This window comes from Antechinus flavipes, chromosome 5 (genome assembly GCF_016432865.1).
Source record: "Antechinus flavipes isolate AdamAnt ecotype Samford, QLD, Australia chromosome 5, AdamAnt_v2, whole genome shotgun sequence".
In the NCBI taxonomy this organism is placed as follows: domain Eukaryota; kingdom Metazoa; phylum Chordata; class Mammalia; order Dasyuromorphia; family Dasyuridae; genus Antechinus; species Antechinus flavipes.
The window spans coordinates 151,247,851-151,369,746 of record NC_067402.1 but is presented as its reverse complement, the minus strand read 5'-3'; the positions used below and the strand labels follow the sequence as shown (position 1 = coordinate 151,369,746).

At 32.2% G+C, this 121,896-nt stretch overlaps 1 protein-coding gene and 1 pseudogene across 1 annotated transcript; one reads left to right on the top strand and one right to left on the bottom strand.

Moving 5' to 3' along the window:
• The first annotated feature begins 13,936 nt into the window (after window positions 1–13,936).
• GNAT3 (G protein subunit alpha transducin 3) lies at window positions 13,937–91,367 on the top strand. Its single transcript, XM_052000711.1, has 8 exons — window positions 13,937–14,054; window positions 42,280–42,322; window positions 55,398–55,539; window positions 65,089–65,246; window positions 71,835–71,963; window positions 87,619–87,748; window positions 87,970–88,123; window positions 90,696–91,367. The coding sequence occupies exons 1-8, from the start codon at window positions 13,937–13,939 to the stop codon at window positions 90,884–90,886; spliced, it is 1,065 nt and encodes a 354-aa protein (XP_051856671.1). The 3' UTR covers window positions 90,887–91,367.
• A 20,828-nt stretch (window positions 91,368–112,195) lies between these two features.
• Window positions 112,196–121,896, bottom strand: part of LOC127538638 (14-3-3 protein zeta/delta-like) — a 99,522-nt pseudogene continuing 89,821 nt past the window's right edge.

Genomic DNA, 121,896 nt, shown 5'->3' with positions numbered 1-121,896 from the left:
TCTTACAAATTTGACTCACTTCTCTAAATACTTGAGAAATGAGGGCTTTATCACAGACAAATTGTTGTAAATATTATTTCCAAGCTTTCTTTTGTCCACCTAGTCTTAGTTGCATTGGTTTTGTTTGTACAAGATACTTTTTAATTTAACATAACAAAATTATCTAGTTTACATTTTGCAGTACTTTTTATCATGTTGAGTCATGATTTTTTACACTTCCTATATATCTGACAGATATACCATTCCTTGATCTTCTAATTTGATCAGTGACATATTTTTTGTCTAAATTATGAATCCATTTTGACTTTATCTTGGTATACAGTGTGAAATATTGGTCTATGCCTAATTTGTATCCTATTATTTTTAGTTTGGCCAGCAGTTTTTATCGAATAGTGACTTCTTAGCCCATAAACTGGGGTCTTTGGATTTATCAAATACTAGAAGGTCATTGACTATTATGTTTTTTGTACCTACTCTATTCTACTAATCCAGCACTCCAATTCTCGGTATTAGACAATTTCAATGATTATTGCTTTATAATATAATTTTCAATCTTGTTTCACTAGTCCACCTTCCTTTGTATTTCTTTTTTCATTAATTCCCTTGAAAGTCTTGACCTTTTATTGTTCTAAATGAATTCTATTTTTGCATTGACCCACACTTAACACCATACACCAAGATAAGGTCAAAATGGGTTCATGACCTAGGCATAAAGAATGAGATTATAAATAAATTGGAAGAGCATAGGATAGTTTACCTCGCAGACCTGTGGAAGAGGGAGGAATTTATGACCAAAGAAGAACGAGAGATCACTATTGATCACAAAATAGAAAATTTTGATTATATCAAATTGAAAAGCTTTTGTACAAACAAAATAAATGCAGACAAGATTAGAAGGGAAACAATAAACTGGGAAAACATTTTTACAATCAAAGGTTCTGATAAAGGCCTCATTTCCAAAATATATAGAGAATTGACTCTAATACATAAGAAATCAAACAATTCTCCAATTGATAAATGGTCAAAGGATATGAACAGACAATTCTCAGATGAAGAAATTGAAACTATTTATAGCCATATGAAAATATGCTCCAAATCATTATTAATCAGAGAAATGCAAATTAAGACAACTCTGAGATACCACTACACACCTGTCAGATTGGCTAGAATAACAGGGAAAGATAATGTGGAATGTTGCAGGGGATGTGGGAAAACAGGGACACTGATACATTGTTGGTGGAATTGTGAACACATCCAGCCATTCTGGAGAGCAATTTGGAGCTATGCTCAAAAAATTATCAAACTGTGCATACCCTTTGATCCAGCAGTGTTTCTACTGGGCTTACACCCCAAAGAGATACTAAAGAAGGGAAAGGGACCTGTATGTGCCAAAATGTTTGTGACAGCCCTGTTTGTAGTGGCTAGAAACTGGAAAATTAAAGGATGCCCATCAATTGGAGGATGATTGAGTAAATTGTGGTATATGAATGTTATGGAATATTATTGTTCTGTAAGGAATGACCAGCAGGATGAATACAGAGAGGACTGGAGAGACTTACATGAACTGATGCTAAGTGAAACGAGCAGAACCAGGAGATCATTATATATATGTATTCTGATGGAAGTGGATCTCTTCGATAAAGAGAGTTAATTCAGATCAAAGATGGACAGAAGCAGCTACACCCAGAGAAAGAACACTGGGAAATGAATATAAACTGCTTGCATTTTTGTTTTTCTTCCCGGTTATTTATACCTTCTGAATTCAATTCTCCCTGTGCAACAAGAAAACTGTTCGGTTCTGCACACATATATTGTATCTAGGATATACTGTAACCTATTCAACATGTAAAGGACTGCTTGCCATCTGGGGGAGGGGATGGAGGGAGGGAGGGGAAAAATCGGAACAGAAGTGAATGCAAGGGATAATGCTGTAAAAAATTACCCTGGCATGCGTTCTATCAATAAAAAGTTATTTTAAAAAATGACTTCTATTTTTATTTCTTCTAGCCCTATCAAATAATTTTGTGGTAACTGGATTGATACGACCTTGAATAAGCACATTAATTTAATCATGTGTCATTATTATTATATTGGCTCACCCTACTTATGAGCAATTTCTAGTTTTCCAAATGTTAAAATTCACTTTATTAGTGTGAACAGTGTTTTATAATTGTGTTCATATAGTTCCTAGTTTTATCTTTGCAGGTAAACTTCTAAATGTTTTTTATTGTTTGTAATTATTTTAAATGGCATACTCTGTTTCTTGTTTATAGGTTTAGTTGGTCTTATAGAGAAATGATGATGGCTTACATGGTTTTATTTTATATTCTGCAACATTTCTAAAATTATTGATTATATCAGGTAGCTTTTTGATCCTTTAAAGTTTTCTAAATATACCATCATATACCATCTAAATATACCATTCTCAAAGACAGAGAACTCTTTTTCCCTGTTGCCTATTCTAATTACTTTTATTTTTTTTCTTCTCATTGCTATAGCTAGAATTTTAATGTTATATTGAATTGGTAGAGATAATAGGCATTCATGCTTTATTACTGATCACATTGGACAGGCTTATAGTTTATCACCATTACATATAATGCTTAATGATGGTTTTAGATAGATATTGCTTATTTTAAAAAATTCTTCCTTTATTCCTATGCTCTAAAGTGTTTTTTAATAGGAATGGGTATTTTAATTTTGTTAAAAGGTTTTTTTTTTCCTATTAAAACAATTATATGATTTCTGTTGTTTTTGTTATTGACATAATCAGTTAAGTTGATACTTTCCCTCATATTTAATGAACCCTGCATTCCTGGTATAAATCCCATTTTGTCATAGTAAACAATCTTTATAACATATTGTTGTAATTGCCTTGCTAATATTTTGTTCAAAAATTTGCATTAATATTATTACATTAGAAAGATGGGGTCTATAATTTTTTCCCTCTATTTTAGCTCTTCTTGGTTAGGTAACAGCACCATATTTGTGTCATAAAAGGAGTTTGGTAGGAATTCTTCTTTATCTATTTTTTCTAAATAGTGTATATAGTATTGGAATCAATTGTTCTTTAAATTTTGGAGAATTCATTTGTGAACCCACCTAGCCCTGTGGATTTTTTTCTAGGGAGCTCAATAATGGCTTGTTCAATTTATGTTTCTAAGATATGGTAATTAAAGCATTCTGTTTCTTGGAAATCAAGTTTAATTCTTGGATTAATCAAACTACTCTATATTTTGGTAAATATTCACTGATTTCATTCACTCATTTTGTCAGATTTAATGGCATATAATTGGGCAAAATATTTCCTAATGGTTATTTTAATCTCTTCATTCATGGTGATTTTACCTTTTTTATTTTAATTCTGGATATTTGGTTTTCTTCTTTCTTTATTTTAAATCAGATTAATCAATGATTTATCTATCTTATTGCTTTTTTCACAAAGCCAGCTCCTAGATTTATTTATTAGCTCAATAGTTTATTTTTCTAATTTTATTAATCTCAGCTTTGATTTTCAGGATTTCCATTGTGGTGCTCAATTAGGGATTTTAAATTTGTTCTTTTTCTATTTTCTTTTAGTTATTCCTAGTTCATTGATCTGGTCTTTTTCTATTTTTTTTGATGTAAGAATTCAGAAAAATAAATTTTCCCCTAAAATACTTCTTTGGCTCTATCTCATAAATTTCAATATACTATCTCATTGTTTTCATTCTTTTAAATGAAATTATTATTTCTATGATTTGTTCTTTGACCTACTTATTCTTTGGGATTTAATCAGTCTCCCATTAAGTTTTAATCTATTTTTTCACTCTTCTTAGTAAATTGAATTATGATATTAAAAAATACATTTAATATTTCTGCTTTTGACATTTAAATTTGAAGTTTTTATTGTCTATTATGTAGTCCATTTTTGTGTGCCATATGTTGCTGAGAAAAAATAAAAGTATGTCCTTTTCTGTTCCCATTCAGTTTGCTCCAAGGTTCTGCCCTAAATTTTCTAATATTCTGTTTATTTCATTGTTTTATTCTTGTTTATTTTTTGTTGAATTCTGAGATGCTCTAACAGGGAACTAAGTTGAGGTTCCCCATTAGTACAGTTTTGTGGTCTATTTCTTCCTGTAAGTCACTTAACTGCTTTGGGAATCTGAATCTTATTCCACTTGGTCCATATATGTGAAGAATTCATATTGCTTCATTTTGTATGATACCTTTTAGCAAGATGTAATTTTCTTCCTTATCTCTTTAGTCAGATCTATTTTTATTTTTGTTTATCTGAGATCAGCTTTGCTACCCCTTCATCCCCTTAACTTTCCTTTGTGTGTATCTTTTTGCTTCAAGAGTATTTCTTGTATGCAACATATGATAGGATTCTGTATTTTTTGATCTACTCTGCTATCTGCTTTCTTTTTTATGGGAGAGTTCATTCCATTCACATTCACAGTTATAATTATTACCTGTGTATTACCCTTATCCTATTCTTCTTTCTGTTTTTCCTCTTTCTCTCTTTCACCCTTTCCCTCTACCACAATGTTTAGCTTCCATCTATCACTTTTCTTCATTCAGTCCTCACCTTCCTCTATTCTGTCCTTCCTTCTGTCAGTCCATACCACTCTTTACATAATCACTTCCCTTCCTACTTTCTTATTGTTTAAGATAGAGTTCTATATTTAATTTATTGAATCAATATTATTCCCATTCTGAGCTAATGCTGATGAAAATAAGGTTCAACCAATGTTCATCAACTACCTTCCTATTTTGCTTTCACAGTAATAAATCTTTCATGGCACTTTATGTGAAATAGTTTACCCCCATTCTATTTCTCCCTTCCTTTTGAACCTAGGGTACTCCTCTTTTTCATCCTTTATTTTTTTCACTCCTTCAAATTCATCTTATACTCATACTTTCTATGTATATTTCTTTTAGCTATAATGTTAGTGACGCAGTTTTTAAGATACAAGTGTCATCTTCATTACAAGTATCATGTAGGGATGTAAACAGTTAAATATAAACTAGTAAACACAGTAGTTTAACTCTAGATTTCCTTATGTTTTCTTACCCCTGTTTACTTGTTTATGTTTCTTTTGGGTACTGATATGAAGTTTGAATTTTTGGTTTAGTTCTATCTTCATATGAAAGCTTAAAATCCTTCTATTTCATCAAACTATTTTTTTTTTTTTTGCCTAAAAATGTTTAATTTTACTGGATAAATGATTCTTGGTTGTAGTTTAGTTTTTTTTTACCTTTTGGAATATTGTTTTCCATGTCCTCTGAATTTTCAAAGTTGCAGTTGCCAAGTCCTGTGTATTTCTGATTATGGCTCCCCAATATTTCCTCTTTTTATTCTTTCAGGTCATTTGTAGCATTTTTTTCTTTGTCCAATAGTTCTAACATGTGGCTGTAATGTTCCTTTGAATTTTTATTTTGAGATCTCTTTGCTGAGGAGATCAATGGATTCCTTCAATATCTGTTGTGCCAGATGGTTCCAGGACATCAGGATAGTTTGTTTGTTTTTTAATAATTGCTTGAAAGATGCTGTCCAGATATTCCTTCTGATTATGGCCTTTAGGTATCCCAATAATTCTGACTTCTTTTTCTCCTGGATCTATTTTCTAGGTGAGCTGTTTTCCTCATGAAGAATTTTACATTTTCTTCCATTTTTTATTCTTTTGAATTTGTTTAATTGATTCTTCATGTTTCATAGAGTTTTATAAACTTCCACTTCCCTAATTTTAATTTGTAAGATGTTTTCCTCAATCAGCTTTCTAATTTCTTGGTCACTTTTCTGATCAGATTTTTAAAATTTGATTTTTATTCATCTTTTTTTTTTTTTTTACATTTTTCTTTTCTTTTAAATTTAAATTAAATTTTCTTTTAAATTCCCCCAGGGTGAAGCAAGATTCAGGCTTCTTGGTTCATGAGCTATAAGCACCGACTGTTTATTAGTGCTTCATTGATGTTACTGTGAGCCTCCAAGGCAAACCTTGTGTCTGGTATTGGGTTATGGAAGTGTGATGGGAGTAGCTGGTGGCACTAGCTATAGGAGTCTAGTATTGAACTGCAGTCCTGAAATGTGCAGAGGCTGGTGGGGTATTTCTGGATTTCCCAGACTACTACATTGAAGTACTTGGTGATTTGGCTGTTGACAGCTGCCTATTTTCCCAGGTATATACTAAAGCATGCCATAGGGACTAGATGCTGGAGGCTGCCCATCTGCTTAGGAACTAATAGAGTTGGTATTTACCTATTTTCCTGATTCTACACTGAAACAAGATGGAGTCTGGCTCTTGGATGTTGCGTCTTTGCCAGGGGCTATACTGAAACATATGATGGGTTTCAGAGCTGATGTCTGCCCATTATCCTGGGTGTGGTAGGGCATATGGTGGAGTATTGGTGTAGGTGTTTACCTGTTCCACCACACTGAAACTCAGGATCCTGGATTGTTGAGGTGGGATTTGCTGCTGAATAGCTGAATCATTTCCTATCTTGGATTGTGCTTCCCTTTTACCTAAATAGACAAATGTTTCATGTCAATTTTCAGGTTTCTTGGACTCAAAGATTGTTTCCTTCCATCTTTTTGCTGCTTCTGCTGTTCCCGGATTTGTTTTGAGATACTATTTTATGGTAATTTTGAGGTGGATATGAAAGAATTACAGCAATTTTCTGTTTACTTGGCCAGTCACCTTGGCTCCTTGAAGTGACTCTAATTCAAATTTTAATGTCTAGTTTAAAGCATGGTTCAGGAATTTCCTTCTGACTTCAGGACTTAGCGTCATTTTACCAGGGTACAGGACAGAGATAAAAAAACCCAACATTTCCCTCTTTGTTTATAAGTAGATGTAAAAATGCAACATCTTTTAGCAATCCATTAGCAGTAATATTCTAAAAGGCCACCAGATGGGAATATTATTCCATAAAAGCATATCTTCATGATGGTTTTCCTTTTTTTCCTTTATTGTAGAACTATTTTAATTTCATTGTAGGTGCTTGTGAATTTATGTTCCACTACAAATTTGTATCTCCATGAAAATTTATGTCTGTCTTGTTTCTAGGCATCTGTGTGTATTATGCTGTGTCTTCCTCCCTACCCATTTGACTTTTCTTATCTTGACAATTTCTTCATTTGTAAAATGAGAAGATTAGACTCAGTGAAGATTCTTTCCAGATTTAAGTCTCTGATTCTGTAATCAGATCTCTCTCTTTCTCTCTTATTTCCTCTCTCTGAATTAGTAACATGTAATATGAAAATGAAGGTATTTAAAATATGAATTATACATAATTTTAATATTTTCTGATAATAGTGTAACATATGGTATACTAGGCTATAACATAATATAACATAATCATAATATTGGAGTTTTCTTTTTTTTCAAAATTAAAATGTGATAAAAAGAACATTTCCTATTTTAGTTTCTATAAAACAAAAGCAAAACATTGAATTCAATTGATTTTTTTCTTGTAGCTACCTCTGGATGTTTACTGCACAGGAATTAGTCCAGTACATAAAGTGCTGGACTTAGAATTAAGAAGCAAATTCTACCTTAGACACTTAATAGATATGTGACTCTAGAAAAGTCACTTAACTTCTATCTCTTTCAGTCTCATCATCTATACAATGAAGATAATACAATCATCTACCTCCTGGCATTGTTGTGAGGAGAAATAAGATAAGATTTGTGAGAATTTTTAAAAGATTTTTTAAAAAGTTTTTGCAAACTTTAAAGTAACATATAAAAGGTAGTTAAGCTATCCCATCCATTGTTTCTATGTTGGGGGGAGGGATAGAAATTCTTTTCTTTATTTTAAGAGTTTGAAATTGTGGGGGATGGGAATTATAGAAAATGAATTTAATGGGATTAAGGCCAATAGTTTAATCCATTCTAGGCAAAATGATTGCCAGATGCAGACTCCAAAATGTTTACTTGAGCTATCCCAGAAAACTGAATCAAAATAAATACTTTGAAAAATAAGTTCGGAAATTTTCTAAATTTATATTTTTGTTTGTTTATTTGTGTGTGTGTGTGTGTAGAGATTCTTGGTATAGCTTTAAACTTTCAGGAAGAAGAATTTTCCATTAAGATTGCCCATTACTCTGTAACAAAACTCTAGTGTACTGAGAATAATGAAGCATAACATTGTACCTTTTAATGGGAAGCATAGATATATTTGAACATGTGAAAGGCAAATATTCTGACTATATACCAGTAATCAAGCAGGACTCAATTCAATTCAGTAAATAGTCATTAAGCAGCTAATGAATTCAGAGCAGAGACTGCTATGGTTAAAGAATAATCCTCTTGAGTCAGAAAGACCTGGATTCAAATCCTGACTCTTAGGCATAGAGACTAAATGGCCTAAACAAATCATTTAGTCTCTAAGTCCTAGGCAATTCCCTAAATTTCTTAATTCCATTAGTAGGAAATTTCCTTATTGGGAAGTGCCTATATCAGTGAAACCCCAGGTCTGGTTTATCCCTCCAAATGTGTGTACACATATCCAAATATATTCATATAAATGTGTATATATTTTCAGAGTATTATTTTAGGTATTAGAAAAAATACAAAAGAAATAAAGCACAATTCTCTGTTCTCAGGGCTTTATAACTTTACAAATATTGAAGAAGTATATATTAAAACTATATAAACTAAGGTCTTTCCAAACCCAAATGGATAGTAATAAATTGATTATAATCTCTATTGTTCTCATATTACCCTACCATTATGAACTATGTAATTAAGATACAATGGAAACATATTAGAGAAGACAATAGATCAGTAAATAAGTATTTATTCAGTACTAATTATGTGCCAGTGCTAATCACTGAAAAGCAAAGGACTCTTAAGGAGCACACAGTCTGATGGCTAAGACAATATGTAAATAATATGTGTAGGCAAGCACTCTCAACGGTCTTCTTCTCTCTCTCTGTCTTTGTATGTGCACATACATACATATATGCTTATATTTGATAAAAAGCAGATAATCAATAGAGGGAAGTCTCTAGCATTAAGGGAAATCTGGAAAAGCTTCTTGAGATTGTATATGGGAACTAAGAAAAACCAGGAAAGTCAAGAGGCATAAATGAGGAAGAAAAACATTCTAAGCATTAGAATTCCAGCTGGTGAAAATGTCCAGAGTCAAAAGATGAAGTCTTGTTTGAGGAAGAGCAAGAAGGCCAGCATCACTGGATTGCAAAAGACATTGTAGGGTATAAGATGGTTTGAATGCCAAACAGATTTTATACTTGATTCTGGAGATTTCTGGGAGTTACTGGCATTTACTCAATACAAGGTCATGAGATCATATTTGTGTTTTAGGAAGATGAATTTGGCAGCTGAAAGGAGAATGAATAGAAGATGGAAGACAATTAAAGGAAAGAGTCTTAACAGTGAGATGATTATAAAAGTTCAGATGTGAGATAGAAAGGGCCTATCCCATTGTGGTCCAATGGAGATGGAGAGAAGGATGCAGATATAAGAAATACTAGAAGATAAAACTGACAGACTTGGAGTAAGATTGGATATAGGTAGTAAAAGAAGCTGAGGAGTCAAGATACCTGGGAAGTGAGCCTCTATCAGTGGAAGGATGGAATTATCTTTAATACAAATAGGAGATTCAGAAGGTGAGGAGAGTTTTGGGAAAAACTAATGATTTCCATTTTGGAAATGTTGAGTTTTGGATATATATATATAGGATATCTATTTCAAGACATCTTAAAGATAATTAGAGATTATATACTGAAGTTCAGCAGAAAAATTAGGTTTGGATAAAAACATAAGAATTGTCAGCAAAAAGATAACAATTGAATCCACGGAAACTGATAAGATAACCAAGTGAAATAATATATAGAGAGAAGAGGAAATACAACAGAAGGCCTGTGGAACACTCAGAGTGAGAAAAATTAGGAATTCATAATCTTACAAAAATGAATGCTGAAAACTATCTTTATATGTAAGTGAAAAAATACTGATAAGTGAAAAAAGGAATTCTTAAAAATAACTGAATTATTAAAAACAAGTAAATGAAAAATGTCTTTACAAATACAAGACCTTCTTATGGTAGCATATCCTCATTTATCTCAATGAAAATTTTATAAAACATAAAAAAGTATATTGCTACCATGCCAAATGTATGATGTTTGTGACACTGTAGATAGACAGCTGACCTGCAAGTGGGAGAAACTAGTTATAAGATTGTTCTTTTGATCTATATTAGTTTAGGGAAACTGAACAAGACTCTTCAGTGATCTGGTATATATTGCAGAACTACGGCCTGTGCACATGAATAAAGAGGCTTTTCTCATCTGGGTGTTCCCTAAAACAACATTATCATAGGTCCAGTTCCTTTCACTAATTATAATAATGAAGTCTAGAGTTAATAAAAATGAGAGATTTATTTTAAGAATCAATTGTTCCCTGATACTTAAAGAGATTCAAGAATAATACTAATCTATATCAAGTCATTTTGTATATAAAATAATTGGGAGATATAGTTATTGACAGTTTTGTGAAGTTATCTGGTATTTACCATGCCCAGATCTTCCCAATTGTATGTAGGTGCAGCTAAGAGCATATGTTAGCTAAATAAAGGAATCTGACAAACCTTTGGCATTCCAACAGGGATGCCCAAATTTATACTCATGACATTATTGATATAGAGCAGGAAGTAAGTAAGTAAATGGATAGATGACTAGATATATGGATAGTTGGGTGGGTGAACGGATGGAAAATATTTATTAAATAGTTCTTATGTACCATCTGCTAAGTTCTAAGAATTCAAAAAGGAGTTCGCATTCTAAAAAGGAATATAATATTAATGTTTCAACATTAAGTTATGTGGAAAGGTATCATGGTCTTTAATGCTCCCTTAGTCCTACCACATACGAGCATTTTACAAGTATAATTATTCCCCCACTTTAAAGATGAGAAAAGCAAGACTAAGAAAATTTAAATGATTTGTCTATAATTACCAAGTCAGTATAAGGAGGATTTGTGCCATAGACATATGATTCTGTTAATTACTATATGTATTATACCATGTTATCTCCTAGACTGACTACTGAGTTTAGTAAAATTAATAGTCAATTGATTTTTTAAAGTGTGTTGACCAAATAAATGAAAATGACCAAATATATTCTGTGTCCAAACAAAACAACTTGTAGCAAAAACATCTGAGGGGCTAATAATCTAAGTTGAAGAAATTAGATATTTGACACGGAATAGGAAAACTTGAATTCAAATTTTTCCTTTGACACTTGTTTCAGGACTCTAAGCAAGTCACATCCTTTTCAAGCCTCTTTGAAAGGCTAACAGGCATTCAGTCCCTCTCAGTTTCCTTACCTATAAAGTGGGTTGTAGGAAAAGCACCTACTTTCAGGGTTATAGTGAAGATCAAGTAAGATAATAGATATAAAGTGCTGTTGTGAATACCTTAAAGAACTATATAAATTCTTCTTGTTGTTATTTTGATTCTACAAATGGATTCTTTTGTATCATGGAGGCAGGGCTGTAGAAAGAGATTAGAAAATATGCCCCAGAAAAATATATCCTAAACTCACACTTACAGTACACTTTAGTAAAGACGAGCAATGAACTAAACTCATTTTAAAGCTAAGAAAAAATATTAGCTATTGGACTAATGGATATGCCTAATGGAAACAGCCTCCCCTAGTTTTGGTACGTGCTCTTTTAAACTGTACATTCTATTATTATTCCTTACACATAGATAACTATGTTGTATTACTCTAGTTCACCAATCTTTAGAATTCCCCTGAGCAAGATTTGCAATCTTTCTGAAACTCCAAATTTTCATCAATTTGTAGACTTATTCCTATATACAGCTTTTAAAAAATGCTTTCTCTCTTCTTGATATCTTTTTTCTTCTAACTTGAGGGTTTTGTCTTGATTATGAAAGAAATTCTTTCAATGTGTTCGTCCTTTTTATACAATCTGAGTTATCAGAATTTACTAAGTATACTTGTCTGTCTGCTCATACAGTCTTTTTTGGTGGAGTCAGGTGCTCTGTTTGAACAGGTGGACTTTTGCATATTCATATTGCAAGAAAATATGGTGCCAAGTTAAACACATTTTCCTGTTTTGTTTATTTTTTTCAAATAAAATAATTAAGCCAAGAGTATATGGTCATTGCCCAAAACATTTTTGTTCTTATCAACTAAAAAGAAAACATCATAGGAATAAAATGTGTGTTATAAATGTGAGTCTATATGTGCATACATTTATATGTGTGTTTATGTATATATACATCTCTATATATGTACACACATGTTCCTATATGTATATATATCCACATACATATATAAAATCCATGTGAAACATGACATAAGATCAAAGACAGAAGGCTAGATAATGATCATTCAAATCCTTCTTCAGAAATTCACAAGCATTTTAACTGCAAGTCATAAACCCTCTGTAAATGAGTTTTATCATCTATAAAATGAGGATTAATCATATCTATATAAATTGTATGACAATCCCATGAGACAATGTACATAAAATGTTTCACAAACTATAAACTATTATGTTAAATATTTGCATATGTATTTATGAAGCACACATATTTAAACAATATACTAGTGTACTTATATGTATATATATACACACATATATGTGGTATATGTATGCATTTATACATGTATTGCAAATTGTCCAACTTTGTGTGCATGAGATTAAATAAAAATCACCTTATTTTAGGGAAATTTCTTTTGTTTGAAATATTAAATCCATGTGATCTAGAGTTTCTACTTCTATTTAATTTAATATAATATAACATGGGAAATTTGGGAAAGATATACATGACTACATAGTGTTTTTACCTATTAGTAAGAATTTTCCAAATCTATTATATTCCCCATAGCATTTGGATTATCTAATCGAATGTAGCAATTGGTACTTTAGTGCTGTTAGAATTAATGTACTCCCCAAAGTGAATAATAGTACTATATTCCAGACACAGTGGACATTCAATGAATGCTAATGAGTTGACTTTCTCAGAAGCAGTAACAGATACAATTTGTACAGATGGATATTTTAAACATAAACATCAGGAATCTAGTAACCCCAACTGAAAAATAAGATATTTGTAGGAATTCAGAACCACATAAAATATAAGAATGAAGTTTGGAGTTTTTATAGGAAAAACTAATATTTTTCAGCAATTAGAAACTATAATAAATTGTTATATGTTTATGAAATCTAAATGTACATGAATACTACAATCTTCCAAAAAATATGTGTAATAATGTAATTAGTTTCATAGAACAAATCACTGCCACTTTACCACTCCTCTTTCTAGAGCTATAGAAGAAAAGAATGATACATTTAAAACTGAAAAGAAACTAAGAAATTATGTAGTCTAATCCCTTCATTTTACAAATGACAAAACCAAAGCCAAGAGAAGTTGTTGATTTGCCTAAAGTTATCCAAATAAGAAGTGGCAGAACTGCATTTAAGCTCAGCTCTTCTGATTTTAAATCCACTGCACTTTATAGTTTTCATTTTACTCTAGGAAAAAAGAAAAGAAAAGAAAAGAAAGAAGTGAATCACTTAAAGCAGGAAATACTTTTCCATCTCTAAAACTTTTTCCCATTTGAGGCTTACAGTCCAGATTCTACAGGCTCTCTTTTAGTGGATTTAAGTGCTCCTCTCCTCATCAACCTTGGCCCTTAAAGATGTTATTTCCCAGAGGCTCCCTGAAGTGCTATGTAATTTGAAAGCCTAATGATTTTCCTCTTCAGATTCCTGGATCAGGTGACAGACTGGAAAGCAACTCCTTAGTCAAAACAGAACCTATAGATAGAAGATTGGAGAGACAGTTTGGAATTTCTGCATAGCATTCTTTTTACACTATATATTTGGCCCATAGTTGTTCTCCTAGTTGTAATATTTTATTTTTAAAGAATAAACTGATTATCCAACAATTCAGCATGGGGAGTGGAATAAGTTCTGAGAGTAAGGAATCAGCCAAAAGATCAAAGGAACTTGAAAAAAAACTTCAGGAAGATGCAGAGCGAGATGCCCGAACCGTAAAGCTTCTCCTATTGGGTAATATTTTTTCTTGATTCATATTAAGGTTAATTTCTACATTTTAAACTCAATTTCAAAGTTAGCAACTTTTGAAAGTTTTATTAAAATATTGAGGCAGATCTTTAATATATATCACTCATTATTTGTGAAAAATTAATAAACATGTTTTATATATTTTATTTATGGAATCTTATTAAAATAAACTCAATATTATCTAGAAAGCTAAAATAGTAATATTAGAATTTCTTTAATTTTTTAATGTCCATTTAGGGTCTTTAGAAGGCAATTTTACTTTTTAACTTTTGAACAAATATCAATAGGCTATCAATAAACACAACATGGTTTATTCACAATGCAAAAGTTAAAATATCTATTTACTGAATAACATACTATCACAATTTTCATTTTGATAATGTTCCCCATTCACTTTATTCTCTATGTTAGGAGTTGAAAATTAAAGGAACAAACATTGCATTGTGGTTCCTGTGTGTATAGGTGTTTGTAATGTTCTATAATCCAAATGTTGATATTTAGACACAAAAATATATTTATTAAGACTATGTATTTCCTCAGAGAAAATTGAATTTTATTGGGAAAATATAGTGTTCCTTAACTATATACGGCCATATGATGATGATGATGATAGCATTTTTTAAATGCACTTTAAAGTTTGTAAAAACAGTATAAGAATGTTATACGACCATTTCAATCCATGCTGCTTTATAAGTAATAATATATTTCCTAATGTCAGTTTTTTTATTTAAAATGTTTTAAATTAAATTATATATATATATAAAACATATATATGTATAAAGTACGATTTAATGGAAGTTTAAACAGAAATCCTTGTAGAGAACTAGCCAAGAAGCATCAGATTCCTTTTAAACGCATCTAGTCATAGTTATTCTATGTTAATTATCTTATAGAGTAACGAAATCATTTTATTATTCTTCATTTATTATCCAGGCCTTTAAACAAAGAGTAAGTAAGAAAGATTTACTTCTATGACCCATATACCACTTAACTTTTTACCTGGAATCTTGGATTTTCACTTCAATAGTCACAAGTGACAAATGTTTGTTATTAAATATCTACAATGAAAAGGTTTCTAAAATTAGAATTGTGAAGTAAGAAGTAGAGTTAATTTATCTCTTCCCAATACATTTATTGAAAGAAGTGAGAAGGAGGGGAATGGCACTATGTGGTGAGATTTTAGGAAAGACAAATTTGAATTTTTATGTAAATTTAAGATTTGAGACTTCTAATGCTAAAAATGCTATATATGTATGTATATATGTATATATATATTTATACATTATATACATATGTATTTGCTGTTAGACAGTTGTCTGTGTATGTATAATTGTACCCATTTTTACCTCAACTATTGAGGTTGCTTGAAACTCACTTTAGGATGCACAGAATCTGGTTTGTAAAGTCACAGAAAACATTTTCTCTTTTTCTCAATGTTAATTCTTTGATTATGAGCATGATCACACTAGCTTGTATTCATTTTAAATCAGTTTTAATTAAGAGACTATTTTTGCAGTATTTATTATGAGTTTACTATGAAACTCCCTCTGGACTGATAGAAAGAAAGCTGCCCAAGAATAAGTAAAATCTGTGTTCAATTTTCTGTTTCATCACCAACGGACTATGTATCATTTACCCTATTGGGTAAAAAAAAAAACAAAAAACTAGCTTCTACTAAGTAAACTGTTAGGGAGTAGTAGAAGTGATACTTATCTGTGCTGATAAAAGACTTTCCTCAGGAGCTCACTATAGTAATAAAATTATAAATCTGGTTAAAGAATAAAAAAAAAGAGAGAGATTGTGCTAAAATCTCTAGAGACACAAAACTAAAATGACTCATTTACTTCCCTCAAGGACTGCATTTTATCTGAGTGGAAATATTAATGATAGTCCACACATTATATAATACTGATAGGATATGGTAGGAAAAAATGTGAGCTCCTGACAGAGTATTCTAGGAAAATCTAAGGAACAAGTAATTTAAAAATCTCACACACACACACACACACACACACACACACACACACACACACACGCCACTGAGAATAACCACGTAATCTCACACTTCTAATGTTCTCTGGGGTATTTTTAGAGCTAGTTCTACCTGCCTCAATTTTGACAACTGTGAAATGGAGATAATAATAGTCGCTACCTTACCTTATTATCACATTAAATAATATTTGAAAAGGGCTTAGCACAGTGTCTAGCACATACTAAGTGCTTAATAAATGTGTTTTTCCTTCCTTGTGTATTTTACTATGAACAAACAAAAATGTGCATAAAATTTAAATATTTTCTATTATTTTTATAGTTATGATTTTCTTCTCATCTATGAAAGATCTTATAAAACAGCAGAATACATCAGGACAAAATTGAATTCTTATAGAAAGTGGACAGATGAAAAGTCTGTAGAGCTAAATATTCTGTGTCTCTGTCTCTGCCTTTCTATCTCGATGTCTCTCTGTCTCTGTTGGTCTCTGTCTCTGTCTCTAGCTCTCTGTCTCTCTCTGTTTCTCTGTCTCGCTCCCTCCTATACCCGTGTTTATGTATATGTGTGTGTATGTATTTATATGTGGATAGAATACAGGGCTTGGATTCAGGAAGACCTGAGTTTGAATCCAGCTTCAGAAACAGCTGGGAAAATTGTGAATCTCTCTGGTTCTCAGTTTTCTCATCTATAAAATAATAGAATTGAATTCAGTTGCACTTAAGGTCCTGCATAGCTTAAACCCATGATCCTATCTAGCCATGCATATCTTAAAAACACCTGCTCAATTTTCTAAAACTCAAACTATTACTTGCTATGTGCAAAGTAATATTCCTGGTATTACGAAACAAACAAAAATATATCAGATGAATTCCTGCCTATTGAATCTAGTTCCTTTATTCTTTATTTATAGTGGCTATTCAACCTAGCACAATGGATTGTGATGGATTATGTTGCTCTCCTCAGGATCCAGTGTGGATTCTTTTTATCATGCTTCTGTAGCCAAGAACAAATTGACAAAGTATTCTAAGAAAGTTCTTAAGTGATGTCAAGTAGGGACAGAGAAAAATCTTTCTTTTATATACAGAAGTATTATAATCACTATTCTCCATGGTCCATCTATTCGGGGTATTTGTTGTTGTTGTTGGGGGCAAGGAGTAGACTAAGGCAGTAAGAGGAGGATGGCGGTAGGACACAAATATTACTCAAGATGATTCTTGTCAGGGATAATTAATGAGCACTGTTAGCACTGTGACCTACACCCTTTCTTTCAAGTTCCTAATTCTATCATGAAGAACTGTTGGTCAGATGTATTAACATAGAAACACATTATTCTTCCCCCTTTCTTCTATTCATAGCTACAAATCATATTAATTTTGTGAGAGAGTATTTTGGCTTGTATTATGTCTATATAAAGTCTTTGGACATTAAAAAATGTTCATACCCTAGTTCTTGCTTTTCCTTTTACTCTTCTTTCAATAGACCTGCCTCTATGCACCCAATGGTGATCCAGCTAGAATGATCTTTCTGTTCCTTGCTTGCAATACTTCATTTCCATTCCCTGTGTCTTTTCACTGTTTGGAATCTCTCCTCTCCCCACCACCTTGTAGTTTCCTTATCTTCTCTGGAGTCTCAGCTTCAATAGGAGGCTTTTCCTGGACCCATGTGCAATGGTGCTCTTTCTCTGAGATTAGGAATCTTCCATTTACTCTTATCAATGTACATACACTTATATATATATATGTCCATATGATATATATACATATGATGTGTATGTTATACAATCTGTGTAAATACTTTATTTACATACTTGTCCACACACACACACACACACACACACACACATATATGTGTGTGTGTGTATGCATATATATATGTATGTATAATATATATATATATATATATATATATATATACACACACACATACATATGCATTATCTATCATCTATCTATATTGTATAATCAATTACTATGGGAACTCCCTAAAGGTTTTAAAAAGCTACTTTTTATCTTTTATTTTTTGTGGGTTTTTTTTTATCTCCAATTCTTTTTAGTATAGTATCTAGTACATTAAATGGTCTTTTATCTAGGTAGTTATATATAGGCACGTCCAACATTTCACCTGTAATAGACATGTAGATATATCTTCAAAGGATATGTACCATTCAACAATATTGAACATCCTCTTCATGTTTGCCTTCAAAGAACCATCAAAAAGTTTCTCTTATAATCAAAAGATTATTTTGCATGCAGGTACCTGTTTTATTGCTCTTAAACAAGGAATATTGTATTATAAAACAGATGTTACTTTCTTCAGTAAAAGATAGGTTTCTAACAAATACTAAACATGAAATTTATATTTTGACAGCACATTATAATGGCCATTATATTTCTCTTATCATGTGGTTAAAAATCAATCTATAAAAATATAGATTTTTTATATATTGAGCAAAAATATTTGACCAATATACTCTATAAATTTTTGTTTTGCTCTTTTTATTCATTTTTATTTAATAATTTTATTTTCCCTAATTACATATAAAACAATTTTTAAATATTTGTTTTAAAAAGACATGCTGCAAAAGAAAATATAGATTCTCCTCCCAATAAAAATAATCTTTAAGAAAAATAAAGTAAAAGAAGTAAGCTTCAATCTATATTTAGACATACTCAGTTCTAGCATTTTTCATCACAAATCTTTTAGAGTATTCTTGACTCATTGTATTTCTGAGAATAGCAAAGTCATTCACAGTTGGTCATCCCATAGCATTGTTATTACTTTATACATAATACATTTCACTTTGCTTGAGTTCATGGAGGACTCTAGGTTTTCCTGAGAGCCTCATCCTACCCATCATTTCTTATAGAACAGTAATATTCCATCATAATCACATATCACAATATATTCAGCTACTCCCCAATTGATGGACTTCCCTCAATTTTCTATTCTTTGCCCTGAAAAGAGAACTACAATAAAAATTTTTGTACATATATGTCCTTTTCATTGTTTTGTTAATCTCTTTTGGGATTCATGCTTAATAGTGGTTTTGTTAAGTCAAAGGATACACATGATTTTTTAGCCCTTTCTGCATAGTTCATAGCTTTTCATCATTTATCAATTGGGTAATGACTCATTTTTATAAATTTGATGCAATTTCCTGTACATTTGAGAAAAGAGACCTTTTACAGAGAAATTTGCTTGAAAAATATACTTAATGTTAATTAAATGCACAAGTTGTTCTAAATATAGATTTTAAGGGTAGGTAATTGCCAAATTTAAAAGAATTGATGTATTTCCTCTTTTGATTGCTTGAAGCTTACATCTACTAACAAATTACTTATTGTTTATCTAAGGGTTCTTTGGATAAGTTTCACTGAATGTGTATGTTTTGCATAAGGCCCTTTTTTGCCTATCCTGCTTTGAATTTCATCCCTCCCTTACCCAACAAGCTAATTTTTAAAATAATATAGAATAATAATATTTTTAAAATAAAATAAAGCAGTTCAGGAAAACCAATTAATATATCAATTAAGTTTGATAGTGTATTCTATATTTCCAAGCAGCATCCCCTCTCTGTAAAAAAAAAAAAAAAAAAAAAAAGAAATTGAAATGCATTTTCTTACTTTGTCTGAGATTACCCTTATTATTATACGTCATTCTCTTTCTTACTGTCTCTGTCTGTCTCTGTCTCTGTCTGTCTGTCTGTCTATCTCTCTCTCCCTCTCTCTCTCTATCTCTCTCTCTTGGTATTTGTATCTATCTCTCTTTATCTCTGTTTCTCTCTTTCCCTCTCTTCCTCCTCTTCCTCTCTTTTATATTTCAATATACAAGGCTGTGCTCACTGAGCATATTGTTTTCTGGATTCTGCTTATTTTACTATGCACTATTTCATGTGTCTTCTTAGTACTGATTTTCAGTGGAAAACACAGGGCCCTCACCATTGGTATACTGTTTTTTTTTTTTTTAAATCTGTAACTATGAGGGTTTTTAATCCTGTTTTTGTCATCTTATAAAGCTAATATTGCCAAAATTATAAAGTAAAGGAAAATCCTTAGCATTTTGGAGTTATGTTACTTGATTTGATTATTTTAAATGTTTTGGAAAATATAGTCATGGTTCAGGGGATTATGTAAGAATTAAAGAATGTATGAAAAGATTAAACAATTGTTATCAATCCTTCATTATGTCTATCACCTGTGATTTCTATCAGTGTTGGTATTACCTTTGTTGAAATGGAGCACCATCCATCCATCTGTGTCAATTGCCATTAAAAGATGCTTTGAGAAGTTTGTCATTTTACAAATTCACCTGGTTGGTGATAGACTTCTCTATGCTTAGTTACTACTCCATGGATGATACATTGCAATTTATGATTGTTCCTATACCCTAATATGATAGGTCAATATAATGGGTCCTGCCTCAAGTTGAGGATCAACATTATTTCCTTTAAGAATCTAGTTTCAATTGCCTGCCATGAAAGACCTTGAAATAATGTTTTAATGCAAGATATGTTAAATATTATAGGCTTGTTGAATTATTCATAAAAGATAGAAATCATTAAATCCAATCTTTTCATCTTATAGATGAGGGAACAAAGACCTAAAGAGATTCCATAACTCACCTAAGATCACACAGGCAAAAATTGGCAGAGCTGAAATTAGAAAGCTTATCTTTTGACTCAGAATTCCATGCTTTTTCAAAATATCTGCCTCACAAATATATTACCAAATATATGTGTTACCACATTTTCAATTTTTGAAACAATTCATTGGCTAATCATCTATCTTGATATAATTATAAATATTCAGAAGAATATGAATATATGTGCCAGTGCCAAAGTATACATTTCCACTTGACAGGTGGGATTATGCTGAGAAGAACCTTCATAAACATAGTATATTTCATTGTCCATCTGTTACTGTGAAGTGTTGTAGGTCAGTACCTTTAGAGGATATAGGGACCTACGGTGAACCCCAATGACAAAGTAGCCCATGATTTTGCCCTCAAATACAGCTCGGAAGTATTCAGTTTTGCCTAGGCAACCTCTACATATCTGATTTATATATGTGAAGGATATAATTAAAAGCAAGAAAAGAACCATCTATATGTAATATAGCAGTACTATTTGAAATAGCAAAAATTTGTAAAAAACAAAAAACAAAAATAAAAAACTATGCTCAGTGATTCAAAAATTTATTGTACATAAATTGCTGTACTTTAAGGAAGAATAAATATTAAAAATTAAGAGAAATATGAGAAAATTTATAAAATATTATTGAAGGTGAACAAAGCAAAACCAAATTAACAATATACATAATTATGGCAATTATATTAGTGAAGATAATTTTCCCTGGTTTATAAAACTCATACAAAAATATTAGAGGATGAATTTAGGCCAGTGCCTGGCATGTAGAAAGTACTTGATAAATGTTGACTTTATGATTTTTACTTTGTTGTTTTTAAGGATTCAATAATAGTATTTGAGTTTTTGTATGAACTATCAGGAAAAAAAAATTACAGTGAAAAGAAGTCATATTTAATAGGAGAGACTTTCATTTTTGCTCTAAAAACCCAGAATGCATCAGATTAAATACTATTTTCCAGGGTTCTTTGCTGTACATAAAAAAAGGAACAGTCTCTCATATAGTACTCTTTCAAAAATATTGGAGACTCAACTTTGATCCAAAATTTAATTCCCATATTAAACTTTGTGACATGGAGGCTAAATTCCTGCAGGGGATAAAGAATGAGAGCAAGCATATGAAACTCCATGCAAAAAAAAATCACATAAATATGAGTTGTTGCTTATGAAAATTAATATAAATATGTTTCCAAATAGTTCAAGTGTCAAAAATGTAATTTGAAATCATTGCTAGATTTTATAGTAATTTGAGTTAAAATTTTTATGGTTTTAACCTTCCATAACTACCTTGAATCCATCTTAAAAGTAAAAGAAAAGAAAATTCCCTTCACCTCTAATGCAAAAGTTAAATGATTATAAATAAACAAATTAATCAATTTCAAGTTTGACAGCAATTAGTAGATTCAGTCATTTATTGAACAAATATTTATGTTGAACATCTTACATAGAGAGATGAAATGTCTTCTAACCTCAAAGTATTTTAAAATAAGGTATAGAGCTCAGTAGTTGGTAAGTGCTTAAAAATGTTAACTGATTAAAATCACATATTTTAATACAATTATCTCTACACCATATTTAGAAAATAATATTTTCAAATGTTAAAATAATTTAAATGAAATTTTATTTGCAAATGTACTAATGTATGATTATTTTAAGAATCATATTGTAAAATTATTCATTGTTTATTATGATAACTTCCATGGGATCAGGTCTATATGGAATTCTACACAAATGGAGTTCCATAAATAGTTATGGGGGCACATGAAAATGCAATTGGGAACATGGAAAATGGGAACTAGGCCCAGATAGCCTTAAATGGATTATGTTCTCAAATGGTTTAATGTTAATCCTGATTGCTAAATGCAGTATGTTTAAGAAATTGCTGGATCAAACAATGAAGGAAATGGAAAAGAAATGACTTCTCCTCCTCCTGACACTTACTCAAAGATGCATAGAAATGATCTTGATAATAAAAAACTAAAGAAAACAAAAACAAAAACTAACCCACCACATCTAGATATGAGAGTCTACCAATAATAAAAGCTGTATTTCATTTAATCCTCATGATAGCCAGATAATATAAACATGGCATTATTGCTCCCATTTTAGCAAAGAAAAACTCTCATTCATAAAGGTTAAGGGACTTGCCCAGGATTACATAGTTTTTAAATGTCAGAAGCCTAGATCTCATATTATACTAAGTTTAGCATGAATTTGACTCTATTGCCTTAATGCAACTAGAAATACTATCAAAATCTTTAGTTACTTTTGCCTGCTTTATTATCTAACAGGGAACATAGAATATTTGCAAGAGGTACTGTACTGGGAAAGAAAATAATGCCATAACTGTTAATACTCATCTTTGCCCTATTTTGAAATTTTCACTTAGAATCATTTATATATATATATATATATATATATATAATTGTTTTATTCTGCCTCTGATTATGGCAATTATTTATTATTTGGTAAAATAATCCTTGCAGTGCTAGGGAATACACATTCCTCAGGGGTAGAAGTAAGAAAAGTTTCCTCAGCTGTCTTCATGAAATTATCTACCTGGACGAAAATAGGAATCTTCTTTATGTTCCAAGGTTTTTGACTTAGCACAATGCCTGACACATAGTAGGTACTTAATAAATACTTGTTGGTTTAAATTTAATGGTACCCAATCTACAAGGTACAAGCAACCAGAAAGGGCAGCCCAGAGAATCAAAAGCTACTTTAATCTTTAACCCAGGTTCTACTATAATCTTTAGTCCTGGTTCTACTATTCCTACATACATTCCTTTTGATTTATACAGTCTGAGACAGCATTGCCTTGATTTATAGCTTCTTGGTGTGAAGAGGGAGAAAAACTTATGAAATTGAATTCAAATCAACAAATATTGACTAGACACCTACTATGAGCAAATTGCTGAACTAAGTTCTGAAAATATCAGCTAAAAATATTTGTTCCTGATCTCAAGGAACTTGTAGTTTAAGAAAGTAGATATAATACATATGCAAAGTTTAAAAAGTGAAAAGGCAAAATATGGATTCATACAAACTAAATGTCTTAAAATTTAAAGAACAGAAATTATTTTTAATTAGGGGGGGTTGGTCAGATAGAAAAATTCTTAGAGGAGGTGGTACCTGTTTTGGGTCTTGGAATTTGAAAAATTCATCAGCATGAAGAATGCCTTTTTTTCTTACTGCTCAGTAGTGGTAAGTTGAAAAAATATGTTTAGTTGTCTACAAAATATTAGGCATTGTACTGTGAAATTTATTTATTTTTTTTACTCTTTGAGTTGTAAACTATAATTTCTATGCTTTTTAATAATGTCTATAATTTCTGCACCAAAATGTATATTTAATGATATATTAGAATATATTTCATTCTAAGTTCTGTTTAAATTGCACTCTTTTAAAAAAAAATGAGATTGTCTTAGTAAATATGAGTTATATGGTTTTTCACACTTGTAAGGTATTTCAGGAATACTACTTGCACGTCAGTCTAGCTGCCATGAGGTTGCTTTTAAAATCACCTAAAAGGTTGATTTTCTGCCTCTAAATGTAGGTTTTTCCCAAGGATATGTCTTGATCCTTCACTTTTCATTCTGTTTTGTCTCTTGTTAATCTCATCACCTCCCATGGATTTAACTAGCCCCTCTTTGCAAGTGAGTGCCAAATTTATGCATTCAGTTCTAGTCTTTCTCTTAAGCTTTACTTTGAATCATTCACTGCCTATCAGACATGTCAAAGTAGATGTCCCACAGACATCTTAAACTCAACAGATTTAAAACAGAATCATTCTTCCTGAACCTTCCTCTTTTCCACTCTTACCTGTTTTTATTTTTCTTAACATCACCATTCTTGTAAGTAAATCTTGGAGATATACTTAGCTTCTCTCTATGACTCTCTTCATATTTCTAATCAGTTCACGAATCTTATCATTTCTACATTCACAAGGTATCTTGTATCTCACACCTTCTCTACTCCCATTCAGCTGTCATTTAAGTTCAGGCTCTCATTATTTTTTTACTTAGATAATTTCAACATCCTCCTATATTGTCTCCTACTTCAAGTCTCTCACTCCACCAATTCATCCTACACTCTGCTGCTAAAATAATTTTCCTTAAGGATATATTTAATAATATGGTTCCTACTCAAATTCCATTAGTTTACTGCTGCCTTTAGAATACTATACAAACTACTATGTTTAGGTTTTAAGGTTCTACAGAATTTAGTCCCAACCTATCTTTGCAGCCCATTAAAGATTACTCTCTTTCATCTAATCTATAATTCAGGTAAACTGATCTCCTTTTTCTTGACACAGAACACTCCATCCCCTGTGTTCATAACTTTGCACAGGGTGTCTTCTGAGCTTGGGATGTACTCCCTCCTTACTGCATCTCAGAATTCTTTTCTTTAAAAATGCAGTTCACTTTTGTCAATACTAATTAACCGAACATGATTTCTAGCTTAAAAAGTCATTTAAATCAGCTACTTGATTTTAGCTAACACATTTTGCTGCTGCCTACTTGTCTAAACTATTGTTTCATTGAAGAAGATATTTTTTGAGACCATGTTACCATGACACCAAGTATCTCCACTGACTTTCTTTTTTACTTTCTCTCATCTATATGATAACATCTATGTGAAAAATGAGAGAGGTATATTAGATAAATTTGAGGTTTCTTATGAGAATTTATGTTCTTTTCACTCACCTTTAGATCAAATTACAATTTTGATTTTCTAGTTTCATAATTTATAGAAATCGAACATCAACTGCACAATAATAATAACAAGATGGGTTTTTATGATAGAGAGAAAGATGGAATCATTAAAAGTGCTGCACAATTTCTCAAAAACAATTCAGCTCATTTACTTCCTTTTATTCAATATGGGACCCAGAACATTATTTATCTGAAGTCAGTGTTACCAAATCAACCATATACCATAATCTGAGCAATTTATATTTTATATTCCTCCTTTGCGCTCTCATCCTTATTTGGTTTGTTAGGCTATTATTTTTTCAGTGATTATTGGTTTCATTGAGGAATATTGTAAGATTCTAAAGCTTGATGCAATAAGTACAATGTTATCTGAAAGTAGGAACATAAGGAGAATCTCATTATCTATCTATTGAGGAACATTCCATTTCAATTTCTATGACAGTGGCAAAACATATTTGATTACAATATGTCCCTGATTTATGCTTTGGTTAATAAATTTGTAAATTAATATATCTACTTACAGCTACAAATTTTCTACTAATAGTGATTTAATAATTATAATGGAGATTTTTTTCTGATCCTAAGAGACATGAAAAGTATCTTGTTAACAACATGAAAGGCTCCTTGAAATATTCTGTCTCCAATATTCATCATCTTATTTGTTTGCTTTTTGGAATTTCAAAGGAGCACTTTTTAAAAATTGTCCTTTATTCTAGAATAACAAATGTTTCAGCCTTTTGCCAAATTCTGAGCAGTAGATTTCTTTTTAACAGAAATAGCCTTATTTAAACTTTTCTTTGTTTTAGAGCAAAATAAATACAGACAACAGCACAGAGAGCCAACTACTTGGAGAATTTCACAATATCCCATAGTGTAATGGCCTATTTGCAACACACAAATTTGCAAGTTCCAGATGCAAAACTAATTATTTACAAAGTTGCAATTATTTACAAAGGATGCCAGATGGCAGCATTAAATAGCTTTGCATAATGTCGAGTACTTTTTTTTAACCCAAACTGACAAAGGCATAATCATTTCTAAAACTAACATGATGGAATTCAGAGAACTGTTTTGCATAAATTTTGTTGTTTGTTTTCATTCATTTGCTTAAATTAATCGGTGCCACTTACACAATATTAGCTTAACAAAATGCATTCTGAGCTGAGGTGGAATCCATTGATTGTATTATAATATCATGCCTACTCTAATAGATCTTGTTAAGATTTGCCACATACAATTTTATGGCGTAATATACATGATTTCAATGAAAATGTTTAAATTCTTTTGTTCACCTCAAAGCCTGAATTAAGTTGTTTGTGATTTCTCACTCTATGGATTTACAATTACTTATTGTATATATAAACCATAAGCAAAACTGGAAATCAGCTTTCTGAGAAAATTAAGAGAAAGGAAGAGGTCTGGTAGAAAAAGAACTCAGGGAATATTATTGTTGCTGTTGTTCAGTTGCTTCAGTTATCCAGTTCTTTATGACTTCACTTGGGGTTTCCTTAGCAAAGAGATAGAAGTGGTTTGCCATTTCTTTCTCTTGTTTATTTTGCTGATGAGGAAATTGAGGCAAAGAGAATAGCCAAGGGTTACATAGCTGTAACTGTCTGAAGCCATATTTAAACTCAGGAAGAGGAATTTTACTGTCTCGAGGCCCGACATTCCATCCTCTACATCAATAAAAATGAATCTAGCCTCAAGGGAATATAACATAGGGAATAATATGAATATATTCATATACTTTAATGAACTTTTGATGCACATCAAAACAGGCAATTCTTACAATGTTATAAATTCTAACTTATCTATGCCTGTCCATACTGGGCTACTCTTCCTAGGTCCAACCAAAACCACCAACTATAATGAGAGACTTCCTCAAGTTCTCTTGATGTGAAAAGACCAATAAAACTTTGATAATCAGTCACCTTCCCTCTTCTGAAATGTTAAGGTCATGCAATTGTGTGGTTCAGAAATGGTGAGGGATCATCATTTTAATAAAAAAAGCTGGAGAGATCTCTAGAAGCAAAGCAAAGTTTATTATACGTTCTCGCAAGAAGGGCGACCCACCCATCGAACAGACAATGGAAGGGAGGTAGCCCCATCAGGGACAGGTCAACACTTTTAATCCCTCACGCAAATACCCCCTCCCACCACTGACCCTCATCCTTATTGGCTGAGGATCTTACATTCTAAACGTGGGAACTACCCAAGAAATTGAACTTGACCAATAAGTACATAGTTGCCCATATTTGACTGAAATAGGGAGACACTGATATCATGGGAGGATAGCAGGAAGGGGACTTACCGTAGGTATGGCCTTGACTCAATCTTCAAAGTCCTTCAGGCCTACTCAAACTCTGAAGTAGATGAAGCCTTACTCGATTTTCTCAACTGTCTTGAAAGATCTCACCTCATCCCATTCACAATCAATCACATTAAAAAATTCCAATAGAACTGCTAATAATACTTGGCATTTATTTAATAATTTGCCATTTATTCATTATTTTCATATACATTAACTCATGTGATTTTCATGACATTCCTGTAAATTAAGGATGACCTTGAAGAACAAACTAGCTTTTGTCACTGGTCACTGTTTAGATTTGATCTTATAATTCCAAAAGCTTATTTCATGTCTTCTAAATATTGATATTCTATATAATATATGTATAAGTGTAAACATGTATGTATAAATGTCTTTAATTCAATTTGTTAATGAATGCCATTTGAAAATAAATTTTAGTAGGTTCTACCAAGCTAGATAGTTTTGAATATGGATTTAGTATGCAATTGTGTCTATTATCCTAGGACCATCTGTTGTAAGTTCAGAAGGCTTCTTCAAGGTCAGTAGTTTTGTAGCCAGGATACAGTTGAATTTATTAGGTGAAAGTAGTTTATAAAATTGTGTTTTAGTGAATAAAAATGATACAATCTGCATTATAGAAAATGTTCCCAAACTAATTTGTAACGCGTGGCCAAGAATCACAGCTCATTTATATAGACCAGGACAATTTACTTTTTAAAGGCTTTTCATCCACATTTATTTATTTGTATGTTGTGTTTTATGTAGTACCTTAACTCAGTCTTTGCTTTGGAAATATAAAAATTTGGGTTTGTGTCTAGGTGTTTGAAGATGAAGAAACCTCTTAGCTTTCTCCAGATTTAATAGATCACCAATCTTTAGATTTAGTCATTCAGTGAATAAAGTTCAGGTCCCGAGTCAGGAAGCCTGAGTTCAAATCTAATTTTAGACACTAGCTAAGTGACTCTGGGAAAATCATTTACCTTTTTCTCTCACTTTCCTCATTTTGAAAATGAAATAGAGAAGGAAATGACAAATTACTCCACCATCTTTATCAAAAAAACAAATCTCTCCCCACACACACACAAAAAAAAAGGGATCATGAAGAATCACATAATAGAGCTGACTGAATAACAAAAACAAAAACATCTATCATTTTGCACTGAGATTAGAGACTGATGTGGTGTACCTTGCATTTGCATATTACATATCCTACATATACTGCTTATATATAAGAAAGTCATTTTATGCCTTTAAATTTTCCCTCAAAAATGAAACTTTCGACTAGGTAATCCCAAAGGTATATTTGAATTCTAGATCTTTATGATCTTTAATCTAGTTCACATAATTATTGGTGTGTTAAGTTCTTTAAAATAACCTACATATATTATGTGAATATTCATGGCATTTTATTCTTTTTATTACATATAAATACTATATGTATAATGGCTCTATATGTTTATACATATATATATATATATATATATATATATATAAATTTACATGTCACTAAACACTTTATGATATATTCTCATTTTAACCTGAAAAATCAATTTCTATTCATCAGCAACCATGACATAATTTTGATTACCTTAAGATTAAAAAAGAATCTAATAGTTACATATGGACAACACATGGCAACAGAGAAATTACTAAGATCAAAGGGAGAGATATTCTTTCTCAATATTGTCATCTTTTGTACTATTCTAATTCTCTTTCTTTTGGTCTCATCTCTCTCATCCTCCTTTCTTTTTTTGTTTCTCTCCTTTCCAAATATGTATGGAACACATTATATGAAGAATAATAAAAGTATATTTAGGCAGTGTCTCCATTGACAAAAGAAATAGATTATATTAATAATTAGGATGACTGTTAACTAAAGAATATGACTGGCTTAGGCCTAGAATGACTATTTTAGCCTTTTGCTTTTATCAAACTCACAGTATGATTGTTTAATTCCTTCCTACACTTTGCTCTTTTGGACACAGTATATGTTAACATGTTACGGAATGAAAGATAAAAATATTCAAATCAGATTTCCCTTGTGTGACATAAAAAACAATCCCACACTTTATTTTCATCAGATCAAAATAGTGTTAGTCTACCAAACTGAATGATTACCAACTTTGTCAATAATAGCTCCTCAAGAGGATCTAAACATATCTGGCCATTTTTGCTCTCAAATTCATTTGTTTCAGCTTTAGACTTATAGGGGATGTGATAAAAATCATTTCACCCTGGAAATTGGTTTATCTCTCTCTGCTTTTGTGGCATTTATTTGATTTTTTACCTAAAGGGAAAAATGCTTCCCCCTCCCCCATTTGTTTGATTTGAAATCTATACTTCAAAGAGAGATAGGAATACTGATCACTTATTGATTTGCCTGGCTTAGTCATGTAAATAGATCATCTTTCACCATTCATTAGGGAACAAATTTAGGATTTGTTTACAAATAGGGCATAGTGCCATGCATGGCTAAATCCTCAGAGAAGGGATCCAAAAGAACAGGAAAGCTCCATCTGTCTGCCCTAAATCAACCTGCATACTCACATCAGTTGCTTACTTTTGCTTTGTATTTTTATTGTTGTTGTTCAGTCATTTCAGTTGTGCTCAATTCTTTGGATTCCCATTTGGGATTTTCTTGGCAAGGATACTAGAGGAGTTTGCCATTTTCTTCTGTGGTTCACTTTACAGATGAAGAAACTTACACAAACAGGTTTAAGTTAGCTGCTTAAAGTCACATAGTTAGTATGTGCTAAGGCTGGATTTGAACTTTGAAGCATGACTCTTCCTGACTAAAGGCCTGGCACCTTTTTAACTGTGCCACCTAGTGTGGAACTTGGACAACTTCAATTCACAAAAGTGCTAACTCTATGACCACTAATATTTTATTCAAATTCAAATTAGGTGTCATGTCCTTGAAATTTTAAATAATTTCCCATATCTTTTTAAAGCAATTTCATCTTCAAATTTATTACATTACTTTCACTGGTTCTCTTAGCATATTGCATTTCATCTTGCTCTATAATTATTTGTGTATATATTTCCCTCAACTAGACAGCTATTGTAAGGAAAAATGAACTGTGCCTTCTTTATCTTTATATTGTTTAACATAAATATTTATTGATTTAATTGAATGTTCAAAATAAATAAAAGCCTTTGAAGCTTATTCATATTTTGTGTGGGCATTTTATATTACTTTCTTGCTAAAGATTACTCATAATAGCCAGATGAACAGAGAAAGTTTATCATTGATTTATTATTAATATGGTGAGATGTCTTTAGTGCTATGGGGGAGGGAGAAAGAGAGTCTTTTTGTGATCCAGTTCAGCATTTTTATTACAAGGACTGGATGATATGAACTAAGCCACTGAAAATATAAATTAAATTTGTCAATGACATAAAGCTATTGAGAATAGCTAAATATGTTAGTAAATAAAATTTAGATATAAATTTATCTCAAGCTAGAAATTCATGAAGTGTAAAAGATCTGAGAGTTTAGTTGACAGTTTGAAATGAGTGTGCTATAGTAGCTGAAAAATATATTGTTTACATTCATTTAAAAATAACAACAGACATAAATTAGTACCTAGATAATGGGTATGATTTTGGCACACTCCCAATAATGCTGATTAATAGCTCACTCTCAATTTGGTAAAAGGTTTCTAATGTGAATGATTTTGTGGAGTTTGGGATGAGGATGGAAATGGTTTGTTTTCCATGCAACAGATTTAGACAAGAGACTGACAAGTCCCTGCAACCTCATTCATGGAGAAGTTCTAGGCCTTATGTGCAAGAAAATGTAAGAGAGCTCTTGATGAAAGACACAAAAGACTAGCAAATGAATTGAATAGACTAGGAGATATTCCCATAAAGATAGAGAGTCCAAGGTAAGGTCCAAATGGATTTAGAGCAAATCCTGCTCTGGAGGTCCTAAAATATTCATAGCCCTAAAAAGAAGCTGCTAGCACTAACTGGTAATGAAGAACAAGAGTTGAATCACAAAGCCTTGTAGAAGAAGAAATATTTAGATAGTAACTATGGAAGTGATAACTGAAGGAGAGATGAGAACTCAGGAACATTGAGTCCCAGAGCCATGTTATAATGGAAGAAATTCAAACTTCATACTTCATTTGTACTATGAGACTTTGGATTGTGTAGGTATGGAGGTGGAAGTTTAAAAAAAAAAAAAAGATGCTAGCTTCTATATGAGTAATTAAGCTTTAATTATTCTAAAATTGACAAAGAAATATAAGAAGGAAAGAAAGAAAAAAAGAAAGAAAGAAAAAAGGAAAGAAAGAAAGAGATTAAAGTAAGAAAGAAAGAAAGAAAGAAAAAAAGAAAGAAAGAAAGAAAGAAAGAAAGGAAAAAGTGTAAACTAGACCACAATTCCATAAATTTTAATTTATGATTTTTGAAACTTAAATATTTTATAAATTTTATAAGTTTCTCATAGATTTTTGGATCTGGAAGAGATCTTTGAGAGTGGTACAATTCTCTTACTCTTACTTATTCTTTCTTATTCTCTTATTAATGGGAAAAGTAGGTTCCTAGAATGTTAAACAGTTACTGAAAGGCATAGAGCTATTTAGTAGCAAAATCAGGAATACAAACCAGAATTCCTGATTCCCAATCCAGTACTCTTTCCACGATATACAATACATTCAAGGATGCATTATTGTCTCTTTTCTCTATGCTTTCACTGTTCTGCTCATATTAAAGAAGAAATGGAATTTAAAAATATCTTCAAGGACCAAGCTGCACCAACTAATGCACTTATTTTTCCCCCTGAGGAAAAATAAATATAGTATGAAGATTTTGTTTTATTTCAAAGTAACTTCTAGTAATTATTTGTATTTCAATTACATTTGCAAAATAGGAGAATCTATAGTGAATTATTGTAAAATTATTGTTTTAAAATATTTGCCAAGTAATATTCCTTGTCTTTCTAGTATTAAGGAGATAGTTCCAATTAGAACTGAATATTGAATTATATAGATATAGATATATAGATAAACATATAGATATATAAATACACATTGTTGTTCACTCATTTCAGTTGTGTCTAACTCTTTGTGATACCATTTGGAATTGTCTTGGCAAATATATTTTGGTGCTTTATCATCTCTCTTTCCAGCTCATTTTACAGATGAGAAAATTGAGGCAAATAGAGTGAAGTGACTTTCACAGGCTCACACAGCTAGTGAGTGTCTGAGGCAAAATTTGATTTCAGGAAGATGGGTCTTCCTGATTCCAGATACTGGATACAATCTACTGTGCTACTTAGTTGTCCCCTTACCTAAATACAAATACACACACACATATATGAATATTCAAATACAAGATACACATACATATGTATACCTATTTTACATTCACATGCATATAGATAAGTTTGTGCTTATACATATAGATGGGCATAAATTAACAGATAAAATTAGTAACAGATACACAGGAAGAGAAAAAGACACAATGAGAGACAGACATGACACAAAGAGACAGAAACAGATACCAAAAATATGTGTCCTTGATGAGATTTAGATTTGGGGTACCCAAATGAAATTAGGGTTTCATATGGTCAGGGAGTTAAATGAGGTCTTGTAGCAGCACAAGAATCCCCTATAAAGGAATTCACAGACCCGAAAACCTAGATTGATACAAGAGGTTTATTATGGGGATTGGAAATAAGGTTAAAGTCTGGTTAAAGTCTAATTAGTAAAAGGTTAGTAAAGAAAAGAGAACACTGGAAACAATATTCCAGTGGGCAGAGACCCTTGGCATGCCAAGTGTATGGCTGCCGTGTTTGGAATCTCTGCAAAGCAAGGGTTTTTTAGTTTGGCTGCTTTTATAATGAGAGATTTAGCTAAAGGGGCCCGTGGGTGGAATCCCAAGTTGGCTCAGATCCTATGGGGCTTGTCCCAGCCCCGATCTCCTATTAGAATTCCGAATGGGTGCTTTTGACTAGGATTTGTGTATCAAAGGTGCAGATTTCCAGAACTGATAATGCGTCAACCAGGAGGGTTTGGGAGTAATCTGCACAAATCAGTTTCTTAAAGGGAACACAACACACTTCATCCTGACTTTAGAAGTGATTTTTAGTTCCTCCATGGAAACTGGAATGAAAATAACTTTTAGCTGTGTAAGTATGTAATAATATGAAAGAGGTCTTCTGAGTTCTTTTAAAAATATGTTGGGCAAAATCACATAAATGAACATGATTAATTCATACAGTGCTAAAATGTTTCATGGACTCTGACCTAGAAAATCTTTTTAGCAATGTAGTCACAATTTGGCAGGGCAGGGAGTATCTCAGGACATCTTTAGATATATGTGAACATGCTATTTAGCAGCTATATTTGGCCTAGTAACATGATCTAATATTACAAGAATGGAATTGTCCCTGCTAATTAAGCCTTATGGCTATTGAAGAAACTCAGTCATTTTCATCCTCAAATAAATTCAAAATGGAATCAATGTTTTTGAAACATGACTGCTTTTCTTCAAAGCTTATCTCTTGTTGACCTTATTGAATATACTACTTATTCAAATGAATAATTAAAATAACTGATTTTAAGCAAGTTCTCTCTGGATGCCTTTTTTTTCTCCTAAAGGGAGTATCATACACAATAAATTCCATATCACAATCTAAAGGGATTAATAGATTGTGTTTTGGGTAAATGAGAAATAGTTGTATCATTCACTAAGAGATTTTGGGCAAATCACTTATACTTAGAGCTTAGTTTTTCTCCTCTTTAAAAATGGAGATATTAACATGTATCTTATCTACTTGGCTGTATGGTTGTAAAGCACTAGAGATAATGTATTACAATGCTTTTATACCCTAAAAGCATTACATGTCAGCTATTAATATATAGTTTCCTGTATCCAACATACATATCTCCTTTTAATCAACTCCTTTTAATTAACTACTCAACAGATTAAGAAGAAAGAACAACAATATGCAGATTTCACTGACTTGTCTTTTTCAGGTCTTACAATAATTGTAGCACCATGCCATTCAAATAGTTAATTGTTCTTTGGAAATGAGTAAGGAGAATTTCATACTTGAAACTTGTGAACTTCTTGTATGTTGGTTTGGACAGTAAAATAATTAAATCAAGAAATCATCATTGGCTCATTATAAAACAAAATCTCAGGTTGATTTTACTTTAAAAAACTAAATATGGTGCAGCATATTGAAGATTTTTATGGCTTACTATGGTATCCATGGATATTTTGCTGTTATTATGGAGACACTTCAATCATGTCCGATTTTTTGTGAATTCATTTGGGATTTTCTTAGCAAAGATACTAGAGTGGTTTGCCATTTCTTTCTCCAACTCATTTTACAGGTGTGAAACTGAGGCAAACATGGTTAAGTGACTTGCTCAGGTCACACAGCTGATAAATGTCTAGACAACAGCCAGTTATAAATTCTGAGCCCTTAGTGTTTCAAAAGGAAAACATTACTTATCTCTAGGAAGAAGTAGAATATCTTTCTTCAGAAATGTTCCAGTCATAGTACTGTTCATAAAAAGATTCTTATTTCACAGAATTCTAAAATATAAACTTTGAGAGCTTCAAGATCATCTAATTAGGAAGCTGAAGTGAGGCTAATAAGTGTTGCTGGCTGGAGACACTACAATATATGTGGGCCCCATACTGTCAACCACTGTGATGATCGTATTGGGATAGGAAGATTAGTAGAATTGTTTCTGCTTTTATCTTCAAAATACTCTATTGGATTGTCATGTTGGTTTCCTAATTGTGCTTTTTCTTGCTCTCTCTATTGACCAATTGATATTCTGCCCCAGAATAACCTATTCTATCTAGTGGACTACTAAATTTTTAAATGAAATTATATGGTATCATATAGAGTTAAAACAAATAGGGTCAAATTACTTCCCCAGAGTCACATAGCTAATAAGTGTCTGAGACTGGATTTGAACTCATGAAGATGAGTCATGCTTATTCCAAGCCCAGTACTCTGCCTTTATGTAGCCTGATATTCTTCTGCTCCCAGAGACTCACCATATTGGATCTGAAGTTAATGTGCACTTTAACTCCTACTGCAGAAAGTATACTATCACTAGGTTGCCAGAGCTTTTACTTTCTCTACCATTTCATACTTGTCTCCTCATCCCAGAACCTTACTTCAAGACTGGCCTTCTCACCCAGGAATTAAATTCTATGAATCTGCTTCCTTGCTCTTATTATTCAGGTTTCATTCCTGATCCTCTGAGCTTTCTCACTACCCCTGACTACTTTTCAGCTTCTTTTTACGTTGTCTTTATCCACTAGTTTGTAAGCTCCACAAAGGCAAGGAATGTTATTCTCCTTGTAGTTGTATTCTCAATACTTAGTATTATGCCTAGGCTAGTGTAAACAATAAATATTTACTGATTTGGCTTGATTACATTTAGAATTCCCAAACTCAGGTTATCTACCAGCCCATGAAGCAGCTGACTGCAGATATGAGACAAAAACCTAGACCTTAATTCTTTGTAAGAAATCTAGAAAGTAGGTATATTTAGACAAGCCTGGTAAATCCATATTTCCTATACCAAGTGTTAACTATACCTGTATCTAGATATGTCAACTTAAATTTAAGAACATATCACAAGATATTAAATAAAATAATGTTGAGGGACTTCCTGACAATAGAACTATCTGATAGAAGGGAGCTGGTTCTAACCTGTTAAAGCAAAATATTGAGGTAAAAACCAGAACAATTCAATCTTAATCATGATTGAGAAATCCACTGAGGACCTACAGTGATTTATTTCTTCCCATAACCATTCACAAATTCATGGGCAACAGGGAAAAAAAGTACTTTAAGCACAACAAAACAAATACCAGAGTGACTAGAGAAGGGACACATGTAGCTCTAAAGCCTCTGTGTGTTCAGGGAGAAAAAGTAGGGTATTCTACTGAGAAATACTCAAAATCTAAGGAACAGAATGGAGCATATGATAGTGGAATTGATTTGTCATGAGGATGAAGTCTTCAAGAATTACCTTGCCTTTTTCCATAGTCCCCAGTTCTCCTCTGATTCATTATTTCTAAAATAAGCATTCCTCAAGGCTCTCTCTCTAGGTATTCCCCCTTCTTTTCTCTCTACCAATTTTTTCATCTACTCCCATGTCTTCATCATTGCTTCCATGAAGATGATTTCTACATTATATCTAATCTCCTTCATACAATATGATTTATTCAATTATCTATTAAGCATCATTTGTTCCATGTCTTCAAACTCAACATGTCTGATATTGAATTAATCTTTATTTCCCACAAATCTACCACATTCCTTAATTCTTTCTTGTTATTTCCACATTACCCTTCTCTCAATAACTCATGCAATCACCTTCAACCCCTATGCTATATTCCTCCTCTATTCCACACATACAATCATTCCCCAAAATCTGTCAATTCCATTTTAAACAGCATTTCTTGCATGTGAAGTAGTGCAGTATGAGAGTGTACTGAGCATGAAATCAAAAGAGATTTAGTTTCAAATCCATTTTCTAACACTTGCAATCTATGTGGACATCAATCAATTAATCCATCAATAAGTGTTTATTAGGTGTTTGCCACATGCTTAGCACTGTTCTTGGAACTAGAGATACAAATAAAAAAGAATGAAACAATCTCTATTTAAAAAGGCTTTACATTCTGTACTGGTACAAAAAAGATACTTTACAAATGTTTATTGATTGGCATTCTCATGGAGAAAATACTAAATATATCTTTAAATGTAAAAAGTGTAAATAAGAAATAAATTTATTTATTTATTTATTTCTTATTTACACTTGTATATACATAGATATGTGTGTGTATATACATAGATATGTACATGTTTATATATTTTTACATGTATGTGTATACACATACACATACACACACACACAATACAAGGTACTTTGGGAGGTAGAGTACTAGCAATAAAGAGATCATTTAGAAGTTATTGATTGAGCTATGTCTTAAAGATATAGAGGGATTCTGAAGAAAGGAGAACATTCTGAACATATTGGGAGTGTGTGAAGAATTGAGAGCAGGCCAATTTTTGGAAGCCAGAATAATTATTATGGAAGGAAGAATAATTACACAATGTAGAAAAGGTTATAATATTCACTGAAGCTGGAAAGCAAGATAGGACTCTTGATGAGTTTAAAAGCTAAACAGAGAAGTTGCATTTTTATCTTAGAGGCCTTTGGAAGCCACTTGAGGCTATTGAATAGGGTAGTCACATGGTGAGAGGTGCTCTTAAGCATAATCACTTGTCCATGCTAATATGCAGAATGGACCTTAGTGATAAAAGGCTTGAAGAAGAGAGATCAATTAGAAGACTGTTGCAATAATCTTGGGAAAATATGCAGAAGGCTTGAGCTGAAGTGGTACCAATGTTAAGTGCAGAGTTGTGCAATTAAAGAAAATGTTGTAAATTATGAAATGACAAAATTTGTTGTAAATAATGAAAAGGCAAGATTTGGCAACTGACTAAATGTAAGAGTCAGTTGGGGAAAATCCCAAAGTTAATATTCTGGAAGACTTGAAGGATAGTAGTTCCTTTGATTAAAATAGGGAAGTCTAAAAGAAGAGACTATATGGAAGGAAAGGTAATGAAACAGTTCACTATTGGCTCTGTTGATTTTGAGATGTGTCTGGGATATCCATTCTGAAACATCCAAAATGATCACAGGCAAGTCACATAATTTCTCTTCATCACCGCACCTCATTTGTAAAACAGACATAATAAAACATGGAAAATCTTACAATGTATTCCTCCATGCTCTACTTTGCTTTTTGTTTCCCCTGCTGATTTTTCATATCACCTTGCAAAAACTAAGTGTTCATTCCATCTTTGTTGAATTATCTTTTGTTAATACTGTAATGTCTATGAATTCACTGTCAGTGAAATTATCTGCTAAGGGATCACAACCCAATCAAATTTCATACTATGAAAAAGCTTTATAACATCTTCTTTTAAACCACATGATCATAAATTTAGAATTCTAACCAACTTTGGAGTCAGTCTAATTTAATCCCTCCATTTTTAACAGAAGGGAACTAAGTCATGAAATGTTTATTAATTGCCTACCATGTGCCAGACATATATATACACACACATATATAGAGAGAGACAGATATAAATATATATGTATGCATGTATATATACACATATATTTAGTATATACACACATAAAATAAACACATGGTTAATTTATGAGCAGCATGGAAACTCACGGGCAAGTACGAGGCATGGTGGATAGAGGGCTGGACCTGAAATCAGGAAAACTCATTTTCCTGAGTTCAAATCTGGACCCAAACAGTTACTAGCTATATGATCTTAAATAAGTCCCTTCACCTTTTTCCTCATCTGTAAGATGAGCTGGGGAAGGAAATGGCAAACCACTCAAGTACCTTTGACAAGTAAACCCCAAATAGTAGGAGGAGTTGGACATGCCTGAAATAACTTAACAATAACATACAATGGATGCTGAGAGATTCAGGAAAAGTTGTCCATAAAAGACATCATCTGAGCAGACCTTTGAACAAAATAAAAAATTCTTACAGTGATTATCTGTTGTTTTTTTTTTTTTTATCCACAATTCTGATTCTTTAAATTCCATGCAAGTGTTAAATTTCACAGAGAGAATGTTTTTTTTTCCCTTAATTCTTCTCTACTTCCAAGCTTTATTGTAATAACCATATAAGAAAATTTCTTTTTCTTATTTTTGTATTTATATTGATGTAGTTTTTAAGTATATCATTTGCATGATTCTGCTTCCCGCACTATATATCAGGCCTTATAAATATTTTTATACTATTTTGCATTCTTACTAATGTTTGAATTTCTTTTGGAATAGTAATTTTCATTATATTCATGTACTAAGTTGAATGTTTTATTTATAGTTTTTTTGCTAATACAGATGTAGTGTTCTCATTGGTTTTCTGGAAGTCTTGGAGCAGCCTTTGTTTCAGTTGAATAGTCACTACAAGAAAAGCTAGGTGTTAAAGTCCAAAAGTCTTTATTGTCTCCTTCAAAGTCTTGTCTTCTTGTCTGGGGCTCCAGCCAGCTTTCTGGAGGTCCTTCAGATAGGCCTTGGTCTTAGTGGAGGAAATGCAGGAGGACAGGCCAGCCACCACAGTGGTGTGAGATGAAGTGAATGAATGTCTCTTCTTGTTCCAAGAGCTTGAGGTCCCGCCCCCAGTCCTCTTGTCTTCTCTGGCTCTGACTCTGGCTGAGTTTGTCCCAGCTTTATATGCTCTATTTTAATTACATCATTGTAGGTGTGAATCTTGTAGAATAGGTGTTAATCTTGTACTTTAGTACAAGTACTTGTACTTGTAATCAGTTTATGTATTGAACTAGAGAACTATGAATCACCATGCTAAACTAGATAACCATTGTCTTATCAATTCCACTGAATTAGTATGTTGTAAGAATCCTTGATTCAAGTATAAGAATTCTAGCCCATAACACACAGATACACAAAACAGGCTGATAAAAATATCTGTTATATGTGAGAATTTTGTTTTCTTTTAAGAAAAATCATAATTTTTTTTTTTTACAATATTTGCATTTTATCCAAAAAAAAAAAAAAAAACCCTCTACCCTATTCAGAAAGCCATTCCTTCTGACAAAAAATGACAATAAAATTAATGAATACATTAAAGTTATCTGAAATTAATATCAATGTTCTACAAGTACAGTCTTACATCTCTGTAAAGACAGGGAAGTACCTTTTTCATCAACTTTTTTGGGGGAAAGGGAACTTAGTCATTATAATTTTGTAGCATTTAAAGGCTTTTAAAAAATCTTTTGTAGTTTTAAATTGTACATTGTTGTAATCAAGCAAATTTCTTCCTGGTTTTGCTAATATCACTTTGCATCATTTTATAAACTCTTTCCATGCTTCTCTATTTGCATGATATTTATCTTTTCTTACAATACAATAATAATATACTATCTCAATATACTGCCATTTCATCAATTATTCTCCAATAAGAGAGTCTTTACTTTGTAATTTTTTACATCTAAAAAAGTACAATTCAATATTTTGGTATATAAGGGATTTTTTTTTTCTTCATTTATATAGCTGATATCTAGCAGTGAGATCTCTAGGTCCCAAATATTGAAAACTGAAGATACTTTCTTAACATAATTCTGAATTATTTCACACACTGGTTGGGCCATTTTACAACTCTACCAATTATGCATTAGTATGCCTAATCCTCCACTCCCTTTCTAATCTTTTTTTTAACTTTGTCTTCTTTGCCAATTTACTGAGTATATGGTGAATTGTCTCAATAATCATTTCCTTTATTACTAGTGATTTGTAACAATATTTCATGTGGTTGTTCACAATTTGCAATTGTTCTTTTGAAAACAGTTTCTTCTCTATTCTATGCTAGCAAATGATAAAACTTCATAAAGCAAACTAGCTAGAGGCAAACCTTGAGTTTGAGAGTAAAGCAACATTTTCTTCTTTGCTTCTATTAATTGGTCTCCTTTTGACATTTGGTTGGCTGAATATCCATGGTGAATGGTCGACAGGTGAATCTACAAACCAAGACATGGTTTACAATGAATCCTGGTTCCTTCCTTGAGTCACAATGGATATTTTTGATCCCACTTTCCAGCAATGTCTTCCCAACACTTTGCTCTCCAGAACTACTTAATTGCATATGCTAATAGAAATTTTACTACAGCTATTGCAAGAACATTTCCTTATTCATTAAAAAATACAGAATTGAAATTAAGCTCAGAGCTTGGAATGGACTGTGGGATAAAAATAAAAAAAGCAGAGCATGCTAAATATATATATATATATATTTAGTGGTAACTGACTTGGGCTTCTGGCACAAGGAGATTTTTGTTTATTTATTTATTTTTTACCTGGCAATATGTCTAGAGACTTTTAGGTGATGCAGTAGATAGAGCACCAAGTCTGGAGTTCAAATCCAGTCTCAGAGACACTCAACTAACTGTGTGACTTTTAACCCTGTTTCTTCATTTGTAAAATGAGTTAGAGAAGGAAATGGCAAACCACTCCATTATCTTTGCCAAGAAAATCTCAAACAGGGTTATTAAGAGCCAGACATAATTGGAACAAATGAACAACAACAGAGAATAGAAAAAAGGCAAAGTCTTTCTCTAATATCTAGAAGAGCAGATTTCCAGTAAAATTTCCAAACTTGTAGAAGTGTAGCTTTTTTTGTTTGTTTGTTTGTTTGTTTGTATTGTTTTGTTTTTCCTGAAGCAATTGGGATTAAATGACTTCCCCAGGATCACACAGCTAAATTAAGTGTCTGAGGTCAAATTTAAACTCGGGTCTTCCTAATTTCAGGACTGGTGCTCTATTCCCTGTACTACCTTGTTGCCTCAAAGTGTATCTTTTTAAATTACTAATAGAACCGTTTATTAAATTAAGAAAAAATTTATTCCTTTTTTTCTTTTATGCTGAGGAAGGGATGATGATAGATTTTTAATACATACAGCTATCTATTTTTGCATATTGTTAACCATGAGTGGTCTGGTCTTTTTACAGGTGCTGGTGAATCTGGAAAAAGCACAATTGTTAAACAGATGAAGTAAGTATTTGCTTCTTAGAGCATCCTGTGCAGATCTTTGAATGTTGGTTAAGATAAAAAACTAGAGAAAAAAAATACTAAACTTGAAGTTTCTTTTTGTTGTTGTTTCATTTTGGTTTTGGTTATAGCAGAAATTTTTCTAGTTCCTTTGTCAAATATGCTGATCATGTGTGGTCAGAAACATGAATAATAATTCTAAAAAAAAAAAAAAAAGGAGGGAGAAGTCAATAGAAACATTTTTTTTTAAAATAAAATGCTATCTAAGTACCAAGCCTAATGGTTAGGATGGAGAGGTATGTACATGTATAATAAAAATATTATAAAATTATATTATATTAAATAATATTATAAAATATTGTTTTATATCATTTGCAGGGCAACAAAACATTTCACATTTGTTATCTCATTTCATCTACATAATAGTCCTGTGAAATATGGAATATTATTATATTCATTCTATAGATAATAATGCCTAGCCTGAAAGTTATTAATTGACTTGTCCTTGATCACAGCTAGGCAATGTCTGAGGAGAATTGGAACTCAACTCTCCCACATTCTAATTAACATTGTATTCCCTGAACCACTCATGTGTCTCTGATAATTCCTGCTTTTAAGTTTAATTTCTAGTAGAGGAACATCATCATGTCATACTAATATAGTATGTGTATATGTATGTGTATGTGTGTGTTTGATGTATACATTATAAGTAAACATATATGTTTATATTATACAGCATATATAATACACAATAATATATTAAGACATTAGCTTTAGTATCATAAGGAACCTTAAGGTCATCTAATGCAATATGATCATTTTTTTTAGAAAAGAAATTTGAAACCAAGAGAGGTTAAGCAATAGTTTCAAGCTAGAGTCCCAGGGTGTCAAATTTAAAGCTCTTTCTAGCCCATCACAGTACTATCTCTTTTACATTATAAATGCAGTCCAGAGTTACAAAATAAAGTAGAGTATTTTATTTCAGAGTTTGGGAATTTAGGGTGTGGTGTGTTGTTGTCAGACTGGCTGTGCTGGTTAGTTTTGCCTAAATTTCCCCCATTTGGACCTGGGAAGAGAAGTGGAGTGGTATATAGTAATAATCATGTTAATAATAATAGTTACAAGCAAGGGTCCTCAAACTTTTTAAAATAGAGGGCCAGTTTACTGTCCCTTATACTGTTGGAGGGCTGGACTATAGTAAAAACAAAAACTATGAACCAATTCCTATGCATGCTGCATATATCTTATTTTGAAGTGAAGAAACAAATACAATATTTAAAATGAAGTAAAGTTAAATCAACAAACTTACCAGTATTTCAATGGGAACTATAGGTCTGCTTTTGGCTAATGAGATGGTCAATGTCTGGTTCCATATTTGTCACTTCTAGTCATAATAAGTGATGCAAGTGTGCATCCGTTAGTCTTGATCTGGTTGGAGATTTCAAATGTTTCATTCTAGAAAAAGTCTGTTCACAGACATAAGTGCTGCCAAAGATAGGTGCCATTTTGAGTGCATAGTTCCTGAGATGAGATATGTCTCAGAGGAAAGAGATGCATAGAGATTATGAAGGTTGCTTTATTTGAATGCGTCTTTCAGAGAGTCACAATTCTGCAGTTCAGCCAGTTCCGTTTGGTAAATTGTATCCATATTTTCAATGTCAATAGAAAATGGGTTACGGAAAAGCTGTATGTCCTGTTCATGGAGATGAAGCTCTTTAAATCTAAATTGGAACTCCTTTTGCAATTTTTCCAGTGAATCCACACATGTTTTGTTTGGGAATGCAATCAGCGGTTTTTCCACTAACAGATTTTGAGTTGTGGGGAGATGGCAGAAGTTTTCCTTCTTCTTGTTTGATGAGGAGGCCTAATTTTATTTCAAATGCTTTGACATGTGATTGCATATCACAGATGAGTTTCCCCTTTCCTTGAAGTTGCATATTGAAATTGTTGAGTAGCTGTTACATCTGTCAGAAAGGCAAGGTGCCATTTCCATTATGCATCATTGAGCTCTGGTACTTCTTTGTTTTTTGAAAGCAGAAAAGTTGTAATCTGTGGAAGTAAGTCATAGAAACATTTCAAAACTCTCCCTCAACTAAGCCAATGGACTTCTGTGTGATAGAGAACATCTTCATACTCAACATTTAGCTCAGACAGAAATTCCTGAAATTGTCTGTGATTTAGTGCATTAGCTCTAATGAAGTTAACACAAAATACCATAATTTTCATAAGAGTCCCACTTCAGTGATTTACTACACAGCGCTTGTTGGTGGATAAGGTAGTGTATGGCTATTGGATGAGAATGGTTATATTTGTCCATTCTCGGTTAATGCAAGCAATTACTCCTTTCTTAGACCCCACCATGCTAGGAGCACCATCAGTTATCATGCTGGCTAGTTTAACCCAGTCCAGCTCCAAACCATTCACAGTTTGGCAAACCTTTTCATAGATATCCTCTCCTGTAGTTGTTCCTTTGATGCTTTGCAGTACAGCAAGCTCTTCTATGACTTCAAAATAATAATTCGTCCCATGAATAATAATTAGAAGTTGTGCAGAATCACGAATATCATCGCTTTTGTCAAGGAAAAATATGAAATTTTTTTATGGAGTTTTGCAAATGCTGATGCAGATTGTCTCCAATTTCTTCAATCTTCCATGTAATTGTAGGTCCTGAAAGACTCACGGTACTAAATAAATTGGCCTTCTCTGGACACATCTCTTTGGCAACAGAAAGAAGGCATTCTTTAACAAATCCTCCCTCCATGAATGGTCTGCCAGTGCATGCTATTAGCTTGGCAACTTGAAAACTTGCTCGCAGTGATGAAATATTTAGCTGCTTCTGCTTCACAAAAGTATTTTGCTGAGTTGTCAATGTATTTTTCAGTTTTAATATTTTATCTTTTCTCACTTCTCCAACCAAGCAATCACATTTATCTTTATGTTGAGTTTCATAGTGTTGACGCAAATTATATTCTTTGAACACAGACACTATATTCTGGCATATCAGACATATAGCTTTTTCCTTGTACTGCGCGAAAAAGTAATCTTAAGTCCACTGTTCTTTGAATATCCTACATGTTGAGTCAATTTTTCTTTTTCTTGACATCATTATTTCCTAGGGATTCCAAATTGCTATTAGTAAAATACCAATATATATATACAGCACTACAAAAACAATATACCAGCAATAACTTTGCCCACAAAGAGATATACACACTGCAATGCCCAACTTCCTCCAAGCAAGACATAAGAAATAATGAGGGGGTACTATTATTATGGACATGCTAGTCATCAATAAGAAGCAACTAGTTAATGGGATGAAAATTTCTTTGGAGAAAATGATCACTACAAATTTAAAATCAGTGATAGACTTGGAGAGAAAAGCTGCAGATCATCTCATATGAATATTAAATTTTGGCATGACAGGTTACAAAAAATTCAGAAGAAGGAAAAATTACATACTATGGATGAAAATTTTATAGAAATTTCAAAAGAATGAAATTTTGAAGAGTTAAAAGGGGGAATGTGTGATATTTATAAAGAGATGGATATAGATATAAGGGGAACTTAACAATGACAATAGACTTTAAAAAGAATGAAAGCATGTAAAATGGTATCAAGTATCTTAATGTTAAAATAAGCTAAAACTGTTAAGAGAAGTTTAGGATAAGCCAAAACTGGCTAAAGAAAGGGAATGAAAGAAAACATAGGATCACTGACAGAATTGACATTTGGGATGGAATACAAAACAATAGATGGAGCAACTAGGTAATACAATGGATAAGAAATAAGTCCAGATTTAAGAAGACCTGAGTCTTCTTAATCAACTGTGTAACATTGGGTAAGCCACAATTCTGTTTAACTCAGTTTCTTCAACCGTAAAATCAGGTAGAGAAGGAAATGTAAAATTACTTCAGTATCTTTGCCAAGAAAATCCCAAATGGAATGAGGAAGTATTGGACACAACTGAAATAACTGAATAACAAAACAACAACAACAAAAAAAAAAAAAAATGGAAACTAGGAAGAAAGTAAAACTACATAATTTGGCAAGAGGATTATAGATATATCTAAAAGGGATCTCAGAATTGTCTAGTACAATCATGTACAATCATCTATTTTATAGACGAATAAACTGAGAAAGTTAACTGATCTTTTTCTTTTCTTTTCTTTTCTTTTTTTTGCCTACTTTTCTCTCTATCCAGGAAAATGATTTAGAAGTACAAAGAGTAGAGGAATTCAAGAAAGCTCAGTCTTACTGGGGTGAAAAGGGTGTTCAACTTTGCTCAGAAAGATTGTGGGAAAGCAATAAACCAGCAAAAGACACTCAGTTCTGACTCAGTAGAGGAACAAATCATTAGGACAGCTTTTGGTACCAGCTCAAAAGGCAAACTATGGAAAACCAGGCTGTTTCCTGAAAAGAATAGGCAAAGCTACCTACACAAGGGGCCTCTGTGCTCAAAGCTAAGGCTCAGAGTTGCACAGAAAGCTTAGGATAGCATCACCTATACCCCAAGAGCAGAGCTAGACCTTAAAAGTAAAAAAGAGGAAATATCAAAAGAAAAGGAAAGAAAATGAGCAAGGAACAGAAAAGAACCTGACCATAGAAAGCTAATATGGTGATAGGGCAGACCAAAACACAAACTAAGATGAGAACAGAATGTACACAGAGGAGATCTCAAAGAATGATATGAATTAGTCTCAAACCCAAAGAAGCTTTTTGGAAGTGCTCTTAAAAGACTTCAAAAGGCAAATAAGACATGTAGAAGAAAAATGAGAAAGGAAATGAGAGATATGCATGAGACTCAACAGCTTGGAAAAGGAAAAAAAAAAAAAGTCTGAAGAAAACAAATCCTTAAACAGTGGAATTAATCATATGGAAAAAGATATACAAAAGCTAAGTGAAGAAAATCACACATTAAAAAATAGAATGGGGTGAATGGAAGCTAATGATTTTGTAAAACTGTAAGAATCATTCAAACAAACTAAAAAGAATGAAAAAATAAAAAAAATGTGAAATACCATATTGTTTCCAAGAACTAATCTGGAAAATGGATCCTGAAGAGATGATTTAAAAATTACTGGTTTATCTGAAGGCCATGACCAAAAAAAACAAACAAACAAAAAAAAACAAAAACAAAAAAAACATGTATAGCATTCTACAAGAGATCATTAAAATTTGCCCCAATATTCTAGAAATAGAGGGTGAAATATTTACTGAAAGAATCTGTTTGGAAAGAGATCCCACAAAGAAAACCCCACATTGTTGTGAAACTCCAAAACTACAATCTCAAGGAAAAAATACTGCAAGCTGTCAGACAAAAATAATTCAAATATCAAGAAACAATAGTCATGATTACCCAGAACCTGGCAGTGTCTATAATAAAAAAATCAGAAGACCTTGAATACCATATTCTGGAAGGAAAAAGCCTGGGCTTACAACCAAGAATTTACTATCCAGTGAGATGGAGCTTCAACAAAATAAGAGACTTCCAATCATTTCCATTGGAAAAAAAAAAACTAAACTAAACAGAAAATTTAATCTACAATCACAGAAATAAAAAGAAGCATAGAAAGGTAAACAGGGGGAAAAATGTACATTATTTAAAGGTTAAACTGTTTACATCCCTAGATGGGAAAATGATATCTATAACTCTTGAGAACTGCATCTGTCATTGGGGTGGACAGAGAGGAGACATCACATGGACTGAAGGTGTCCTTGTGAATGGACTCTGATGTGATGACAACAAAGAAAAAAACATTAAGGGGTAGAAAAAGGTCTGTACTAGACAAAGAAGAAAGAGGAGATATAATGGGAAAATTAGATCACATGAAGAGATGCAAAAGACCTATTATACTCCAGGAAAAAAAGGAAGGGTGATAAGCATTGTCTAAAGCTTGATATCATTTGTTTTGGCTCTAAGAGGGAATAAATTATTCAGTTGGATATAGAAATTTATCTAACCCTATAAAGAAGTAGGAGAAAGATAAAAGAGAGGTCAGAAACACTAGGGAAAAGGTTAAGAAAGGAGGGAAGGATTGATACACGATAAAATTGTAGGTGGAGTGGGTTAAAAAAATTACTAAGAAAGGGGGAGGGGTGATAAAAGATAAGGCAGTGGGTGGAATGGATTAAAAATACAAGTAAGAGAAGGGGAAAGGGTCATAGGAAATAAAGTAGTGAGTAGGGTGGGTAAAAAAACACAACACTGAGGATAAAGTAGAAAGAACAAAAGTATATACATGAGAAAAAAAATTGGATACAGGGAAATACAGAACTGGTGATCATAACTGTGAATGTGAATCAGATGAACTCTCCCATTAAGTGGAAATAAATAGCACAGTGGATTAAAAAACAGAATTCTACAATATATTGTTTACAAGAAACTCATTTGACTCAGAGAGATGCATACAGAGTAAAGGTAAAAGGTTGCAATCGAATTTATTATGCTTTAGCTGAAGCATAAAAAATAGCAGGGGTAGCAATTCTGATATCAGTTAAAGCAAAAGTGAAAATAAATTTTATTAAAAAAATAAGAAGGAAAGTACATCTTGATAAAGGGTACCATAAAAATAGAAGTAATAATAATACTAAATGTGTATGCATCAAGTGATAGAGCAGTCAAAGTCCTAATGAAGATTTTAAGCCAGGTACAGGAAGAAACAGACAGCAAAGCTATTCTAGTTGGGTACCTCAACCTTTGCCTCTCAGCACTAGACAAATCTAACCACACACACACAAAACAAAAACAAAAATAAAAACCTAGGGAAGCTAATATAATACTAGAAAACCTAGATATGATAGACTTCTGGAAAAATTGAAGAGGGACAGAAAGGAATACACCTTTTTCTCAGCAGTACATGGCACCTACACAAAAATTGACCATAAATGAGGGCATTAAAAACTTCACAATCAAATGCAGAAAGAAAAAAAAAAGTGTTCCTTTTCAGACTATAGTGCAATAAAAATTATATTCAATAAAGGGCCAGAGAAAGATAGACTAAAAACCAATTGGAAATTAAATAATCTAATTCTAAAGAATGAATGGGTCAAACAATAAATCACATAAACAATCTGTAATTTCATTCAAGAGAATGAAAATAATGAGACAAAATACCAAAAGTTATGGGATACAGCCAAAGCAGTTATTAGGAGAAATTTTATATCTCTAAATAGCTACATGAATAAAATAGAGAAAGAAGAGATCAATTAATTAGGCATGCAAAAAAAAAAGCTAGAAAATAACAAATAAAACCCCCCAATAAAATACCAAATTAGAAATTCTGAAACTCAAAAGAGAGATTAATAAAATAGAAACTAAGAAAACTATTGAACTAATAAATGAAACCAAGAGTTGTTTTTATATTAAAAAAACAACAAAATAGATACACTTTTGGCTAATTTAATCAGAAAAAGGAAAGGAAAAAAAAAAAAAAAAACAAATCACCAGCATCAAAAATGAAAAGGTTGAATTTACCACCAATGGAAAAGAAATTGAAGCAATAATTTGGAGCTATTTTGCCCAACTGTATGGAAGAAAGTTTGACAATCTAACTGACATGGATGAATATTTACAAAAATATAAAAATTACCCAGGGTAACAGAAAAGGAAATAAGTCCCATTTTAGAAAAAAATTGAACAAATCATTAATGAACTCCCTAAGAAAAATTTTCTAGGACTAGATGGATTCAAAAATGAATTTCACCAAAGATTTAAAGAACAATTAATTCCAATATTATGTAAACTATTTGGAAAAATAGGTAAAGAAGGAATATTGTCATTTTTTCCCCCCCTATGGCACAAATATGATAATGATAATTAAACCAGGAAGAACCAAAATAGAGAAATAAAATTACAGACCAATCTTCCTAATGAATATTGATGCAAAAATTTAAAGAAAATATTAGCAAAGAGATTACAACAAGCAGGATAATATACTATGACAAAGTGGGATTTATGCCAAGAATGCAGGGTTGGCTCAATATCAGGAAAACTATTACCATAATCAACCATATCAATAACAAAACCAATAGAAATTACATGATAGTCTCAACAGATGCCAAAAAAATCTTTTGATAAAATGTAGCACTCATTGGTATTAAAAACATTAGAGAGCCTAGGGATAAAAGAAGATTTCCTTAAAATAATAGGCAGTATCTATCTAAAACCTATAGCAAACATTGTTTTTAATTGAGAGAAGCTGGGTGAATTCTCAGTAAGATCAGGGGTAGAATAAGGATGTGCATAATCATCTCTATTATTAAATATTGTACCGGAAATTCTGGCTTTAGGAATAAAAAAAAATGAAAAATAAATTAAAGGAATTAGAATAGGCAATGAGGAAATATAACTATCACTCTTTGTAGATGATGTGATGATATACTTAGGAAATTCTCAAAAATCATCCAAAAACCTACTGGAAACAATTCACAGCTTTAGCAATGTTTCAGGACATAAAATAAACCCACAACAAAGCCTCAGTATTTCTCTATATTACTGGAAAAGCCCATCCATGAGAGATAGAGAAATTCTGTTTAAAATTATGATAAACAAAATAAAGTATTTGAAGGTTTACCTGCCAAGATAAATCTAAGAACTATATGAACACAATTACTAAACACTTCTCATAGAAATAGAATCAGATCTAAACAAAGTCTGGAAGAATGTCAATTTTTCATGGCTAGGCTGAGCTAATATAATAAAAATGCCAAAACTGGCCTGTTGTTCAGTACTATACCAAATCCAACTGCCAAAACATTTTTTATAAAACTAGAAAAAAATAATAACAAAAATCATCTGGAAGAACAAAAGGTCAAGATTATCAAAGTAATTAATGAAAAAAATATATACAAAGAATGCTATCTTAGCACTACTAAACTTAAAATTACTTTATAAATTAGCAGTCATCAGAACTATTTGGTACTGCCTAAGAAATAGAGTGGTGGATCAGTGGAATAGATTAGATACACTGAAACAATAATCAAGGCCTATAGCAATCCAGTATTTGATAAATCCAAAACTCCATCTTCTGGAATAAGAACTCACAATTTGACAAAAATTGCTGAGAAAACTGGAAAATAATGTCACAATTCATCATAGATCTACATCTCTTACCCCATACGAAAATAAGGTCAAAATGGATATGTGATTTGGGCATAAAGGATGATACCATAAACAAATTAGGAGAACAAGTGATTACCTAGCAGGACTTTGGAGAAGTAAGGAATTTATGAACAAAGAACTAGAGAACATTATGAAAGGTAAAGTGGACAACTTTGATTACATTAAACTAAAATTTTTTGCATAAACAGAAGATTAAAAGAGAAAAAATCTCTACAGCCAATATTTCTGATAAAGATCTCATTTCTAAAACATACAGTTGTGTCAAATTTATAAGAATTACCCAATTGATAAATGGTCAAAGGATATTAACGATTTTCAGCTGATGAAATTAAAGCCATATATAGTTATATGAAAGCATTCTCCAATTCACTATTGATTGGAGAAATACAAATTAAAACAATTCTGAGATATCACTTCATGCCTCTCAGGATGACAGGAAATGATAATGATAAATGTTGGAGATTATGTGGGAAACTGGGACACTAATCCATTGTTGGTGGAGTTGTGAACTGATCCAACTATTCTGGAGAGCAATCTGTTACTATGCCAAAAAAAAAAAAAAAAACCTATAAAATTGTGCATATCCTTTAATCAAGCAGTGCTATAACTGGGTCTGTATCACAAGAAAATCACAAAGGAGGGAAAAGGACTCATATAGGTATACTTGTAGTGGCTCTTTTATGGAAGCAAAGAATTGGAAAATGAGTAGATGCCCATTATTTGGGGAATGACTGAATAAGTTGTGGTATGTGAATGTAATGGAATATTATTGTTCTATTAAAAATGATGAATAAGTTGATTTTAGAAAGACATGGAAATATTTATGTGAACTGATGCCGAGGGAAACAAGCAGAACCAGGAGTTCAATGTACACAACAAAAGCAAAAATATGAGGTGATCAACTATGAAAACTTGATTCTTCTTCGGGATTCAGTGATTCAAAGGAATCACAATAGACTTTGGAAATAAAATGCCATCTCATCCAGAAAAAGAAATAAGGAGACTAAATGTAAATCAACATATGCTATGTTTACTGCTTTTTCATTTTCTTTTTTATTTCTCCCATGGTTTTTCCCTTTTGTTCTGATTTTTCTCTCAACATGATTCATAAAGCAATGTGTTTTCAAACAAACAAGCAAATTTTTTAAAAAGGAAAAAAATAAAGAAAACCCCAAATGGAGTGAGGATGTGTTGAACAAGACTGAAATGACTGAACAATAATAAAAGAGAATCTGAAACTCTTATTGATTCAGTGACAAAGTCATCTGATGCAAGTGACTGAACATCCCATCTTCTCTGTATCTGTGGTTGAGACTCCTCTGCGTCTGAGACTCCCATTTCATAGTTCTCTCAGCCCTTAAATACCTTAGTACCATTACATCACTACAGTAACTGAGCATATACATTACTACAGTAACTGTAGAAAATTACATCATCATATTACACTAAGTATATGCCAACTAGAGTGATTACATCATTACGTATATGTTTAAATAGAGAACTATTATCCCATCAATCATACTGAGTAGGTGCTTAACTATAAGCACTCTGCAGTCCTTGATTCAAATATACCTTTCCAGAGTTCTGGTCCTCTATACCATACAAGTTAGAAATAAAATGTGCTTGAATTCTTCCCCTATCTACAAATTCAAAAGGAAATTTCATTCTTGCTTCTCTTAAGATGTATGTGGGTATATGTGTGTATATATGTGTATGCGTGTGTACACTCACATGTATACACTCACATATATATACATATTTTTGTGTGTGTATAGAAAAGTGTATATATTTATGTATGCATATCTATATATGTGTGTTTGTATCTATATATAGATACAGATACATATGTATTACATTTAGAGATTTTCTGGGAATACAATGTGAAGTGTGGGTCTAGAACAAATTTCTGTCAGTACTTTTACATTTTCAGAGCAATTTGTGTTCAATTGTAAGTTCTTAATAAAGCGGGCGTATTTAGTTGAGGTGGGAATTCATTTTTCTTGACTATGCTTATTTGTGAGAGTTCTTTTTTTCTTTTTTACAATCGGTGGGAGGTAAAGAAATTAATTGCTTAACATTTGAAAGAAACAACTAAAAAATAGGGCACATGCACATAAATGGGTTGCTTCCGGAGAAATTGAATTCACCCTGATAAGAAGTCATCAGGAATAGGTTAATTTACTATTCTTAGAAATGCTATTCACATTATAGATTAGGGTACATAGTCTGAGTCTCAGCTTTGAGATGTTATAATTAACTTTTTCCAGAATGGGCAAAATTTATTGTACTTTAAGAATTCAAGTATCCTTGAATTTGTTTATACTCTCACAGATTGGCTTAAAGTAAATGATCAAGTTCTATATTTTTGTTAACAGTATTTCTTTATAGATTGTCCATGTTCATAGCTTATTTTATAAAAAAAGATAAATTTGTTATGGCCTGAGGAAATTGAATCTTTTTTTTTTTTTTTGGATTTCTCCTCTTTAATTATTTGCTTCAGTCATACAGCTCAGAAGAACTGAGGATTCTTCATTGTGCCAAGTCCACTCAATTTATTAAAAATAATCCAAAACAATTGTAGCTGTCACATTTTGAACTTCAGCATCTCTCAAGAGAGTCAATTAAAACAAAAAACAAACAAACAAACAAAAACTAGCACTTTATTCAAAACTATTCTGCTAGATCTGTGGATCAGTATTTATAATTATACAGTAAATTTCACTAAATTCATATGAACTAATTTCTTCTCAGTCAACATATATGAGCTACCCCTCCATACTTACTATTATAACATGATTTAGTTCCTTTTTAGCAAAGGTTTGCATGGAAGAAAAACACAAATGAAAATATACTGGCACATATTTGTACTAAGGAATAACAATAAATTCAACCTCAGGACAATTACTTAAATTTTAAAAAAAAATCATGCTTTTTCCTGCCTTTGGAAATAAATATCGTGTAATACTGAAAATAGAAAACAGACCTTCCTATTTTCCCCTATATTTTAAATGATCAGAAGAGGAATGCATTTCCTAGCAACTGTCTGTACTTCCTGTAGAAATTGTTCAATATTCTATTAAACATTTCACTGGACTGTATATATTTGTGTTCTGAGAATCTGAATACTAACTTCTTGAGAAGGAGTGAATTTTTCAAGCAAAATGTCCATGGTTTGCCACAAAAAAAAAAAAAAAAAAAAAAAAAAAGAATGGTGTATTCTGAAAGGATTCCAGATCTCCAAGCAATCTAATAGTTTTTCCTGATTAGATAAAATCAAGGTCAAAAATTAAAAAAAAAAAACAAACAAAAAAAAAAACTTTAAATGATAAAAAAGAAAGAAATCAAATCCAAAGACCAAGTAATTCAGGTTCATTTCATGTTTTACACTGCCATTATGGAATATTTCTTTTTGTTTCTTTATATTATTGTTTATTGAAGTATATCTTAAGTGGCCTTGAGGCCAGTGGGGGTGTAAAGACTAATTCAGGAGCTCCAAAAGGTCAAAGCTTCCTTCATGATAATATTGAAGTCATTTTAATTTTCCATAGCATAAACACAAGTATATCTAGTCACATTAAAAAAAAAAAAAATAAAGATCTTGGGTGGATCAGAGTAGAAAGGGAAGGCCTTAAAAAAGAAGGAGGTCAAATCTTGTTTTTAATGCAAAGGAATTGCATAACCTGGGCAAATCTCTTAATCTTGCAATATCCTATGCAATGTTCTATGACTTTGAGTTATAAATTAGCCAGCTGCCAGAGAAAGAACTTTACATATTTAGGAATTCTTTGTGCCAGTGAAATTTAGTAGTCCATTATTCCCCCCAAAATCCCACCTGTATCCCTTAATGTCAGTGATTTTTCCCTCCAAAATATAAAGTATTCTTACATGATTTGATATTTCTAAACAGACAAATATTAAACTCACTTCAGCCTTTTTTTTTTTTCTGTTTCATTATAGGATTATCCATAAGAATGGCTACACAGAGCAAGAATGTATAGAGTTCAAAGCTGTTGTTTACAGTAATACCCTTCAATCCATTCTGGCCATTGTGAAGGCCATGGGAGTTCTGGGAATTGATTATGTAAATCAACAAAGTACAGTAAGTATGAAAACAATTCAATAGTGAAATCCTAAAACAAAACAATAAGATTGAAATCATTTTATGGCAACCACTAGTTGGCACACTAAATAAAGAACTAGACTTGAACATTGATTCAAGAAATTTTAAGTTCAGACTCCCTTCAGACAATCATTAGTAGTATGATCATTTACAAATCACTTGATGTCTCTCAGCCTCAGATTCTTTATTGATAAAGTGGGGATAAAAAATAGCAAGTACATCACAGAGTTGTTGTGAAGATCAAATGAAATATCTACAAAGCACTTAGGAAACTTTCAAATTTTATCTACTATTAGTTACTAAATACAACTACCCTGAAATCCCAAATGTGCTTCTATCTAGGTCACAAATTCTTTTATATTTATAGTGCTATAGGCTAAAGTTAATATTCAAGCAATGTTGCTCTTTTTTTCATCATGTACATGCACAGTTTTTTAAAAGAAAAAATCCTCCTCTATTTTCTGGATTGAAACATTATAAAAAACATTTAAAAATATAAAAATTCATTTATTTGTTCAACAAGTAGTTATAAGTATCAGCTTTGTACCAGATTCTGTGCAGCATGCCTTGTTGTTGAAAAATATCAGATGTCTAGAGTGAATGATACAAATGGACAGACTATGCATTGTACTGGTATTCACTTAAATAAAATTGCTTAAATAAATAACTCCAGTTTAAAGTGGAGTTTAAATAACTCCAGTATGTTTAGTAGATCTACCCTCACAAATGATTATTTATAGGAGAATATGGCTAAGGATATAAAAATGAGAAGGGAGGTTATGATCTGCTCATTGAAGTGAATAACTCCACTGATGAGATCACAAGTCTATGGGAGCATTTGAGCTTCACAAATATAAAGAATTTAAAGTTTTATAAAAATCCAATTCGCAAGGTAGCCAATTATTTTTTCATAAACAAAATTATAAGGATAGAAAAATCTTTAAATGTTATTTAATTTAACCCTCTAACTTAACTAATGGAAAAAGATTCCATTGAGGTAACCTGTTATCTGACATCACGCTAAAATTAATTGTCAAAGCCAAGATTCATACCCATGTCTTCTTGTTCCAATTTGTCTATGGTCATTATATCTAGCATTTGTCAGAAAAGCAACTTGAACTCATTTCTTCCTGACTCTAAAACTAGCCCATGTCGTATCACTCTGTTACCTCTTATAAATGGACTAATAGAAGAAATATAAAATATGGTATTTTCTTGTTGGAATTCATATGTTATCACTAATATCATTTTGTTTATATGTTTGCCTTTTTTTTTTTTTTGGCTTGGACTTATGTCTTTTGTGTAGAGAATTCCCATGGAAGAAATTCTTTCAATAACGTAGATTGGCAACTTTTCCAAATAATGTTATTAGCGTTTCCAGGGATAGTTAGAAGTTAAAATAACTTTCTCACAGTCATATAGCCAATCTACGTCAGAAACAGTATTTAAATCTAGAGTTTCCTGATATCAATTCTGTCTATCTACTATAATAACTATCTTTCAAATTTTATGTACCCTCATTCTCCCCCATCCTCCCAAAATGATAAAAATAAATGACAAAAGTATGAGAATTCACCCAGTCAGAGCATAGGATCATAACATTGTAAGATCATAAGATCAAATCTTTTAATCCAACCCCCTCATTTTGCAGGTAGAGGGTCATGATGCCAATTCTGCTCTCTATCTACTATACTATCTCTCAAGCTATAAACACTCACCATCCCACTCATCCCCAATCATAAAAATAAATGACAAAAGTATAAGAATTCACGGTCAGAACATACACTATAAGATCATAAGATCAAATCTTCTAATCCAATTCCCTTATTTTTCAGATAAGAAAAAAAGACAACAAATTGTGTTTAGTGATTTGTAAGTGGCAATAGCATGATTTAAATGATGATCAAAACCTTATCCCAAAATTAAAAAAAAAAATCTTACTTCAGGGGACCATAAAAGAAACTCTTCCCAGTGCTTATTTTAGCATCCCTATTAATGGAGTTAATAAAAAATTAAGATTAAATACAATAGCAAAATAAATAGAGAAAGCACATTTGTAGCAAACTTCAAAAGACATTTCATGAGAAATTCATATAAGAAAATTTGAAATTTATTCAGAAATAATGAATAAATGACTAAATTTTCCTTTCATGAGATTGCTTAGAAGAAAAAAATAGTAACAATCTTCTTTTCCTACTATATTTTCTTTTCAAGAAAGAAAATTTCATTTTCTTTTTTAAAATTTTTAGGGACTTTATTTTTCATTCATGGAATAAAATAAGCACTTTGATAACAGTCTAACAACATGTTGATTGTATATGAAACAAAATCAATTATGTTCAACTTTCTATTATTTTTAAATATATAACAAAGTTGGCATGTAAATTTCTTTCCTTTGTCTCCCTCCCCTCTCACCTCACATATTGAAAATGCAACTCATATGTCTTTATATACTTGCCAAATATATACCTAAAATATTACTTGTCTAAACAGATGCCATAAATTTCCTCATCTAATTCATGCATTAAAAAAGGTTTTTTTTCAATTGACTGGTAAATGTTATATCTATTCATATAACTACAACTTGTTCTAGATTGTCATGTCTTAGAATTAAGGGATTATAATTATAAATTCATGGTGAGATTTGTTCAGCAGAGTCATACTACAACAGCTACATCATAACTAAAAATGGCTTCCAAGTAAGTTTTTCTATGGTCTAGACCAAGAATGTTTCTGTGAATCATAAATTTTATTGTGGAAATATTTTTAATTTTTTTTTTTCTTGCTATCTGGAAACAACTGCCAGAGTGATTTTTGTTGGACTTTTTTTCCCCCTTTAAAGCTAAGTGTTCAAAAATTAACCCCTACATTTTACAAATGAGAAAATGAGAATTAGAAAGATTAAGAACAATTCACATTTATATATGACTATAAAATTTTACTTGACTATTTTCTTACAATAACCTATAAAGGTGACCAAATTCAGGCTAATAACCTCTAATTTAATAATAAGTAATTATTTGGGTTCCAGAACTGAGATTTCATTGGTGAGGTAAGATGATAACTTGAAAAAATAGCACTAGATTTGGAGTCACAGCATATTGATTCAACCACTCAAAAAAGAGATATAGAGCTGGACATCGAGTCAGGAAGACCCGAGTTCAAATTTTGGCTCAGATAATTCAGGTTATGAGTTTTAACATCATAGCCCCAAACATCTTATTTAGCTTTTCAACCTTAGTTCCCTATCAGTAAAACAGCACCTACTTCTCAAGGTTGTTGAAGGAGTAAATGAAATAATACCTTCAAAGCACTTTGCAAACTTTAAAGTGATATATAAATGCTAGTTAGCTAGCCATTACCTAAGTGTCCTTAACCAAGTTATTTACATTTTCTAGCCTCAGTTTCCCTTTGTACAAAATGAGTAGGTTAGGCTACATGATATCTTAGATTGTCTTTTAGTTCTAAAACTATGAAACTATGATATAGAGAACTCCTCTTAAAGCCAACTGGCAACTGCTTTGCAATTTACAGAATTGCTCAGGGGTTAAGTAAATAGTTCAGGACCAAAGATGATTTGTCAAAATTGAGACCTGGAATCACATTTTCATGACTTTGTATTTTTTTTTTCTATTATACAATATTGTTTCTCAATAATAATCATTGATCTCACTTTAAGGCTTGCAAAGCACTTTTCATACCTTTGACACTCATATCAACCCTAGTGGAGAGGTAATTCTATTTTTCCCATGTTACAGATGAGGAAAGCAAGGCTCAGAGAATTTAAAATTTGCCTAGATTTACACAACTATTATATTTTTATTAGGATAGAACTCAGTCTTTGTTAACTAGATGTTATCCATTTTGACATGTTCTCAGTAAAAGAGTTTCAATAATCTGTTCTGATATGATCAACACGTTTTGCTATTAAAATCAATAACAGTAAATTTATTTCTTAATAGCTACACACATTATATATGGGCACATGTTTTATAGTGAAAAAAATGCTATAGATCTTTCAGCATTTCAATTCTTATCCTTTAGGCTGAGTCTTTCTCATTTAACTCTGAGCATCTTCATTTAGTACAGACATAGTATAGTCATTCTATACTATGGGCTTCTGCCCATTCCATGTGTTTATCTTCCTTTGCACAAGGCTAGTCGGTCTTTTCTGATACACTCTCCATTAGCAATAAGCATTATTGAGAAGACATGTTTTTAACTTTATTATATAGAGGCCATATTCGTGATCTGTGAGTTCTGATCCCATATAGAGTCTTGTAACTGAAGGTGAGAGTTGCAAAATTATGATTTATCATCAGTAAATATTTGATTTGTATACCTATTTTATTTATCTATATAATCAGGGTCATGTAAAAATTTCTTGGGTGAGAAGGAGTCAGAGGTAGCCCTGATTTAAAGGATGTGTCATTTCAATAACATGATACTCCAATGGTATACTGATCCTTGGACAAGTTCACCACCAGGATCAAACATAAAGAGATGTTATCACTAGAATTTACTTGAATGAATGGCTTGAAGAGTTCAGCTAAGTACCCAGAGTTTTGAAAAATGTCTTGCAATTCATAGCTTTATTGCCTAACAGGAACAAAGCATCATATAGGATTTCAAAGGACATTAATTATATTGAAATGTAATTATCAGCATCATTTTTTTAAAAGCACATCAACCCCAGGCTAAGACCTTTTCTCTAGGAAATAGTTTATTTCTCCACATGCCCAAATAAGACCAATTATGGGAAGGAGCAAAAAGCAAGACAAAAGAAGTTTATCTGGAAGTCATCATAAGCCCCAAATAATGGATGATGATGATAAAAATAATAATAGTTATGTGTAATACTTTAAAGTTTGTAGTTTGCATATAGTGTCCCTTTTGAGTATCTTTTAAGATATGTAGTACAAATAATATTCGATTTAACAGAAGATGAAACTGAGGTTCAGAGATTATAATTAAAGATATTAAATTACTTTTCCATGCTGACATTCCTAGTAATTGTCAGAATAGAATTTGAATCTAGGTCTTCCTGACTCAAAGTTCATTATGACTCATATATTCTAAGAATTTACCAAAAATATCATTGAGAGCCTTCTATAAGCAACAAAATCAAACAGGTCATAGTATTGCTTGGAAAGAGTTTATAATCCAAATATACAATAAAATTAGACTACTGTCATAAGGATTTGGGAGAGGCAAAGTGATGGGACAAGACCTGTGATTTTAAAGGAGATCCCAGATGAAGAAACTCCCTTCATGATGGCAGGCTACTGTATATATTTGCAACATATAGTCTTTGAGAGTTATCTAAGCATTGAAAAATATACAATCTGTCCAAGGTCATGTAGAAAGTATGTGTGGGTGTGGGGGCAAGAGAATACATAGCACAGCAAAAGAAAATGTGGAAATGTAGAGGAAAGAGATAAAATGGAAATTTTTAATCTATTATGTCAAGGACATTGTGCAATAATTCAGATGCAATATATGAAATTTTTAGCATAGAGAATTACTTTGCCTGAATATCCAACATTATAGTCAGTGACATGGGCTGACTAGCTTATGTCCTCCAGAGAATGCCTGTTGACCTCCAGTGAATACTGTTGCTCAGGCTTTGGGTCCCAGAAGAGTAGTAATCTCTATTGTAAATTATTTAGATCCCAGTATCTGCACTCTCTGACCCACCCTTTTAATCCTAGGACAACTTCATCCACTTCTAGAAACACTTGAGAATACTGGAATGGAGGAAGGAACTTTGATTAATCTCCAGGGCCCAATAAATCAACCATTTTCTTCTTATCCAAGTTCTCAGGCAATGAAATTTCCTATGCAATGAGCTCTGATGAATCCAAAGGAGTCTTGGGGAAAAGCAGATTATTTTGAATCCTTTACAGTCTCACATACCCACTACAATACACTGTATAAGTTTCTGGAAGCCTGGGTATGTCAAGGATTCTTCTCAACCTCAAGGTCTGGGCCTGACAATACCTCCTAATGGTTAGGAGCCAAATAAGTTATCCAAATTTTTCTCTCTTATCAAAGTGTTTTGTTTTGTCTTATTTTTTTTTTTCTTACTCACTTCCTTGGCAGTCCCCAAAATTCCTAGAGGGGCTCCTTAGGATTATCATTGGAAAGTACTTTGTAACTGCCATGGACTCTAATTGAGGTATGAACCTTGAACATCGTGATAATATACTACAAGGACAGTCTTAATAGTGATGATTTTGGGTTCAGAAGAATCTCGGCTCTGCTTTATGCTACTGGTGTGAGTGGTGAAAAGTTAAGGAATTAACCACATGACCTCCTTTCCAGCTCAGAATTGATGATCTTTTGACAGTACTTTAGTTCTTGACAAATTGTCACAATGATACTATACTACAAGGAAGAGAATGCATAGAAAATTATTTATTAGGGATTCTATTCTGTGTCAGACACATAAAAAGTTAAAAAAAAACATAATGGCAAAACTCTATTAAAATGAAGATTTTTTGATAATGCTGTAAGTTTTTAACTTTTTGTGAAATAACTGATACTTACATATTTTAAGGTTTGTGAGGCATTTTACATGCATGACCTCATTTGAAATTCACAACTCTGTAAGCTGTCACAACCATTGTTTCCATAAATTACCATGTGAGGAAACTAAGACTTAATCTTCTCATTATTTCATTATTATTATCTATCAGAATCTCATTATCAATGAATAATCATTTGGATCAGCATATGAAGCAAAATCATGGGACAATAAATCTAGCACTCTGACTTTCTGCCCCCAAAGAAGTTCATGCACATATAACTGCGCAAAGTGGGACAGGTTCTGATCAATGACATAAATAAGTAAATATCCAATGTTTTCCCCAAGCATAGTAGACTTGGAAAATAATGATTTTATGTTAAATTTAAATTTTAAACTACAGAGCAAAAAAGTGTAAGATCATTTATTTTGAGCTAAAAAGAACTTTAAAAAAGTTAAGTCCAACTACCTCATTTTACAGAGGAAGAAACTAAAACCAGAATTGGAACTACTTGCCAAAGGACATAGAGAAAATGATTGGCAAAACGAGGTTTTGTACCAATTATCCTCTTTCATAAGATTTAGAAGTCTTTACACTGTTTCTTCTCAAGAGTCCTTAATATAATAAGAAAAAACTTAACTAGCAAAAAGTTATCTTTGTTCCCATGTTAAATTACACTGTTTCAAAACTGCTTTTCATATTTTAAAATTCAGTTTTGCTTTGTTTGTTTTTTAAATTGGAACAAGTACTTCAGCAGCAAATTACATGCAACAGTTCAAGATGGGAATTCACTAACTTGCACTTGGAATCATTTCTAAGGCAGATACAAAAAAAAAAAAATCTTTCTGTACTCTTATGACTTTTTAATCACATGATACCAAAATAAGAGGAAACTATTTAAAATAATTTTCTTAATATTTTAAGAACTATTTCTAATAGTTTGTTTAAAAAAATCTTTCCTTCCTCACTTTCCCCTCCTACCTTGTAGCACCTTAATCTTTCCATAGTAACTGCGTTTCAATATTTTGCTAAAATAAGCAACCAAATTCTTAATATTTAAGAAATGGTTTCATGTCTTGAAATGCACTAAGACTTTTGGTTTAGGAATCTAAAATATTTACTCAATTAAAATTATTACTCTAAATTCAAGGGTGTATGACCAGCAGCCTCATTATATAAAATGTTCCAGATTACATTTTCACAGAGGAAGAGTATATGTACAACCATTATCAAAAACAACACAGTTTGCTGTTCACATTAACATCTATCCAATCAGGAAGGAAAGTTATCTATACAAGAAATGAATCAACAGTGACATGATCCATCTGGATATTTCAGCTATTTAGTAGAATTAGGTCAGTGAATGATCAGTTGTGTCATAACAATAGGGCCTGATTGTGATCATGCTAGCAACAAATAGGCCGTTTTAAAATTTGTGATCTCTTTCTCATAAAATCTTAAAACCATTGCCATATCCCCAGATAAATGCATGAAATATAACCTACAATGCAGTTACACTAATAGTCTAGCAAATTTTTTGAAAAACACTGAGCATCTCTAAGCTTCATAGGAGTTATCTACAATAGAAAAATAAGTTTGTGATCACAGAGTTCATAAAGGATTATATAAATAGTGGAAAGAGTGCTGTTCTATGAATAAAGAAATATTAAATTGAGTCTCACATGAACTATCTGTGTGATTGAGGACATGTCAATCAAGCTCTCTTAGACAGAGTTCTTGATTTGTTTATTTTCCTAAAAATCAGGACAGTTTATTTCACAGATTTTTGATAATCAAGTGAGATAATGTATGTTAACCATTTTGTAGAGAGTTATAAAGATGATAGATATTATTGGTATTTTCTCTGGTCTCCCCCAATATCCCTTCAATAACTTCAGTATGAAACTTTTTCTCTTGCCTGAGTTTCCATCAAAACAAAATCCACTTATATATGCTAATAAAAGAGTAAATAATATCTGATGGATAAGGACATAACTTTTTTTTTTTAATCTACAATATATGCATTTATCACTTTATCATTTCTCATTACAACCAAAAAAGTAAAAAAGAGAGGAATCCAAGAATAATATATTGAGAGACACTCTTGGAATCAAGAAAACATGAGCTCAAGTATAATATCTGACACATATTAATTGTCAACTCACATAAATCCTCAGTGCTTTCAAACAGTTCTCTAATACTCTAATATCCTGATCATCTGCATTGCAGAAATGAATGTTTCTAGTCTGTTCCTAATAATAACAAAATCCTCAACAAACCAAAGTTAAGTAAATAAAAGTAAGAAACAATATCTGTGGCATAAAGAAATAGAATTATAAAAACGAAATATAGAAATCAATGGTTGTCTTTCTTGATGTTCTACTAAAAAATGAGAGAAGTGCACACAAAACATGCAACTTTTTGTGAAAGAAGACATGTTATCTTTAAAAGGAACATAATAATAATAAAAAAAAAATCCTCCAAATAAGACTTGCTAATTTTCAAAAACTATTTCTTTTTTTTTTTAATTTTTATTTAATAATTACTTTATATTGACACTCGTTTCTGTTCCAATTTTTTTTCCCTCCCTCCCTCCACTCCCTCCCCTAGATGGCAAGCAGTCCTTTATATGTTGGATATGTTGCAGTATATCCTAGATACAATATATGTTTGCAGAACGAACAGTTCTCTTGTTGCATAGGGAGAATTGGATTCAGAAGGTATAAATAACCCGGGAAGAAAAACAAAAATGCAGATAGTTCACATTTGTTTCCCAGTGTTCTTTCTTTGGGTGTAGCTGCTTTTGTCCGTCATTTATCAATTGAAACTCAGGTCTCTTTGTCAAAGAAATCCCCTTCCATAAAAATATGTCCTCATACAATATCGTTGTCGAAGTGTATAATGATCTCCTGGTTCTGCTCATTTCACTTAGCATCAGCAAAAACTATTTCTTGAATCCAAGTGAAAACATTTTCATTCTTTTGACTAAAAACTTATTTAGGAAGACCAAAAACAACTTTTTATGATAGCAAATGGCTTAGAAGATGGCACCATGACTCCTGAACTGACTGAAATAATAAAACGACTATGGAAAGACCCGGGAATCCAGAACTGCTTTGAGAGGGCATCAGAATACCAACTCAATGACTCAGCAGCATAGTAAGTAAATTCATTCTTATAAAAATTGTCAATGTAATATATTGAAAAAGTCAAGTAGCATAGTTAATTTGCAAATGGTAATATAGGAACAATTCTATGTGCATTTGTAACATTGAAAATCCTAACTAAAAAGCAAATGGGATGAAGGTTTTTAAAAAAGAAAAGTGTTAAGATAAGATAAAAACTTGAAAATAAATACCAGATAAGTTTTCACAGAGTTAGATCTCTAACTGTGGTATATGAGAAGATAAATAATGTGATATATTTTTCAGGTCACATATATTGTTGTGCCACAGTTTCCTTTGATTGTCCTGCCTCAGTTTCCCTAAATTGTTCTGCCTTAGTTCCTTGAATTGTTCTGCCTCCATCCCCTGGTTGCAAACCCTTCCCCCCACCCCCTTTCCTGTTCATTAGGGCTGGGATAATTCGGGCTGTAGAGATTTGGCCACTCTGGCATTCCAAAAGATAAGACTCCAGATGTTCTATCTCAGTTACCTAATTGGTATCCTCTATCTCTAAGTTCTAGCAATGCTAATGCTGATGCTGAATGCTTTGAGACATTAGCTCTAGGACCAAAATGGATTCTTTGGTCCCAGAAAATCTCTCCCTCTCAGAAATCCAAATAAAATATTAAAAACTCTCTAATCTCTATCTTGCCTCAGTTTCTGTGGCATTAAATACAACATGGCCTAGTCATAATAAAATAAGGATGCTAGTGTTTAAAAAACTCAATACTGACAAAAATTTGGCATTTTTTAAAAAAGGAAATGACCAAAGGATCTTCCATGTATATACTTGTGTGTGTATGTGTGTGTGTGTGTGTCCAGATGAGTGTTTGTGTATGCAAACATATACATATTTCTCTGACACATATTGTCTCTGAGCTATTGAAAAGTTGATTAATCTCTCAGTTCCCAGGGTAGAAGAAAGTTGTAAAATAGGTAGTAGTCTGTGTCAGACTAGTCAGGATTTTTTATTGCTTGCTTCCTACAACAATGAATTCACAGAGCTATTGATAAATGGACATAGAGATAGATAAAGATTCAAACTCTGATTTCAGTGATATAGCAAATTCCACACTTTTAAAACATCCTTTGTTATTTCGAGTTTTATATAGTTTACAATCTTAAATTGTTACATAGAGCCCTGGAGGAAATGGAAGTCTTGTCTGAAAAGCAAAGCAGAACCAAACAATCCAGGCTATATCAAAATGCAAATGTTGACTTCATTGAGTTAGCCCTTAACTTTAAAAAATATATGGACAAACAAGTTGTCACTTTTGAAACAGATATATATTTATGTATGTTTGCATGTATATGTATATATTGATATACATACACATATATAGATGTATATGTGTGTGTGTATATGTATTTATTTATAATATTTCATATTACCACATAGTAAGTCCCAGTAAGGATTAGAAATACTCAAAAAAACCTAAATAAGGTTAAAAAAAAAGGTTGACTGGTCTTTTACAAAAGAAACATAATGCTTCACAGTATAGAATTATTTTCACATTAAAAACTAAAATTTGAGAATAATAATAAAGAATATACATACAAATATCTCTTATACGTGCACTTATGAAAATCAATTTAGGGCAGGAGTCATTAATCAAATGACTTTGAATCAAAAAAGGTATTTTATTTTTCATTTTGTATTGAGATCTCTGGAGGTTGGCTTTACCAGAGAACTCCTGAACCAAGCAGATTTTGCAGCTATTGCTGGCAAAATGATAAGTATGATAGAATAGTACATATGGATGGATGTCTCAGCTTGGGGATCTCCCAAGGTTGGGGTCTCTGATTTAGGATTAAATATTTTTTAAAAATGTTTTACACAAACACTCACATACACACTCATGCACAGAAATTAAACATGACAATTGCAAAAATATAGAAGATGGCATATAAAATGGCAGAAGTATATGTGATTTGAATTTTTGTGTATGTTAAATTTAACACCATAATAATACAATTGTCTTGTTTGTGTTCCTTCTGAACTTCCTTCTTCCCTTTGTGGGGTATTTTCCAATGATTTACTGACATCTTTTCTTTCTTTTCTTCTATTTATTGTATTATTATCTTACATGTAACAAATAGGTATATTAAAAAAAATCATCACATTGACTTTGACTGAATATGCATATATTTTGGTACCTGCAATCTATCACCTATCTGCCAAGAGATAGAAATCATCATCATCAGTCTTCATTAGTAACTGAGAGTTCTGTAATCTTTTAGAATATTTTCCCCTTAAAATTCTTTTGGTCATTGAACACATTTTTCTCCTGGTTTTAATCACTTTATGTTATATTAATTCATAGAAGTTTTAACATAATTCTTTGAATTTTTAATATTTATCATTTTTTACTCTTTAATAATATTTCATTAACTTTCATATGCCACAATTCATCCAACCATTTCTCTTTTGATGACTATACCCTTTTATCAGTTTGTTGTTATGATAAAAATGCTGCTATGATATATATATATATATTTCTACATAAGTTCTTTCGATGACTGCTTTGGGGATAGATCTCTAACATTTGCATTTTGCAACTTAGTGTCACACTGTCAAAAGGCTGACAAAGTTTGTTGACTTTTTGGAAATAATTCCAAATTATTTTCCAGAATAGTTTAAACAATACCTATATATCAGCACATGACATTTTCCTCTTCAGTGAGCTTTGTTAATCCAAAAAGTATTAGGTTGAAATTAACAGTTGTTTAAAATTTGTATTTCTTTTACTATCACTTATTTTAGAATTTTTTTTCAAATGTTTAATTAAAGCTTGCATTTCTTCTTTTGAAAGCTATCTGACTTCTTTGGCCATTTATCTTTTGGGGAATAAAATAGCAAATTCATTGGATGATAAAATCATAAAAGTATAGCTGAATAGGAACTTAGAGATCATCTAGTGAAGTTCAATTACCCCTCATTTTATAAATGAGGTACAAATAGGAAGATAGCAAGTAATGAAGCAAGAATCTCAGGTCTTTTGACTTTTACAAATTCTTCCACATTAATTATGTAATATATATCATTAGAAATAGAATAAAAAAAAAAGTATAGGAAATAATCTGGTCTTTCAAAACAATTGAGCCAGATTCTTGAATGGCCCTATTGCTTCCCCAGTTTTACAAGACAGGTTTCCACAATCAAATCCTGAATTTGCAAAATAAAATAACATTTTGCATACAAATAAGCTCCATTATGAATGAAAATGTTTAACTAGTATAGTTTTTTTTTTTTAATTATCTTGGTCCTGACAGGGATATTTATATATTTTTTGAAAGACTGAATGATTCAATAGACTAAGATTTTTCCTAGTTTATATGAATATTTAGGTAAATAGCCAATTTTCTATGTATAACACTATATTAAAGGCCACAGAAGGTTAAAAAAAAGTGTCCACAGAAACTGAAAATCATATATTCTAAATTCTTTGTGCAGAAATATTTATTCTTTTATCATTCATTATCTTGTGTTTTTCAGTTGTTTTAGTCACATCCAACTCTTTGTGACCTCACTTGGGCTTTTCTTAAACAAAGATAGTGGAGTGGTTTTTCATTTCCTTTCCCCATTTTACAACTCATTTTTTATTCCTCAGGGTTATAAAGCTAGTATGTGTCCAAGACCACATTTAAACTAAGATCTTTCTAATTCCAGGTTTTAGCACTCTATTCACTGTGGCACTTAGCTGCCTCACCAATTTGGGGAAAAAAAAGTAACATACTATAGATTTATATATATCCAAAAAGGAAGTCATTACTTTCCACAACAAATCCCACAACCCCAAACTCACACATATATATTTGGAAAAGAGAATCATCTTCATTTTTTTTTCTGATTCTTTTGAAGATCCTCCCATTCTTTCATATACATAATCTTGAAATCCCAGAATCATTCTTTATTCTTCATTCTTTTTCATTTTCTGTCTTATTAGTTGTGAAGTCACATTAATTCTATGTCCAAGAAAGCTAATTTTTTGATCCTCTCAAATGATAATTATTCTAATTTATCAACTCTTGTCTACTCTTTTCATCACATTGTCTGGATTATTGCAATTATTTCAAATTCAGGTTCTCTTAATTCCAAATGCATTGCTTTCCCCACTATTCCAAGAAGCCCTGGGGTTTTTCTCATATAGACTCTTCAAATGAAGGGGGAGGGGAGGAACCAAGGTAGCTATACAGTTATAGATACTTGGCCAGAGATTCCATTTCTATTAAGTTATGGAGCAGGCAATAGAATCCAGTAGTTTGAGTACAAATCCATGTTACTTTCCAAAGTCATTATCATCCATAAGTGGCAAAATTTTATTAAGGCTATTGTTAATTCTAATGAGACTGTTATTGCTTAAATATTAGAAGTACATGAGGGAAGCTTGTGATATCTATTAAATCTCAAGCTACAGTTTTGAACTAAGGGGAGAAGAGCAACTGCTAAATGGTCTACATTTTTAACATTTGAATTGAAGGGTCCATCATCCAGAAAGGATGAGCTATTTAAAAACTTTTATGTGTTGCTTATTTTGCAGATCCAAATGGGGGAAATTTATAACATAATAGATAAGTTAATAGTTTGCCCAGGTCTAGAGTGTTAAGAGACAGGAAATAATGCATTGTCTCATTCTCTAACTTACAGGTTGACTGTTGAGGTGGTGGTATCCCCCATAGTGATGACCTCCTCAGATTTAAATGGGGGTGTTAAACTTGGGCTTCCCCTGCAGGAAACTGAAAATAAAAAATGTTCAAAGAGTATCATTCGTTATTCCAATATAGAATTGCAAATCTGGCAAATTGTCTGTAATAATATCTTCTATAAACAGTAAAGTCTTTCAGATCATGTTATGAAAAATTTCCTGATATCATTTCATCATGTTGATTAGAATCTCCTGGGACTGTGGTGATTTGAGCTAAGACTCTGTTTTAGCCCAAAAAATAGAATTATAGGATGATGGTTCTAGAGCAGGAAAGGATCTCATTAACAAACTAATCCGATCTTCTCATTTTGTAGATAAAAACAAAGGCCTAGGAGAACTTAAAAAATCTGTCCACTGTCACAAATGTTGCTATTGAGCCTTAGAGCTTTAGCTCCAGATCCTTGAGAACTTTGAAGAGATTAGACTATGTTCTATAGGAACACAAAGTGGATCTGGAAAAAAATGTCATAAATCAGATGGTATGAAGCCCTGGAAACTAATACCAAAGAATTTAATATCTTTTCCTATATCACACAGATGGTTAAGTACCAGAGACAAGATTTAAAATCCAGACTTCAATTCTAGTCTTTGAGAACCTGACAAATCAGTCTTTTATTGTATAGATACATGGCCTTTTAGAGATTATCTAGTACAGAGGTTCTACAACTAGGGTCAATATTGACTACTGCATTTCAAAATAATTGTTTTTCTTTATAATCTTATATATTTTGTTTTATGCATTTAAACACATTATTTTTCCAAGAACAGGTCTATAAATTTCATTATTCTCTCTTTCTCTCTCTCCCCCCTGCTTCTCTTTCTGTCTCTCTGTCTCTCTCCTCTCTTTATCTCTGTCTGCCTCTGTCCCTCTCTTCTCTCTTTATTCTTCTCTTTCTCTCTCCTCTCTGTCTCTGTAAATTCCTTTCTCTTTGTCACTCTTTCTCCCTATCTCTCACTATCTCTTTGTGCCTCTCTTGTGTCTCTCTCTCTGTCTCTCTCTGTCTCTTTCTATTTCTGCCTGTCTCTATCTCTCTATCCTTTGTCTTTTTCTGTCTTTCCTTTCCCATTTCTCTCTGTCTTTTTCTGCTTCAGTCTCCTCTATTTTTTGTCTCTCTCTCTTTCTCTCATCTGTGTATTTGGGTTTTTGCCTCAAATACTCACACACACACATACATAAAGAGTGAGAAAAGGTTATCTAATCAAGCCCTTACCTTCAGTCAAGAGAGTATAGTAACCTGGCTAGGGCTGCATGTAACAGATCTAAGATTTGAACATTTTAAATATAGGTCTTTTTCTGCATCACAACAATAGTTTGGATTCTCTCTTGAGCTTCAGTCTCCTAGCACTTGCCCCAGTGACCTGGATTGTAAGATGCTCTACCTTGATTACATTATTGAAGTCATATTTGTAGATAAGAAAGGCAGTTTGGTTACATGGATAAAAGGCTGAACTTAGAGTCAGGAGGAATTATCCTTAATTAGCATCCTTGGCCCATCCTAGCTCTTTAAATTTAGATTAGTGATTTAATCAGTCAGTACTTAAGACAGCTCTTTAAGAGAAGATGCTGGCCTCCCTCTTTCATGGGAGTTCCCTTTACAGATGAAATCCAAGTCCATTTCTCATTACTCTGCTAAAAAGATGTTTACTTTTGCTTTAATCATGGCATTCATCCCTAACCGCCCCCCTCCCCAACTTCTGCTAATTTTACTATTTGTTATATTGAAAGAAAAAAAAATACAAAGCACAAATTTAGCATCGAAAGTCAAGTTTTAATGTAATCTCCAGTAAAAGTACCCTTATACTATTATCTAGGCTTGTGTCCTTCAAATGTGCTGGCCAATCTTTTTGTTTGTTTGTTTCTGCCTTCTCCCTTCCAGTTACCTCAATGATCTTGACAGGATAACAGCTCCTGGATATGTTCCAAATGAACAAGATGTCCTGCACTCCAGGGTGAAAACTACAGGCATCATTGAAACACAATTCTCCTTCAAGGATTTGCACTTCAGGTATGATGCTTTGCCTTTCCTATCTCTAAGCAGAAATATATAATTTTACAGCAGATTCATCTGGTTAATCCTCATGAAGTTAAGATAACAGAACAGTTAGAAATTCTAGGGAGGAGGCTGAATCTTTTCAAATCCACTTAAACAGACACCTTCTGTATCTCTGCCAAAAAGAAACCTGTGCTGACCTTGGATAGCTCAGAATTTCTTTCTGTGATTATTTCATCTTAAAGAATTCTGCTTGGACAGATATGCAAGTCCAGGACTTTTGTATCTACCTCCTCACTTAACAAGGTGATAGCAGGCTATCATCTGAAAAAAATTACCATTTTAGGGTGCTTAATGTGCTCCCCATTTTCACATGGCATGTTTATCTACTAAAATATTTTACCAAATAGTCTACTAAAATGAAGTGTTGACTCCAAATATAGCCACTGTAAGTGAGGGAAACTTGAGTAAAATATGGGACTTTTGGTATTTCTAAGAATAGGTGGCTGCCTGTGATTACTATGCATGTTTTACCCCGAGATATCACTGTGATAGTCCTTTGAGGAAATTAGGTGGCTCAGGGAATAAACTGCTAGACCTTAACTTAGGGAGTTCAAATCTGGACTCAGATACTTAGTACTTGTATGAACTTGTTGAGACAAGTCACTGTAAACTCCATCTGCTTTAATCCATAGGAGAGAGAACTGGCAAACTACTCTAGATTCTTTGCCAAGGAAATCCTATGGACTGTATTGTCCACAGGATCACACAGAGTTGGACATGACTGACAACCACAGTATTTTGACAGAGCTGTTGTTATGTAAATACATATTGTTAATCACTAGAGAAAGATTTGATTGAAAAATACCAAATACCTAGGAAAACTTGAAAGCATTATTTTATGTTTTCTAGTATTCTTCTGACTATATAATAAAATCTCAGAAATGGAAGTGATTGCAGAGTTCATCCAATGAAACACATACATGTATGAAGCACATACATGTCCTACAGCATCTGTGACAAGTAGTTATCCTAACCCCACATGATACCTAAAAGCTCTGGGTAATTCACTAATTCCTGAGACAATCCATTAGGAAGATCATCTAGGAAAAATTCACCTCTTTGCAATATTCATCTGTTATTCTTAGTTCTTATTTTTAAGACCACATTCTTCTTCAGATACTTGAAAATGATGATCATTTGTTGTTTTTGTAGGGGCACCTAGATGACACAGGGAATAGAGCATCAGACCTGGAGTCAGGAAAACCTGAGTTTTAATCTGACATTAGATATTTACAAGCTATATGAGTTTAGGCAAGTCATTCACTCCTGTTTGTCTCAGGGAGGCTGGATAAGAAAATTGCAATCCGCTTAGTATTTTTGCCAAAAACTAAAACAAAACAGATGGAGTCACAAAGAGTTAAATGTGACTGAAATAACTGAATAACAAAGAAGGACTGATTTCACTCAACTGAATACTATACATTCTGGGATCATTTAAGTTTGGTTTTGCTACCATATCATGCTCTTGATTCATATTAAATTTTAACCTACCTAAACCTTCAGATTTTTTCTTTGCATGAGCTTTTACTTGTCTTTCAACCATCCTTCATTGATACAGATTATTTATAGAAAATAAGTGTAATACTTTACATGTATCTCTAATTAAATCAAATTTTATCTTACCAGGTTTGGATTATCATTTTATACTGATGAAATATTTTTGGAACCTGGCTTGTATTATCTTTAAACTTAATGAGAGTTTACTCTATGTCTTCACTTAAATCAGCTAGAAATGCTGATCAGATTGGCAGAAAAGAAATTAGTACTTCATTAAAGACCTCTTTTCTGGTTAATAGAAATTTATTCATCAATTCTCTTTCTTTCTAATATTCAACCATTAAAGAATTCCCCTGATCAATCATGTCTAGTAAATTCTATCAGAAGAGAAAATAAAATTAGTTTGGCTTTATGTATTTTTAAGGAATACAACCTCCCTATGATGTGGGGATAGTTGCTCTAGGCAGTGAAATGGGGTGGAGGAAAATAAAATTATAAAAGATATGAGGATTTTAGTGGATTGCCAGTTTAGTATGTGTCATATTGTAGCTACAAAAGCTGTTTCAATCTTACTCTATTTTAAGAGAAGGAGAGTATTTAGAAAAAATGTATTCTACCTGGGATAGATCTACCATAGTTTTGAATACCCTATTGGGGCAGGGGAAAGTGGAATGAAATTGATAAGCTGAAGAATATCTATTAAAATGTGACCCTGACTGTGAAGACCCTCAAGATGATGCAATATTTGAATTGTGTGTGTTTAACTTGGGGAAGAAAAGACTTAAGAAGATATGATAGTTAATTTCATGGATCTGAAGAGTAATTATGTTGAAAAGAATTTAGAATTGTTCTCTTGCCTAAAGGGGTATAACAAAATCAATGATAAGATTTAATTTGTCTCATTCAAGTGTGATGTAAAGAAAAATCTTGCTAGCAAATGACACTATACCAAAATGGAATTTTTTTTTTGGGGGGGGGGAGGTGGTGGTAATCAGTGATCTAATTTATTTGAGTCTATTGACTTGAATTCTTTTTATGCAGCTGGGTACTCTCTTACCAGGGGCAGTTAGATGGTACAGAGGATAGAAAACTGAACTTTTAAGTCACAAAAACTTCTAATCTAATTCAAATCTGATTTTAGACACTTCCTAGCTGTGTGATCATAGGCAAGTAACTTAATCTTGTTTATCTCAGTTTCTTCACCTGTAAAATGAGTTGGAGAATGAAATAACATCCACTCTATTATCTTTGTCAAAGAATCCCAGTATGATCACAAATTGTTAGATACAAATGAACTAATCAAACAACTTTCTCTTAACAACTCTTTATTCATTTTAGGTCTTATCTCTCATTTAACCATTTTTATTTTGTGACTTCCAATATGAACATAACTTTTGCACGTAGATAACAATTAAAGTTACCATAATCTGCATCTTTATTTTTATATGTTATAAATACCAAGAAAATTAGATTTCTAATGAATTTCATTTTTTTTTGGATTTTTTTTAACAAAGGTATGTTGATAGATATATAAGTATTGTTATCATATCTGATGTGATATGATAATATCAAAATAATTATTCATAAATAACCCTAACTGATCTTAAGATGAAGATTTGATTTCTTAAACAAATAATAAAAAAAAAAATCAACAAACTTTCCTTAAGTGCCTACTATGTTTCAGGTAATGTTTTAGCACCTGAGGATACAAATAAAATAAGTGAAACAATTCCTTTTTCACAAGTAGCATGCTTTCCAATGGATAAAATTTTAAAAAGAAAGAAAAATTCACAAGAAGACTCAAATTTTGCCTATGGTTAATTAGAGTTAAATAAAAATTCTGAATCTATTTTACAAAACAAAATATACTTAATGAGAAATCATTTAAAGGACATTTTTAAGTTGGAAGTGCTAGGAACTCTACTCACTATGTATTCCTACCTTTCTGCCTCTTTGAGGTAATGACATAAAATTTGCTTGCCTAGTTTTGAAAATACATACCATGCAAATAATTTAGAAGAGACTGATTTGTTTATGATAGCATTTGCCAGGTTGACAAGTTAGTTTTTCATAGAGTTCATATATATGTATTTGGCATGAAAATGAGTCAAATCTATTTCTATTACTATTACCTCCTGACAAAGCATTTCTACTTGATAGACCAGGAAATGGGAAATAAAATTCTAAATATACAAGAAAAATGTTCATTGACATTCTAAAAATCTCATGACATTCAAAGTACTAAAAACAAGTTCTCCAGGGACCATGTAAAATTATTCAAAATCAAGAAAAGGTTAAATACAATTGAATCAATTATGAAATAAATGTGAAAAATGTTAAGAGCAAAGAAAATGGAGAGAAATAAATTTAAAATTATCTGAATCAATCTCCTGAAAAAAAAAAAAACTGGAATATAACTTCAGAAAAGTAGAGTTTGATAAAGTAATGAAATAAATAATGAAATTTTATCAAGAAGGAATGAAATATTTATACAATTAAGATAATTTCAATCTTTGTCTTTCTGTCTATATTCTGTTGTTAGAATTAGTACTGGAATTTTTTTTTTTTTAAAGCTAGTTCTTTAGATTCAAAATAAGATGAAAAGACCATTGACCAAATACTGGGGAATTGTAGCCCGTAAGATTTTTTTTTTTTAAACTGGTGCTTTTATTGCATCTATAAGCGGAACTCCCAGTGAGAAAATTCTGTTCATCAAGGTACTTGGTAAAGTTGCTTTAACATACATAAAGCTATTCTCCAATCTAAAGTTACAGAGAGATTCCAAATGGCACAGAAAAATCAATGACATGCCAATCATTATGTCATAGGGAGGATTTGAATCTTCAATACATAGCAGTCTAAAAGCTACTTTTGAGGGACAGACATTATCATAGGAACTCTTTCCACCAATAAACAGAACTAAATGTCATCTAAATTTCCTTTGAATTAGAAGAATCTAGAAGTGTAGTTTATGATTCAATGCATTATAAAATATCTAGTGACCTCATTCTCATTTCTATCCCTTTAAGAATAGGCTATCTGTTTTTGTTTGTTTGTTTTCTCTTACAATTGAATTCATATGAATATAGCAACACTATACGCAGATGGGAGACATTTGCACAAGGAGGAGAATACAGAGATTTGTAGCTTTCTTCAAATCACACTGATAGGTTTCCTCCTTTACTATCTAACTATGGATCTGGCCCAGTGAGGTGGGATGGATTGTGGGAAGAATTTCATGGCCTTCTACATTCCTGCATTAATTTGCCAAATAGCAGTCTAACATGTGAATAAAAATTCTCCACATAGATGCATCAATTGTTTGGAGACCGGCCAATGTTGTAATGGTAGTAATAGCATTCCTGGTATTCTCCAGGGTACAAAGAGCTAATAGTATTTTACTACCCACTTCAAAAGTTCTTAAACTATTCTCAGAGTCACACAGGAATCTTTTTGTAGGTCAAGTATGAAAGGATGAATGTGCATTCTCTTTGAATTCAGAAGCAAAGAGGGGAATAGATAAAGGCTTTTTTTTTTTTTTTATCACTATAAGATCTATAAGGAGGGAACATTGTTGTCAAAGTCGGGGAGGGAGAGAGAGAGAGAAGGAAATATTGTGTTCATGCTGGCATGTATACATATATTGCATATATCTATATTTATGCACGTGTACATGTATGTATACACATTGGTGTAGAGAAAATATAATCTTATACATATTTTGTGGGTGTGGGTGTTTATTTGTATAAAAATTGAGTGTTTGGTCATTTTATCATTGAGTTCATTTTCTACCAATTATCTAATTTTTAATGTATACAATTAAATATTGAAGTAATTTCCTTCTAACCAAAGATTATAATCTCTAAGTGCTTCTGGTGAGAATGATAGTGGCATATATATGTATTCCTAAAGTTTTAGTACAGATTTAAACTTCAAATTGCACTAGGGCTTTTCAGGTATTCTGATAAACATATCTATATACATATTTGCATATATAAACATCTGTCTGTGAATTATCAATATATGCATATGTAGACATTGTAATTATAGACATAATGTGTGTGTGTAAACAAAAACATAGATAGCACCACTATATGCTTTCATTAGAATAGGGATCTCCCCGTGAAGGAACTCTCTCCACCAAAATATATCTTAACCTGTTATGAAATATAAAGATTTGTCTAGATGATAAGAAATCATGTCAACCTGTCAGAGGTAGGGCTTAAATCCCATTTTTATTGACTTCTGGGTAGATTATTTATCCATTTTGGCCAGCTGATTCTCTTCAATAAACCCTAAAAAATCAATTACTCTCCATTTTAAGCATGAAATATTAAACTATATATATATATATACATACATACATGTATATAGAAAAAAATCTCCTTTTCACTATTAATGTAATATATATAATATATATTATATATATTACATTAATAGTGAAAAGGAGATTTTTTTTTCAATTTATAAACTCTAGCTATGTGATTAAATGGATAGAGTTTGGAGCCTGTAGACAGGAGGACCTGAGTTCAAATACATCTCAGACATCCACTAGCTGTGTGACCCTGGGCAAACCATTTCACCTCCCTTTACCTTAAGAGGAGGAAGGAAATGACAACGCATCTAGTATCTTGCCAAATAAATCCCAGGGATAATATGGTTTATAAGCTCACAAAGATTCATACTCAATCAAGTCAGATGAATAACAAGCTGTTACAAATAGGCAGTGGAAATTTCATGTACCATCCAAATGTGCTTCACCAATTGCCCTATTCTGGCAGTTATTGCTTCATTTTGTTAGGTAGTTCTCTACAGAGCTACAGTAATAAAACCCTCATATTGAAATGTTTAAAATCAGTATTGTTTTCTACTCATTTGAATTAATTAGTAATATCAATTTCAAATATAAATTTTGGCACTAAACCAAATATAAGGATTCCTGTAGGCCATGTATTGATTTAGAAAACCACATATTTATAGTACCTATGTTTTATTTTATTTTTATTTATTATATTGCATAGCTTGTAAGTGGTATGTTTGATTTGTCTGAACTATATATCAAGTTCTACAAACTTATGAATTTTAAATATCATTTGCCTTGAATTAGTGGAAAAGTAGTTATTGAAGATGATGCATTAAGTTTACATATGAAATTATATAACTAAAAAAATTTAAAATAGAGAGATATATTTCCTTCTGTCATCATCATTTTTAAGTATAAACATTATCCATACAGTCAAATTTTAAATCTGACTTTCAATCTAATGGGGAAAAACTCTCTGGAACAAATAAGTCAGAATTTTATCTATGTTATAGATGTACATTTTTATACTGCTAAAACAAAAGATCATCCATTCCAGGAAATGAAATACTACAATTACTAATTCAATTTCAGGAAATAATTAATTAAATAATATTTTTTTTCCACATTATTTGTTAGTCTAATTTAAAAAATGTTTCTTTTACATAATGTAAATATTAATTTATGTAACATGGATATATTTTTTAAAATTAATTTCTCTATTAACTCCTTTATCCTTTCATCATATATGAATGTATATACCTACTTACCTACATATACATATATATACATGTATATATACAAAGAGAGAGAGAAAGACACATGTATATACACATACACACACATCTATATTCTATAAATACATGGGAGGACAAAGATAATTTTTATAAAATATAGATTTTCTCTGGTCTTCAATGTTTCTTTTATTTTAAAATAGTAGTAACTTAGCATTAATTCTTTTTTTATAACAGTCCAATTGTAGTATTTTTCCCAACATTCCTCCTACTCACTTCCCAGTTCTATTATGATACCCAATTACATAAGAGTAGAAAATACAGTGAAAGTGATATCATGAAGTTAACTTCCTACCTGTGTATTCTTAGGCAAATCACTTAACTTCTTTGGAACTTATTTTGTACAAGTGTAAAATAAAGGGAATAAAAGAGTCCCTTGGGATTATAAATGATTTTTTCCTGTAATCCTAGGTGTATAAAAAAGAGCAGGGGAAAAATGCTAAGACCAGTTAAATGTTAGCCCTACAGTCGCAGAACAAACAGATTTGGCCAGCTCAGTTCCTCTGGATGTTCCTAGGAAAAGTGGTTGGTTTTCTATAAAACTATCTCACAGAGTTATAGAAATTCAGGATAACCAAATTTGGTCTCATTAGGCACACACTTTTAGCTAGCCTTCAGTTAGCTTTCTATAAATTGTGAGACTTTGGTGAGATGCCTCCTAAGGTTTCTTTGAGAGAGAAAAAAAGAGTGGGAGGGAGGAAGGGAAAGAAGTGGAGAGACAGGGGAGAGAGAAAGGAGAAGGGAGGAAAGTATGGAAGGAGGGATGGAGGGAAGGAAGAGAGGGGGGTAAGGAGGAGAAACCTGATGCATATACATATACATACCTTTATATGTATGTATAAATGTATAGAGAGGAGAGAGAGTCTATCTATCTATCTATCTATCTATCTATCTATCTATCTATCGACAGAGGACAGAGAGCTAGAGACAGAGATAGAAATATATATAAAATATACCATTTATGGTTATCGATAAAACATCAACCCTGAACATGTTATATTGTTATAGTGGCCAAGACAAGAACCGTTAGTAGAAAAATTTTGGGGAAATTGAACTTGCCATTACAGCATTAAATGGTGGATTTTGCTGGCACAAGAACTTCTGTACATTTCCATCTTTCCATTATTATTAAGGCTGATCTTAAACTTTTGACAGCTGTTATTACTAAGTCATTGCAGGGAAGGAAGATTAACAGAGAAGGGGGACCATACTATATCGAAATTTTGTTTTATACACATTTAATTGATGGCAGCTAAATGGCAGAGTAGATAGAGCACTAGGCCTAGAGTCAGGAAGACCTAAGTCTCTTAAACCTTTTTGCCTCAATTTCTTAATTTATAAAGTTAAATGAAGAAAGATATGGCAAATCATTCCAGTATCTTTGCCCAAAAAACCCAAATGGTGCCACAGAGTCAGACAAAACTGAACAACAAAAACAAGAACAAATTGATGGTTTTGTGTCTGAATTCATTTATTAAGAAATTAGAATAAAAAAAAATGAGTTCCAAATTATATGACCCATTTGGAGCAAGATTTTCAGGGTAATTCCAGGATATTATAAGATAAATGGAAGAAAATGGAATTCTCAATATCAGGATGCTCCTAAAACCCATGAAATTTAACAAAGAGTCAGACAAATTACTTTATTATTTATTTTTATTAAAGCCTTTTAATTTTCAAAGCATATGCATGGATCATTTTTTAATGTTAACCCTTGCAAAACCTTGTGTTCCAATTTCTCCCCTTCCCTCTACCTCCTCCCCTAGATGGCAAGTAATCTAATATATGTTAAATATGGTAAAAAAACAACAACAACAACAACAACAACATTCTAAATCCAATATATACCTACACATTTATACAACTATGCTGCACAAGAAAAATCAAATCAAAAAGGAAAAAAACCGAGAAAGAAAATAAAATGCAAGCAAACAAAGAAACAACAAAAAAAAATCCTATATTATGATCCACACTCAGTTCCTACAGCCCTCTCTCTGGATGTAGATGGCTCTCTTCATCACAAGATCATTGGAACTGGCCTGGATCATCTTGTTGAAAAGAGCCAAGTCCATCAAAACTAATCATTATATAATCTTCTTGTTGCTGTGTACAATGATCTGGTTCTGCTCATTTCATTTAGCATCAGTTCATTCGTGTAAGTCTCTCTGGGCCTCTTTGAAATCATGCTGTTGACCATTTCTTACAGAACAATAATATTCCTTAGCATTCACATACCATAACTTAATCGGCCATTCTCCAACTGATGGGCAGCCACTCAGTTTCTAGTTTCTTGCCACTACAAAAAGGACTGCCACAAACATTTTCGCATATGTGGGTCCCTTTCTTTAAGATCTCTATGGGTTATAAACCCAGTAGAAACACTGCTGGATTAAAGGGTATGCACAGTTAGATAGCCCTTTGGGCATAGTTCCAAATTGCTCTCCAGAATGGTTGCATAAGTTCACAACTCTACCAACAATGTATTAGTGTCCCAGTTTTCCCACATTCCTCCAACATTTTCTTTCTCTGTCATCTTAGCCAATTTGAGAGGTGTGTAGTCATACCTTAGATTTGAATTTCTCTGATCAATAGTGATTTAGAGCACCTTTTCATATGACTAGAAATTTTAATTTCTTCATCTGAAAATTGTCTATTCAAATCTTTTGACCATTTATCAATTGGAGAATGGCTTGAATTCTTAAAAATTTGAGTCAATTCTCTATATAGTTTAGAAATGAGGCCCTTATCAGAACTTTTGAATGTAAAAAAAAATGTTTTCCCAGTTTATTGCTTCCCTTCTAATCTTGTCTGCATCAGTTTTGTTTGTACAAAACCTTTTTAACTTAATATAATTAAAGTTATCTATTTTTTTTTTTTTTTGGTTCAATAATGAATTCTAGTTCTTCTTTGGCCACAAATTCCTTTCTTCTTCACATACCTGAGAGGTAAACTATCCTTTGTTCTTCTAATTTCCTTATATTATAAGGAAATATTATATTTCCTTATATATATAAGGAAATATAATATTTCCTTATAATATCACTCTTTATATCTAAATCATGATCCCATTTTGACCTTATCTTGATAAATGGAATTAGTGTGAGTCAATGCCTAGTTTCTGCCATACTATTTTCCAATTTTCCCAGAAGCTTTTGGCAAATAGTGAGTTTTTATCCCCAAAGCTGGGATCTTTAGATTTGTCAAACACTAGATTACTATAGTCATTTACTATTTTGACAAATTACTTTAATCCTTCATTGGATATATAAGATATTGCATCAAATGCATTGCCCATTGAACAATTAGACAAAATGATTTAAGACAAAAATAAAATTAATACTGATCTAGCCTAAATTCTAAGACTTACTTCTTATCTTTTGATGAAAGAATGCCATGCTAAAAATACTAGTAAATTAAATCCTATTTATCTAAATTCTATTTTAACATGTGGTCTGAAGCTGTTACTTCATATGGAAATGAGTTGTAATTTATTTCTCAAACTTAGAAAAAATGAGAGTTATTCTCTATTAATAAGAATTCCTAAGTTTACCAAAAGGATAGCCAATCATCACATAGAATTTTGAGGAAGATACATTTTCCTCTGAATATTCTTGTGAATCTTGGCAGGCAAGTGCCAAAGTATATAATTTTAAAGATTTACATAGCTTTCTTGATACTAACCTATCTAATCCAAATTGTGTTGCATAGGAAAATGGTTAGTTTTCTAAAAGAAAAGAGTATTTGAGTCATCTTATTGCTGGCCAGGTTTCTCTTCCTCTTACAAAAACTAGGTGTTGATTGGAAAAATAGAGAACTTTATAAAATCACCTATTCTTGTTTAATATTTGAACAGCATAACCAATAGGCATACACTAGATTTTATTGTATCCCACTTCTGTATGTCATCTAGAACAGTCATGAGTCTTCAGTTGTGTAATAAATTTTTATGAATGAGAAATACATACATACAGAGAGTACTTATGTTTTTATATACACATATACTTATATATACATGTTATATGTATATATGTACATATATATCTATGCACTGCAATACTATCCCCCAAATTATACTTTATTTTTCTCTTTGTAAACACAATTGTTCACATATTGTTTTCTCCATTAGATTCCTTGAGTGTAGTAACTTTTTGAAAAAATTGCTTTTGCTTTTTTTTAAAACCCAAGAGCTTAGCACAATTCCTTGAACATATTTAATACTTCTCAAATATTACATGATTGAATAACTGCAGTTTTCAATAGTAGTGCTTATGATAAAAGAAGAAAAAAATGATTGAATTTGATGAATAAAATATACAAAGGAGACATCTAAAAGTCTCAGGGGTTTTAATTATTTTTCCTATGTTATGTGACATTTTAGGAAGCATCATTTGGGACTGCATATCTTGAAATAATATTTACTACTGTAGAGGCACAATAATCCTGGTGTGTAGATAACCCTTTATCCAAATGTTTGACATAAAACCATAAAACTCTATTGCTTAGCCAACTGTTTAATATAAAACCATAAACTCCTGTGCCATGTTCTTCATTTGAGTGTTTTAGCAACTAATTCATGCTCAGCTGTTACCTAAAAGCCTGTACAGTTAATCTATATCTAGATTTTTGTTGGGAACCTTTGATTTATGATGCATACTTTTTAAAGACAGATTTTAGGCTTAATAAAGTATCATTCATGAAAAACTATGGTAAAAATGGTGTTTCTGCAATGAAAAGAACAAACATTTTTATCTGGAAGAGGGAAAAATGAAAACTTGTAAAGTTCTGGTTAAAAATCAATAACTCATGTTCTCAGTCAGACTTACATTTCAATTCTATAAGAGAAAATAGTATAGAGAGTGAGAGAGCGAGAGCGAGAGAGAGAGCAAGAGAGAGACTGAGACTTAAGATCGTATATCCACTATAATATGAACCCATGAACCCAGCCACCCACATCAATCTGTGTGCACAGAAAATTGGTTCTTAGCTTAATAACCATTAGTCATAGAATATGGAGATATTTGTATTCCATTAGTTGTTTTATCACTGGGAACAAAACCTTAGGAATCAATCACTCATATTTTTTCTTTCATTCTACAAGAAGAAAAAACAAACAAATGAACATCTGGCATATGCATATATTAGTGTGGCTGTGTATGTGTATGTATGTGTGTATGACTGAGAACTGTCTATAGAGAATGGCTCTGTGCTGCATGTAATAATTATGACACTGTCCATAGCCACTGTACTTATAAATGGCTGCTACAACATATTACTTCTCTTCCACACGTTCTTAATAGATTAAATTGATTTTTATTAAATTGTCTTTGCCGTTGGTAGGTCCATTAGTATATATGGAAAATATTCATATAAAATGGATACTAGAAAAAATATGACTAAATTTCTGTTGTTTAGTGTTTTGTAGGGTCTTAAATTTATACCTCAAAAGTATCTTCATGAAAACCATCTAGTTCAACCCTTTCTCTATAAATATATTGAACAAATGGTTCTGGGGCCTAAATGACTTGCTCATGGTAACACAGGTAGTAAATGTCAGAGATAGATTTTGAACCCAAATGTCATGAATATTCAATAGCATTATCAACTGCTGGAATAATAGAAATGGGAAATTTCAGAGTTGGAAGGCACAATACATTCCATTAAGGCAGCTAATCAATATATTTTTGTATATACTCTCAAGCACATGCTATTTCCTCCAATAGAGTTTAACTTCCCTGAAAAGAAAGGCTTGTTTCTCTCTCTCTTTCTCTCTCTCTCTCTCTCTCTCTCTCTTTTGGTATCCCTTGTGTTTATCACAGTACCTGTAGGACAATGAGTTCTCAGTAAAAGCTTGATGATAAATTGAACTAGAGGGAAAAAATTTGAGTGCCCATGGTCACACAAGTAAACCCAACCCCAACTTTTCTGTAAGAAGCAATTAACTTTCATTTCTCTAATGTCTTGATGTCACTGTAATAAGGGGATTAGAGGGAAGGGTTTGATAAAAGTTAATGATATTAAAGTACATGAGCAAAATGAAGGAAGAGGAGGGAACAGAAGGGAATGCCAAGATTTGCTGTGTTCGTGTTTCAATGGAAATCCAATCCTACCCCCATATGGAGGCTAGGGTATGGCTAAGAACAGAATGTCACAGAAGCAACAGACTATGACATCTACCAGTAAATATTCTGCCACTGGTAGGGGATCTGTGTCATAAGAAAACTAGAGAGTTTTCCATTTCATTCATTGACAACATTCCCTAAATACTGCTCAGGCACAAAAAACACTATGAAGAGTTACAGAGGTAATTTTAAATGATAATTGTTGCCAGATTCTTAAGTCAATTTACTGCATTAGTAGCTTCCTTTACAGTGTAAGCAGCTCTTTAAAAGATTCCCTTAATCAATAAAAGAAGAGGCACAAAAACTGAGCCACTTATAGCAGCATAGCAGCCTAAAAGAGAAAGGTAATTGTCCTGCCATGCTCTGCCCTGATCAAAAGATATATGGAATATTTCATTCATTTATGGCCACCATGTTGTAGAAAGAAGGTTAAAAAAATAGAGTGGGTCTAGGACAGAGCAATCAGGATAGTGAGGAAAATGAAGAGAGTGTCATATAAAGAAATATTGATGGATTTGGGAATGTTTACCTGGTGAAAAATAAGATCCAATAGAAGTATGGTAGCAAATACCTGAATGACCCTTGCAGAGGAGAGATTATCCTTATTCTACTAAGGGAAGAACCAGAAGCAATGGATAGAAATTGAAAAACATCAAATTTATTTTGATTTAAGGGAGTATTCCCAACATTTAGAAGTCTTAAGAATGAAGCAGGGCATGCATTGGGATATAGTTAGTTTCTCCTCAACAGAATTCTAGAACACTTCAAGAACAGACTAAATGATTATTTCCTATGGATTTTGTTAGGAGACTTCTATACAGGAACTGGCTGGCCTAAAGAATCTTAACTCTGGAACCAGATAGGCCTATGTGTCAAGTCACTTATCCTTCTTTGGCCTCAGTTTCCTAATCTGTAGAATAAAGGATTCTCTAAGTTTATGATCCTGTGATCCCTTCAATCATCAACTTAAGGTCATTATGTGACCTAATATGAAGAATTCAAAGCCAAACTCTTTTTTTTTTCTATGATATCAAATAATCATTTTAATTAATTAATGATTTCTTTTAAAAATGACAATTTATTTATGAAGATATTTAATTTAAATTAGTGCTTTCACTGATTAATGATGGATTTTTATTAAGAATAATAATTCTCTGTCCTTTGCTAAATTCATTTTCCAATGTTCATAGTAGAGAATAGTAGCACTATTCTCAGTCTCATTCATAAGCTAAATCATCCAACGTTATGTTGATAACTCATTTTGCTGAATCTAAATCTGGAAGATCATGAACTCAAATCATATTATCAGAGTATTGTAAATCAAAAGGATACTTTCTGACCCACAAACTCTGTCTTATCACCTCCCCACTTCTCTGACAGCAGCCTGAACTGTAGCTCCTAGATCCCTATGTGATGATTGGCCAGGTTTTTGCTTAATGTTACAGGGGACTCAGATTTTCATACCATTTTCAACCAGTTTTATCACCTTGCAGCCCAGTTCCCTTTGAAAGTTCCTTTTAAACATTATTCTTCCCTGTTAGAATGCAAAGCTCTTGAAAGCTTGTTGTAATTTTTTTTTTTTTTTAATCCTAAAACTACTTAGGGCAGTGTCTGGTACTGTACTAAGTAGCAAGTACTTAATAATGATTCTTTCTATGTATGTGAATGCAATTCTACCTATCTATATTTATCTATCTTTCTAATCATATAGTCCAAACACTTCATCTTGTATATTATATACAGATAAGGAAATGGAGTTTTAGAAAGGTGAACTTATTTGTACAAGATCAAGTAGGAAGTTAGTGGTAAAGCTCAGATTCTGAGGTAGATCTTCTTAGCTCCCAAATGAGTGTTTTGTTATCTACTAGGTTAAAGTGGAAAGAGAAAAAGGAGAAACCAGGACCATCTCAACTCCCATTCCTTTGCCTTTGCCTATAGGTATAAACAGTGCTAAAATAAGCCATACATTAAAAGAAAAAAAATTATTATTTACTGTGTTGTTAATAAAGGAAAAAGGATGGGTGAGGTAAGTATTAATTAAGTGCTTGTTATATGCCAGGTAATATACCAATTGCTTTACAAATTTTATCTCATTTCATTATCAAAACAAATCTATGAGGTAGGTCCTATTATTATTCCCATTTTACAGTTGTAGACAATGAAGCATACAGAGGAGAAATAATTTGCCTATGACTACAGAGCTAGGAAGTGTTTGAGGTCACATTTGAATTCAGGTCTTCCTAACTCCAGATCCATAGTTCTACCCATTGGGCCATTTCTTATCTTTTTGCCTTAATTTTACTTTTTCTCCCATGAAAGTCATGTTGTAAACTTAATTTTCTTTAAATTTTGAAGTGTACTGATTGTACTCATTATTTGAGATTTTTTTTTTTAAGGATGTTTGATGTAGGTGGACAGAGATCAGAGAGAAAGAAATGGATTCACTGCTTTGAAGGAGTTACATGTATTATATTCTGTGCAGCACTAAGTGCTTATGATATGGTCCTGGTGGAAGATGAGGAAGTGGTGAGTCCAGATATAAAATATGATTTAATTTGATTAAAATTTAAAAAAGAAATTATTCTGTATCACAATGGTATGATATATATTAGATTTCTTTACCCAGTGTTGATCTTTAAAATATAAACATTCTTTTAATCTCCTTGTTTATTATACCAAAGTAAATAAGATCCTTTGTAGAAAATGGATTATGTCTATTTACTATTCTTATTATCTCTATTTAATAGAACCGAATGCATGAAAGCCTTCACCTGTTCAACAGCATCTGTAACCACAAGTACTTTGCTACTACTTCCATTGTCCTATTTCTCAACAAAAAGGATCTCTTTCAAGAAAAAGTCTCTAAGGTTCATCTTAGTATCTGTTTTCCAGAATACACTGGTAAGATTTGTTATGCAAATCCTATAGCCATTCATTCAATATCCACACATCTAGATCCCTTGAATATATCTTAATATGTATAAATCTTTGTGTTAATAGTGATTCTCAGGATGATGTTGTTTATCATACAAGCATAAAAAGAAAAAGTGAATTTCAGGCCAACTTATGTTTCTATACTCTATATTAAGGCTTCTTAAACTTTTTTCCACTCATAACTCCTTTTTTGCATTGGAGATTTTTTATACAATCATGGGCATAAAATAGGCATACAAATCAACATTTACTGATAATAAATCATAATTTCATGACTCCACAATCAGTTATGAAACTCCTTATTAGGTTATGACCCATAACTTAAGAAGCCAGGTTGTATACAATGGAAAAAAAAAAAACCTGCTATTGAATGAACAGGAAAATAATACTGCTGAGGCATTGATACTGAGTAAGTGGAAATATAAATTTTCATACTACTATATATACAGCATTGAAACACTATATAGTGTAGAAAAGGCTAAGGAACATCTTGCATTATAACTAATCTTTCTCTAAAGGAATCTTTAAATATCAGACATTTTGGGGTTCTCTGAAAAGAAAACTGATTTACCAGAGGACAGAGTGTATTTCTAATTCAATACATGTTTCTTTAAAACTCTACAATTTCCAATATTTATTCTGAATAAGTTGTTAATTAAACAAACAAAAAATCCAAAAAATCCATTTTCAGAGGCCCAAGTTCACTATAATCTTACAAGTGAGGGAAAGATGTTTCGCTATTGTTCAGTCCTTTTCAGTTATGTTGAAGTCTTTGTGATCCTATTTGGGGTTTCCTCCAAAACAATTGAAATTTCTCCAACTCATTTTACAGATAAAGAAACTGAGGCTAATTGGGTTAAGTGACTTACACAGGGTCACACAACAAATGTCTGGGGCTGGATTTGAGCTTACAAACATGAGTTTCATTCCAAGTCCAGTCCTCTACCGCTGTGCCACCTAAATGGCAAGTCACTGAATGTGGTTTGCCTCAGTTTACTTATCTGTAAAGTGAGGTGGGAAGAGAACAAGCAATTCTAGTAAATTTGCCAAGAAAATTTTATATGGGGTCATAAAGAAGGTAATATGATCATGATTAAAATTCAAATACTATTTCAGTAGCTTCTGCTCTAAAACCTGGGTAAACATAGATATCACAGTGAACAAGGCAATTTATCTCAAAGATATTTGTTAATTTGTGATTAAAAATTACTTTAGTCATTGAAATTATTAAATTGCAATGAACATTTATTACATGAAGAATAATTTGCTAAGTACCAGGAGAATATTTTGGTTTCAACAAACCTATGTAGATATATCTTAGAATGATAGATTTAAGCATGGAAGGGACCTTAGAGAAAACTGAATCCAACTCCTTTATTTTAGAGATTTAAAAGCTTAGGCAGAAAATAGTCATTGACTTTCCCAGGTACAGTACATACACATTCAGTGAATAAGTCAGAAGTGACACTTGAATATCAGTCATCCTTATTCAGAAATCATGCTCTCTGGGAAAGGCATAAAAATTAAATATCAACTTTAGAACTATATAGTGCATATAATTAAACAATCACAGTTATGATTGCTCATTGTTGGCTTGTTTGAAAAATGATATAGATATTTTCTACCAAGTCAGAAAAGATGAAAAAAAATACAATTCCCAGAGGCAAATCCCAATAGCCTTATCCTATTTTGTGTTGTTTCTGCTAAATAAAATTTGACTTTTAAAGACAAATAAAATAAGTTTCTTGGCCTATTTTAAAGGAAATCAGATTTCCTGACAAATAAACCTTATGCATTGCTATTAGACTAATATTTTAAAATAGTATTTTCACAGTTATTCATCTACTCAAAAACCTAAAGTGGCTTCCTATTGCCAATCCCATTAAGTTCTGTTTAACTTCTAAGATCTTCTATAATCTGTTCCCTCCCTAACATCTACCTTTACCTGTAATTACACTCCAAGATAAAGATTCTATTTTACTCAGACCAGTCTTTTCACTGTTCCCTATAGTTATTTTGTCCTTTTTCATGTTGTTTCATTTGCTGCTAATGCCTACTCAATAGATACCCAAATTCTGCACATCCTTTAAAATCCATTTTAATTCTCATCTCCTACTTAAACCCCTTATGTTTACTTTGGCCTCACTCATTTTCCTCTTCCTCTGAATTCCTATAGCTTGTATCCTCCAAACATTTTTTAGACTGTGATCACCTACTGCCATATAGTGTTCATTTTTTTTTTTTGAGTGTATTAGTTTTTCTTTCATCCATATAGAAAATGATTAATCAATGACAACCTTTCCAAGGTTTAGTTAAGTCATGGCCACTAAAGATGGTGCATATCTGCTATATTTTAATCACTATATGTGCCAACAGCAAGATTTAATTTTTAAAAGGGATTTAATTAAAGAAAAGGATGTTTGATGGCATTATTTATAATTTTGAGTGTGAAATAACTATTAGTTCTTTCTTTGAAGTCCTCAGTATTTGAAGTTTTTCTTATCCAATGTGTTGATTATTTCTGTCTTTTTCAATTTAGGACCAAATACATTTGAAGATGCAGGGAACTATATCAAGAACCAGTTCCTTGACCTGAATTTAAAAAAGGAAGATAAGGAGATCTATTCTCACATGACCTGTGCTACTGACACTCAAAATGTCAAGTTTGTTTTTGATGCAGTGACAGATATAATCATCAAAGAAAACTTGAAAGACTGTGGGCTCTTTTAATTGCGGCTTCTAAATGTGCTTTGCTTTTGTGATTTTTTTCATGAGATAAAGGAATATATGCTGTGTGTTCTGATGCATTCTGGACAAGTTTTAACTGACTTACAATAAGAGTTAGAATGATATTGCATTGGCTTGGTGCCCAAATGCTGAAACATGCAATCTTTTGCTCAAGCACTACCTGTATTGTTTTTGGCATCATAAATAACTGAACTTACTGTGGTGTCTAATAAGAATGTAGGGAAGTGTGTGACTTCATTTAATGCCTTTGGTTTCATAAATTTTAGCTCCTGAAATATCTTTGAACTCTAAAATAGGACACATTAATGACATTTAAAAATAGCCTTTTGTGTTGTGAACTAGATTCTTTAAACAGAGAAATTATGGGAAATGCAGGGCACTAGAACACTCTTTAAAGGTCAAATATTTTTTAACTGTCAGTTTTGATTAGAAACTAAATTGAGAGATTTTATTCAGAATTGAATGAGAATTATTTGAGACTAATTTGGCCAATTTCACATAACACAAATATTTGGAATATATATATATATATATATATATATATATATATATATATATATATATATATAATTACTTTAATTTAAAATATATATACATATATATATATGCATGTGTGGGGTGTGTACATTTGTGTGTATGTGTATGTGTATGTATACATACATATATATGTGTGTGTGTGTGTGTGTGTGTATATATATATATATATATATATATATATATATAATTATGTAGAACATGAACCTAACATTTTTATTTTAATTTTTTAAATCATTTGAATAATACATGATTTCATCAGTATGGGTAAGTCTGATGTGGATACAGAAAACAACCCCTTCTAAGTTCTTTAAGCTGTCCATGGCCAACAACAAACAAACCAATTCCTAATGAGTAACATTCTGGTGATGGGACTCTATACTTAGCAAGACTAATCTTCTGATGATAAGCACTATTTATCACTGAATCCTTGCTTTGAGGTATTAATAGAACATTATCTGGATTTGTGTAAGCATGCCAGCATACCCAGCGCATGTTCTACTTAGTCTTATTACTATATTCAAAATCTTTCCCTCTTAATAAGATTTACTAGAGTTATATCCTATGAAGTAGTCTATAAAAATCCAGAGCCTTCTACAGGTTATGATGAGTAGGATTTTAGTTGAGTTCTTTTTTTTTTTCTCTTTGTAGGATATTAATTTTGAATTTTCGATTGGCTCTTATATGATGCACGTAATATATTCAGTTTCGATCCTCTGTGATCAACTATTTCCATGGCTGGTTTCTTACATGAAGTTGTCCCCAAATAGACAATGTTGTATAGTGGATAGAAAGCTAACCAGAAAGATCTCACTTAATTGTCTTCTCACTTAAGACATACTGCCTCTGTGACCCTTGGTAAATCAATTCACTTTCCAGTGCTTAAAGACTTTAAGTTGCAATCAATGAATAAACTGGCATTTAAGTGCCTACTATGACCTGGCACTGTTGTCAGTCTTGAAGAAATAAAAAAAAGTAAAATTTTAATTAAGCAAAACTAACAACAATAGCAAAAAAAAAAAAATAGCTCCTTAGTTCTAGGAAATCTTAGTTTAATGAAAGAGGCAAGATGCAAATAACTATGTAGAAGTATGATATATCGAACATAAAGGGGTGGTAAGAAAATGTCGGAGAGAAAGCATTAAAATTAAGGAGAATTGGGAAAAATTCTAGCAGAAGGTGACATTTTAGCTAACGTGAAAAACTCCAGGGAGGTTAGGAAACAGAAAAGTGGAAAGTGAATCTTCTAGACACAGGAAACAGTCATCTATCAGGAGATAGATTATTTTAGATAAAGAATAGCAAGGAGATCAATGCTACTGGATCATGGAGTTGCAGAGAATGTACCAATGTATACTAGTGAAGGCAGTTTTTTTCTCTTTCAAACAGTCCTGATAGCAATTAAATCACAAATCTATTTCCTATCCCTGTGAGTCTATATTCCCTAGTCTTAGGAGTAATCATGCTGGGTAGCCTTCCTAAGTTTTTAACCAAAGCAGAAATAATTGTGGTAGCCATCAATCACACCATGTAATGCTTCCTTAGAAGCCATCATCTGATTAAAGTGTAGGGAAATAGATCCTGAGCAGCGAGCTAGCTTACTTAAGGGTACCCATTCAGCAGCCTATTTAAATATTGTGTTTGTTTCCCAGAAAAAAAATATGTGTAAGTTTTAAAAGCTAATTCAGTGCCTTGCAGACAAACATATTCTACTTATTTAGTGGAAATAGTATGAACTTCTATTTTTCTAACTTTTAGCACATGTGCCTTTTAGTGAAATAATAATTTTTGCTGTTTTTCTTCAAATGAACTTCCTAAGGGGACTGATTATGTATAAACATTTCCTATATGTAGCCTGAGAAAATAGTAACCAATGTTATACAATTATTCTTTAAAACGAGTCAATTACATTTCTTCCATTTGAATAAGTAGAAATAGGCACAATGCATTTTACACTAGTTATTCATTTAATTGATTTATTGATTTTGTAACTTCATTGTATTGTATATACTACATATATAAGGAGAAACCTATGCAGTTTCCATTAATTTCATCACTTTGGTTTGATTAGTATATTTATCTCTTTATTTGTAACATTATATAATACTTTGCTCATGTAGCAAGCAAATAGAGAATAGTATTTATTTTAAAAAAAATTTAGCATCTTATCCAAAAAATGGGAGTGATTCCGTAATGGCCAGTTATAGGGTACAATGTCGTGGAAGTATTCTTGGACAGGTACAAGTAAGATTTGGTAATCTTTAGCCTTTATCTAATCCAATTTAAAAAAGCATGGATTTCAAAATACTAAAAGTAACTTAGTTTATCTATTAAAGAAACTTCTCTGGCAATAAACACTTAGCTACATAAGATGTTGAAAGACAGTTCAATATCTTGCCAGTAATAAAAATGATTTAACTGGAAGAGAATTTTTACCATCAAGACAATTTTCCAGGAAAAATCTTGACTGATTCCCAGGGAACCAAATTTCTATTCTGCTATCCTCAGAATAGGAAGTAGTGAAAAGTTGAATTTTGCAAACACTTGCTCACGTGTAATGGTTACTGGATGACTGAGGCAAACATATTGAATTAATGAGTTCTAACCATCAAATGTATTTAAGGATGAATTTGATGACTATACCAAAGTCCTTTTAAAGTGCAGTGCTAACTGAAAGAGCAGATTGTCTCAGTGTCAATAAATACTGAGAAAAATATATCAGTTCCAATGATACCTCAAGAGCAACTTTATTTCACCATTAAGCAAAATTCAAATCAAGTTCAGATTCAAATCAATGACTTATTTAAAATAAAAAGATTATTGACTAAAAAAAGGGAAATGTAATATAATTTATGTTGTTTTTCTTTTGAGAAGTTGATGGCTTCCTGTTTTAACTTCTTTGTATTGTAACTGAAACAATATTAATAAACATTATATTAAAAGATAAATTGATTTCTGTGGCTGGCTTGATTAAGTTAATGTGCTTTTCTCTAAACTTTGGTTCTGATTTAAACAGAAATGAATGGGACAGTTCTCTGGGTTCTACTCAGTTGTACTTACATATTAATTCTCTTTCTGAAATATTATTCAGATACCTTTATCCTTATAGGTTTATTAAAAAGAAATACAAAATAGGAAAGCAAATTATGCATCATGACATAACAATCCATTCTATATAAATATATAGGAATTATGTGCATTAAACATTTCAAAAATGGGATTTTCACTATGACAAACTCCAGAAGAGAAAACAAATATTCTTTAGGATAAACGTTTCAAAGTTTGGTATTCTAGTTCAGGTTATCGCTAACCTTTTAAAATATAGACATTTCTTTTTCATATCTCTAATGTTTATTTTCACTTAGGAGATCTGAGAGTATGATGATAACTTTAAAAATAGAAGGTGTAAGGATAATGATAATACAAAGATCAAATATAATCTCTTCTGTCTAGCATTTGAAACAGCCTACCCTTCTTACTGTTCCAACCTTATACTTCCAGTATTCCAATACTTTCCATACTGGCCCATTCCTCAAATATAATATTCAACCAGCTCATCTCAGTACCTTTATAATGCTCATTAATCATGCTTGGAATGTACTTCTGTCTTACTTCCTCCTCTTGAAATTCTTGGTTTCTTTCAAAACTCATCTCAAATGTAACCTTTCACATGATCCTTGATTCTACTTATCCTACCCTGCCAATAACTCTCCCATAATCACATTATATTTATTTTGTATATAATTTATACACATATACAAAAAAAATAAAATGATGCAATAGTTAGGGAGGGATCTTGAAATTGGTTACCTGAAATTATGAGTTGAGTTTCTATTCCTATCCATAAAATAATTCTGTTTTCCACATTAAAATGTAAGTTTGTTGAAGTCAGGAAGGCCTTTACTTTTATCTTTGGACAGATACCATTTAGCACAATAGTTAGTGGCAGGATAGTAAGTGATTAAAAAATATGTTTTGTTTGACAACTAGATTTTATAGACTCTATATTCAGATAATCTATATCTGAGTATAGATTTGTATATATTATAAAGATATCTGTTAATAGATATCTATGCGGATATCTATTGATATATTCATACAATTAATAGAGACAAAATTATACTATATAAATACCTATATGTATTATCACCATATATTGACATAGTTATATATTTGTATCAATTTTCTGTGGGATGAGTACATACACACATGTGCACGCTCACACACATACAAACACACATATATAGAAAGGCCTTAGCATCCAGGGAATCAGGAAGCAGTTCATGTAAAAGTTAGCCCTTGAGGGAGTTTGGAACAACAGTAGGAAATCTAAGAGGTGGGGGAATGAAGGGAAATCGTTCCAAGTGTGAAGGCTGCTAGGACAAAGGCATGAGGTAAGAATTTGAGTTCTATGTTTGTAGAGTAGTTTTTTGTTGTGGTTGTTTTTGTTTTTAAGACCAGTTCAACTAGAAAGAAATATGTATCAATGGGGAATAATGACTAATAGAGCTCAAATGGTTGATTGAAGAGTTTAGGATCAACAGATTCCCTGGAATTATCAGTATGTTTTCTAGATAATGTTTCTTTTTCTTTTTTTATTAAAACTTTTACTTTCAAAGCACATGCATAGATAATTTTCCACATTTGCCCTTGAAAAACCATGTGTTCCAAATTTATTTCCCTTCCTTCCTCCTACCCCCTCCCCTGGATAACAAGTAATTCAGTATATGGTAAACATGTACAATTCTTCTATGCATATTTCCATAATTATTATGCTATACAAGAAAAATCAGATCAAAAAGGAAAAAAAATGAGAAAGAAAACAAAATGCAAGCAAACAACAACAAAAATAGTGAAAATACTATGCTGTGATCCACACTCAGTTTCCATATTCCTCTCTCTGGGTACAGATGGCTCCTTTCTCTCTTTCTCTTTCTCTCTCGATTCTTATTGAATTTTAATAATCAATCAATACATATTATTTTCCCATTTTCATGTATTGGGAAATATCTCAGTACTGGCAAGACATCTTTAACCACATTTTACTACGTTGCACCTCACCTCACCACTAGTGAACAGATTTTATTTTCAAAATCCAACTGAAAATTTATTTAGAGTTAACCTATTCATGTGTTCTAGAAGAAGGGAAAACAATTCTTAACTTTGAATTGTGTAACACATTCTATGTTCTCAAAATTTGAAGTAGAAAATCTAAGGTAAGCCCATTACCCAAAATCTACCTTTAGGTAATGAAATTTTGGCCATTACAACCTTAACGAACATGAGGTAAAATCTGGAAAGTTCTGCTTCTTGTCAATAAGAGGAAGTAAGGGCAATGATAAAATCATACAACCTTTAAAATATGCATCATATGATTCCAAATATCTCTAGTGGAGGAAGTTTATTTATTTTTTTTTATTTGTACCCCTAGTCCCTATATTTCTGGGACATAGTAGGTGCTTAGTAAGTGTTTGTTACTTGATCTTAATATTTATATGAATATCATATATGCACATAGATATGGACATGTATATATCAATGACTTGGTTACAAGAAATTACAAACATAGAATAATTTTTTTGGGGGGAGATTGGAATATCCATTCCTAAGAACTTCAACAATAAGAGAGACCTCTACCTGTCTACTACAATGAAGGAATTTTTAATCCTTCACAGATCCTTGATGGATCTGTATAACTTTGTTGAACAATGTAAATGATTAGCATAGGCTGTACAAGGTTATAGCCACTGGAGGGCAGAATCACATCAATTAATTTTTTTTCTTTCTCCAATGTTTTGCATCATATTTAGTATGCTATTGAAAACTTTACAGTATAAAATAATTACATGTTTTAGAAGTTAAAGAAAAATTTATGCTCCCAATTCCAAAGTATGTTGTAATTTTTGGTAGTCATAGGCAACATTTAATCATCAGACATATATAACTGCATATATAATATAATCAGTCATAATAGAGCATAAAGTCATCTAAATATAAACACTTTTTGTTGTTGCTGCTGTTGTTCAATAACATCTGGCTCTTTGTGAATCCATTTGGAGCTTTTCTTGGAAAATCACTTCTCCAGCTCATGTTTTTTGTTCTTGTTTTTTGTTCATTCAGATGAAGAACTGAGGCAAACAAGGTCATCTGTAATAACATATATTTCAACCTCCTTTTCTTATTTTAGCAGATAAGGGGAGACCAAGGGAAGGTAAATCATATGAACCCAGCTCATGGCAAGAACCATCAGAAACATTTGAAACCAGGCTCTCTGATTCCGAATTCAAAACTACTATATTATACTACACTTCTTCCCAGATGAACAAATATAATTTGCATGCCAAAGTATGACTACAGGGTGTTTTTTTAGTAATAGTGAACCCTCTTTGTAAATGTGCAACTATTCAGTAAGTAAAAAGAAAATTTCATCTCACTGCAATATTAATCACCACTCTTTCTTACCATTTTCCTCTCAAATACTTCTTCCATCAAATCAAGGGATAAATGAGTGCTCTGTGGCCTTTTCTTATTTCTATCACTACTATTTTGAACAATTTTTTTTTTTATTCTTAGCTGTAGCACTATTTAGTTCTAAATCACATCTTGTCACACTAGAGAAAGAAATAGGTACATGAAAACAAGAGGAATAAAAGAGAGTGTATTTCACTTTGCAAAGATTGTAATAGACTTTTAATTATAACACTTTTCAGATAAAGAATAACATATGGTACCTATTAAGGTAAAGACAGTCATTCCATCTGAATGACATTTATGTTTTCCATAATAGTGGCACACTAATGATACTACTAGTCTGAACATGAACCAGAAAATCAGATTCCTAAAATATCTAACCCATATTTTCCTTGTTTAAAAATAAAAAGGCCAAATGTCTGATGTTTGTTCATTAGGGAGAAAAATGGATGTTAAATACAATAAATGTCATGTATCACAGGAACTAATTACAGCAGTAAAACCTAAAGCTCTAATGGATGAACATGTCTGTTGTATCAAATTTCTGCCAATCATCCCATCAAATACTGTAATGAATTATACTGATTCTTTTACCTGCAGGGTAGAAAATAGAATGGAGGATCGTATACAGCTAGTTATTATAACTGAATATGAATGGAATAAACTCTCATAAAATGGAAGCACAGGGCAGAATAGATTAAAGACCAGAACTCTATAATATGCTGTTTACAAGAAACATATTTAAAGCAGAGAGGTACATATAGAATAAAGGTGAAGTAGGCTATATATTTGTTTCCAGCTGAAGCCAAAAAGAAACAAAAAAAAATGCAGAGGGAGCAATTCTGAATGCAGATAAATAGAAAACAAAAATTAGATATAATTAAAAGAGATAGTGAGTTTGGAAGCTACATCTTGCTAAAAGGTACCACAATGAAATGATATCTATACTAAACATATGCACAAAGTGATATATCATCTGAATATTTAGAGAAGTTAAGTCAATCATAGGAAGAAATAGAAAGCAAAACAATAGTATTCAGGGACCTCAACTTCCCTTTCTCGGAATCATACAAATGTAGCCAGAAAATTTAAAAGAAAATACAGAACAGAACCCCAGAAAATGGAGATATAGTAGACTTCTTGAGAAAATTGAATAGGGATAGAAAGGAATGTACCTTTTTTTGCCAGCAGCAGCACATGGCACCTGTACAAAAAATGACCATATAGTAAAGCATAAAAATATCACAATAAAAGCAGAAAGGCAGAAATAGTAAATGTGTCCTTTTTACATCATAATGCTTTTAAAAATTATAAGCAATAAAGGGACAGGGAAATATATACTAAGACTTAATTGGAAATTGAACAATTTAATTCTAAAGAATGAGTGAGTCAAACCATAAATCATAGAAACAATTAATAGTTTCATCCAAAAGAAAGACAATAATGATTCAACATATCAAAACTTATGGGATATAACCAAAGCAGTTTATATATCTCTATATGTTTATATGAATAAAACAGAGAAAGAGGAGATCAATAAATTGAACATGCAACTAAAACAGCTAAAAAAAGAACAAATGTAAAACCTCTACTTAAATACCAAATGACAAATTCAGAAAATTTTAAAAAAATGAATAAAAGCAGGTAAAGAAACTATTAAACTAAAAATAAAATTAAGTTTTGGCTTTAGGAAAATAGCAAGAACACCAAAATAGATAAACCTCTGGTTAATTTTATGAGAAAAATAAAAGAAAACCAAATTGCTAGTTTCAAAAATGAAAAGAGTGAACTTATCACCAATGAAGAATAAATAAAACAATAATTAGAAGCTATTTTGCCTGTTTGCCCAACAAATGTAACTATCTAATTGAAATGGATGAATATTTATAAAAATATAAATCGCCTATTTAACAGAAAATAAAATAAAAACTTAGCTCCATTTTTGAAAATGAAATTGAACAAACCATCAATAAAATTCCCTAAGGAAAAATTCTCCAGGACAAAATGAATTTACAAGTGAATTTTACCAAACTTTGTTATGGGCCAGAACTCTGAACTTGAAACAAAGGATTCCTGCAAGGTACTAAGTCAGAAGAATTGATAGAGACAATAGTTATCTAATTTAGCATGGTTCAATATGATTAATTTAATCCTACAAGGAGATGTGGGCCAGAACTTGGAACAAGGTACTAAGTGGAACTGAGGAGATAATGATTAAATCTGGTTTACCATTGATTTAATCCTACAACAAATAATGGTTTCCTAGTAATATAATGATTGGTTTATATTCAGTGTGGGGCATATAAGCTAAAAGCTCTCAGGGCCAAAAAAAGACAAGCGCACTAGAAGCTCTCAGAGGCTGAGACAGATTCATCCCATCTCACACCACCTTGGTGGTAGGCTCTCCTCCTTCACTTATCTATTGAAACCAAGACTCCGGAAGGCCTTTAAGAAAGCTAGCCAAGCCCCAAGTGAAGGAAATAAGACTTTGAAAGAGACAATACAGGATTTGGACTTTAATACCTGGCTACCTGTGTGGTAGCCTCCAGAGACCTCAAGAAAACCTCAACAGAGAACATTGCATTTTAAAGAGAATATTACAAAACTTTATATATATATATATATGTATATATCTTTTTTATTGTAGTGTTTATTTTAAATATACATTGCTTTATGAATCATGTTTGGAGAGAAAAATCAGAACAAAGGGAAAAACCATGGGAGAAAAAAAAAAAACAGAAACAAGAAGCAAAGTTAGAATATATTTATTTACATTCAGTCTCCTTAGTTCTTTTTATGCATGCAGATGGCATTTTCTGTCCAAAGTCTATTGGGATTTCTTTGATTTACTGAACCACTGAGAAAAAACAAGCTTTTCATAGTTGATCATCCTACATTCTTGCTGTCATTGTGTAGAACATATTCCTGATTCTGCTTGTTTTGCTCAGCATCAGTTCATGTAAAACTTTTCAGACCTTTCTATAATCAGCTTGCTCTCATTTTTTATAGAACAATAATATAGAACAATAATAACATTATCTTCATGTACCATAACTTGTTCTGCCATTCCTCAATTGATGTACATCCACTCCTTTTCCGATTCTTTGCAACCACAAAAAGAGCACCTACAAACATTTTTGCATATGTGGTTCCTTTTTCTTTCTTTATGATTTCCTTTAGATATAGACCCAGTAACTACACTTGTGGGTCAAAGGGTATACACAGTTTTATCGCCCTTTGGGCATAGGTCCAAATTGCTCTCCAGAATAGTTGGGTCATTTCACAACTCCACATTAGTGTTTCAGAAAAAACAATTAATTTCAATACTACATACAATATTTGGGAAAATGCACAAAGGAGTTTTAGCAAATTCCTTATTTGACACAAGTATGGTGTTAATGCCTAAATCAGGAAGAGCCAAAACAGAAAAAGAAAATTATAGGCCAATCTTTCTAATTGATTTAAAATAGACAAAATATGACAAGGTACTTATGGCAATATATCACAAGGATTAAAAAATTTGGTCAGGTGAGATTTCTATGAGGGAATCCAGGGTTGAGTCAATACAAGAAAAAACCATCTACGTAATTTACCAAATCAATAACAAAAACAAGAATCTATGATTATTTCAAAAAATGCTGAAAGAGCTTTTGGGAAAATACAGCACCTATTCTATTGAAAACACTAGAAAACATAGGAATAAGTAAGTTTCCTTAAAATGGTAAATAGCATCTATCTGAAACCACCAAGTATTATAGGCAATGCTAGCTAGATGCATTCCCATTAAGAAAGGGGTGAAACAAAAATGATTTAATTTCAATATTGTACTAGAAATGTAAACATCACAATAAGAAGGATTTAGAGTAGGCAATCAGAAAATAAAACTATCACTTTTTTACAGAGGAATAATCATTTCATGATTATGATAATGCATAATGCATATAATAATACATAATCATTTATTGTAATGAATTGTTTAAAATTATTGACACCTGTTAAAATTTTTTACATTATAGCACTTATACAATTGTTTAAAGAACTTGTTTTTATTATTAGTATGGGAATTGAAATTTTGAATTTTTATTTTGTTCCCTGTCCATCAAGAAATTCTTCCTCCTTCATACTTAAATAATTCTAGAGAATCAACTAAAAAACTACTTGAAGCAATTAATGACTTTAGCAATGTTGCTAGATATAAAATAAATCCACATTAATATCAATATTTCTATATGTTGCCAACAAAGTCCAACAGCACAATATAGAAAGACAAATTCCATTTAAAATAACTGTAGACAATATAAAATATCTGGGAGTCCACTTGCCAAGACAAATCCAGAAACTATATGAACACAATTACAAAACAGTTTTTACACAAAAAAGTCAGATTTGTGCAATTGGAAAATTATCAATTTCTCCTTGGTAGGCCAACATAATAGAAATGATAATTCATTCTAAAGTAATTTACTTATTAAGTATCACACCAAATGAACCACCAAAAATTGTTTGACAGACCTAGAAAAAAATAGAAATGCTATTAATCTGGATGAACAAAAGGTCAAGAATATCAATGGGATTAATTTTAAAAATCACTAAGGAAGATGATCTAGCAAAATCAGATCTGAAACTGAATTATAAAACATTAATCATTAAAATTTTTTGGTACTAGCTAAGAAATATAATGGTAGATCAGTGGAATAGATATGCTATACAAGATTCAGCAGTTTGTGACCATAGTAACTAATGTTAGATAAACCCAAATACTTCACCTTTTGGCATAAAAACTGCTAGATAAACTAGAAAACAATAGTTTACAAACTAGGCATAGACTTGTATCTCATTATTATACAAAGATAATATTGAAATGGATACCATGATTTAGAAATAAAGGGTGATACCATAATTAAATTAGAAGTGCAAGGAATGGTTCAGATGTCAGAGATATATGAAGCAGAAGAATTCATTGGCAAACAAGAGATAGACAGAATTATGAAATGTAAAACAGATACTTTTGATTATCTTAAATTAAAAACATTTTGAACAAACAAAATCAATGCAATCAAGATTATGAGGAAAGCAGAAAGCTGGAAAATAATCTCTATAGCTAGTGTTTGTGATAAAGCCTTCATTTTTCAAATATAGAGAGAATTGAATCAAATTTGTAAGGATAAAATCTGTTCCCCAAATGAAAAATGGTCAAAGGATTTGAATAGGTAGTTTTCATGTGGAAAAATCATAGCTATCTATAGGTACATGAAGAAGTATTCCAAATCACTTAAAAAAAATTATACAATTATCTTGTTGTACAAGAAAAATCAGATCAAGAAGGAAGAAAAAGAAAAAAAAAACTGAGAAAGAAAATACAATGCAATGTGGCAGCCCTCTTTGTAGTGGCCAAAAACTGGAAACTGAGTAGATGCCCATCAATTGGAGAATGGCTGAATAAATTGTGGTATATGAATATTATGGAATAATATTGTTCGGTAAGAAATGACCAACAGGATGATTTCAGAAAGGCCTGGAGAATCTTACACGAACTGATGCTGAGTGAAACGAGCAGGGCCAGGAGATCATTATATACTTCAACAACAATACTATATGATGACCAATTCTGATGGACCTGACCATCTTCAGCAATGAGATAAACCAAATCAGTTCCAATGGAGCAATAATGAACTGAACCAGCTATGCCTAGTGAAAGAACTCTGGAAGATGACTAAGAACCATTACATTGAATTCCTAATCCCTATATTTTTGCCTGCCTGCATTTTGGATTTCCTTCACAGGCTAATTGTACAATATTTCAGAGTCCAATTCTTTTTGTACAGCAAAATAACAGGTTAGCCATGTATACTTATTGTGTGTCTAAGTTATATTTTTATATATTTAACATCTACTGGTCATCTTGCCATCTAGGGGAGAGGTTGGGGGGAAGGAGGGGAAAAATTGGAACAAAAGGTTTGGCAATTGTCAATGCTGTAAAATTACCCATACATATAACTTGTAAATAAAAAGCTATTAAGAAAAAAAAATACAATGCAAGCAAGTAACAACAGAAAGAGTAAGAATGTTATGTTGTGGTCCACACCAGTTCCCACTCCTCTTTCTGGGTGTAGATGGCTCTCTTCATCATTGAACAAGTGGAACTAGTTTGAGTCATCTCATTGCGGAAGAGTGCTGAGCCCAATAGAATTGATTGTCATATAGTCTTGTTGTTGCCATGGATAATAATCTCCTGGTTCTTCTCATTTCACTTAGCATCAGCTCATGTAGGACTCTCCAGGCCTCTCTGAAATTATCCTGCTGATTGTTTCTTATAGAACAATAATATTTCATAACATTCATGTATCATAATTTATTCAGCCATTTCCAATTAATGGGCACCCACTCAGTTTTCAGTTTCTTGCCACTAAAAAGAGGGCTGCCATAAACATTTTTGCATATGTGAATTCCTTTCCCTCCTTTAAAATCTCTTTGGGCTATAATCCTAGTAGAAACACTGCAGGATCAAAGGGTATGCACAGTTTGATAACTTTTTGAGCATAGTTCCAAATTGCTCTCCAGAATAGTTGGATATATTCACAGTTCCACCAACAATGTACCAGTGTCCCAGTTTTCCCACACCCCTCCAACATTCATCATTATCTTTTCCTGTCATCTTAGACAATCTGACAGGTGCATAATGGTATCTCAAAATTGTCTTAATGTGCATTTCTCTGATCAATAGTGACTCGGAGCACCTTTTCATGTGGCTACAAATAGTTTCTTCATCTGAAAATTGTCTATTCATATCCTTTGACCATTTATCAATTTGAGAATGGCTTGAACTATTAGAGATTTGAGTCAGTTCTCTACATATTTTAGAAATGAGGCCTTTATCAGATTCTTTGGATGTAAAAAAAATGTTTCCCCAGTTTATTATTTCCCTTGTAATCTTCTCTGCATTAGTTTTGTTTGTACTTAATATAATCAAAATTAGCTATTTTATGATCAGTAATAATCTCTAGCTCTTCTTTGGTCACAAATTCCTTCCTCCTCCACAAATCTGAGGTAAACTATCCTATGTTTTTCTAATTTGTTTATAATATCATTCTTTATGTTTAGATCATGAATCCATTTTGATGTGCTTACTTTCTGCCATACTAGTTTCTGATTTTCCCAGGAGTTTTGGTCAAATATTGTTTTTATCCCCAAATCTGGGGCCTTTGGGTTTGTCAAATACTAGATTATTATATTATTTGGCAATTTTCTTCTATGAATCTAACCTGTTCCATTGATCAACTTTTCTATTTCTTAGCCAGTATCAAATGGTTTTGATGACTGCTGCTTTATAATATAGTTTTTAGATCTGGTACAGCTAGGCCATCTACATATGCTTTCTCTTCATTAATTCCTTTGAAATTCTTGACTTTTTGTTCTTCCAGATGAATTTTGTCATTTTTTTCTAGATGAGCAAAATAGTTTCTTGGGAGAGTGATTGGTATAGCACTAAATAAATAGATCAGTTTAGCAAGTATTGTCATCTTTATTATATTTGCTCGACCTATCCGTGAGCACTTGATATTTTTTCGATTATTTAGATGTGACTTTATTTCTATGGAAAGTGCTTTGTGGTTTTCCTAATATAGTTCCTGACTTTTCCTTGGCAGAAAAATTCCCAAATATTGTACATTATCAAATTATTTTAAATGGAATTTCTCTTTGTATCTCTTGATGCTGGATTTTGTTAGTGATGTATAAGAATGCTGATTATTTATGTGGATTTATTTTGTATCCTGAAATTTTGCTAAAATTGTGGGTTATTTTATACTCATAGCTTTTTAGTATATTATTTGGGGTTATCTAAGTAAACAATCATATCATCTGCAAAGAGTGATAATTTGATTTCCTCATTACCTACTCTAATTACTTTAATCTCTTTTCCATCTCTTATTGCCAAAGCTAGCATTTCTAATACAATATTGAATAGTAATGGTGATAGTGGGCAACCTTGTTTCATGCCTGATCTTACTGGGAATGGTTCCAGTTTATCCCCATTACATATGAGGCTTGCTGATGGTTTTAAATAAATGCTTGCCTATCGTCACACAGATAGTAGTTGTCTAAGCCCAAATTTGAACTCAGGTCCTCCTGGCTGGTGCTGTATCCACTGGATCATTTAGGTACTCCTTTTAAAATGTTTCTTGATATCTCTCAAAGTCAATAAATTGTACTTGCTCAATTCAGCTGTTTAAGAAATTATTCTTCCGTGAGAATTTTTTTACCTCTTTCCATTGGGCAAATTCTACTTTTTAAGGAGTTCTTCATTTTTTCTTCCATTTCACCAATTTCATTTTAAAATATTTTCCCAATTACATGTCAAGACAAATTGTAGCATCCACTGTTACAAGATTTTGATTCCTACTTTCCCCACTACCTTCCTCCTCTCTCCCTAAAATGGTAGGCAATTTGATGTATTATACATTTGTTATCATGCAGAACATTTTTATATGAAGAAAGATCCAAAGGAAAAACATGAGAGAGAATATAGTAAGTGAAAAAAATATTCTTTAATCTGTCTTTAGTGTCCATTAGCTCTATATCTGAATATGACAGCATTTCTGTTTTTGAACCCTTTGTACTTGTTAATTCATTGAGGCTTTGGTAGTAGCAGTTTTACTATTATCTTCTGAGTTTGTGTCTGGATCTTCCTTGCCACTGTAATAAGATTTTATTATCAAGTTGTTTGTTGTTGTTTGTCATTTGATCATTTTTCTAGCCTATTTCTTCATTTTGAACTTATGCTATGCTTCAGGATTTTTCATATTGCTTTTTTCAGAGACAGTTGGAGTTGCCAGTTTTTGGTGCTTCCAAAGTGTGTGATCAAGGAAGAGGTGTATTGATTGCTCTCCTGGTCTGTGCTCTAATTTTTACTCAATAAGGGCCATGGTTCTCCAGAAACTAAAAGAGTTAGCACTCTTCTTAGCACTGATATTGTAAACAGGTCCCTAGCTGCCTTTAGCCAAAAATGCTAGAGTATTTCTTTGCTTTAGAACTGTGATCAGAGCCATATTCCCTTGTTTTTTTTTTTTTTTTCTTTCTTTCTTTCTTTCTTTTTTTCTTTCTTTCTTTCTTTCTTTCTTTCTTTCTTTCTTTCTTTCTTCTTTCTTTCTTTCTTTCTTTCTTTCTTTTTTTTTTTTACATTGCCAGGCTCTTCTAATTCCCAGGTCCTCAGAGAATCTGCTGGCCACTGACTTTTGCCCAGTTTAACCCAATTTTACCCAGCTTAACTGGTTCTGAGGTCTTCAGAGGTCTCTGGCTACAGTTTCACAAACTATAGTTTAAAAACTGGTAGCACCCTCAAGAACAGCAATGTTCACGTGTTCACATTCTGCCCTGACCTCTTTTGATTCCCACATAAACACCAGATCTGTGAGAGACCCATGTGTTCACAACCTGCCTCCAATCGCTCAGCTACTCCCAGATTAAAGAGACAGACTTCCTCCTCCATATAGCTTATATAGGGTCTATGAAGTCACATGCATAGCCAATCAGAGAAGGAGATATTCCCATTAACAAAGCTTTCTCAATATGGCTAGAATTCCCACCCACCAGGCGGTCTCTGCTCATAGAAACTACTTCCGGGGATCTCAAGCATTTCTTGCTTGTTTACTTCCTGTTGCACTGAGTGTGATCTATGTCCTTTGACCCCAATACCTTGTGAGTGACAATAAGTACTCCTTTCCACCCTGAACATGCAACCCAGAACTTTGTCACCAAAGAGCTGCAGGTCTTCTATCCCCTCCCAGCAAAAAGTCTCCTATTATCTTTTTCTGAATAGTTATCTGACTACTTTACCATATTTGAACTGAGACATCTCAAAGCTGTTGCTACTGCTACAATAGCTGTTTCCAAGATTCATCACTGGACTGCCATTGAATGAGCTCCAGGCTCTAGCTCAATGTCACAGATTTCTCCTACTCCCTCCCCCTAAATTTTCTTAGGCTGGAAAATTGTCTTACTTCAATCTTTTGTTTACTCTTGAGAAGTTATTTTAAAATTGTTTGGAGAATGTTGCACAAATTGACTGGATTTCTGCCCCTATTCTTCCATACTGACTCTGCCCTTACAAAGAAAGAGAAAGTCTCTGCCTTTGAGAAGTTCATAGTCTAATGGTGAAAACACATGCAAACCATTATGTACAAAATAAATTGAGACTAATCTCAGAGGAAAGCCACCAAGATTATGGAGAACTGGGAAGTCTCCTTGTAGGAGATAGAACTTTAGTTGAGAATTGATGGAAGCAAGAGAAGGAAGGAATCAGAGTTAAGAAAGAGGAAGTTCTAGACATGGGGTCTAGCTAATCAAAATTCTTGCAATTCGGGAGGTGAAGTAATATTTTGTTTGTGGAACAACAAGGAGGTCACTTTTACTGGATCATGAAGTACCTACGTGACAGTAAGCTTTAACAAAACTGGAAAAGTAGGATGATCAGCTTTCGAAAAGCTTTAAAATCCAAATGATTTTTTATTTGATTCTAAAGGTAGCAGAGCTACTAGAATTCCTAGAGATTGTTGAATGGTGATTTATATGGTCAAACCTTCATTTTTGTGAAGATCAGTTTGACATCTAAATTGAAGATGGATTACAGTGGGGAGAGAATTCAGGCAGTGAGATCAACCATCAGACTATGATAATAATTTAGGCTTGAGGGAATTAGGGCATGTACCTGTTTGGGGTGTGTCCAAAAAGTTAGGACAGCATATATGAGAGATATTACAAAAGTGAAAATTACTGGACAGAGTTTTAATTATTTTTTCTTTCTTTCTTGGATGTCTTGGCCAAATAATTCATACCTTAATGGCTCTTGTCCTCCTAATCCACTTTTAAAATTTTAACTTCATTGGTCCCCAGAAAATAGGCTGTTACTAGATTATAGTTAAATCTTCCAGGATGACAGAACCTGTTAGCAGGTTTGATGATAGTTTGATGATGTTACCTTCAAGAACTCAGGGTCTCATTCATGTCATAATGAGATATCAACTTATGAAATTAGAGCAGAATTATATCTCAATATATGTTTAAAATTTTAACCTGGAGTGAATTGGGAATTAAATTAGTTGATTAGTGACTTCATTTTTTTTTCTTTGTTGTTTTTTCTCTTCTCGTCCTCTTCATATCATTTCTTATGCTTCTCTTGTCACTCGTGGAGAGATGAAAATTATTTACCAAACTCATTCACTTTAAAATAGTGGACTCTCAATCTGATTAAGAGCAATTGCCATATGGAGAAAATTAATAATCATTAAGATGTTTAATGCTAGTCACCCCCCTTAAGCCTATACTTTAACTGGTCATCCTGTACTTATAAAAGATCAGTCCTAATAATAATTATAGTATCATGTATCTCCTGCTTGTTTTACCACAACCAGATTAGAAGATATCTTTTTTTTTTTTTTTTGGTAAGGAGATTAGTAAACTCATGATTTCATTAATATGAGGGAATGCCAGTGAGAATAGTCTTTCTACCAATGCAGATTGGCAATTGCTTTACAAATTTTAGAGAATTAGCTGATATCACTGAGAGATTCAATGACTTTTCCTTGGTATCACAGTCAGTAGATATCCAAAATGGGTCTTAAACACAAATCTTTTTAACTCAAAGTCCAACTTTATACCCACTACTTTTTTTTTTTTTTAGTACATATTTTAGCCCCATTGGTTTTTTGTTCTCAATTGCTGTCCAAACTCTGCAAATGTAAAATGTATTCATTCTATTTTTAGAGATGATTTTTTCTTCCACTCCTAATTATTGAATTAAATCACAATCAGATGGTAACCTATTAGCCTACAGCAATGCTTGCAGAGTGAATATAAACCTTTGATTTTCTGGTGTTTGTGTAGTATTGCATAAAGTATATATTTTTTAAATTTACTTGCTAACAGTATTTTCTCTTTGAAGGGCTTTTCTCCTCTAAATAAAATCTTACTGCATGAGAGGCCTAGCCCTAAATTTTATCTCAGTTGTATGCCCACAGATATCTGATTATATTACCTCTGCCATCTATGGCAAAGAAAGGCCCAGCTGAGCTCATGCTGCTTTACAAGTGTTCTGAACCCAGGAGGTTGGCATAGCAAACATCCACATGCTAATTGTGACATTAGTCTTCAGCTATCAACTGCCTGGAGATGTTAGTACTGTATTAAAAACATGTTATCATGTAAAAGCACTCCATCAATTTCACGTATTTCCACACCTCATCATTGTTTCAACAATAATTTGAAAGAAGCTAGGAAAATACAATTATGGATTTTAAAATAACAATATAAATGAATAAATGAAAAGATGGATGAAAAGTTCTTTAAGTGTTCATAATATGCCAAGTGCTCTGTCAAGAGTTGAGGTTATAAATACTTAAGATAGTCTTTTCCTTTAATGAGCTGACATTCTAAGGGTTGTGAGAAGGGAAAGAAGATAACACATAAGTGGAATAGTGAATAAGTAAGGGGATTTTGATCTGAAGATTTACAAAGATAATGAACTGGTCTATAAACAGTCAATTGACATGCCCTTTCCAGAAGCAATAGGAATATTAATTTGCTTATTATATCTAGAGCAAGAAGAAGAAAACAGGAATTGGAATATTAAAAAGAGGGAAGAACATGTAAGGACAGATGACATATGATACAAATGGATGATGAAATGGGATAAGAAGTATGGACAGATTATATGTAAATTATATATATATATATATATATGTACACACACAGACATACATATAAGATTACACACTGAAAATATGATCTACTTTGATTCCTTTGAGAGATGTCATTTTGTATGGCTCATTGAGGGCTTTTCCCTCAATAAGTACCTCAACTTTTTAAAAAAAATTTGAATATAAAACATTCTAAAATATTATATACCATCCCTTTTTTTTGGTAAGTGGCACATATGATTTTTTTGTTTGTTTGCTGAGGCAGTTGGGGTTCAGTGATTTGCCCAGGGCCATACAGCTAGGAAGTATTAAGTGTCTGAAGCCAGATTTGAATTTAGGTCCTCCTGACTTCAAGGCTGTGCTCTAACCACAATGCCACCTAGTTGCCCCAGAACATATGATTTTTTTTTTTCAAATCACCATCCTTTGTTTTAAAAGAGAAATTGAAAATCATTGTGGTGGAGATGGGAGAAATCTTTGGAATAATATGTAACACATGGAATGTTGGTCATTTGATAATTTTATATTTAAACTTTTTTTTTTTTTTTGTAAATCCACTATGTAGCTAAGTGGGAAGTAAATATTTTAAATGTACAATTTCCTTTAGAGATAGTCATAATTAAAGATTTGGTTTACATGAAAAAACTATAGAGAAAGGAGTTGAAAAGTCCTTTCATAAAATTCAACACATATGTTTTTAACAATTATGCTTCAATTATTCCTGAAAATTTTTAAAGATATTAAATAAAGCTAGTCATCCTCTCAACTTATTTTCCTACTGATGAACTATTTTTATAGTACTTGCATGACAGGCAAGTATTAAAAGAATCACAAAAGCAAAAATCTTAAAAAAAATATTTAAATACATGACTGCTTGTTTGTTTTTTTTTTGTCTTACTATAAAGTGGCTTTATAAATATCAAGAGACTCATTTTTATTGCATAGTTACTTGTACATTTACTTTTAAGTTACTTAAACCACTTAAATAAATATAAAGTGAATGTAGTAAAAATAGCAGGTAACTTTAGAAATGATGAAATTTAAACATCCCCTTCTTCAGGGCAAATTCACTGGATTAAAATTTTGTCTTAAGGAAAATTTTTGCAGCTGCAATCATAAAGATGTTTATATCAAGATTGTGTACACATGGAATGACATATAATACAAACTGGACAGCTGTTTTTATCACAGCCATACGGACTTCACCTCTAAAGTATCCACAACAACTACTACTATGGTTGGCACTGATTATCCTTTTATGCAACCTCCCTTCCTCCCACAACAGGCCAATATGTGAATTTTCTTTGCTTAGACAAGGAACCTATTTTAAGTACCATGCCAAATATGTAAAATGTATATTAAAATTTCATATCCCCTCAGATGAAAAATGATAACTCCCCAAATGTTAACTAGTTCTCCTCACTTAATATTAAACGTAAAAATTTATATGGGGAAATATAAAAATTCAAATAGAAGTAGCATAAACCTGTCATAAATTGTAAATACAAGATATTTGTGAGGTAGTATGGATAGTATGCACAAATGATTCAATGTCTAAATTTTAGAATGAATTAGACAAAAGTTGGAAGATTATTTAATTCTCCCTTCTTTTGCCTGCTTCACCTTTATCTTCTTGGGTTTCCAATGTCCACAATGTCAAGTTGTCTCTCAGTAATTGCCTTATTACTGTGCTATCTTTGTATGTTTTTTCCTGAAAATTTTTTAAGATATTAAATAAAGCTAGTATGATGTTCATCAATGGCTTCATCAAAAATTGTCTTTGAAAGGTTGCAAGTTTTTTCTGGACAGTTCTGGATGTAATAGAACACAGAGAAGTTCAAGGCCAGGCTTGATCTTACATGATATATTGGCTGTCATCCCTTTTTTGCTTGTTTCAAATATTTTTTATATGATTGTCATGATTGATCCACTATTCCTTTTTTTTTCCATTACCAGCAGCAACCTTAGGCAAATAAAAAGTAGTCTTTCATTTTCAAATAGAAAATTTTGCTTTTTTCTTGTGAAACATTAGGATCAAGACCTTTCCCAAAAGACATATTACTTCATTACAGATATCATTACAGTCTCAATTTTCCCTCTGTATTATTGAGCCATCTGCTGTTTTTTTTTTTTTCTCTTAGCACTTTCCATCTTTTGCTCACTACTTAAGACAACCTTCTTAGATGACCGTTGGGTCCTTACAATATTTTTTGGAAGCAATAGAGAGAAGATTCCTCTCTTCATTGGATAATACAGCTCCTTGCTCAGTTACAGACTTCACACAGGCTACCATGTCATCATGTCTCTCAGCCTACCAAGTTGGCTTTCTGCATAGTTCATTCTTATCTCTGATTAAAGAAGTTGCTGCAATCAGAAGGAGTTGTAGTTAAGGGGTCTCTTATTGCTTCCAACTAGTCTATTCTACTTTTTAAAATAAAATTCTTCTTCCTCCTTCTTCTTCTTGTTCTTCCTTATAGTAGCATTTATAGTAACTCAATGGGTAGGACATACAAACAGCAATTATGAGTGAAACAAGGTTAGCAAATGAAGGCCACTTATTGAAGTCAAAATTGGATATGTGTTTTTCAGAAGTGGCTATTGTGAAGGGGAACATTGTGAAACTGCTATAGGTTTTACAATCAAAATGAGTTTAGTAAACATACTTATATACCTTCCAAAAGGAGTGAATTATAGTCTCATGGCAATGTGATTGTCACTTGCAAGAAAATTCCATCAGTGCTTATACTCCCACCATAATAAACCCTGATAAGGTCAATGAAAAATGTCTTTATGAAGACCTGGAGGACCTTACAATCAATGTGCCAAAAGAGAATAAGCTTAGATACTAACAAAAATATAGACTTCTTCTGGACTTTTTAATTTAGCAACATTTATTTTCAAATTTTTTTCATGATTATTGTTCTTTATATTGTCATTTCTGTAGTTATTGAGTATACTGTTTCACTGACTTTGCTTATTTGAATTTAAATCAATTAGGGAAGAAGTACTTCTGAGGTAAGAGATTCCAAACCATTTACATGGCTGCTTTCCATCCTTGGTGTCCACTTAATATACCTAATTCTCGTCTGTGGTTCCAAGAAATTATAGTGAGATCAATGGCTTTGTGCAATTCTGCCTCATTTAAATCTACCTTATGCATAAATCAAAAGTCATCACCATGTCATTTTATCATTTCAACCTTGCTCAAAGTCTCTTGGTAATAGAAAAATGATGAAGTAGCAGATAGGAATACACTGAGAGCTATGGTCACACCCTGCACACAGGCTGTCCAGGCCATAGGGTTATCTTTTCACTGGACCCAGCAGAGGATTCGTTAGTCCACTGGGTGTCTGAGAAGCCTCTTAAGGTTCACACAGCTCACTTTGATGTCTGAGGAAAGTGTTAGAAAAAGTGCTTTAAAATAATCTGCTCACTCAAATCTAGCCTGATCACCATGGCACATAGGGAGTTCATATCTTGCAGTCAAAACACTAAAACATGAACAAAAACTTTTGCAAAGTTGATTTAACTCACCATTGTTACATAGAATACTTATAAACAACATAAAATTCAGAATACTTGAAATGAATATCTCTTGTTGCAAACAAAACAAAACAAAAAAACTCAATAGGTAGGACATACAAACAGCAATTATGAGTGAAACAAGATTAGCAAATGAAGGCCACTTATTAAAGTCAAAATTGGATATGTGTTTTTCAGAAGTGGCTATTTGAAGGGGAACATTGTGAAACTGCTATAGGTTTTGCAATCAAAATGAGTTTAGTAAACATACTTATATACCTTCCAAAAGGAGTGAATTATAGTCTCATGGCAATGTGATTGTCACTTGCAAGAAAATTCCATCAGTGCTTATACTCCCACCATAATAAACCCTGATAAGGTCAATGAAAAATGTCTTTATGAAGACCTGGAGGACCTTACAATCAATGTGCCAAAAGAGAATAAGCTTAGATACTAACAAAAATATAGATTTCCTAGAGTAACAGAAAAAGAAATAAATTATTTAAACACACCTGTCAGATTGGTTAGAATGACAGGGAAAGATAATGCAGAATGTTGGAGGGGATGTGGGAAAATGTTGTGATCTGGTTCAGATGGATCTGAATCGGTCCCTGTTCGGGCGCCAAAATGTGGTGAGCTTTTTCTTCTCAAAACACAGCCAGGTGATAAAAGTTCAGATCTTTTATTATCTCCAATATAGCCCAGTTAGCTTAGAGGCCTATCTCTCTGCTTGGTTCCAAGAGCTCCCTCCGAATGTTACCAAATCCAAAGGTCTGGTCCTTCAGCCTCTGCCTCTGCTTTCTTCTGCCTCCAACCAGCACAGAGATGGAATGACTCTCTGAAATCTCGACTTGTAGCTTCTTCACTCTGAAGAACTTCCTTGACTGGCCCATTGAAGCTCTATTTATGCTCCTTCAAGAGAGGGATTGTGGGTTTTCTCCCATAGTGCTCTCTGGCCCAAAGAGCTTCAAGGGAGGTGTGAACTCATTGAACTCCAATGAGTAAAGGTGTGAACACAAGCCTTGTATTAATTAGTTCTACTTAGTACCTTGTTTCAGGTTCTGCCCAAAACATCTTCTTGTAAGATTAGATCAACTCTAATTAGTTAGCAGTTAGTAAGGATTCCAACATCTCCCCCTTTGTTTTGTTAGATGAAAACACCAAAGGAAATAGGAAATCTAATCAGATTAGTGGGTTTCTGAAGGGGTACACATAAATCCATCAATATGGGCCAGAACTTTGTAACCGATATACATGGTATACATAAATCCATCAATATGGGAGGCATCATACATAATTTACATAAGCACATAGCAATATAACACAGGCTAGTAGTAATGTAACAACATGAATCAACCTGAAGATTTACACATGTCCATAAGTCCTAGAAATAGTCCATAAGCAATCCATTGTCCATTAGTTCATGTGCCAGGAATCTAATAATTCTTGTAAGCTCTGAAGTACTGCAAAAGGTCTCATCAACAATTTTTCATCTCAGGGAACCCAATGATTCTTGCTGGTTTTTCAAGAACTAAAACAGTTTCATCTTGTGTTAGGAAATCCAATGATTCCTGAAGATTTTAAAAGTCTTTTTAACAGTCTCCTTGTCAGCCATTTGATTCTTTCTCCATCTGTGGAAATATAAGCAGATCCTCTTCCCCAAGCAGTTAATCTAATTCCCTTCTATTTACCAAATTTGGGATTTCTCCTCATCACCTGGTAATTACATTGGAGCTGTTTGTACTGGATATTGCCTTGTTGTCTTAAAAGGCCTGTATTCTTCCCAACTGTAATCCTGATTGCTTTTCTGTTGGTTGATGACATCAGAGTTCTGAATTTCTAAAGTCTCTCTGGGTGTAACCTCAGCTGCTATCATGCCCCCCCACCTGTCCTTTGATTGATACTTTGGAGCTGGGCCTTGCCTCTCCTTCCTCTGGGTCAATATACATTTAGAGGCCCAATGAAAGCCTCGGTTACATTTTGGACATGGGGTTTTGGGTTTTCTCTCACCCTGTCTTCTCACTCTATCTCCATTTCTACATTGGGCTCTCAAATGTCCAACTTTTCCACATTGAAAACATCGACGAGTTTCTCTATAATTCCTTTGCCAAGAAGGACCTTGTCTTTCCATGTTCATCATAGTTTGGGCATAATAAGCATTTGTGCCCACTGTGGCACAGTGTCTTATGATCTCCTCCAAAGGAGCATCTTTGTCTAGCCCCCATATAATTCTTTTGCAAACCTCATTGGCATTTTCCTTAGCCAAATGTCTAGTCATTATTTCTGTTGCTGCATTATCTCCAATGGTTCTTATTACAGCTGTTTGTAAATGTCCCACAAAATCTGCAAAAGGTTCATTGGGACCTTGTTCTATTTTTGTGAAAGCATTATTTCCATCTTTCTGTCCAGGGAGAGAATTCCAAGCTTTTATTGCAGCCTTAGAAATTTGCTCATACACTGTTATGGGATAATAAATCTGTTCTGAACTCTCTGCATACTGACCTTGACCAGCTAGTTGGTCAAAAGCAACTTGTACAATAGCTCCTGTTTGCCTATTGCATTGGGCTTGAATCCTACATAATTCATGAAACTCCGAAAGCCACAATAAATTTTGTCCCGGTTCAAGACATGTTTTAGCGATGGATTTCCAGTCATTCGGGGTTAAGATTTCATAAGACAAATTATCCAGTAACATCTTCACATAAGATGATGTAGCCCCATAAAGAGTGCAACCCTTTTTCAAATCTTTAATTTTTCCCAAATTAAAAGGAGTGTATTTTCTCTCTTTTTGACCTGAGGAGTTGAGCTCTTCAATCACAGGATATGCATTTATAAAATCAGATATATCTTCTCCTTCATTTTTTGCTTTAATTAATGCTTTTTCTAATCTTGTCAAATTCTGCTTTACAGGAGAAGCTGACTGTGTTTCTGTCTCTCTCCCTCCCCCTTGTTCCACCCATGAAGGGTTAATTGTGGGGGGAGGGTCATGAGGTGTAGAATCACCTAATTCCTCCTGCTGTGAAGTATCATACTCAGAATTGTAATTAACTCCATTCTCATCTGATTCATCCTCCTTTTCACCTAGTAAAGTTGGCACTTCTTCCTCCTGTACTTTCCTTTTCATCATTCTATCACTTAAATAACTTCTTATAGCCAATTGTATCTAAATGAATGGAAATTAGTTGGAGAGGATCTTTGTCAATTCTATGATAAAAATGGGCCTAACTCAATAATTAATACATATAATGTAATACAATTGGCTATAAGAAGTTGTGAGTTCTCCATGAAATATTCTTTTTTTAAAGCAAGTTCCAGCCATATTATTCCCAATTCATTAAATGTGAGGGGTACTCTTTTGCCTCTAGAATCAAATACAGACTCCTCAATTTAACATTTCAAGTACTTATAACCTAGATCCAACCTATCTTTCCAGCCTCATTATATATATCTTCCCCTTTATATGCACTTGATTTCAGTAATACTGGCTTTTTTTTAGTTCACAAATGTCCCTGCCTCTCAGTTCTAATTGCCTTTGCATATGATTTCTCCTGTCCTTGCAATATCCTTTCCCTTCACCTCCAAGTCTGACAATGCTGATTTTCTTCAAAACAACTTAATATGATTTTTCTATGAAACCTTACTCTACTATTCACACACACACAAGCATTGCATTTTTTTGCTACTAAAATAAGGATGTATTTATATATGTAGATACACATTATACATGCATATATTACATACCTACATATACATATATGTGTATGTATGTGTGTGTGATGTGTATATGTACGTATGTGTGGATAGGATGGATGGATGGATATATAATTTGGAACTCTGTCACAGTAGTTAATAAATTCTTAATAATTGATGGATTGAGATGCAGAATCTCATCTAACTTTTTTTACATTTTGTAGTTTTTAAAAAGAAAAGTGATTTTCTACTACATGAAGAAAACAATTTTTACTTCAGGGTAAAGCCTCCAAAAAGCTATTAGTTTCAGTAAAACTTCTACTTGACAATGTGATTTTCTTTCAATGAATATGCTGTTATAAGAATTTTAACATGACTCTGTCAGTCTGGCTAATTTCCAGACAATTTAACTAAACAATTTCACCTAGAGAAATGTTAACTTTTATAGTGAGATTTCCCAGAAGAGTGTAAAGGATGATAAAGACTTGTTCACTAGGAGGATGAGGAAAAACTATGAATTCTAATACATGACTAAATCATTAGGTTTCTTTAAAGAAAAACAATAATTTTTCCAGAACATGAAAGACTAATTATGCATTTTACTCATCATAAAACAGAACAGGGAAGACAAAAAATATATAAATCAGCAAAAAAAAAAAAGCCAGTAATTCAACATTTGAAATCTAAATATTTATCCAATCTGTTACTAAATCTACTTGAAGAACAGTGCTGCCTAGTAGATGATACATAGAGTACTGGTCCCCGGGCAAGCCATTTAATCTCTTATTGATCTAAGCAGATTTCTAAGGCAATAAGTTGCAGAGTAGATAGTGAATTCCATAAATTCTATATCAATGAAATTACATCTTGTTCCAATATATATATGCAATAAAAAATAAACACAAGAAAAACCACAATTCAAAATTTGAATAAAAGTAAGGACTTTGACTTCATTGATTCTTTAAACACATTTTCTCCAGATTGCAGACTCTTTACCACTATCCTTAGGTCACTGAGTCTATGTTTGAATGAAGCAGACTACCTTAATACCAGTAATGTACATAAAAGCTTGAAGGAGCTTATATTGTACTGATCTCCATAAAACTAAATTTTAGAGAGTAGAATACAAGAAAAAACATTAAAGCTAAAAACTATTTTCCACCTTAAATAATGATTTTTTTCAAGAGATTTCTTTTATTCCCCACTGGCAGGTTTCCTCTAATCTACTGATACAGGATTTTTGTCAAGTAATGGTACAAAACAACAAAGTCAGTTTAACATAAACTGTTCTCACTGGGACCACACTACTTTAGCTTTTTGTGATAAATGCTTCCTTTATATGTGTTCACTAAATATCCCTTTAATATGTGTCCTACAATTTTATCAAGAATGAAAATAAAGCTCAATAGCCCTTGATTTAAAGACTTTGTTCTTCCTCGCCTGTACACGAGCGCATTAGCACCCAGGACACCCCAGAATCAGCCAGAGTCAGGATAAGCAAAAGTCCCTCTTTATTCTTAATCTTAGACTCAGGATTGAACAGGATGGAAGCAGAATCTCCACAACCACCTTCCTCCTCGTCTACAGCTGAGAGTGTGTCCCTGGCTACTCTTACTCCACCCCCTTGTCCCTCTTACAATTCTCTATACACCAATCATTGAGCCAGTACGGATAGTGAAAAGGACCATTTTCCAAACATATGCCCATAGAGTATTGTTCAATCAGTAGTTAGCCTCAAATGCTTGACAGTCCTGACCTCAGTGCATTGATTCAATAGTTTCAGCCCTTTACACTCCCCCATTTTTTGTAAGTTAGAAAAACATTGATCTTTCTGCAACTGAGGCACATCTGCTGCTCTACAAAGTCATCTAAATACCAGTACCAATGATTTGGTAGTCATATATATTCTATCTTTCAGTCTCTTGGAATGGACTTAATCTATAATTGTTTTTCTGAATTCATTAAGGACAGTTATGATATTTCTATGTGTTTCCTTGGTTTTTTAGGTGTTAAATATGTATTTATATGCCCATTAAAGGTCTGAGATCATTCTTCTTGTCAGAGAAAAATATTAGTAATATAAATTGAATATATCTCTTTTAAGAATTCTCAATTTTTGAACTATTTTTCTCTATCCCCACCCCTAAGAAAAATGCTTACTTCCCTCTAATTATTATTCTTTATGTAATAATGCCCAAATTATAGACACAAAACAAAATTTCAATTGTCCTTTTTCATCCTTAGTGGAAGAGTTTCCTTATATTAAGAATTTCATTCTTCATAATGTTCCATTCTTCTTAGATTGGTTTGGTCTCTAGAATTTTAAATCATGGATTCCTCTCTATTCTTTCTTCAAATATTTTCATATCCTTTCTTCATAAATCTAGTGTATGTGTCAAATCACGCTAAGTTTTTTTTTTTCCTTTGTAAAAAAATGTATTTAGGATTTCATTCTTCCCAGTTACATGTAAAATAATTTTAATATCAGTTTTTAAAATTTTGAATTCCAGATACTTTTCTTTCTTCCCTTTCTCACACCTTCATCCAAATAGAATGCAAGCAATTAAATATAGATTGTACATGTGTAGTCATGCAAAACATTCCCATAATAGAAATATTTTGGTTAATGAATATTTTTGATTATATTAAGTTAAGAAAGTTTTACACAAACAAATGCAATGCAGAAAAGATTAAAAAGCAGAAAACTGGAAAGAATTTTTTTTAATATCAAAGGGTTTGAATATAGGCCTCATTTCTAAATTATATAGTGAATTGATTCAAATTTATAAGAATACAAGTCATTCTCCAATTGATAAATGGTCAAATAATATGAACAGAAAAATTTCAGATGATGAAATTTAAGCTATATATAGTCATATGAAAAAATATTCTAAATCATTGTTGATCAGAGAAATGAAAATTAAGACAACTCTGAAATATTATTACACACCTCTCAGATCAGCTAAATGACAGAAAAAAATAATGACAAATGTTGTAAAGGATGTGGGAAAACTGAGACACTAACATTGTTGGTAGAGTTGTAAATGGATCCAACCATTCTAGACAGCAGTTTTGAACTATGCCCAAAGAGCTACCAAACTGTGCATATACTTTGATCCAACAGTGTCTCTATTGGGTCTGTATCCCAAAACAATCATTAAAAAGAGAAAATGATCTAAGTGTGCAAAAAATTGAAAGGCCTGGAGAGACTTACAAGAATTGATGTTAAGTGAAATGAATAGAACTAAGAGCTCATTCTATATAGCAACAACAAGATTTTGTGATGATCAATTCTGATGGATTTGCCTCTTTTCAACAATGAGATGATTTAAGTCAATTCTAATAGGCTTGTGATGGAGAGAGTCATCTGCATCCAGAAAGAGAACTGTGGGAACTGAATGAGGATCATAACACAGTATTTTCACCTTTTTTGTTGGTGTTTTTCTTGCTTTTTGTTTTCTTTCTCATTTTTTCTTTTTGATCTAATTTTTCTTGTGAAGCATAAAAATTATGGAAATATGTATAGAAGAATCGCACATGTTTAACAGATTGGATTACTCACTGTCTAGGGTAGGTGGTGAAGGGAAAGGAGGGAAAAATGTGGAACAAAAGGTTTTGCAAGGGTAAATGTTGAAAATTATCTTTGCATATGTTTTGAGAATAAAAAGTGATTATTAAAAAATAAAATAAAAGAAAAAAAGAAGTGTTTTGTTTCTGACTATTCTATCCTTTAATCTACCCTCCCTTCTATCACTGCCCCCCCCCCCATCCTTTTCTTCTCCCTTCCTCTTAGGGTCAGATAGATTTATATATTCAACTGAGTATGTAAATTATTGTCTAGATGAGTCAATTTTCCATGAGAGCAAGGTTCACTCAATTCCCTCACTTTTCTTGCCCTCAACTTTTAAAAACTGTTTCTTTCCTCTTTATCTGTGATAATTACCTCCATTCTAGCTTTCTTTTTACCTTTCTCTCAGAACATTCCTGAAAATTTTATTTTTTTTAGATATCATCCCTTCACATTCAACTAAACCTGTCTTCTGCCCTCTCTATGTACACACACACAGAGACACACAGACACAC

Excerpts from the sequence above, each read along its gene's own strand:
- GNAT3 (XM_052000711.1), top strand. The coding sequence starts at position 13,937 with ATGGGGAGTGGAATAAGTTCTGAGAGTAAGGAATCAGCCAAAAGATCA. Across the intron at positions 55,540-65,088 it reads ATGTAAATCAACAAAGTACA|GAAGACCAAAAACAACTTTT; the intron begins GTAAGTATGAAA and ends AAACTTATTTAG. Across the intron at positions 65,247-71,834 it reads CTCAATGACTCAGCAGCATA|TTACCTCAATGATCTTGACA; the intron begins GTAAGTAAATTC and ends TCTCCCTTCCAG.